The sequence below is a fragment of the Aythya marila genome, assembly GCF_965140915.1.
Source record: "Aythya marila genome assembly, chromosome: 6".
Lineage (NCBI taxonomy): Eukaryota > Metazoa > Chordata > Aves > Anseriformes > Anatidae > Aythya > Aythya marila.
Window position 1 is genome coordinate 10,968,007 of NC_139047.1, and position 129,595 is coordinate 11,097,601.

The window sequence follows — 129,595 nt, forward strand, 5'->3', positions numbered from 1 at the left end:
ATTCCCCGGGCTGCATATAGCTGCTAAGTGGGGAGGTAAAAAAAGTCACTTTTATCAGGCCAATTCCTATTAGTAGATTCAGATCTTTTAACAAGCCATGCTGTAGGAATCAGCGAGCTGTCATTGCAAGCAGATTTAGGGCATTGTTTCTTGGAATTAGAGTCGTGTGGGAGGTCAGAAGCTAGAGGCCAGCATTCCCAAACTTCAGAGCCTGGGTGCACACAGCAGAGCTGGGAGTGGCAGAGGATTTGTGAAGGCTGACATGAACCCCGGGAAGCAAATCACCCCGTTCCCCCCACCAGCAGATCTTCTACAAGGGTCCCTCGAGGACTCTTGCGGGAGGCATCTGGAGATGGGTCCAAGGCTCTGTTGGGTTTCGCTGCTATTGCAGCAGCTGTGGCTTCATCCCCTTTAGGGAAGCAGCTTTGGGAAGTGCTGCTCGGCTGAGGGAGGGCTCCATCTGTCCTCTGCTCTAGGCAGCTCAGCCTGCTTGCAGAACATACCAGCCACCGAGGCTCCGAGGTCCGCAGACCATGGGCCAGCCCTGCAAAGCTAGCAGTTATCTTCCTGTTGCAGACGGGAGGTGGGAAAGGAGAAGGAGAGAACATAGGGCACCTCATTCATGCCATGCTTTGGCAGAGAGCTTGGCCAGCAGATTTCTGAAGCTGGAAAGCAACGTTTCAACCTGAAGAGCTGTTTACATTGTCAGGGTTGATTTGCCAGACGTACAAAAGCGCTGTGCCAGACTGGCTTACTGTGTTTGGCCTTCCAAATACTCGGGGTCTGCATCTGTCCTGTGGTGGAGGTGTGCTCAAAAACAGGTCTCCTAGAGGAGGACAACAGCACACACAGGCAACACCAAGCCCCACAGAAGGGTCTCAGCTCTCAGCAGGGGATGGCAGCAGAGAACACACAACTGGGCAGTGAACATGTCACCCACACCCCAAAGGCAGCGTGGGCCATCACCTTCTGCAGGCCTAACTCACGTACACGAGTCGCCAGGCCATCCTCAGGCTCAAGGGCACTAGCAACCAGTTCACAAACTATGTGCTATTAAAATAAATACTCCCTTCCATCCATCCCAAGCAGTATTAATATCTACTTTCTGACAAATAACTTGGTAAAATGAGTGGAAAATGTCCTTGCTAGCCATCCTCCAAATTCCTGGGGTTTTACCTACTTCATTCTTTGAATTCTGCTTTCTTCTTAATCTTACCTAAAGGCTGCTAAAACACACTCATTTATGGTGGTATGGTCCAAAGAGGAATGATCTTAACATCTTCTCTTAGGGAGAAGAGTGCATAAACCTGAATTACAGCATTGCCACATAACTCCCCACGCAGATCTGAAGAGGCAAACTGACCAAGGTGTCATAATATTGAGGGCTATGAGACCTTCAGTGAACATGAGGAGAACAAGGTGCCCAAGTCTGGTCCCTAAAATCTGGCAAGCTGGGTGGCAGCCCTAAGGAGACCCCAGATTCCTTCTCTTCAGGTTGCTTAGTTGATAGACTTTAATAGATCAGTGAGTGAGAAATAAATGGCTGATTCTAACTACCTCAAAATTCTTCAATATTATAATTATTTTTGTACATCAAGCATGCTGTTAAATGACAAGATGATGACCCTATATTTCCAAAAAAGAAAAGAAGTCATCACAAAATCCACAGCTGCTCCACATTTGCAAGAAGCTGTTTAAAACAAAATAAACCAATACATTTGCTCCAAGAAATATGCATTAGGCACTGGCAGCTTGCTTCCCTCATTCCTCTATCCCCAAGTACTTAAGCTGAAAGGAGGGGAAAACCTTGAAGTAATATATGCATGAAAAAGCCCTGAGAACAATAGCTGCTCTCCAGTTGACTCCAAAGCTGTTATTAAACTTGAGGTTCCTGTGCTAGCAGAGCACAGCTTGAACAGAATGCTCTGTATTCACCACCACCATCACCAGGCTCCGATAATGCAAGCGAGTCAGATTTCCACCTACAAATTCCTGGAAGTTCATAGCCTAAAGAGCAACATGCCAACATCTCAGTATGAGCAGGCTCAGCTGGATAGCATTATAGAAATCTCTCCTGCAAGAGCAAAATATCAACAGGCTAATCCTCAGATCAGAATGGGCAGGCTCTTACTTGGAGCCAAGCACCATCATCCTGTTCTAAATTGAACTTTTCTTAGTGGTCTTCATGTTGAATGCACCTTGCTCTGAAGCAGCTAGAGTATGACATATAAACGTCACCCAAATCTTCAGCTCCAGATGAGGAAAAAAGTTGGGTTGAAAGCATCCAGAAATTAGGACTCATTAGCCCATTATAATCATCTTGTAGATGTTATAATGATAATGTAATGCAATAATACAACCATCAATCAGAAAAAGGAAAGGCAGAGGAAAATATTTCAGCTGTAGCTTCAATTGTGCATTCCTGTACATTTGGCTAAGCCAGGGCCTGGTGCTCATCAATCCTGAACCTAACCCACACCATGGCATCAGCATGCACTTCTGAACACACTGTCCAAAGCTGTTTCACTGAGAAGGGAAAGATATCCTCCAGGGGCTGAAGGAAGAGGAGAGGCAGTTCAGTGTTTCACCAGTACCATAGGAAGAAACGGACTCATTCAATGAGCTACAAGAAGATGCAACATGGTGGGAAAGACAAGCAGAGACTGCACCACAATTCAACAGAGTACAAAAGCAACCAACTGGGACCTGTTTGCAGATGTTAAAAGTCTCCAGGGAAGACAAAATGAAGGATTAGGAAGGAAATCCAAGAAAAACAGAGTTCACTTAAAAGCAGCAGCTCATCACTATAAATATATCTGTGCAATGTATATTGTTTATTTTTAATAAACCCAGCCACCTATCATTTCAGCCAGGCCTGTCATGACTATTCATTATTCAAGAAGTTTTGCCTGAAGGAGCACATACCCGGGCCACTGAGCTGCCGTCCCCACAAGCACACCAGAGCATCACTGGGGGGCCAGGAGGGGATATGGCCTTCTGCATGTTCATCCTGCACAGCAAGCACAAAGCTCACTAGCTTGTTCTCCAGAGAAAACGGCCTCTGTTCCAGATGGAGGGGCTAATATACAACCTCTGACAACAGCGTTGTGCTTCTGGGACAACTGGGAAGCACACACCAGGGACACACAAGGGCTCATAGTCGTGCTGCTGGGCTACGCAGAGCTCCAACACACTCGCTGCCTGACAGAGAAGCCCTGGCTGCAGCAAAGTTCATACTTCATTGTTTTTCTTTTTTTTTTTTTTTTCCTGAGGATGCGGTGCCTGTTGATGGATGGGGATGGGAAAACCAGTTGATAAGTAATGGAGCAACCCACACCAAAGGCTGAGGAACTGGGGTGGGAAGGGGGAGCTAGAGCTGAGAACAGATGCTGCCGACACCAGCCCCCAGTGCTCTTGATTTAGCAGCACAGTCCCTGGATATGCCAAACTGGGTAGAGGAAGCTGAGTGCAGCTGTTTGCAACAAGCTCATAGCTCCTGCTCCTCCTCAAAATGGAAAGGAGAATTAAAAGTTATGTCCTGCACTGGGGATGGCTTCTGAGGGTCCCTTTTTCTAGTGGCTAGCTTTGGAAAACAGAGCATCTGTAGATGACGAGACTTGCAAGTGCATATTGGTTTCTTCTAGTCCCTTGGACACTGAGCTGGCCCATGAGAAATAAAGACTTAATCATTTACTGTAATTGAGCTTAAGAGCTGAAGAAGCCTATGAAGCACTATCTTCAAATCATGTCTTTATCAAGAGACACATCCAGCAAGAACAAGTAGCCCAGTCCACTGCCTAACAGAACACAGGCCCAAGTCAAAATAAATAAATAATGGAGAAAGATCTGAGGCACAAATAAACTACTGTGCTTAAAACCAGAATTCTAGGCATCGGGACTTGGGCAGAAAAGCAGATGAAGGAGGTCTTTAAATGCTGCAGGTAGCTAGAGACAGACTTCAACTCCAGCATGTTGCTTCTCTGCATGCACACTATATAGTCTCCTTTCTGCTGAGAGGACAGATGAAGTTTCACTGGTGTTTCCAGGAGACCTTAATGGAGTTATGCACCAAACACTTTTCAATTGCCACTGGCTCCAGGTCCCTGATCGTCCCAGACCCTTTGCCACCACCCAGACTTGCATTAACAACGCTAAGATTAGCAGTAGGATCTCTACAGTGACATTTGCAGTGGTTTAGACCAGATCGGTTTGTAAAATGCTCATCTGTGGCAGCCTACTCTGGAGAAGCACAGGAAATCTCCCAGAAAGTTTCAGGTGTCACCACAGCAAAAGTGAAAAGAACAGGATAAGGGTTCAGTTCAGTGGTTTTGTGCTTTCACAGCTGGGCTGAATGGCATTTGCACTGGTGCAGTCTTTATCATCTAGGAGAGCAATGCAGACTTGGTATCTGCAACTAATCTGTTACTTGTAATAGGCAAGTGGAAGTATTTTAAAGTTAGAATAAGAATAAAATTATCCATCAACATTCCTGCACAATGACTAAAGAGGGGTCTCCCCTCCTCCCGTTTTGTGGGTTTCTCAGAGTGAGAGGCAGACAGCTGTTTGGAAACGGGCTGTTGATAACATTGCAGAGTAAGACACAGGATATTATAAGTCAATTAAAGATGTATTAAGAAACGGCAAGAGAGTAGGAGGTACTGATCTTCTGAATCCATCTGTTTCACCCTTCTTGCAGGACAAGTAAACTGGAACTTCCAGATCCTCCAAGAGAGACCAGAAACAAATAACCAAAACATGAATACTCCATGCTTCAGAAGAACACGGCTTTTGCTAGATGTGCTCCTACACCCCACTCACATCACTTGCACATGATAAGCTCCATTGTTAAACACACTCAAGGAAATAACACAAGCATGCAAAAAAAAAAAAAAAAAAAAAAAGCTAATTGCAATCTGTGGTCACTGTAAAGAGGTCAGGAGAGACCTGAACTACCTGAAGCCAAGATGCGGGTAATAGAAATCAGCTGCCAGGACCAGGCTGCATCACCTATGAACTCTGATAGAGCCCAAACATGAAATCAGAAGTGCTGCTCTGGTTGGAACAAAAAAAAATAAAAATAAAAATCTAAAGTGGCAAATGCAACACCAGAAGAGAGCTTCAGGAGAAATCCTGGGAGCTACAAGCACTTTGTGCCAAGCAAGACAGTAAGGACTGCAAAAGAGCAGAGTGGAATATAGAGGAGAAAAGTGCAATGTATTGTACTGTGTTTTCTAAAAATACAAAAATAAGACCTTTGCAAAATGGATGAGGCAATAGAAAAAGTGTGGGGAAAAAAAAAAGTAGTCTTTGCAGTGGAGACAGGCCATCTGCCAGGTACTACTGGGCTGCTGCTCAATAGGCATAGGGACAGTCTGAAGAAGGCATGGACAGAGAGGGGATGAGGAGAGGAAATATACAGGACTTTCACATCCAAAACCAACAAGGAAGGAGTACAGAAGTGTCATGTAGCACAGAGCCTGAAGAAAGTGACAGGTGAAATAAGTGTCATATCAAAACTATGCATCAACACAGGCAGGCTCTGCAGTCACTGCTGCAGCTCAGAGAATTTTTTGGACCATGGATGTCTTCTGGAGACAGGAGACCAGTCCTCCTCAGAGGTCAGTGAAGCACACAGATTAAGGACAGAACAGAGAACAAAACCCAGAGACATCTGTGTGTGATTTTATAACTCAATGAGATGCCTACATCCAGATTTCCACATGCAGTCATACTGAAAAGAATATTCTAGGAAAATAATGGTGAAGGACAGCCAGAGGTATTGTCCACCATCCAAATGGAGAGGGAACAGTCAGTCATTATTCCATATAGTCCAAGGCCTGAGGGACATGCAGAAACAGGATCAGTCAGAGGGTGCAACACTGCAAAAGGAAACATCTTTTCTGCTCAGCACACTGTAAAATGGCAGAACTCATTGCTGCAGGACTTTGCTGGAGTCAAGACTGAGAGGGCTCAGAAAGAATCAGACCAGCTTCAAGACAATAGATCTAACAATGGCTATTAATCACCATTATCTAATGGAAACTTCCAGGCCTCCACATCCCCCAAAGTGCAAATGCTGGAAGCTGGGACTGTAGCTCAGGCATGCAGCAGTCTTGGGTTCTCTGCTTCTGGCACATTGGGCTTCAGATGCTGGCTTGAGTGGCTTTGGTATGGCCACATGGGATGGTTTTGTATCGAACAGGCTGATTACCCCTGCAGCAACCAAGTCATTCTTTCCAGTTTGTTTCCCCCTTTTGAAATCACTTCTGAATGTGCCTTTATATCAAGTGAGGCTGGGAGAGGTTCAAAACAAAAGGAAAGCAAAATTCAGCAGGACCACTCATGGCTCCGTCACTCCAGCTGGACTCTAAAACCAGAGGAGAAGACTCCATACATCCAGCAACTGTGCAGCACCTATCACAGCAAAGCCTTAAGCATGAAGACCTTTAGCTTGAAGTTAATTGTATCTATTCAGAAGAGAGTCCCTAGATAAAACTGATAATCCTACTGATAGAGAACACAATTTATTGAGGCTCAAAGCTGAATTCAGGCACCTCTGAGTGCATCCCCTTTGCCTCAGCACTCAGGCAAGGAGCTCCAAGAGCCCATGCCCTGACACCATAACCCCAGCATGAAAGCAAAAAATCCCAGGAGTTCTCCTTGCAACAGGAGAAAAGCAGAGCAAGCTCTTCCTCCAGCATCTCGAGAAAGCTTGTTTCACAGGAAGTTCTGCCAGGCTTTCTTCAATATTTCCTAAGCCAGGCCTGTCCCTTTGCTTTCCCCACCAAGGAACATTTTGTTCGAAGACAGCTAATGACCCATTTACATTTGCCTACAAAAAGATATTGGGTTATTTCTCCCCTCCTCTTCCACCACTTGGCTGCCTCTGGTTTGCAGGGCTTGTCAGGGCTAATTACATTGACTTTTTCATTGAGGGAATTTTTCTTCCTTGCATGTGTTTTCTGTTCTGAGCATAGCACAGTTTCAACAGGTTTTTGATGCTGTTGTTGTTGTTGTTCTTGACAAGAGCTGCTGTTATGAAACACATCCTCATGGCCCTGCCAAGGCCTCAGCCAACTGAGAACCAGCTCCATTTGACGCAGGAGCAAATTGAGACCATTTGGTTCTTGGGGCACTGGACATCGTATTCAATCTGCAAGGGAGCTGGGAAAAGCACTGAGTTTCTCCTCCCTCCCCTTCCCTTTCAATACACTCATTTGTTCCTGCAGAAACAGTCTTTTTTCTTTTTTTTTCCCCTCAGTCTTCCCTTTTCCCTAATTTTATCCATATGCAGTCCAAGATGGACATGGAAAATTACCTGCCCGTTACTCTCAGCAGATGCCTGCCATCACTTAGATCAATAAATTAGGCTTGGGGTCACAAGCTGTCCCTGGCAGCCTTTTTCCAAGGGCAAAGCTACTTGGACAGCAGTGAAACCAGAGCAGCCCAGGACCAAGTCTCAGAGCCAACAGAGGGTAGGGACCGATCATGGAGCCAAACTCTGCGGGAGAGCACCCTCTCGTCCAGCACACTGGGGGATTTGAGGACTAGGGGAAGAGACTGCAGATCCCCTACCAAGTGAGACCTTCTCCCACACGGAGAGAGAGTGCCTCAGCCTCGAGGGGGCCCACATCAAGATCACAGCTGTTACGTGCATTCTGGGCAATCATTTCTCTTCCCCACTCTGCTCCCCAAAGCAGCAGCTCATTTATCAGGGAAACACTCCAGCAAGACAAGGTGGTGGGAGAGCTGGACCACAGCTGTGCTCCCAGCAGCCCTCCGCTCAGAGGGGACTTGCCATGCACCATCCCAACAGCTTGGTGGGAGTGAGTCTTACATCCCACACTTGCCAGGCCAGCAAGCCCAGAGTTTTTCAATTCACGTAAACGTTTCTATCCTGGAGAAGATAAAAGGGATGCCCTGGATAGAGAGCAGTGCTGGTGCAAGCACAGTGGGTGGGAGATGACCGGGTAGGAGGAGTACCACACAAGCTACAGAAAGTGACAAGGACAAGCAATGTAGTTTTCTTTCTGCCCTTGCACAGAACATGGGAGCAAAGCCTCCCTTCCAGGGCCTACCACAGGAAAGCATTTCAGGGTATTGACTGCCCCAGAGGAGACACTCTTCAGCTTGGACCTCAGAGATTTTGTCCAGAATTTTGTGGTGTGGAGCCCCAGGCTGCTCTGTGAGGTTTGGACACCAGCTAACTCCTATATTGAACTGACTGCTCTGTTCTGCTACCAGGGATATACATGCAATGCCCTCATCCCTCAGTAGTGCGGCACCCTGCAGAGTCCAGCAGACCCCAAATACCACTCCAAGAGGCTAATCTTTCATCCCCTTGAGATCTGCTTCACAGAATGACAGACTGGCTGGGATGAGGAAGGAACCTCAGGGCCCACCCACCCCAGCCCTGCTCCAGCAGGGCCACCCCGAGCAGGGTGCCCAGCCCCAGGTCCCGGCGCCTCCTGAAGCTCCCCAAGGAGGAGCCCCCCCAGGCTCTGGGCAGCCTGTGCCAGGGCTGCAGCACCCACCCAGCACAGCAGTGCTGCCTGGTGCTCAGAGGGAGCCTCCTGGGCTCCAGGCTGTGCCCAGGGCCTCTCTGCCTGGTGCTGGGCACTGCAGGATGGAGTCCATCTCTGTGCCCTGCCCTCAGGTGTCCATGGATATGGATGTGCTCCCCCCTGAGCCTCTTCTCCCTCAGGCTGCACAGCCCCAGCTCTCTCAGCCTCCCTGTATAGGAGAGGTGCTCCAGACCCTTCAGCAACTTCACAGCCTTTCACTGGACTCCCCCCAGTAGCTCAGGGTCCCTCCTGTCACAGGGAGCCCAGAGCTGGCCCCAGTACTGCAGGCGCAGACTTACCCATGCTGAGCAGAGGGGAAGGATCGCCTCCCTTGACCTGCTGGCAGTCCTTTGCCTGATGCAGCCCTGTTAGCAGCAAAGGGCACATTGCTGACTTGTGTTCAGTTTGGTGTCTCCCAGGCCTCCAGGTCCATTTCTGCAAGGCTGCCGTTCAACTATGTAGCCACCAGCATGTCCCCATGCCTAGGGATGTTCCTGCCTAGGGGCAGGGCACTGCACTACTCCATGTTGAGCTTTATAAGGTTCCTGTCAGCCCAGTTCTCCAGCTTGTCCAGGTCCCTCTGGCTTATCAGCCACTCCTCCCAGCTTGTTGTCATCAGCAAGCCTGATGAGGGTGCACTCCACCCCCTTGCACAGGTGATTAATAAAGATGCAATTAACAGAATTGGACCCAGCTGTGACTCCTGGGGTACACTGCATGTTACTGGCTAAACTTTGCACTCCTGGCTGCTACTCTCTGGGCCAAGCCATTCAACCAGGGTTTGAAGCACTTCACTGTCCACCCATCCAGCCCATACATCAACAGCTTCTCCAGGAGGATTTTCTGGGGCACAGCATGAAAGGCCTTAGCAAAATCCCTTAAGCCATTGAAGTCCCCTCATCTGTCAGGCTGGTCATCTCATTGCAGAAGCTTATCAAGTTTGTCAGGGATGACTTCCACTTGCTGAAGCCACGCTGACGAGTCCAGGTGATTTTCTTCTCCTTCATCTGCCTGTTAAATGTTTTCTTCTCCTTCATCTGCCTCCAGTCTTCATGCACTCCTGGCAGTTGCCATGGTCTGTGAAGGATTATGGAGGGTGGTCTCACAATGACATCTGCCCTCAGTTTGCTCACGTATTCCCTGGCCTCTTCTATCAAGGTCTTCCTTTCATTCTGCCCCCAGTAAATTCCTGGATCTCCACTTAAAGGCTGCCCCAAACTGTCTGCAGACCAAATGGACCAGGCAGCCAGAGGCCATGGCTTAGAGTTGTACACCCATTGCATGAATAGGGCAGCAAGCAAAATCTGCCGTGGGATGACCCCAGGCAGCCCCCACACCCTACCAAGAGTCCTGGCACCATTTTAATCAATGGGGATAACCCATTTTACCACACATCCTCTCCTGCCAGCCCAGTGAAAAGAAAACCCCAAAACAGTAGGTGGGAGGTTGAGTTATTTAACCCGAGGCACCGAGTACTCAGCCAACACACCAAGCGGTAGCGCCCGCATTCAGCCCCATGCAAGCCACGGGGAGTGGACATGAGTGAGTGCCTCAGCAGCCCCTCTGTGGTCAGGGCCCTTAGAGCACAGAGCGGTAATTACATTTTAAAACCTCCAGTTCTAATAAAACCCATCCTCACACGCTCAGAAGACTGGAATATAACTTTCAGTTGCTCCCAAGCCCTTCTATTATTTTCATCAGTTACAAAATTGTTGGATAATTGCAATAAATACGTATGCGGGGGCTGGCTGGCTTTTTGTGTTTTGTTTTGTTTTTTTTCTTTTTCACCCTCATAATCAATTTTTTAATCGCAGCGGCGGCAGCTCTGGGGAGGGGTGACAGGGCTGTGGCTGCTCACCACCCAGGTACAGCAGAGGTAGCAGTGGCTTCACCCTGCTGGAAGCCATGGCAGCAGCCCACACAGGTCCTTCTTTCTGCCTTGCTGCTAAATACTCCTTTAGAAACTCTCTGTATTATTTCCCTGCAATGAATCAAGGGCCCTTCACCACAAAGCGGTGATTCTGCAGGGTGGAGGGGATAATTACATCCCCCCTCGTGCTGCTTCACCTCTTCTGGAGAAGATGCGAGTGTAAAGGCCAGGCTGTAAATCATTTTCACACATGTTAATGCAACTGTTTTTGCCAGAGAAGCTGGGGAAATAAGGAAGTCCATGTATACTGTCCCCACCCTTTTTTACATTAAAAAAATAAAATAAAAAATAAACCTCCCCCTCTCTCTCCAAAATATTCAGAAGGCGAAGCGCGCAGGCTGGTCCCCACGTCTCAGGCAGCCTGACGGAGGTCTCGCCGCCCTTCCTGCCGCCCACCAGGTCGCCTGAAGGACACGGTGCTGTTCGTGCAGGTCCCCTCATCGCCAGGCCCAGTGTCACTCCCTGCTGCCTTCAAAAGACACGCTCAAGGGATGTGCTAAACTAAGACCTAAGCCTCGGATTAGATCCTCCCTGCAGAAAGGCATGGCTGGGACAGGATATCCTCCTCGTGACATTTTAAATGAGGCCTTCCTCCCCAAAAACATGACAAGCTCCTCTGAACTCTAATCCTAACCTGGCCTCTCTGACCCACTTCAAAACTGCCTCCAAGCTTCACCATGCTGCAGAGATGGCTTGCTGATGGGAGGAACATCTCTGAGCTCCAGGTCTGCTCTCTGCTGATTTGTGCAAACACAACTGCAGAAAAGATACACAATTCATCACCCCTCTCCCCACACAAGCCCATAGCTAAAACATTTCTTGTGTATCAAAGGCTGTGCCATCAAAGAGAAAACAAATACAAGATTTCTCTGAAATGGATAATTTACATTATCCAGTGGATAATCCTCTAGTACTGTCCTTACAGGTTTATTTGTTGCAGGTACCCCATCTGGAAAGAGATGAGCATTGCTGCATGTAAGACATTTTCTGGAGCATTGATCGTATTTATTTCATCTATCCCAAACCCATTTTAAAAACTCCAGCAGCAAAATCAACTGATCAAGTTTGTTTTGTTTTTTTTTTGGTGTGAGAAACAAAATCTTCCGAAATCCAAGTGAGTTTTTTTGAAGGCTGATAGAAAAGCTGTGCAGCTTACAAGCTTTTAGTTTGACAGGAACATGAAAAGAGGAGATGAAACCGTTGAAATGAAAATTTAAGAGTGGGGCCAGTGATAGGTGTATTATCACACACTGAGCATTGATTAGTTGTAGTACTTTCAGTACTCACACCATTCCTCTTCTGACCAGGGCTAGGCAAGTGGCATGGGTGAGTGCCAGCCATGCACCAACCAGCCCTGTCTCTGTCTCAAGCCCAAAGGAGGATTTTGGTCCTCGAGTGCTGCTGTCATGTGAGAAGCTCATCACAAGCCTCGTCCCTTGGGTTTGCTGCTGGGGATGAATAGTTCCTCTTCCTTGCACTCAAAGCACCTCGGAGGGACAGGCACAGGGTGCACCAAGAAAATCAAATCATTATGTGCTCCTGCAAGCTCCTGGGCTCCAGGAGGCCACCCTTTTTTTTTTTTTTTGGCAGGGTCCTCTGCCCCCGGCCTCAGATGGAGTGGGTCTCCCTGGGATAGCTTCTACGAGGACATCAGCTAACACAGCTGCCCTGATCTCCCACAGCTGGGAACCCAGCCTGGCTCATTTCAGTGGAAATCTCATTAAGGAGGAGGTACAGTTAAGTGACAAAGAAATCAACCTTATCAAGGTCCAGCTATGGCTAGTCAGAGGAAATGCAGCAGCCAGAGCACATGCCAATATTGTTAATGCCTTTTTTGTCTGTATCTTAGAGAGGGTTTATTTTGGCAGCTGCAAAGTGTGTTAAAAAAACATGTCCTTGTTGTATAGATTGCATAGTCCATTGGAGAGAGCCAAAGCTACTGGAACCAGGCAGCATGGGGATGCTCTGACAGCTGACGGCAGAGCCGAATCCTCACCTGGCAGAGGTCCACCCAGCCTCAGCGAATCCCATGGCGCTGCACCACGTTACACTAACTGAGCATCTGGCCCCGATTCGTTGTTTGGTCTGATCGTTGTTTGTTTTTTTCTGACATCTCCTGTGGGTTTCTCATGTTTAATCTACAACAAAGGTGGCTTTTTGGGTGGATCCACGGATCCACTATATTATCACCAAACTCAGCCATGCTCTGGAGCAGTGCAGCAGGTCGTGGTGGGCTCTCCAGGAGCCAAGCTCTCCTCTTTGTGTCAGTACAGCTTTCTCAGCTCTAATAGAACCAAAACTCAGAAGGGACCAGGCAGTTCAGAAGTCTCCCAGGAGCAAACTATGAGGTGAGAGGTCTCGATTTGCCTGTGACAATGTGGGCAAGCTTTTTCTCCTCTCCCAAAACTTCTTACACACACACAAAGAAAGGAAGAAAGAAAGAAAGAAAGAAAGAAAGAAAGAAAGAAAGAAAGAAAAGGAAAAGAAAAATTAAAAAAAAAAAAAAAAAAGGAAGAAAAAAACATTGTTGTAGAGGGCTAAAAAATGAACCAAATGTCTTGTGGTGCACAGTCACTGGATGGCAGAGACTTACCAATTAATCAGTAAACAATGACAGATTTGAGTAGTTGGACAAAACTCAACCACACAAGCATTTCTTGCATGCCAGAGAGAGATTGCTCTGGAGGCATGATGTCTTTCCCAGTGCCCACACACAGCAGACTGGAGTCCACTGACCATCAATGATGGAGTCCTCAGGATGCTATCCTCAGCAGGTCTGTCCCTGCTGGAGAGGTCAAGGTGGTGGCCCTCATTCAGATGGGAAATATGTGCAATGGATTCCCCTTTGTCCTTCATCAGTCTGCTACAAAACTTGGTTCTTACATACTTTCATCCAGGAGGTAACCATCTCATTTCTTGGTGTGCTTACCAAAGGGACAGCTGACATGTTGTCACAGGTGGATGGACACCTTGGTGAGCCCATGGGAAGGTGTGTACAGGAGCCTCCTCTCCGTGTGAGCTGGGGATATCCCAGTGTACATGAATCTGGGGGTGAGGTGCCCTTGCCACACTGGGGTTCCCCTGTCCTACAGTGGGTGGGAATCTCTGCTCACAAACCTCCTCCCTGGCAGGGCCAAACACATCCTTCTCTTTGGCTGCAGGAGAAGACACCAAGTCTGACCAAAACACCTCCTTGCAGGATGCAAGTAAAGCTTTAAAGGAAGTGACCTGTCAAGAAAATGAAAAGGAGCAGCTAGGTCAGCAGTAAATAGGGCACGCTTGGCACGTCTCAAGCCACACACCGCTCGGGCCATCTGGTGACAGCGGGCGGGCTGGTGCATCCACAAGAGGCTTGCTCTGGGCAGCAGCATGTGACAAAAGCTCTCACATCCCTGCGAGACAGTGCAGGTGATGCTGATGAGAGTAAGCACTGCTGACAACATCCTTCCCAAGCAGCTGGCATGACTTTCACTGAACAGCCATCTCTCTTTCCCACTTGACATAACCAGAGGCCCAGGACATGGCCTAGCCAACCCCAAGACCCACCATGTGCCTTCACATCCTCTGACTAGTCTAACACAGCCGTCACCGTGTGTGTCCCTTCTCCTTGTCCCCGTGTGACACCCGGGCCCAGCTACAGATCCACCCAGTCTCAGCTGAGGCCAGCTTTGGCCTCGTGGCAAGTGGCTACACCTCAACCACACAGCCTGGCATGGGGATGGCTCTGGTTGCCTGCACCCTGCTGCATTTTAGCTTTAGCGTGGCTCTGTCAGCTCTGCAGGCAGGAAGACCCTGCACCCTGCCTGAGGAGATGGGGAGCAGGGATTCCCTCCACTGCATTTTTGCATTTTCAGGACACGGATCTGCATCTTGGGCTCCCGTACCTCAGCCGTGCAAGCAGCGAAGGAGCTGAAACAGTACCCGTCGTGCTGCTATTGGTCGCTCAGTCCTCTCTCCCCACACTTTCCCTCCTGCCGCCCTCACTTCATTCCACATTTTTCACATTTCTGGGGATTGTTTTTCACCTCCCAATGCTTTCTGGAGCTTGCCCAATAGAAATAAATGCAGCCTGACCATCGCTGGTGGGGCGAGGGGCGGGAGGTTACACTCTCGGTAAATTTAGCCTCACTGACAGATTTATCTCCCTTAATCAGAACCAAGTGTAGTTAGCAAGGTTTGTTTTTGTAGACTGAACTTCCCCAAAGTCAGTGCACACACACCTCCCCCTCCCTCCCCAATTACATAAATGCTTTTAGTTAAGAGCTAATTTCCTGGAGCGTGTGCCAATGCTCTCTCCAAGCAAACAAAACAGAGACGACACACAGAAAACTGTGTTTTGCGCTGGGAGGGAAGTTTGTGCTAATAAAAGTCCGGGAATGAGAAGGTGCCAAAGGGCTCTTTTCCCCATTTCTCCTCCTTCATTTGCCCACGTAAGACAGAGCAGAGACAGGGAGCACCTTTCCAGCCTACATTTGCAGGCTGCCCTGGTAGATGGTCTTGTAAACCTCCTCAAAGAGCCTTGAGCAGGAGCTCAGGGGGGTCAGTGTGCTGAGGGGTGCTGTGTTCTCAATGCTGTTTGAATCTTCTCCTTCTGCAAAATCCCATTGCACCCAGTCAAGGAGGTATTTCCAGCCAGAAACTGAAACATGCCTTTCATTAGGCAGGCGAGCCTGGCAGATTCACCAGCAGATCTGCAGAGCTTCTCCATTTAAATCAAGGCTGTCTGCCCGCATCCTTTCCTCATCCTACGCTCCCACGCTGGCACCACCGAACCGTCCCGTCCCATCCCACCACAGCTTGGATCAGCGGGGGGCTGATCGAGCCAGGGGGTAGCCCCACAGTCCTCTCCTGGGAACAGTTTGGAGGCTGTGTGGTGGGAGAGACTTTGGGGACACCTTCCTTCACGGGGCTCCTCCTCTACATCTGTCCATGATCTTGCTCTAGCAGAAGTTCCCTTTCATTTTCCTTCCCATCGCGCTACTAATTAAGAGCATTTCTGACATGTGCCAGCCTGGAAAGGAATGTGTTGTAATGACCATTTTTCTTCTGCTTCGTTTTAAAGGATTGGTTTTTATTGAGCTCCTAAAACATAACCAAGCCCATAAAGAACAGATCTGAAGAGGAAATCTTGGATTCAGACTCCAGTAAGGTTGAATAAACTTCCATTGGGTTTCAGACCATGCCAAGGGCAACCATGACTTCAGCTTCTCTTCATCTCTGCATGTCATGCACAAGAAGCCTGGCTAATGTAACTGAGTAATGTTTCTTCCCTGTTTTCTATAGACCATGCTGGTTTCCAGTTAGCAGATTGATTTTTTTTTTTAGGAAAAAAAAAGGGGGGGCAAGAAATGGGGAGGGAAGCCTAGGCTATCTCTGGTCCCATTACAATGTTCCCATAGTCATCAAACATTCCTACTGAATGTGTCCTGGAAAGCATTACTGGTTCCATATGCTCTGTGGCACTTTTGGTAGACCAGGGAGTTGATGTGGAAGGCAGAGCTGGAGATGAAGCAAGCACTGACATTTACACACCAGTGTCTCTTCTGACTACGTGGCTGGGTCAGGGGCAAAGGACAAAGGACAAGTTGTGGGTTTTTTGTGGGTTTTTGTTTGTTTTGTTTTTGTTTAATTTGGAGACAAAAGAGGAATGAGGTGAAGAGTGGTCATGGATGCAGATACCTAAGGTCCTGCTGGACTCTGTCATGCCTTTTCCATTGTGTCTGCAAGGAGGGCCTGGGGACACATCTTCCCTTTTCTCATTCATGTGCATTGACTTTTTCCCAAGCAGAGCCTGATGGCCAGGTCCATCTTACCAAGTCCCCCAGTCCCCCAGACTCCCGCGAGGGACAGACATCACAGAATCACGAACTACGTACTTCCAGCTTGTTCTCTTCCTAAAGATGATGAGCAATGTGACTCAGAGCAGCCAGTTCTGGTGCAGACAGCCCTGCCTGCCCAGCCCTGTGGTCACAGTGCCAAAGTCTCAGACCTGTACAGGGGCCCAGATTCCCTCTGGGGTTCTGCACTCAAAAGGATGAAGAGGGAGATGCGGGCTGAGTTCCTCAAATAGCTCCACAGAGCTCAGCACAGCACAGCTCAAGAGGGCCAATAAAGGGATGAGAAGCTGCAGGCTGTGGCATGCAGAAGGACCAGATCTAATCACAGCCCCTTTTGGCTTTCACACATTAATTTGTCTGGGACCCATCTGGACAAAGGCCATCATTAGAAAAGCAGTCTGCTCTGGCCTCCTCAGCCTGTGGAAGCCATCAGAAAGGGCTGCTTGTGTACTATTAGCTTGCTCTCCCTGGTTTGCTTTCCTTTCTGTCTGGACACAGGAAATGAAGAGGATCTGGGAGGATAAGATAAGGAATGTAATAAATTGATTTCTTATAAATCAGCCCATCTCTGCCTTCCCACTGCTGCCCCTGTTTCTGCTGAAACAGAGTGCAGATGAACTTCAATAGCTTGGTCACACACAGTTTTTGCTGTTCATCCCCTCCAGCTTCTGCAGCAAGTCCCAGGCAGCTCCCTGTCCCTTATCTTTACTGGGAAGCCTTCTCCTTTGAGGGGTATGGTGGTGGATAACTGGGTACTGAGAGACCCCGTGCCTGCCATTGGATCTGGACTGTGGGCACATCCTATGGTTCTAGGATTCTTTGCTTCCTGTACTTTTAACACATCATTATCCTAAACTCCATGGCATTTAGAGATCAACTGCTCCCCCGGGTCCAACACAACCAATTAACTCCCATTAATTTCTCAATGGCAATCAAGCACCTTTGAGGGAGTTGGAGGCACCTGCATCACACCCAGTGCAAGAGGAGCCCCTCCACAGCCTACACTGGGGACGCCTGCAATTTGGGACACTCAGCCCTTCCCCTAATCTCACCCCCAGCCCACCTGCACCTAGAGGGACTGTGCCATGCCATGCTGTGCTGTGCCAGCAGGCAGAGAGGAGCCATGCACCATACTTACTCCCACAGCCTAGGTGAAGTCTCCAGATGCAGATCGAGGTGGGCTTGTGCTTCCATTAAAATGCCATTACGGTTTGCTTTTCCCATTGGTGCAATAAGGATGAGTTCTTCTGCTTCCTTTTGCATTTGAAAAAAGTTAGGTCAGGCCAGGAGTGTTGCTCAAGCACAGGCAGCTCGGCTGGGCAGAAAGGAAGGTTACAGCAGCGATGAGGAATTGCAAAAGAGGGAAGAAGCGATGTGGAGGGGAGAAGCGCATTTACATATTTTATGAATTAGCAAGGGCTGAGGTGGAGTCCCTATCCTGTGAGATCTGTAATCCAGACTAGGCATCTTCCTATGGGAAACTCCCAAGAAACCACCCCAGCGCCTCAGCTCAACAGCCGTTTTTTCTGCCTGCCCTGTTTGGGCGAGCTGAAACCCCATCTGTATTCAGGACAGAGCAGCAGCGCTTGCTGGATTTCAAGGCTCAGCCCACAGCTGTCTGCAGCAGGATGCGAGCACACCGTGCCCAAGGCTGGGCTCACGAGCTGCCCTGGGTGGCTCTGCACCACGGGCATCGGCACACGCAGAGCAGCTCCTTGCTTCCACTGACAGCCTCTGCCCATCTTCCAGGGGCTGTGACAGACCAGGGACAGGCTGGCATCCAGAGGGTAGATTCCGCTCTGCTTCATGTCAAAATTCCCCTCGTTTCCCCTAGAAAGCAGGCACGCGTGGGGCTATTTTTAACCTCGGTTTATTTTTACAGGCTTTCCAGCAGTGCCTCTCACACGGCTGCGGAGAGAGCTCCCGGTAATTACAGCGCAGCGTCGCTACATCCACTGCAGCAGGGCAGGGCCCTCGCTGCCCAGCCCCAGGTGCTGAAGGGGGGACCCGTCGCAGCGGGCAGTGTGGCACGGTTTCCCCCGTTACCATGGCAATGCCATCAAGGTTCAGATAATGTTTTCCTCCATCCCAATTTCTGCCACTGCTTTGTTTCTCCCACTCGGGCTCCGCTGGACACGCTGGGCAGCAGGGAAGGGGCCAGGCTGCTGGGCTGCTGTCGCCTTGCAAGGAGACTGTGCTTGGGAATAACAGCATCAGGTCCTCTGCCACAACAGGGGCTAGGCTGGAATCAGCAGGCAGACACTAATAAATCCTCTGCTGTCTCTTCTCATTAGACTTAATCACCAGGAAAAACCCAAAAGGCCTGAAACGTTTTCATCAAGCGACAAAGGACAGAATTTCTCTTAAAAAAAAAAAAAAAAAAAAAAAAGAAAGAAATCGTGCGTGTGGAACCCTTGGCAGGGCTTGGACCCCATCCACAGCCCCACTGGCCGAGCCTCATCCTGCAGGGCAGCCCTACTGGGGGCACCCCAGGTGGGTGGGAAGTCCCATGGTGGCATCTCCCTGGGGCAATGGTCCCCTCTCACCCAGGTGCTGCTTCGTGGTGGCCTCCAGCCAGCTTCTCCATGGCAACATTGAGACATTTTTTTGTAGGTGCATCCCCAAGCTGCCTCTGGAAGGATGCCACCTCTCCTGTGACACAGCCCTTGTCAGGGAATATGCCCCCTGCCCACCCCCAAACAGAGAAGGTGGGGAAGCAGCTAATTAGCAGAGACGTGGCTGGTTCCCCTCCTGAGGAAGGAGACGAGCCTTTTCCAGGCACTGCCGGGTGCTGGTGGGGTTTTCTTCTTGCCATCCTTGATTTACAGGAGTGGTGCTTTGGCAGTCGCATGGAGGAGCTGGAAGATCCCGATTAGCTGATGCTGGGACATCGTTCCAGGAAAGGCAATCCATTTATCAAAGTGCTTGCAGCTCCCCGGTCCGAGGCAGGTGAAGTACTAATAAATACTGAGTAAAGCAAGTGAATCAGACTCCAAAGTAGCTTCATAAATAAAAGGCTGTTATATATTAAAAAAAAAAAAACACCATGAGGTGCTGGTGCCAACTTACCTTCCCCAGCAGCAGCTCTGGGTGCTGGTATTTTGCACTCCCATTTCACAGGGACAACCCGCTGGGAGAACTGCTGCTCTTTACCTTGCAAAATCCAAATGGTTGCAGTTTCAAACGGAGATGGAACTGGGCAAAATCCTCCACAGAGTCACATCCAGGCCCGAGGATGTGATCGGGGCTAAGCATGCCAGCTCCACCCGCCCCAGCCGACATCCCCAAGTCCAGGAGCCCATCGCACGCTGTCGGCTGCACAGACACAGGCCAACTGAAGAGTAAGTGCTGCCTGGCAAAGAAACGAGCTGCTAATTTATTGAAACACTCCGCTAAGTAATTGCATTCGGGTCCCTTCAGCCATCCTGGGTTTGCGCCTTCATGCAGGAGAGAGACTTCAAGGGATGGGACATGAAAGGGAGGGAAAAGCAAAGAGATCTTTGAAGCTGGGGCAGCAGAGCACGCAATCAAACAGAGCAAAGCTCCCAGCTCCCACCCCACAGAGATGAAGCCTCACAGCTCCCATGGACAAGCAATTAAGAAACAAATCAGCAGTGTTTGTTTACAGGGGGCTGCGAAACACCTCTCAGCCTGGTGGCCATCAAAGCAGGTTCTGCTCTTTAGGCTGCCTGCTCGCAGCTGGCAGTGCATGGGGACAGCCGCTCCCGGCACGTGGGGTGGGTGGATTTTGGCAGGTCCTCGTGGGATCAGCACGAGGTACAGAGGAACAGGTTGCATTCAGCTCGCTTTGCAGCACGAGGAAGATGCGATGCCTGCCGTGACTCCAAAACCACGAAGGGAGACATATAGTGCCACACGGGGACAATTTTCTGAGCATCTGCACAGCCACCTCCAGCCCCTGCTTTGCCCGGTTCCCCAGGCTGCTTGCACAGCTCCTGGGCTCACACGAAGACGTGGTCACTGCTGTGTGAGTCCTGCGACACAAAGAGGGTCTCAGAGCTCTTCTGACCAAGCTGGCTGGCTTCCCTCCCCCCTCCAAGTGGGTCTCTCCATCCCTCTGTCCCCATCTTCCTCTTGGGCCATCTCCTGGATCAAGGTTGTTGCACAAAGCCGGGGTAATTGCCCTGCCTCGGAGGGCTCCTCTGAAAGTCAGCGCGTTCAAGAAAAGGCAGCTTTGAGGTCCGCTGGTGCCCAGCGTTTGGGGCCATCCTGGTTCCGTGCACAGAGCTTGTATTCACGCTCTGCAAACAACAGGGCATTCAGCGAAAATGAAGAGACAGTAAATTCAGAAGTGATGGGAAAAAAAAGGCATCTTTTCACACAATTCGCCTTGGGGAACTCAACGTCACATGATGTGGGCAAGGGCAGGGACTCGGGGGATCAAACAACGGCTGGGCTGACCCTGGGTATTTCTGTTATTTATCCCATGAAATACACTCAGTACAAATGGGGAGGGACTGCTGAGTAACTGCACATGAGCACCAAAAACCAGTCTGCCTCTTCTGCCTGTAAATCACCACGCCAGAGAAGACTTCCCAAGGGGAGAACATCTATTTGGGGGAAAATGTCCAGGAGCATCCTGGGCACGGGCTGCAGGACTTCTTGCAGCTGCCCCTGAGGCTTCGGGAACCATCTGATGCTACCCTGGACGGGTCAGAAAAAAACCTGTGGCAGTCCCATGGCAGGGATGGCAGCCAGGACTGATGCCTTCAAGCCTTGAAGCTACTCCTAGAAGATTTCCCTCTGCACCAGCCCTGCGAGGGGCTGCAGCTGGTGCCAGGCCTGCAGATGGGACCTCCAGCTTGGTGCCTCCTTCCACCACGGTTCCTGCGTCTACAACAATCAGGTGGTGGATATCAAAAACAGCGCTGGAAGAGGGCTGGAAACACATGAAGGTGTGAACACGTGGTGGTGGTCAGGATAAAACTTGGGCTTTGAAAGACCAGACTTTTTCCCAGTCCTGTCGCATATAAAGGGTTCGAGCTTTTGCTCGAGATGCAATGATTTCTGAGATGCTAAGACATGCTCAGATTTTTAATAGAGTCTGCGAGAGGGACAGAGGCTGGCACTGGGAACTGAGTACAAAACATGCTGTTTCCCTTTTAAACTGCAGAGGGACAGCAAGGCGGAAGGTTTAGATCAGAGACAGCCCTGCAAGAGCTCGGGTAGTAAAATGTCACCTGCAGAAAATCGTATACCTGAAACTCCCAAATACCTCCAATTATTCCTGTTAATATTCATGGTATGTTCACACCTCCACCGGGTGCCAGAGCTGCAGGGCCTGGGTCCTGGGCAGGACGGGGACGCTGCTTTCCGAGTGGCACCGAGCTGGGAAAGCTGCGGCGAGGGGAGGTCATGTAAACCAACTCCGAGTCACTGCAGGTTTCTTCTTTTTAAAGCTGGTCAGATAAATGTTTTGAGAAGACATATTAAAGCCGTGGCTGCTTTCTCCAGGGAACTATCAGGCTGATTTTATTTGGCCAGAGCACGGTAACAGGGTCAGGCTGTCAGTTTCTATTAAGATTTGGATGTGCGTCACTGAATGGGAAGTGCTTGGCTATATTGCTCCTCATTAGATTGCTTTATGATAAATCTAATCATTAACTTACTACACTTGGCCGATCTGAAGGTTACACGCCTGGCTCTGCAGCACCCCGGCAGGATGCTCACCGACACCAGCCCCATGGGGCCGAGCAAACCCCCTGGAGGACACGGCGCTGTCCTGACCACTTCCTTACCCCACTGGGCTGCAGCCACCCCGCACACATGCCTGGGATGCTTTTGGGTGCTCGTGCCCCTCACTTTGGCTATTTGGGCCCCTTGGACCAAGCCGGGAGGCTGTCAGAAGGATGGTGCCAGTGTCACACGGCGAAGGCAGGGCCTGTGTCATGCCTGATGCCGCTGCAGGACGGGAGATTTGCTCGGACTGTGTTGGTTTGGCCAGCACAGGGCCCCTGCAGCAGCCCTGGATGCTGGGCTTCATCCACTCTTGCCTGGTCCAAACGCATCTGTCTTGCATCCCATTGGCAATCAGGGCTTAGCACAAGTGCTTCCCATCTTCATTTGTTTTTATGATCTCATGAATTTATCAAAGGCAATTAAGCCGCCCCCAGTTGAGGCACCGCAGACGAGCCGCTGGAGCCCTCCTGCTCTCCCAGAGCAGCTTCTCCAGCACGGGGAGGGTTCTCCTGCTCAGGGCTTGGCACCACCAGCCCAGGCAGACCTTCTGCCTGCAAACCCAGCAGCGGCTCGGCCACGAGCTGTCAGGTCTGTGCCATGTCTCGACCACCATCCAAACATCTTGGGGGCACCCAGGGGCGCATCCGAGCAGAGAAGGCACCGGTGGGGAGCTGCAGGCTCTCCTGGGGTGCCGCGGTGGTTTCCCCACGCCCGGGGCTCTCCCTTTCAGGGCTAATTACAGTCAGGGGGAACAACCTCTGTCTTTGTTTGCAGGTGAGGCCGGGCACCGCAGCGGGCGCACCCGAACAGGGCAGGTTTGGGGCGCGTTATCTCGCCCGAAACCACACACGGAGCTCCCGCCGCAGACAGGAGCAGCCTCCCCGCTCCGGCTGGGCTGCTCCCTCCCAGGCTACAAAGGGGCTGCTAACGCAGTTCAAAGTTCTCCCCGGTACAAAAACCGGTCTTTGAGCGTGATTTGCTTCAGCTCGAAAGCAGCTGAAGCTAATTACACAGCAAGGAACTATCACGCTTTAATTTTACTTAGCTCCCCTCAGCCAGGCTGCCGTGAAACGCGGCGGTGTTTGCCAATTCCCTTGCCACCACTGCACGGGCACTTCCAGAGGTGGCACTGCTCGGTGTGGTCCTGGATTAATGCTGCCGTCTGGCCCCCGTTTGCACCCCTGCAGCCCACACAAGGGGCAGGGCTGACCCAAAGGCCACCACAGGGCGCCTCAAAGCCAGGCGGATGGGAAATCCCAGCCTTGCTCGCAGCGTGGGCAGCAGAAGCCGAGCTATCAGCACAGCTGAAGCGTGCTCAGAGCCTCAGCAGCCTGCAGCCCCCGGTCCCAGGCCCGTGCTGGCTGCCTCCATCCCCAGGCATCACACGGAGGAGCAGGCTGCATTGCCATCTAATGGGGTGTGCTGGGAAAGCCCCGTGCGCCTGGCTGGAAACCAGCACCATGGGCAGGCTGGAGGCTTTGCAAGAGGTGGAGACGCTTACCCAGTCGCGCTGCACCGGCGGCCGAGATCTTTGTTTAGTCGTTCCTGGTCAGGACGTCCCCTGCACATAAAACAGTGCAGGAGGCACAAAGCAGAGAGGACGGGGAGGAGGTGAGCGGGTTATTGTGTGCTCAGAGCTGTGCCAGGGCACACCGGCGCGAGGCAACCCCTTGTGACCCAGCAGTATCGCAACCCAGATCTGAGCAGGCAGGAAAAAGCTTTATTGGGTATCAAAGTCGTTTTCCCCTCGCTGCCTCCATGGCTCGTAAACGCTCCTGCCAGCAGAGCATGTTTAACATTAAGCTCTTGGAGGGAGCGGATGCGTTGTCCAGCTCCACGAGCCTCCTTGCCAAAGCACTGCGTGCACGCAGGCACCGCGGGGAAGCCACCCCGCAGGGACCCGGCGTGGGTGCAAGGGCACAGCCAGGAGGGGATGGCATGGATGTGCCCGGAGAGCAGGGAAACAGCCGGGCAGAGCTGGAAGGTTTTGCAGGAGCAGCCCCAGACCCACCAGCCTGAGCGCATCGGGGCTGGAGCGAAGAGGAAGCTGTGTCACACCTCGGCCACGGTCCTACCATACACCACACAGGCCCCAAGCCCAAAATGTGGCTACCGTGGGCTCCAGCTGTACACCTCGCTCCCACCCTGTCCTACCACGGGAAAGGCAGACCGCCTCAGCCAACACCCCAAAAAATGCCCTAATAGGTGTAGATAATCTGCAGGGATCTCTTCTCTCCCGGTTCCCAGCAATGACCCCGGCAGCAGGCAGCTCCTCCTGAACAGAAGATGAAAAAGACATCTACATATCAGCGTTAATCCTCAAAAGGAAAACAGACGGGTGGAAGAGCTACTGCTCCGAGTGTTGCAATGGGGACCGGGGCTGCTCTGGGGTGAGGAAACGTGGGCCACCTCTGCAGCAGCCAGGGCTCGCGGGAAGCCAAAGCCGGGACTGATTTCACACTCATGTCTTGGGCACTGAGGAGAACCGGACTCTGAGCTTCACCCGCATCCAACAGAGAGAAAAGCAGCAAGGGGGGTGTCAAGTGCCTCCTTCCTTCCTTCTGCAGATGCTCAGGGCTCAGAAACCAGAAGTTGCGAGGACAAAAAGCAGCCCTGGCTCCCAAGATACCCATGGGTGATGGCAGTGCCCAGCACATGGGCACAGCCATGCCAGGGCTGGACGGGTCATGCCTGCTTTTATCTTAGCAGTTGTTTGTTCATTATTATTTATTTTTTTTTTGCAAGATCCAATTCCCTTTCTGCAACAGAAACTCTGTGGTGAATTTTAAATGCAAGAATTCGATTCCCAAAAAGGAAATAAACTTCCCCACTAAATAGTGATCCCCATTTGGACTGGTTCCTCTCCTAAGCAACAAGAGGAACCAGAAAACAGCAAACCTGTAAACGAGTGGCTCAATAAATCCCGCTTGTATCTGATTTTTGAAGCGCAGAGTGGCATCGCTGTGCTATTCTGGCACCGTAACGCAGCGCGGCCCTGCTCCCCGGAGAGCTGGCACCCCACTTTCTGCCAGGGCTGCACGAGGGCTGAAAGGAGGGTGCCTGCAGCGGTGAGATAAGGAACACTGAGAAACCAAAACCTGAGCTCTGCCCCAGCTTTCAGCCCGCAGCTGGCAGGAACAGTGCCCCAGCAACGCGTCCCGGCCGTGCACCCGCCTTGCTCCTCCTCAGACCTCTGCTCAGTGCCCTCATTGAGCTCCCCCCGTGCAGCTCCGCTGTCTGGGACCGTGTCTCCAGGCCATGCGGATCCGCGAGCAGGTGGAGGAATGAGGCGTGGTGTCTGCCTCTCCCAGGGGGAACCGCAGCGGGTGCCACGGGTTGGGAAGCCCAGGCATCTTTGAAGACGCCGGGCACCCACCGGGCTAATTGAGACAAAGTTTTCTCAAGCACTCGAGGTCTGGGTATCACTTGTACCTGGAGCTGTTGTAGGGGAGGGTGGAGAACACCAGCAAGCAGGAATCAAACAGTCGGGAGTGGTCCCATCAGATAGAAGCCGCTAGGCTGGGCTCCAGCAGCTGCAGAGGAATTACACAGCACCGGCAGGCAACACTTCTGTTTTGATCTCGCTGTGAATATGTATTTGGCAAATAAAACTTAAAGCTGGGAACTGAAGCAGAGCTGGCAGGTTTCATGCCATCCCGCCGCCTGCAGTGCTCCCCCGATGACGCTATCTGATCAGCAGCTATGTGAAGAATGCTGCCCTCTTATCAGGGTTAAAAGGGTCAGATCAAATTAAGTGCGTCTCACCGAATGACTGCGAGGGGAAATAGTTTCCCTTTCTCAGAAAAGCTCTCTAGTACGGCGCCTGAGCTCCTCTCTCCAGCACGATAGGTATCTCTAACCCATGACACCAAAACTGGAGCACAGAGCTCTCCTGGGTGGCCACGGCCCGAGAAAGTTTGCTCATCACTGCAGGAGGAAGGCACGGTGCCTGCTCCCCACGGGACAAGCTGGGGCTGCAGAGCTAAACCCGATCCCATCTTTCAGGCAGGGTTTAATAAAACCACTCGCTTCACAGGTGGACAAGCTGAGAAGGGCTGCAGGAAGCAACAGCATCAGAAGGGCTCAGATTTGGGAGCTCCCGGGGCCACGCACCCTCAAGAAGCTCACTCAAGATGATGTACAAGTCAACAGACAGCCCCTTTTATCAATCTTTAGGCCTCATTTTCCTCCAAGGCCTCCTTTAACATAGACGGCTTTTTGAGGCTCTTCAGAAATGCTTGCACTAGGCCTGAGCACACAGGTTTCTGGGGAGCAGCCTGTCCAGCGACGGGGTGCTCTCCCACCTCTCCTTTGCTCCAGTTGCTTCCATTAACTTCTGCACAAATGATTCATTTTGCCCAGTCTTTTGTAAACAGCATTCAAAGCCAGCTGGAATTTGTTGTGCATCTAAATTACACTTGCTCAGCAAGCTCTTCAACAGAAGGGATTCATTTCAGTTTCTGTCTGTGGTGGGGGCACAGCACCGCGCGTCTTCAGTTCTATTTCAGCAGCGACTCCTTCCCTTCACAGAACTCAAGCCGCGTGGTTAACATCCAAACCTCACTGCGATTAAAACATGAAAGCTACACCTTGGAGGAGGAAGGGGAAGGAGGAGGAACTCACTGGATCTCTAATTGTAGCTCTGGGCCAAATGTCACTGCTGAAGAATACACCGTGGGTAGGGGCAGGTGAGGAATCAATAGGTCAGGCTGAGGTCCGGAGCGCACGCAGGTCCCTTCAGCGCAGAGGCTGACCTTGTCGCAGCCAGGGCAGCTCCGTCTGTCCCCAGCTGACAAGGAAGCTATTAATGGACGTGTTGGGAAAGCACCAGCACTCCGCAGCCAACCACAGCAACAGCCAGAGGGGGGTGGTTAAGAGAGCAAATCTGAAATGCGGTAAGCCAAGCTGTTGGAGTGGGACAGGTGTTGGCACGAAATCGCCGGTTCCCCAGGCTGAGAGGCAGCATCACCACCTCGTCCAAGGCTGCAGGGTGTCGAGCCTTTGTTTTGGTGGCAGGACCTGTTCTCACCTCTCTTCTCTCTCTTTCTTTCCACCCCTCTTGTGCAAGCGGATGGCGAACCCAAGGGGAGTCAGTCGTGGGACTGCAGGATGGTCCTGGACGTTAGGAAAAGCAGCAGCTCTGCCCATAGAAAGGAGCAGATGGTTATAAACGAAGAATCAGCACCATCTCTACTGAATCTGCCTTCTTAAAGCAGGCAGAATCAAGCATGGGACGTGACAGGCAAGAGGCAAACTTCCCTGTGCATGGATAGAGGCAATGGGAACTCAGGATAACAGCACAGACTGCATTACCGCATATGCACCTACGCAGGAGTGTGAAGAGGACTTGAGCCATTTTATCTTTTCCATTTTAATACAGAACCGGAGATAGAATTATTTAACTGGCATAGAATAGTCTTCAAAAGCCCAAAACTTTACAGCTGGTTTGCTAAAAGATTTTTTTTTCCCCTGAGGTGTTGGAGTGGGAAGGAGGGAAGAGAAACACGCAGCTAACACTCCTTCCCACAGCAAGGGAAGAGAAAGTTATTTCCTTCACAGGTTTAGTTTATAAACAGTTTTACTTTTAAAGAAGAGTTAAAACCTGGATTAAAAACCATGCCCAACACGCATTTGGTCATGCCACACGCTGCTTGCCATACGAGCCAACACTGGAATTAAACTCCTTTGCACCACACTGTGCCCCGCCACGGCAAGGTTAAACACGGCAGCTGTGCCAGCACTCCACACACAGCACAAAACGCCTCTCTCAGAGATCTGACACAGGGTTGCGTGCACACTGCCAAGTGAATTACAACACCTGGAAAACAGAGCAATGCTGGGATGGAGGACACCTGTAAAAACAAAGCCGGACTACTCCAAAGGGAACCCAAGGCCCCAGCAGATGTTCTTTTCATCTCCACGCTTGTTACTGACTGCTGTGGGGTGGTGCTCTGAAAAGGTAAGGAGAAGCTAACACACTGCTTGCTCGGGGTCTCATTCCACAGGAGCAGGCACTGGTGGCTCACGCTGGCAGGTCCTCAGGCACGAGGCCACTACGCCTTCCTGGGAGAGGTGTGGATTAAGGAAGCACAGGGCCTTGCTGGAGCACACATAGGTCCACCGTCCTGCTAACCAGCCTCTAAAAGATGAAAATGCACAGACTCAGGTGAGGCAGATTTCATTTCAGCCAGATCCACTTGCCCAAGTGTGCCAAGGCACCTAGGCACAACCCCTTGCAAGCTCCCTTGGGAGACTCAGGAGGTAGCAAACAAGCGCACAACTCAGTGGTGGCAGGACAATGCCGAGCAGCTCCTTCTGCTGACCAGGTCCCAAGAATAGAAAACCTCGGAGGACTGAGGACACCAGGGGTCTGCTGCATTTCACACAAGCCCGAGGCATAGCCACTGCTCTGACATCCTAATACTTGCTTCTTTCTGTGAATGCACCAGCTGCATTAGCACAGGGTGGCACAGCAGTCAGCCCTTTTGCAACTGGCACTGTGACCAAAGCCACAGAACATGGAAGCAGAGCTAAGAGATCAGTGAGAAGAGCCACATTTCTATCCCACTGTTCATTTATTTCAGTATCTAACTGGGCCCCCAAGGCCCTTATTAAAGGAGTCTCTTCACACTAGTTTTGATGGAGGAAGGGGCATGGGCTAGACTTGGTTGCTTATTTCAAAGGCATTGCCCTGAGAACTGGAATGCCTGGCAGCACTTTTATTCAATGACTAAAGTACTTAGCCCCTTGCTGGAAATGCAGAATTACTGCAGACTAAATCTGGACAGCAATGCTTGAACCAATGCCAAGGTGCCTCATTTGTGTGACTAACTAATACCAAATGAATCATTTCTTTAAAAAGAACCAACTTGGATTTTCAGGGACTTACAAAAATAATAATTACTTTTGTCTTTTATACCCAACAAACAGTTTGATCTACGGTTTCCGTCCAAAGGAAGAAGTTATGAGTACAACTGCTGGCAATTTCAATTTTGTTTTACTTTTAAACAGATATTTTGTTGTTCAAACTGAGAACGCTTATTTCCTTCTCTCAAACTCCTCTTTATGCTTGCTTGTTTTAATGCTGATGTCCAGTAAGGAGCTTTCAGAACACGACGTTAGTGTTATTTTTTCAAGCAGGTGCACCCTTCTAATGAAACTAATAAAACACCATGCGTGACAGAGCAACAAATTAACTTTGTGAGAACCAGGAGGATACAGGTTTAATTCGTCTTGATTCAGCAAAACAACAATAAGCCTGTATAACAACATGCCACAGTCTTGATGAAGAAAAAGTTCAGCATTGATCTTAAGTCTGCCCCCTGTAATACCAGATCACCTTTCTATTACACACGGACTATTAAACATTCAAAGACAACGCATCCCAAATTCATCAGGGAAGAACAAACCAGGATAAAATGATTTGCCTTCTGGGAGTCTATTCTCTCATGCTGTGGCTGGAAGATGATTTACCCAGCATTTTCTTTGTCCTACACAGAATTAATGCAGAGCAGGCACACTGAACTCAGCTTCTTCTTCATTCAAGTTCTGTGGTTGATCACTGTTAGGGCTCCCAAGTGAGGCAGATTTCATTTCAGCCAGATCCACTTGTCACCAACATCAGCGTTGTAGCCTTTACTAAAATAGCGACCGGGAAGCTAGAGAAAGCAGAAAGTTTAGTCAGAAACATTTTTCTTTTGGTTGTTTATAGAGAATCTAAAAATTTAAGCAAGGTGACTTACGTTACCTGCAAAAGCACAACCTATCATCTGCAATACTTTGCAAAATGAAGATAGCACTTGTAGAAAAATTCATGCCTTTAGAAAAAAAATAGAGCTGTACAGCTGGTAAGGGGGGGGCCCACAAAAACACGATATTAATGGTATATATATACACATATAAACTAGGCCAATATCCCACCAACAGAACAGCATGGCTCCATCTGGATTCATCCAGTTCTTCCCCTGTCTGCTGATCCCCATTTTAGTAAGAGATGACCCTTCTAATCAGTGTGCAGTAGAGGAATGGAATTAGCCAGAAGAATCTCATGCCAAAATAGGCACACATTATTAAATACATGAAGTTTCATGCATGAAATACTGAGTTAATTACTACATTAAATTAAACCATTCAAATGAAATTGCATATTTAGCCTTCAAGAGCTGAACTTAACTTCATTAAAGCAGAAAGCAATATCTGCCTGTCTTCATAAGCAAAGCCAGAAACCACTACTTGATGGAAAAACTGAAGTTTCTCAGATCCCCTACCCCAAATTTCACAGGTACCGTGGGAGCTAAGCAACAACCTTCACTTGCAGCCTCTGAGCATCACTAACCTTTCAGGCTGTAGCTCTTCTGCACTGACCCCTCACGTTTCTGGCAGCTGACCTCTGCCTAAGCAGCTCACAGGTTAACCTGATGGACTTTTCTGTACCAGTGGCTCCCAAAATAGGGCTCAGGGAGATGCTGTGCTGGCTGCACAACATCACTTAGCTGCTCTGCTCTTAACAGCGTGTTACCCAGCGCTATACACAAGATTGCCCCAGGCTGGGGACCCTCCGAGGCAGCCTTTCTGTCGGACAGCACGTCAGGAGTAATGGCTGGATTCACTGGTCTCAGGAGACACGGGAAACAGCTTGAGCCCAGCAAACCAAGAAATGTGCTGTGGAGGGAAAGGCTGGATGGACTGGAGCACTGGCAGAGGGACATCACATAGAACAGGAAAGCTGGAGGAGCTTTAAAGATCCGAGGAGAGAGGCTGTTGAAGCAGCAGCCATTTTAAGGGATTACTGAAGCAGCATGTGGGACTGCAAGAGAGAGCCTGCCAGTACAGCAAAAATAGCCAACCCTCCTTAGGCAGCGTACGTGCTCTCTGCAGGCTGGGAGAGCGCAGGCTGCATCACCAGGTCAGCAAAAGCACGCGCACGTGATGGAAGGCTGCACAAGCGTGCCAGCAACGCTGTCATCAAAATCGTCTCTTACCAACTTGCACTGCAAAAACACCACAAATTTTTTTAGTGCACTTGCTGCCTGAATAAATATAAAGCAGGCTCTGTACCCGTTAGATAACTAAGCCACAGGATACAAAGCCTCCCAGCAACAGGATCGATACGTAAAGTAGCTGTGTTGGCAAATTACTCTTAACTGAGTGATCCTAGAGAGGAAAGTGATGCATTTCAGCATTTACATCTCAGGTGTTAAAGCAGTCCTCTTTAGAAAGTACTGACCATGAACTAAAGTGCCACAAATGTTTGGGTCCTAGCTCCGGAACCTCCCTTCCTATCTTTAGGAATGAGAAAGCCAAAGAGACAACTTCCAGCATCAACACAGCGCTGGAATCAAAGAGCAAACCACTGTGAAAAGGCAAATACATTTTGCAAGAAAGTCTGGAGCAAGCAAAGAAGTTACAATGAAGCCTTTCCTTTAAAAAAAAAAAAAAAAAATATCCTATCAGCTGGCAATTTTTACAAATAATTAAGCAAAAAACATTTGCTCAACTCCACTCAAACTCTGGTTTCACACAGAACCTCGATGTGTCCCAGTGACTTCTCCTTTCAAAACAGCCTGTGAAAGTATCTTGTTTGAGAGAACTGCCCCTGTGGAGAGAAGCAAGACCAAGTCTGGACGAAATCTATCACCATGCCACAAAAAAAGCTATTTCATCCAGGAAGAAGCCTGATGTTTTGAAGTAAGAGGGGGTATTTTTTTTTATTATTTTCTTTTTGTATTTGAAGGTCAGTAGATAAGACATTTCTTTCCATAAAGCATCAAGCTAACAGGAGACTTCTGCCTCCTTCATGAGACATCCACCACCCCACCCTGTCGCAAGCTATTAAAGTCATTCTTGATCAGTGTTTCCAGGGCTTTTCATTTAAAGTTTGTCTTTAATGCTTTGTCTAAACATCAGAAGAAACCATGCTGTCCTGTTAAGAGTTACTCCTGCTGAGCAACGAGGAGATGTGAGATGGAAATAAATGATTACTGTCCCTGCCCTACAAATTTGCAGTGGTGAGCTAGGGAGGACATCAGACCTGCTGTGACCAGCCTGTATCTATTAATTCTAGCACGAAAACAGCTCTCTCTGGTCCTCTCTGGGCAGCACATAATTGGCCCTTTGATACTTCAAGAGATTCCCAGATAACAAGATTATTAAAGCAACAGGAGCTCGCTGGGAAAATACAGGAGTTTACAGTTTCGTTTCTGGGGAATTCTACCCTCTTAAAAGGGCACAGTATCAGTCCCAGCAGATTTCAGATTCATTGTCCAAAACAAATTCCCCATGTGCCTTTGGTTAAAGACATGCAATACATCAAAGCGATTTCTTAAGTATTTATGCATCCTCCATCGTTCACAGTGGGCCTTGGCAAAAGCAATCAAGTTTCGGGATATATTGCTGGTGAGCTTTCCAAACAGCCGGGAAACGGCACATAAACAAATCCTGTTTTTACCTAGCAGGCAGAATCATCTGAGTTTATATTCTGCACACTGTTAAGAGTCAGGTGAGAGTAACAGGAATGACTTCCTGAGAAAGGGCCCTTCAAAGCTCACATTCGGCAGAGCTGTCTGTAGTAAAAAAATACTTTTATTTATTTATTTATGGCCCACCTTCTGCCAGAAGGAGTGCCTGCTCAGCTGCACGAGGAGCCTGCATTGACACAGCCGAACAAAAAGCACTGCGATGATGTTGGTGATGTTGAATGGACCGAACAGCTTGATGCCAACAGAGAGGAGAGGTCCCACATCTCATCTCTCATCCAAACGTGCTCTGCAGCTTGCTGGATTGTCCCACGAGCCCAGCCACCTCCCTCGCCCAGCGAGAAGCAACCCGCTCCTTTTGGCTGGGTGATTTTTGTCTTCCTGACAAGCAGACTGCACCGAGGCTGCTGCCCAAAGAGGTGACCTGTCCAGCCCAGAAGAGAGAGAGGACTCAGCTCTACTTAACTTGTCAGTAGCTGGGAGAACACAGGGGGACCGAATATTCACTGCCTCTTCCAGCACAAGATACACGTGCCAAGTGAAGCCAATGGCTTGAAAACCCCCTTGCTGAAGGATACTGCTGACACTAAAAACTGAGACGCAGTCTCAGTGGGAGGTCAGGCAAATGCTTGGACAAGACTTGCATTTTCCAGGAGACTTCTGCATTTAGAGTAAGTTTCCCAGTTGGAACTGGGATGAAAATCAGCAAGACCATGTCACCTGCAAGTGGCTGGCACATTCACAGGCCCATTCCATGCTCTTCACCTTCAGATCAAACTAGAGTAGGGTCGAAGAAAAGGTACAACTTAATGGTCATGTTAATAAGCGTGTGTTATTATGCATTGTTATTAACAACACATTTCCATGGGCAAGCAGGAGTAACAGCATATGGGGTCAGATAAATCCCTTCAAACCCTTTACTGGCATCGGTCTGTGCAGACCTACGGAGCACACCGACAGGTTTGCCCAACACCACGTGTCACAGAAAGCAGTTGACTATTACAAAGCTGAAGCACCTTTCCCATGAGAAGTCAGAAAAGCCTTGCTGCTATCACTGCAGCAATCTAGACACAGGCTTTGCAACACAGAACTGGGTCTCTGCCCTCAGGAGCTCACAGCTCAAGCAGCACTGGTCAAGCGAGCAGCAGCACAGATCCCTCCAGACAGCCACAACAGCTCCCATGCCTCCCTGCAGCAGGAGGCAAATGCAGGCTCCTGCAGGGTCACTGTTGAATAATGGATTTTTCCACTCCATGGAAGCAGATGAGACTGAGAATCGAGCCTTGGTCTGCTGCGTTGCACCATGCAGAACTCAGAGCTGGCAGCGAGGATTAACTCGAGAAGCACGCTATAAAATCCGCCACGTGAAGAATGAAACTAATGAAATAAGTTTTACCCAGCAAAGGTAGGAGCTGGCTCAGAGGAATGGAACTGCTCAACTTTAAAAGAACATCAGTAAGACAACGAAAACAAGATCATCTCATCAGTTAAATTAAGAACTCTGCCACAGAAGTGTCTGTCAAAACTATAAACATGATGGAAAGCCCTATAAAGCGGTATATGCTGCAGAGTAGCAACAAACAGCTTTAGCCAGCTGTTTGCTATACACTGTGGCTGCATTTCATAGCTCCTCAAAATAATTTCAAACCAGACATGTACAGGTAGAGCTCTGGAGAGCTTTAACAGCCTGGAAAGGTCTACATCCATCAGCTCAGAGTATGTCTTCTTTTTCAATATTCCAGGAGAAAGGGAAAAAAAAATACCATTCTTTTTCCTTCTGTTCTTCATGCTGCTTTCTACTAATGGCTGGGCTTCGCAGCTAAAATAGATCTATAAATAGCATGTTTTGAGCAGCACTGATCAAACAGCACTTAAAAACAGAGTCATTAAGCTGCGAAGCATACACTCATTCATCAATATCCAAGCCTTTTCATTTAGCGACTGTTTATAATAAGCACAATAATAGCACCTGCCATCATCGCTGCTGGTGAAGACTCCTGCTTTTTCCAGTAGGAATCCTGATTTCCAGAAGGTTATTGCCAGGGACTGTCACACAGCTGAAGTTAAGAGAATTTAAGAACCTATGAATTCATATACGGTGATGCACTTTGGAAATGTTTTGTTTCCATGTCCCAGAGCAAAAGACAAAAAAGGGATGAGGATAATAAGCCCCTGAACACACATTAAAGGTGTAGTTTGAATTCCAGAGGACTGGCAGAGATAAGTGATTATTTACAGCTTAACTCCTGACATTCTTTTCTTGGACAAAATTCTTAATTATGAATTAACTACTAGCATTCACTATAGCTCAAGTAACACAGCACTCAAAAGCTTTACTGAACTGAGGTTCAGTTTACTTTACTGAACTGAGGCTAAAACAACTACTTTTTACTGAAATTGTTCAATGAGTGTTGTCCTACCATTCCTGCATTCCACACACACAAAAAAAATGTAAAACAAACAAAACAACCAGAGTAGTCTGGTTGAGAAATAGAAATCTTTTGGAAAATAAGTGTCCGTAAGGAGAACACAGCTTATTTCTTTAAAGCTGAAGTATTTTTATTTTAAGCCAAATCGCTGAGTATCAGCAGGAATCTGATCTGTAGAAAGGAATCTGTGATTTGTAATTTGAACAACTACAAACACCATAAACAATCTAATGCATATCTCCAGCTTTGCTTTTGCAAGACAGCCAAGAATAAATAAGCAACACGGTATGGCTAAATATTTTGTTGCAGCTTTTTTCCACAGTGTCAACTTGCTATAGCAACTATTCGCCACCCTGGCAGAATAAAGTCTACTTTGCTTTTTCTTCGGGAAGAACATGTTAGAAACACTGAATATCCACTACAGACTGCAGACCAACCACAGGAAAAAGCCAAGTGCCCATATCCAAGTCGGGCAGTGTTATGTTAACTGCAGATTCACCCTTACTGGACAGATAAAAATCAAAGACTTCTTCCAACAGCACTCCCTGTAGCACTCTAGCTGGAGTTAGATGATCCTTAAAGTCCCCTTCCAACCCAAACCATCCTTCGTTGCCCAACGTAACAGCAGCTCTTAGAAATGCTGGTTCTACATTAAAAAGCTCTGAAGTGCTTCTCAGCATAGAAATGCTATCAGGAAAAAAGGATGTTCACACACAATGCTGTCCCAACCAATATGCCAGCACACCTGCACAGTACAACATCTCAAATTCACACTACTTCACAGTTTAAGACCCCTGGAGATGTTACCCTGAGGAGCAATGCAGGGATAGGAACGAGAGTGAGTAAAGTACCCTTACATCTGTGCCAAAACTGTTTCCTGATCTAGAGGCACAATCTTCAATATAAGGTACGGAGATGAAACTGTCCTCTGAAGGGTTTTTGTTTTTTAAAAAGAAGTTTCCTAGGAGATGCAGAAGAGTGGAAGCAGCTCAGCTGCAACTTCTTTCTCCCTTCTGCTTAATCACCAGCGAAGCCTTTCTTTTTCATCTGAAGTAGAGGTCTACCTTGTAGATCACATTCCTTTTGTGGTGTGGGACCCAGAAGGGTTTTAGAGGAGGAGGATGTGCTCCCACAGAACAGTGTTTTCTTTCATAGGGCTCAATGGCAGACTGTCAGTTTGAAATGGATTCTTTTAATGCCAGTAGGATTTTACTGTCTGCTTGATTTACATAGGCACCCAGCGCCCGGGACAGTGTGGTTTGTCATCCAAAACAATGCAGACACAGCCGACAGGACAGATCTGACGTACTCCCAAGGTCTCTCACATCCTCCTCCCCTCCACATTTGGGATGGATTTCCCTGCCAATTGCCCATGCTATCTTTGAAGGGAAGCAGGGCAGAGGAGCTATGCTTTTCTGACGCAGAGAGAGGCTGTTCAAACCTCTCCCGCTCCCCCTGCACACACAAGATTGGTGAGAGCAGAGAGAGGAGGGAGAAGGGAAGAAAAGCAGATCATGAGCCTATTCCTACCCCATCCCAGGCAACCTTCAGAAACAATGTTGTAATTCCTCATTTTTAGTTATTCCTCAGGTTCTTCCAGTTTTACAGATACCCAGCTAGGCAACATCTTACTGTTATTTTAGAAATAGCTAAAAATATTTTTGCAGAGATAAAGCAGCAAATAAACAAATTGAGCCTTTCCTAATTTATTGTGTGTCTGTTTTCATTCCTTCCTGGATCCAAGAGCAGACAGGGCTGGGCATTAGAGCTGTCAAACATCTCCATAAAAATAAGAAATGGAACAGGAGTCCTTGATCCTAAAAAAAACCCAAAACTTCAGCAAGACAAGAAAAAAATGACAGGAGAGAGAAAGCAGAAGACTTTGTTACCATAGTGGCCATCTTTGATATAACTGCAAACACGGAGAGGGAAGAAATATATGTCCTAACCTCCTTAGTTCTGCAAAGGCACCATGGAAGACAATTCTTGTAACCTAACCGAACCATGAAAAGCTACAGGCTTCTGGAAAAAAAAAAAAAAAAACACCCTTTGACCAAGTGCTGTTTATCCACACAGAGGAGATTATATACATGTGCGTGTGTATGTGCAAAGTGTCACTGCTGCAACAATTTGGTCTAAAGTCTGAGGCCAAAGGCTACGATGTTTACTACCCAGTTACCACCATGTGAAAACTCAGCGCGTTATTTTTGACACAAACGCTCCCTGTTGTTCATCCACACTGACATGCTGGAAGCTGAAGCATTTCTTTTGTAGTTCAGGGTACTTTACAGAGGCTGTTGGGCGTGCAAGCCAGCAGTGCTCTGCATTCTTACAGGGGAGAGAAAAGCTGAAGGGACTGCTAGCCCCTCATTTACCAGGGACCACAGCTGGCAAGATGTACCAAGCCTGTACCCCACGTGCAATTTGGGCCACATCAAACCTGCATCTGGCTCCCCCAAGGGAGCCAGACTGCATCTGACAGCAGTAACGAGGTCTTTGACTTGCTCGAGCTTTCTTTGCCTCAGAGTAAGCATCTCCCTATTCCAAAAGGGAGATCCCACCAAGGGAGAGGGATGCAAAAATAAATAAGAGCCTTCTCCTACCTTTCAGTGACGTGTTTATTTGCTTTCTTGAGGAGTTAAACAGAAAAAAAATCAAGCCATCCATTTCATCTTTGCTTAATATGGAGCTGACATGACAAATAGTGTTAGATGTGTAAGGGATGGGATGGATGAGGAAGAATCAATACTGCTGTCTCTGCTCTCCTCACGTGGTGAGCATGGCATGAGTGCAAAGTCTATCTCACCACAGAAAGGGACACTACAAAATTTGGTATGGAGGAGACCAAGAATGATCAAGGAAAGGAATCACGGGATGGAAGTTGAAGGGATTGACGGCCAGCGTCCAGGATCAGCAAACATCCAGTGCATGGTGGGGGAAAAGTAGTACGTGGGTAAAGAACGAGAAGCAGGGGGTTTACCAATTCAGTACGAGAGCAAAAGGAGACTTCAGATGGAAAGATGACAACTAAAACCGATCTAAGAAAGCCGTACACACAGGCACATCCACTCACTGGAGCTGGAACTCATATTGTGATAGAAAGTGTCTTTGAAGGTAGTTCAAGAGTGTAGAATGAATACTTCAAAGAATTCTTCACAAACTGTCTGCTTCAAGGGTAAGGTACACATCCCTGACTTTCTTCCAATTGTATCAGTTGGGCTAACAAAAGATAAAAAAACATTTTGATATGAGATTTGCTTTATTACAAAAGGAACTTCTAGGTGCATAGGCCTGTCTTGTGGGAAGAAAATCTCTGTGCCCAAGCATTTGTTCATTTTCTTTAATATACACACCCACACATATACTTAAAGAATCCCAGCAAGCTAGAAAGAGGATGGGATACTCCCACTGCACATTCTTACCCCCTGAAGAAAGGATGAAAAAAATACCATCAGAAATCCTAGACTGTAAGATGCAAGCCATGTTTTAGAGCCTACTATTGAAAATAGCCCTTTTTTCCTCCAGGATTTCTTATACTTCTGCTTAAAGATATTCGGGCAAGCTGCTGGACAGAGGAAACAGGCTACAGGAACCAGGGTTGGAGCAAGTGGGCTAATACACATCCTTTTTGTTAGAACTGATGACACGAGAAAGGAGACTAAGTATTAAATACTGAGCTTTCCTGTTCACAGCAAAAGAATTCTCCACTCTAATGGCCAAGTGAACACCAACAAACCCTCGGCTCCAAACTCTAGCACACCTCATGATGAGCAGCAATCTGCTTATTTATTTGTCTTTTTAAACACACGGTTTGTGCAAAAGAAATTCTGATTATTTCCCTAACAACCTGCAATGAATGGGAAGGTGGTACAAATTATTTTACAGTCCTGCAGCTTTGTTTTCGGAGGTAAAGATGTAGGTAAAGATTGCTTGAATACCAATCTTAGACAGCTGCACTTTTATGTAGACAGAAAAGAACATGCACGTAAAAGAATTCTTTTTTCACCATCCCTAGGAGACTTAGGCAGGACTTGCCAACATCATTCGGGAGTGTGAAGTACATAAGTACATTATTTAAGTACACTGATTCCATTAAACAGAACCATTTGTTTTCATCTTCTCTGCAAACACATCTGCCTAAGTGCTCCAGCTTCACAGGGCGCACATGGAGTCTGGAGCATTATCTGTGGGGATTGTGCATGGTTGGAAGAAAGCACAGAGATACAGCAGTTGTTAAAGAAAAAAAAAAAGAGTAGTCAAGTCTTTACTAGTCTGACAGTTCCTAAAATAATGTTGCTTCACTTAAGAATGAACACGCTTATCTCTGATCTACAGAACCTGACTAAAAGGTTACTTTTCCCTTGCCAGAAAAGCATCTTTAGAAGTTTATGAATGCCTGAACAGAACGGCTGAACCCTGCCAGATGACTTTATGCTAAGAGAGAGGCAGAAAGCCACCTCCTCACACGTGGAAAGAACATTTACAGAAGAAATGGAGAGGATATACATAAAAAGCAAGTTTATAGTATTCAGAGCTGTATGCAGCTACCTCATGATTTTGAGCAAAGGCAAATGTACTAAAATCTTGCTCCCTGAAAAGCGTTTCCTCCTCCTCCTCAGTTGCTTGTGACTAATTAATATCTTGAACAAAACCCAGCTTCTGCCTGGAATTTGCAAATCCCTGAAAACCACCATTATTAGGCAGCATGAATTGTGTGCATGCAACGCTGAAAAGCACAGCAGTTAGTTGCCTATTTGTATGATCAGGGATGTATAACTAGTTATAGGACTGCCGAGGAAAAAAAAATCCCCTACACAAATCATTGTGTTTATGTGGTAAACATCATTACGCTAACTTTAAAAGCACGCATTTCCCACAAGGAAAAGTTAAAGTTCTGTAATTATACCATAATTAAGCCTTTACTTGCAAGTCACGTGAGCCCAAAATTTTTATCCCTCTTCACATCTAAGCGTGGTAGCAGAGCTGCAACCATCTGCACATAGACATGGGCTAGGCAAGGGGTTAGGGCCTGAGATCCCCTCTCAGAGAAGGCAAACCCACAGCCAAGATCTGTGTGTCTACAAGTTCACCTCCTTTTCTGTGTGCACTGATTGTTGTCATCCTACAGTACCTCTGAACGCAAGCCCTGCCTTTCAAATAAATTCACACCTTCATTTGCTAAACAAAGTTGGAGGAAAAATGCAGATCTTCAGAAGTCTCGACACAAAGGATTTGATTCTTAGAACATAACCAGCAGGTGGGGTTGGCTTTGTGCTTGCCTTTCTAGTAGCTCAGGCAAAGTAGGAAAACTCAACATCTTTTCCATCGTGCACCATCCCTAAAGAGCCCCATGCCTGGGGGATTGCAAGTGGTTAAGAATCCAGAAGAAAAACGTGGATAGTATTGTCTGACTTGAACAGAATGCTCTGTGGATCGTGCATGATTCCTCCTTATTCCAAATGACATTATCACTTCCCATGGTACTTTCCTGAATCAGGGCCTAAAAGCAAGCCTGCAGATGGGAGATTTCATTTTGGCAATTTTTTTTTTTTTTTTTTTTTTTGCACTGAAAATGCTCAGCTCCTGCTGTCAACTAACTGGCATGGAGCAGAGCAATCCAAGATCCAAGCTTTCCTTCCCAGGTATACATATACCTTCTCCTAAGCATCCTTTCACTATGTCTGTATGGAAAGTCACATTTTTTTTCCTGGAAGCCAGCTTTCTGAGGAGGCAGGATATTCCCAATTTCTTGCCAACACAGAGAGGGGTGTGCTGTTGTACAGTTGGAGGAAAAAAAAAGAAAAAAAGGCTTTCAGAAGTAGTACCCCTGCTCCCCAGCACACAGCTCCAAGGTCACACCTAGCTGTGTGTCAGGCAGCCTCAATAATTCCCAGCTCCACTGCTAAGTGACATTTCAGCCAAAAAAAAGCCTATCATCTTCGGGAAGAAAGACACTGTCAGTACAGATGGATGTTGCATGCTGGCAACAAGTCATGCAGCAGATCATTCTGAAATGTGTGCTGCACACGCATAGACGTCTCTTGGAGTGAAGGACTCCAAAAATTCGTAGTCTAAGCCTGAAGTTTTGCATTTAAAATGCAATACCAAAAAGCACAAAATTCTGATAACTGTCTCAGATGATCCAGGAAGGTGTTTTTCAAACACATTACACAATCTCAAGGAGCACTGAGAAGCTTTCTGCTGCTTTAACCCTTAGCTTTAGTCCCTTTTATAAGATGGAACGAATACATCTCAAATGAGGCAGAACAGCATGAACTTAAGAGCCTCTCCACTGCACACTTAGCTGAGGAAGAACAAATTATGTTGAATAGTCAGTTCAAAAGTCCCTGTGAACATTAGAAGAAAATACTTCAAGTTTCTAAATGAGTCCACAAGACCACATCTTACATTTTAACTTTACATTTATCTTACATCTCTAGTAAGAGACCCTATACTACAGGACAAGAAAAATGACAGTATTCTGACCATGCAAATCATGGCTTGTAATGGTTCATACAGATATTCCTTCCTTTGTCCTCAGTGATTTCTTGGAAAACAACAACAAAACACAGTGGCAGAGAAGATTTCAACACAGCTTGGAAACATACCATCACCTGCAACTTCAGCTTGTCCAAGCAGTGGTAATTGCCATCAATTCTACAATTTCTCTAACGAGGATTTACAATACCTGGGCCTCAGGAGAATACTGCCTAGCGAGGCAGGACCCCATGCCAGCTAAACAACAATAACCAATAGGGCAAAGTGCTAAGTCAATTGGAAGCCATTGTCTCCAGAACCAGAAAGGCAAGCAGCTAATTAAATCATTGTGTGGGAGCCTGCATGAGGTGTAAGAGAGTGCTGGGCCACAACAGGCTTTGGATGTGTGCCGGCTTACAGAAACACGCTATTTAAAGCAACAACAGTTTTGAGAACCAATGTAATGTTCATACCTCCTCAGCCTACTTCAGAAAAACACCCCCTCCCCAAGGGTTTTATAAGCAGTCTTCTTTATAGAAGTCGCCATGGGTTTCCAATTTTCTTGTTTGACTCAAAGGATTATTTTAGATTTCAGAGGTCAGAGACTAATCAGGGCAGGAGAAACAAAAACAAATGAAAACCACTTATCCTTTAGTCCACATCTAAAGATCAAAAAAGAAAATCAGCTTACAAAACAAACCATTTGCTTCATTATTCCTCTTATTTGGAAGCTAGACTTCAAAAAAAAAAAAAAAAAAAAGGTGGGGATCTAGGCAAAATCCAGAACTTACTCTTAGAAATACGTATCTGTGTGCACAAGATTAACACTCAGGCTGTGCACGGGACAGTTGTGAGTGCTCTAACACTTTTGCAGGGACAGTTGTCAGGCTATTCTGCAAGTGCTCCCCTTCCAGAATTACTTACCGACCGAAATTCGTAGTAGATTTTATCATATTCATTGCCTCCAATTGTGATTTCTGGAACGAAGTGAGGGACAGCTACAGAATCCAGCACTCTGCTTTTGTCCTGAACACTGAAGGGAAAGAAAGAAGGAAAAGAAAAGAAGAAAATGGGTTAGTTAGTCCACATCCTGCCCAAAAGGCAGCAACATCAATCCTGAGTTTGACCAAGTATTAAATAACTTCTCTGCCAAGTAGTTCTTTCACAGGTTTCAGCTCTTTTCTGGTTATGATGCATACACAGCCCTTTCCCTCACACGGCTATTGTGTTTCTTGTTGCAGCAGGAACAAGCAGGACGCAAACATCTCCTTCCTTCTCCAACCCCTTCCCCAGGTTCTACCTCCCTGGAGATGCTCTGTTATTCCTGGAAGAATTCTCCAAGGCACCTCTAGTTTTTTGCTTTCCTACATAAACAAGGTTAAAACAGTGGTTTTATTGATTTCCACACTCTATTTTACTAGAGTAACTTCATTTAATTAAACTCCTGTCCAATTTGTTTTCACAAATGAACCCGTGCAAGGATTAAAATAAAGTAGTGCTCTTCTTCCCCAAATTCCCATTCTAAATGACACCGAGGCAATCAAATGGTTTGGAAGCAGGCAGCATCTCCAGCACCCTGCCTGGGAGCAATCAGAGGAAGCTTGCTGCAGCAGCTTTAATGAGAGCTTAGTGATGAGGGGTGCAAAAATCAGGATCCAGAAAAAATCCACACTGCATGGAGCCAGCACTTTCAAATACCCCAAATTTAAGATGCCTGAGAAACTACTAGAAAGTCATCTTCTGCATCCTGATGCTAATTTGCAGAGCAACAGTGCCACCTACACGTATTTGGGGAAAAATACATGTACATCAGCTATCCTTTGCAGTGACTGGGTTCTGTGTTTGACACTTGGGAGCTATGCAAATAACTGTGTTGTTAGTTTTCAGTGAATCGTATTTCTTTGCGAATATTTACACAGACATATACCAAATATAATTTCTGCTTAAAGGTAATTATCTTTGCACAATCTTTTCTTTTTTCTCCCCCAAATAACAAAGTTTGGGGCAGTTTCAATTAGTGAAGTAGTCTGCTCACATACGCTGACAAACACGCTGTAAAACTACCCTACTGCAAACAAATCAGTAAGGAAATACACTAAAAGGTGAGGGGAGTGAAGGCAAGGATAAACACCTATTTACAAGGCCAGGATAAACACCAAAGATGTTTCCTACAAACTATTACAGCATTTGCCTTCACAAATATTAACCCAAGTATTTTCTAACCATCTGGGAAAAAGAAAAAAAAAAAAAAGGAAAAAAGGAAAAGCAGAAGCACTACAAGTTTACTTAGAAGACTGTGGAATGACACACAGCATCCGTAAGTGTTCTTGAGATCTGTGGCTCTGTTCTGTGAGACAAACAGTCAAATGGCAGATGCAATGAGGCTCATCTTGCAATATAAGTTGTCCCAAATCTGCCCTGCACAAAGGGACTGCACCCTCGAGACGAAGCTTGCTGTCACAAACAAACAGCAGGAACCCTCAGCTGAACAAGAAAACCAAAGCTGACAAACCCCACAGCGTTCATGTGCTGACAGCCAGGAAAACGAGCCCTCCTTTGCCTCCTCGCAAAGGCAGCAGGAGCTGTTTCCATGCCATGTGAGCACCAGCCCTCCTGCAGACCACTCCCAACCTTCCCACTCCAGGAGGGCTTGAATAACTGGGCTGAGATGGAAAAACTTGCCCAAAACAGTGATCTGATGATGCAGCTGGGTTTATTTCTGAATCCATGCATACTCTGTGAAAAGCATCTCTGCACCTGCTCCATCTCATACCCACTGCTAATTAAACCAGGTAAAACTAAGAGAGCCTGGTGGAAAGCAGCCCTTCAGGTATCAGCTCGTCATTCCTTAGGTGCAGTCCATCCTCCAACTGAGCACAAGCTTTCATCCCCGTCTCATCGTGCAGAGAGCAGAGACGAGCAGCAGGCAGGACAGTGAGCTAAGATTTTTGAGTCGAAGAGGATTACTTGTTTAAACACCTTGCTGAATGTTTAAATACCTTGCTGAACTCAGGCTTAGCAGCACAGCCAGTGGAATATCCACTGATTTCTCAGTATATAAACACCTCTGTCCCTTCTTCCCACACCAGTGTCCCACAGAAGCAGGAGAGTCAGCTCTCCGCCTAGTAGCAGAGGATGTTCTGGACCCAACAAGTCTGTAGGAGAATGCAGATAAAAATCTGTCTGGGCATAAGTAAAATATAATTTGACATACACAAAGCAAGTCCGGCAGTCAACCAGTCTGCAGCTAATCCACTCCTTCAGGAATCTCAGCCGAATGGCAATTTTAGAGGACAATTCCCAGGCACAATTTATTTTAGTTAGTGCCATGACGGAAAACCTGCTTCTCTTATACCCACTGCCTCCAAAAAAAATGCTCAACAACTACAACAGCAAAATGCAAACCTAATGCTGCCAAAGATGGCTTCTCCAGGTTCACCTCTGCTTTCTGCCTTAAGAAATAATTTGGAATACTAAATAAAAGCACCACCCAAAGACACCTGCCACAACAATGTCTTTAACCACAAAACCACATTTGCTTGCCAGAACTAATTCACTGCTTGGCAGGAAGCATTTAAAGGCACCTATTAAGTTTCCTGATTTTTTTTTTCCCCTCTCTCCCCCAGTACAAAAGTACCACGATTTATTGTAGGCAGGCACTTAACCGTATTTTCTCAAAGCAGCTCTCTCAAAATGCAGTAACAAAGCTACCCAGAGCGTGTTTTACCACCCGTGAGATTGTGTGGCATTAAAAACGTAACTGAAAACACGCAAGGGACTGCACAGTCCTCACGCTGTAGGAACATTAGACTCTAGCTCACCACTGCTATGGTCCAGGATCCTATTAGCTACAGCTCTTCAGATAACTACATAGGAATCACACTTGCAGCTATGCTACAGCAGTGGGTAGCTCTCTCCTTGTCCCCAAAAGCCTCTCGCTACACCTACTTTGCACATTACGGCCAAGGCGACGTGCATGAGCAGGAACTGAGCAATCGGGACTGACACACCTGCCTCTTTTCAGAGTGCTAGGTTTGATTTCCCTTAAAGGCAGCTTGCAACAAGGATACACATGTTTTTCAGGGCACTAGCAGAAACCTGATGACAAGAAAGTGCTGCAAGCTGTCCTGTTAATGCAGCTCTTACGTCAGCTGGACATACTTTCTAGAATTTCTGTTCCCATGACCTTAGCTTTTTGTTTCCTCCTCTGTATAAAAAAAAGTCCCAGGACTGCCTACCACATGAAGACATTTGCTAAAGGAAAAGAAACAACACAATGAACCAAACAAAAAACCTGTCTTCAATAGCCTGAACCGTGACTCCTCAACAACTGATGTTGGCGTCAATGCAAAAACCAAAGGGACAATACACAGGATTAGAAAACCACACTTCCTACCTAAAAGCTCTCACCAGCCTAAAAGGCTTAGGGCCAGCAACACAAAAGCATCCCAAGTTAAATTCTATGCTTTTATGTGGAAGTAACTTGAGAAACAGCAGGTGGATCCCGCTGGAAAAGAGAGAAGGTCTTCTTGCACACCTTGCAATCAGCTTCCAGCCCGGAACACAATAACTGGTTGGGAAGAACCTGAAGGAGTGGGTGGCATTCATTCCTTTGCTATTCACGCCCTTCTTACCTCGGCCAGGGCTTCTCACCTTCTGCTGCGGTTGGCTTCCCTGCCTCCAGCAGGCAGGGTACGACACGTGGGATTGAGCCGCACTCACGATTTTGCCCATACTTGTGAGAGCAGGGGAAAGGAGAAACCCTCCTGACTCATGCCATGGGCACACAAGGCTGGGTGAGAGAGACTGTGATCAGGGTTTCATGTCCATCTCATACTGCACTCACCTGCCCATTCAGCAGGCACACGGGACAACAAATGGCTGGTTCTCCCCATGATGTGTGTCCCATCGCCCCTTATTTCCTCCTTACCCATTCACTCCAGACCTTCGGTCAGGCAGCCTCCAGCTCCACTGTTTGGTTAGGCAGCTCAAGCACATCATGCCCAAGGTGAACTGTGGCCACTCCCCTGGTGAGCAACAGACACTCATCGCCCTTGCCAAGAAAGTAAAGACGAGCTTTCCAAGAAAAGCAGGTCTGCAAGAGGTGAGAAGGTGCAAAAACAACTCTTCAAACCTATAAAAAGCTGCCACGAGGAGGAACTGATGAAATAGAGCTGTTTCGATGGAAGCAAGGAAGGAGAAAGGTGCTAAGGAAGCACTTTTCAGTAGTGCCAGAAGTTTTACAACAGATGCTTAGTGAGATTTTTGGAATCTCTGTGACAAAGGGTTTGAAGAACAAGCCTCTTACGAGCACTTTAGTCCTGCTGTTTGAAATCAGACACGTTCAACCACGGACATGTCTTTCCTTTGCTAAGTGTGCTTTATTAGACTGCAAAATAGAGCTGTGGAGTCGCTTCCCCTCATTTGCTCCCATGCTGCTGCTTTGCAAGATTTCATTTAATCAGAGCAAAATGAAAAGAAAGGGAACAGGAGCTATGCCCCGGGTTCAGCAACAGCTACAAGAATTTAAAGAAACACAACTTAAAAAAAAATCACCAATTACTGCTCATACAAGATCCATCAGTAACAACCTCAGAATACATCCTGATGTACTGCCAAACACAATATCGGATGATTTACCATACGGGGTATGTGGCACACGAATAGTAAGTTATGAACAAAATTGAACGTATGACAGTGGCAAACTGTTTCATGGCTAGGTTGTTTCCAGATGAAAACAGAACCCCTTTCTTTAGGATACAAAAGATGTTGATTTTTTTTTTTTAATGGAAGTAGTGGAGGCTGAAAAAGCCAAAGACATGCCCGTAAAAATACACATTCTGCTACAGCAAAGTCTGAAGCAGCTGCGGCGATGCAACAGATTTGACTGAGGACTCGTACACCAAAACAAGCCAAATGCAGTATGTTTCCCCCACCTGCTGGTGAATTAACCCAGGTGACATTACACAAACTACAGCTCTCTGTTCCAAAATGTGACTTATTACACGATGCATCACGCAGTTTTGCTGGGAAGGGCACAGCTAAAAACCTGCTTGAGACAGCGCGGCAGCAACATGGGAACGCACCGAGCTATTGCAAAAAGCCAGCAGAACTATTTCTGCTTGACTCGAAGGCTGGGGAGGGAGGAGAGATGCGGAGAGCATCCTCTGGGAGAACCCTCCAGCTTTCACGCAGGCAAATATGTTTCTAACCTTTTACCAAGACATGCCTCGATCCCACGATCAAACTGCTTTCTATTAGGGCAAGGGAGAGAGACTTGAGGGCAAGGCGAGGAGATAAAAGATGTTGTAACGTAGCTGATTTTGTATGGGTGCGGCCCGCTGGTTTGATTAGCTTAGTTTTTGCATTATGAAAGCAGTCAGAGGCGCTGCTGGGGTTTCCAGGTGTTGGGCCCTATATACATACAACAGAATAGTTATCCTCACCTGCCCAGCATTCCCCTTCCTTTCCCAGAGGCGTGGTGCGAGCTGAAGGTGAAGAGGTGGAAGGCATCCCCAGAGCCAGGGAACAAGCCAGCAGCTGCCCCTCCAGCACCAGGGCTGAAACAGCCCAAGCCAGAACAAGCAGGCTGTGCAAAATGCTGGATTGCTGGTTTCGCAATCCATGATTTCCCAAATCGCAGCCAAATCCCTGCTGCAGCCTAACAGAAACACCCGCGAGAGGGCAGCATGTGCTGGCCTGCAGGACCTGCAGCCCACCGGGGACACACAGCGCAGTAAAAGCCTCCTTGCAATGGGAAATATTCATGTAGGCACAGGACATCTGGAAGTCTGGTGAAGGCAGAGTACCACAAGCTCTTTTCTGTTTGATATTAGGGAAAAAAATAGGAAACCATCAGCTTTAACTCTCACGTCTACCCCACACTTGTAGAGTTAGCATGAGAAAATATTAAAAAAAAAGAAGTGTAGCTTTGAATGTAAGGTTAGAAGGTGTTTGCTATTTCCTGCTCAGCTGAACAAGGTGTGGGCACAAAACTGGCACAGGACCTGTTGTCACGCATTCGATCAATGTCCTGATACCCCAACACCAAAGGAACAAAGCAAACAGAGCACTTTGATCAGATCTCTGCATATGAACACAATCTTGACAATGCTATTCTGAAGGCAAGTGGAAACAGCAAAACTCAAAGCGCTTGAACATTTAAATTACGTGTGTTGCATTGTGAGATTTTAGTAAGATAGCCACACACCACCTTTAAAAGAAATAATTTCGTATTATCTGCAATGACAAGCCTTGTAAAGGAAACCCTCTCACCATCATCCAGGGTTGAATGAAAAATTAAGTCCTTCGGCAATGCTATTTATTCCTTTCTACAGTTACAAAGTACAAATTTCACACAATATCTTAATACAGCACTCTTTAATTGTGTGCTTTACTTTAACTCCCTCCTACACTCTGCAATTAACAATAATCCTTTCTTAATAACTGTACCGGTGTGAAGCTCTAAGAAAAACAGCAACTTAACTGTATTTTCTTATTTGAAAGGAAGTCTTATTTTCACAGTTCCACAGGATCCAAGCCACCAGATGCTTTTCTTTAATTACTATATATAGAAAACTTTTCTTCGGTAAAAAGTTGCCAAATCCTGACTTGTTTCTCTTAGATGCCACCCAACATTGCTCTTCTACAACCTACCTTCACCCTTTGAGAGAAGGGCCATACAAAAGGCACAGCATTACCGCTAATATTAGAAGGCATTTGAAGGAACAGAACAGAAAAGTGAAAGTTCATGGGATTCTTTCCCACGGAAGCTTGTTTAAAAAAAGGCTTAACTTATTATTCCAGCGCCTCTGTCACAATAAATACTAAAATTCGGAAGTCCAACCAGGAGAGGTGCAGAGCGCTGCCCCCGGGGAGGAGCAGCCCCAGGCCCCGGGACACGCTGGGGCATCCAGCTGGGAAGTGATTCATTAAAAAAAAAAATTCCTTGTCTTCCTACTAACCGATGAGAGAACCTGAAATTAATATGACAAGAACACAGATCTGAAGCTTTGTTTTAAAAATGTAGTAACTATTCTGACCTTGCTACCTGTACATGCAGTCTAATGATGAAGTTCTGCAAAACGGGAGGCTTGTCCCACTTCAGTGCAAGGTTAAACCTATCAATACTCTTACAAGTGTAGATTTTCTTTTTGTATGTGATTATCCAGAGAACATTTTATTCATCAGTGTGACTTAGGAGTGGCAGTCCTGCTGCTTTATGTGTAACACATGTATAGAAGCGTAGGGCTGCAATCTCACTTCTTTACATACATGTCAGTGATTTATTTCGCATTCTTTAGAGTTTGGAGGGCAAATTTTTCAGCAGTCAGGACACATGCAACCTCACCAGTAGCACTCCACAGCTGAACTGGAATACAAATAATCATGGTGTACTTGGCAAGAATTGCTTTTATCAAAAGTTTGTTTTTATTCCAGCAAGGCGCTTTCCGCTGAGTTTGATCTCTTCACATCCAATTAAACAGACAAGGATTCTTAAAAAAAAAAAAAAAACACACCCAGAATACCCTTAAACCGTTACATTTAACAATTCTCCTTGTTATTATAGAGAATGAATGACAAAACTGCAACGTCTCATTTTGTGAATCAGGATTAAAGCTTCAATATAGGATTATTTACTGGGAGTCTGGCAAAAGGAGAAAAAACCCCACACTTATTGAGCAATCATCCAAGTTTGCCTGTTTCCTTTTCCCCCTACACTCTGTTCAGCCAGCTTCTTGACTGCTGGGAAGATATTTAGAAGCAGACAGCTAAGAAATTAGGTTTAGAAAAACACTTTAAACACAGCCAATCTAAACAGCACCACATATAAAACTTGCTACAAGGTTGCTCTGTCAACAAGCTTTGTCAAAGGATTTCGTGCTGCCAGAGCAGCAGAGAAACCACCATGCCAATTGTATAAATGCTGTTTTAAAACTGCATGCCTGTCTGCATACTGCCATGAGCCAGGAACAGAAACATTCACTAAATACATTCCCAAAAGTAAGAGCCACAGGCCATGACATTTTGGAAATGCCTGGAGAAACTGGCTTATCATGGCTTGGGCGGAGGTACTGCTTGCTGCACAAAAAGCTGTCTGGACGGCTGGGCCCGAAGGGTCACCGTGAATGGAGTTAAATCCAGTTGGTGGCCAGTCTCAACTGCACCCTCAGTAAGTTTGCAGGTGATACCAAGTTAGGTGGGGCTGCTGATCTGCTTGAGGGTGGGAAGGCGTTGCAGAGGGACCCGGATAGGCTGGAGCAATGTGCTGAGCCCAGCTGCAAGACATTCAGCCGCTAAGTGCCAGGTCCTGTGCTTGGGTCACATCAACTCCATGCAGCAGTGTTGGCTCCGGGGAGAGGGGCTGGAAGGCTGCCCAGCAGAAAAGGATGAACATGAGCCAGCAGCGTGCCCAGGTGGCCAAGAACACCAATGGCAGCCTGGTCTGCATCAGAAACAGTGCAGCCAGCAGGAGTAGGGAAGAGATTGTCCCCTTGTATGCAGCACTGTGAGACCATACCTTGAATGCTGTGCTCAGATTTGGGCCCCTCACTACAGGAGATACTGAGTTGCTCAAGCATGTGCAGAGAAGAGCAAGGAAGCTGGTGAAGGGACTAGGGAACAGTGCTTGTGAGGAGCAGCTGAGGGAACTGGGGCTGTTTAGTCTGGAGAAAAGGAGGCAGGGGGAGACCCCATCACTCTCTACAGCTACCTGAAAGGAGGCTGCAGAGAGGAGGGTGTCAGTCTCTTTTCTCAGGTGACAAGTGATGGGACACAAGGAAACTGCCTCCAGTTGTGCCAGGAAAAGTTTAGACTGAATGACAGGCACAGTTTCTTCATGAAAAGCATGGTTGAGCACTGGAACAGGCTGCCCATGGAAGTGATGGAGTCCCCATCCCTGGTGGTATTTAAGAGGCACATGGATGGTTTAGTGGCAGGCTTGATAGTGTTAGGTTGGTGACTGGACTTGATCTTACAGATTTTTTTCAACCTGAATGATTCTGATTCTTATGTTTCATTAACAGAATGGGATTTGTCTGGAGTCTCTCACCTGATTAATTGTTAGCAGCTGCAGAACTCCACACCCATATTACAACAGCAAGCACCCATATTACCAAAGCTTGCTGTTGTTACTGACATGACAAAAAAAAAATCACAGTGCAAATAGAAACATACCTTAAAAAGCCAAGGCTTTAACAGTTTTCCCAGAGATCCAATGCTACACAATATTCTGGAAGACATCATACTTACTAAAGTCTCAGGTGATGGAAAGAAACATCATCTTGTTCCAGCCATGGCCCCTTGTTGAACTTCAGGTACTCAATGTCTTCAACTACCTGAAATTAGAGGACAAAATTACATTAACAGGTGGCCTGATCAAAGTGTCCATTCTCCCTTTGGAAAAAGAAAAAAGAAAGCAGCCACCCCCGGTCAATGAAATGATCGGGACACATTCTGAAGTCACCCAGCAGAAAGGGTTCACTGCTAAAGCTGCATTACCACGGATGTTTTTTTGAGCAATGATCTTCTAGTCCCATTTCTGGAGGTGGCAGCCCTGCCGTTAAGTGCTGGACAGATATTTGGGGGCCAGCTCTAAAGCTCCTTGGTGAGCAGAGGATGGCAAGGGATAAGTAGGCTGAGAGGTGCTGCATTTCCAAGTCCTTACACCTAGATGGTGTAAGACTCTTTTCCTCGGCCTGCTGAGGAGAGCCCACCCCTAAGTCGGAACAAGGAGGGAATGAAAATGAGTCTGAATTTAACCCTTTTAGTTGCAAATAAAAGCCATTATCATGTTTGATATTACGTAGGAAGTCTCTTTCAAAAAGGCACAGTCATCTACCAGCAGAGAAATGCTGAGGAGCAATGCCACAAAGCGTGGTGGCAGTTGTCCCTTGGTGCTGCTGTGTGGTTCACATAACAAATCAAGGCAGTTTTCAGGCTAGAATACTCTCACACTCGTGAAGTTGTAGCAATGACAGAAATCCAAAGGCTCCCGATTTGATCGGACATGAAAGCCTACCCGTGCGTGCTTGTGCCCTGAGCAGAAAGCAAAGGCAAAACTCACAGCTTGGCACCAAGAACCATTCAAACTGGTAACACCACCCCAACCAGTCACTCCTTTAACATCCTTTAGTATCACCCAGACCTATCAGTCCCCGATTTGAGCTTCATTTACCAGCTGGCTCCATCAGAAAACACATCTTTGCTGGTCCACTGGGTGATTGCTTAACACAAGCCTGAGGTCATCGCACACAACTGAGTGGCTACGAAGGAAACCCAAACCAATGTCAGGAGCATGCATTTAACGTGTACGAGGTGGGGATAGCACCTTAAAGCAAGCTGGGAAGGAAGGGATCACTGCAACTCCAAAATCTACTTCACAGATGCCTTTTCCAGAAGGAAAGGATAAAGCTATTGAGGTCAGGACCAAAATCCTGATGACACATTGTTTATCCACAGACAACAAGGAAGCAGATGCCAGTAACGAAGTGATAGAATAATAAATTAAAAAATGCTTTTATTCTTCACTGTATGTTAAATCCATGGTAATCTATTTCCTGCAATTAGAGCAAACTCTAAATCCCATTCATTACCACTCGAAGAGTAATAAAAACATGCTATTACAAAGCAGTCTCCACCAAAAAGGTCCACTCTGTTACCAGTATTACATTTTTATGGTAAGAAGTAGCAGCTTAGCTATATGATTAACTGAATGATCGTTTTCCTTGAGGCCTCTATATTTGCTGAAGACTAAATTAGCTGATTAAATACTTTAAAAAATACGGTTGACATATGGCAGCAAAGGACATTTAAAACTTCAAGCAAGTTTAGATGCTGGGTAACCATTTTTGACCTCTTACAAATGAGCAAATTTGGCAAATGAGATACTGTAGGCAAGAGCACAGGAAACCAGTTTTTCAGATTAAGCAAGAGAGCTGATGACATTCACCTGTTGGAGAATCCTCAAAAAACAAACACTGGAGAAAACAGCTCCCCAGACACTCAGAAAAGTTTTCAAAACTGTCCTAAGAAAATGTTCATACCAAACTGCTGTGATGTCACAAGATTAACATTTTTTACAAATGAACGGGAAACAGATATATGGTAAGTTAGTTCAAATATCCATTATTCTTCATTTAAAAGTCAAACCTCCAACATACTTCCCATTAAATACACAAAAGCAATTACTTTCCTACTCCATGGCAAAGCTTTGCAAACTCCCCGCTACGGCTGATGACAGGACTAATAATAGAGTTGCTAACAATAGTGCTCAGACTACGTGGAGGGGAAAAGAGAAGTCAGTACCCAAATTAGTTTTGCACTCTCTCCTTACCATAATAGAAGAGATCTTTACCAGCAACTCGTTAACAACGGTATCGGCCCCGACCCTTCCAACCAGGCTAGAAGAGCAGCTTCTTGAATTCACAAGGGATGCACCTGCACCTCTTGGGAATTAGCAGCAAATCTGTGATTTAAACCTGACCAAGCAGCATAACATGTAATAATGTCCAAAACAGATCAGTTCTTAATATAGTGCAGAGCACGGTAGGATTTAGAAAAAACTGTTTTCAATAATGAGACCCCTTTCCATAATCTGTGCAACTAAGCCAATACAAACAGCTTACAACTTCTAAGCTTGTTTTATGGTGATCTGGTGAGTTCTGTTGTTGAAAGAACTAACTGGGGATCAGAAGGCAATGCTGTTCTTACTCATATCATTTATAAGGACAAAGACACCATACCCGCATATGGGTCGCTTTGTCAGATGAATTTTCCTAAACTCCTTCCTCGCAGGCTTCTTTTCCAAGCAAGAGACAGGGCACAGAGAGCAACGCAGGATACAACCCCGGGAGCTCAGACTACAGCTTGTAGGAAGAAGCTCAACTCATGCACAGCATCTACCACCAAAAATTTAATGTAAGCTTGTTCTGAAGCCTTCACTTCCACACTGGCAAAGGATGTGGTACAAAGCTGGTGTGTCAGCAGCCTCCTATCTTCATCATCCTCTCCAATGTACATGAAATGGGGACAGTGAATAATAATAAAAAGAGAAACACAATACAAAATGCTATTCACAATCACAAACAAATTGAAACAGTTTCAGTTAAGTTTGCAAATTCCCACCATTCTGCTGCTACCTTTTTAAAAGCAAAAGAAAAAAAGCACAAAAGGAAAAAAACAACTCCCTCCCAAAAAAACTTTCTGGAGTTATTAATTTATTTTTGTTTGCTTTAATAAAAATACTGGCCAACTTTTTGCTCTGTTTTATCTTTGAGTAAAAGCAGTCTGCAACACCCTAACCAAGCTCACTTCAGCACTTACAAATAACTTTAGCCATTAAAACCAACATTAATTACAATACGAAGCCCCAAACAACCTTTTGAAGCAAGACTTCAGAAGTACAAGTCATTTCTGAGTTGCGTGTTTGCTATAAACAACTAAAAAGACAAGCTATGATGTCAAAAAATTAAGCTCCCAAACTGCAGAGTAAAGAAGCTGTAAATTGAATCTGGCTGAGTTAAACATCACTATCCATTAACAGGAAACAGCTGCACACACACAAACACCCCAAAAACCAAAACCACTTCCCTCCTGCCATCCCCATATTTCCAAATATCAATTACTTCATTTCAAAGGTAAACTGAGTCCAAAGAGAAGGGAAAAACAACTTTATTCTTTCTTACACGTGGAAAGAACACTAGTTTCTATAGCTAACATTTTACCAATGAAAACACGATACCATCTTGTACTTTGACTTCAAAACAGTAATCCTTCCTCTAGTCCAGATTTGTCCAACCCAATTAAGAAAAGGGTCATCAGTGTGCATTCTGGTTATGCATAATGATAACAAGACTGTTGAGCTTGGTAGACTCTCTACTAGAGCTGTAAGAGCTTTAGACTGACTTTAAACCCTGATTTACAGGATTAAAATAAAGTCTCTAGCAATGCGTTTTACTACAGAATCTAGGGAGGAAACAAATTGCTTTGTTCTGACAACTCAAAGACATGCTCAGAGAGAAAAAATAGAAAAAAACACACAAATAACACAAACTCCAATTCTTCCTCTTACTTCTCCCAAATCTGGCTACCCTCTTTCGACTCTTGAACCATGTTATCCTTCCTTTTATGACATCCTGAAAAGCCAGCAATAATTGCTCAAGATTCTCATCCAAATGCTGAACTCTTCTTTTTTTCTTCCTTTTTTTTAAAAAAAAAAAAATAATAATAATTCATGCTCTTATTTCTCTAATTCTGGCCCTAAAAAAAAAAAAAAAAACACACAAACCTAGAAACATGTTAGAGAACATGTTTCCTGGGATGCTGAAGTTGCCTATCTGAAGCGTGTTTTCACAGTGAACTCTTTCTTACCTGAAGCCACCAACCCTTGAGTATAAACTTAAACTGCTCCACAAGTCTCCTGGTTAACAGTGGTAACCTTTACTATCGATCGTATGAGTTTGGAAACCCAGTCACAACAGGGCAAAATCATTCTATGATAAAGAGAACTAAAAGGCAATGAAAGAAATGTATGGTAATGTGACTAAAGGGGCTTCAAATTTTAAGAATAGGAGAGTCCTCACCAATATGTCCTGCTTTACACAAACTTTTTGCATGGGAATATGAGGATATTGGGCACAGGCTATTGTAACAGACTGGGCCAACTAAAGTCTACTTTGCACTTCTGAACAAAAACAGCCTTAAGGAGACATGTTTAGAGCAGGCTTCAACTAATCTAACTCATCATCTCCAACAACACAAACTAAACTCAAAGATCCAAGAGATTTAACAGTTTCTAGCTCCTAGGATTAAGCTTTGCCATCTGCCTCAAGGAGCAAAAATGCAAGTCAGCAACAATAACTCTATGCTCCAATGCAGGGCAGGCATGAAAGTCAGTCAGAGATGGCTTATTTCTAGCAATGAGACAGCAATTTATCTGGCTTGGTCCAGGGTTAACACATCTAGCAAAACCCTTTAGAGAAGAAACTGCAGTTTAGATACCACATGCTAGTCAATACAGATGAATAACTCAGGGGTTCAAAGCCGTTAACAGCTCTAGTTATCAAGTTGTTTATGGTAATCAAATAATCAGCTTTTAGAAAAAAACAGCTACTTTATTGCATAGGAACCTGTGCACCAACCTGGATCACAGGAAGATGCATGCCAACAGAAATAGCCCTTATGCTTGTAGGAAGAGCTTCAGTTGAATGCTGGGGGTGACCTACCTCTTGGTTAACACCTTTAGTTCCCAAACTGAGCTATGCAGATCCCTGTCCATGCTTCCAGTCACTTCAAATAGGAATGACTGAACAGCCAAATACTGCACAGCCCAGCACAGACTCTGAAAATGCAGTTTCTACTGCACTCACAAGATTTGCTTGGAAAAACAAACCAAGTGTGGAAACACCAGCAATAAGTCACATCAATCTTGCTTGCTCAGCCAGCCAGGTATCCTGGCAAAAGGATACCCCCAGGTATCCTGGGGGATGTGTGTCAGCCTCCTGACAAAACTGCAATCTTTCATCAAAATATTATAGTGTAGTCCCAGCCCAGATCTTGCCATAGCAGCAAACACTACTTGCATTAAGTAGTTAACTAAGCTGGTTATCCAGAAAAAAGTTTTCTCTTCATGTTTCAGTCTTAGAAGTTTAAAAACAAAACAACAACCAACATGCAGCAAACTCTTACCTTCTCCACATCCTCTGCGTCACTTGCTGTGTACTGCAGAACTTCACTGGTCTCACTGCAGAAAAGAAGAAAAAAAATTGAACTCACAGGACACAACTGCTCTTACCAGCCTCTCACCTCTACAACAAAATGAGGTTCCAAGGCAAAAAAATAATAAAAGCAGATTCAATAGTTCCACTTTCCCCCAAATACGTAGAGTCCTCGCAATAAAATTCCTATTATATCTGTAAGTTGTTTCTTTCCTGGTTTTTCCTGGTTTAAAAGCAAACAAAATTGCTTTTAAAGTGCAAGTGACCCATGAAAAACTGCAGAGTTTTACTTCATTAAATAAAAAAAAAAATGGAAGTGTCTCACCTAAGAGTTTGTTTCCATTTTACTAATGTGGACAGTTCCCTCAATTACAATTGCCCTGTCTGTACAAAATCTTAGTTTAACCCAAAGCTTCAGTAGATGTTTCATTTTACAACCACGAGTATTAACGTACGTATTAAGCTTTAGGAAAGCAATACATTATTTTATCATTATTTATTAATACTGAGCTAACTGAACCAACGCAACACAGGTAGCAGTATCTGCTATTAGAAAAAAAAAAAAAAAAAACACATAGAAAATGGCTAACAACGTCCTAGTAACAAGATTGCTTTCCTATTTATAAAGCAAACTTCATAGAAAAGTCACTTGCAGCACAACAGGAGCTCCTTTAGGAACATGTTTCACTACTGAATACGCACAATCCTTTGTGGCAGTCATTCCCAAGCCTGCCTCAGCCATCCTGAATAACTGTTCCTTAAATTCTCCTTGAAGATAAAATAAAATGGAAGCCAAATAGGTATGGTATATCAAATTATACACAGCAAAGCTAAAGAGCATGGAAAAGACTTTATAGACTTTTTTACTTATCACAACCACCTTAAACTAATAAATATTAAGACTGGAATGGAAGTCTAAATATTGCTGCTGAAAGTAAACACATTAACAAAATAACTTAAAACTGCAGCAGTCTGAGCTAGTTTCTAGTCTGCATTATCACTGCTCAATCAGAACAGCTCTGGTTAAAAAAAACCTTCCTTTATAAAGCACCTTTTACTCCTGTGAACCCCTAAGCACCTATGGGGTCAGCCATTTAACTGGTGCTCTCAACAGGGGAACTACTTAGAGAGTTTTTTCCTCAACTTAAGGGGAGGGGGAAAAAAAAGCAGAAGGCCTCACACAATTCTTCAGTCACAGAAAGAAGAAAAACGTTCTGCTTTCAAAGGGAGCTGATGAGCCTGGATAGGATGCATACGTGCATCTTCAATTTCAGCTGTCACTAATCAGAGGAGGAGGCTGGACTTCACCAGAGCCTTACACTGGCAATTGCATTAACAGGGCAGATCAAATTGCTTGATACTCTGCAGATTATTAGGGCTTTCATTAAGAGAAAACAGCTGCTCAGTGGAAGCACGATTGGATACGAAAGATAACGTTAGTAATCAGACACTTTGGGCCAGAAAAGAAAGTCAAACAAAATACAAAAAGCAGTCTGTTTACAGTCACAAAACAGTACCTGTCACACAGCATCGGGCTCACAAATCACTTCCAAAATAAATAAATAAAAGGGAGACGAAGACATTAACAAACATGTCAGACCAGAAAGGAAGCATAAATTCTGTGATAACCAAATATTCAGTGTAAGAGAGATCACTAAGGTCAGCACAAAAATGTTCCAGATAAACAGAGTAAGAGAACTGGAATTTTGCAAAGTAACAAACTAGGTAATTTTTCTTGTAGATTACATTTTCAAGAAAAACAGAAGAAAAGCAAACATGAGCTTGAACACAGAATGGATGCAGGCCAGGAGTTTGTCCAACAGTCTGTAATGGAAATAACTCCTCTTAGCCTGTTTGGACCAAGTATTGGTCATTCCTGAGAAACAGAAGTTAAATACTTAGTGTGCTTAGAGACCAACAGCCCGGCTTGACTATAGTTCAACGCATCTCTCCATGAGCCAGCAAACAGTTAAAGATAGCTTAAGTCTCTGCAGATTTATCCAATCTGTGAGCTCTCGGCGAGGTCCAGAGAAGTGCAAAGCTGAAGTTTCGCACATTCAGAACTCCTCCACATCAAGGGGACGGAGACGTCCTCCTTCAGACCTGAGCAGGCAGATTGATCTGACAAGCCATTGTGAGCCCCCGCGCTGATGAGGATGCCAAGCAGAGGGTGTTTGCTTAACAAGTGTACTGACCATGTACAGACAAAGGGGAAAGAGTTGAAATCACAGCAGGACCAGCTAGGCTAGGATTTAGCCTCACTGAACAACACAGTATATTTTCTGATCCAAAGGATAAGCAGCATTTTCCTCCTCTCCAGTAAATTCAAACCAATTCTGCCCTCGGGGGGATGACAGTCCCATGGTTTCCCACCCTCCCTCTCTGTCACAAGCCTCCCATTTCCTGCAGACAGCAGTGTGCAAGCCACTAGTCTGTGGGGGATGCACTCAGAGGCAGCTGACCGTACACTGCACCAACAACTTCTGCCCTGTATGAATAACAGGCTCGATGTTAAGTCACTCAGTTCAATTGCTGACAGCATAATTACACGGATCTACCTTGGGAGCTGAAGCAAGAAAGCAAGAAGGAAGCAAGCAAGCTACAGTATTCCCAAAGATCTATTCTGACTTAAATAAATGAAACTTAACAATCAACTTCATGCACAAGCCAAATCCTGCATGAGTAGGGATTGTGTTGATGTAAAAGTAGGCCTGCCTCTGACCTTTAACAGCTTTCCTTCCAGAAAGGAATTCGTTTGAGGGACCCAGATTGTTTATGTTCATATGCTTTTATATTTTTAAGACAATTTGATTTTTGATTGAGTTCTTCTGTAAGAATTGGGACAGCTGGCAAACTATTATAGTCTCAAGTTCACACGTGCTTGCTTCCCAGCTAGAGAAAGCCCAAAGTCCAGAGACGAGCATCTTCAGTCTCTAGAAGCAGGCAGCAGTGCAACCTTTATTTAACAATGCTAAAAACAATGCTAACAAGTCCATCGAATCCTCTGCCAGCTGTAAAGAGCATGCCTCAAAAGGTAGAGAAACAGAACTAGAGAAATGGAAGAAGCCCTTACCTGAAGACTTTTTCCTCTTCCTCTGTAGCACTATGAAGAAACTAGCCTAAGCTGTGACAACTGAGAGGAGTTCTGTGGTGAGTCTCAACACCTGTGACTTCTCCCCTCCTAAGAAGCCTGAGAAAAGCTTGCATTGCAACACAACCTCCTCAAATCATACAAACACAAACATGTACAGCTGTAACTTCAGCACTTTGGGCATCATCACCCCAAGAAAGCACTCCATGCACTGCTTTGAGCTAACAAGGGCAGCAAAGAGGCCAAAGCCAATCCCATGCAGAGCACTGTCAGAAGAGGGAGACAGAGACAGAACTGGGTTTTGCAAAGCAAACAGACCAGATTCCTGGCTGTGCTGCAAAGAAATAACTTCCCTGTATGATTCCACAACTGATAATAACTGATAACTGATGAACTAACTTCCCTGTATGACTCCACCCTGAAAGCTTCCCTGTATGATTCCACAACACTGAACCTGTAACTCCCCAAGACAGAAGGATGAAAAACAGTACTGCAGATCAGGGCTCATTAGCTAAATTAAAAAAAAATAATAATAATAATTTACCATTATATACACTTCTCCCACTCTGAATCTCTTTACGAGTCAAGAAACTTCCATAAAGCTCACACCTAAAAAGACTTCATTTATAGTATTCCAACATTGTAATACTAGCATCAAGCTTCTCAGATGCAAGAGGTACCTAACTACACACAAGTACACACAGGTATTATGCCATGGATGCAATCATTACAGCATTCATTGTACTATATATAAGAAGGAGGATTTCTCACATGACATGTGTTTTATTTGCTTCTCTTAGTAAAACTTTTAAGATTTGCACATTTTAATTGAAGATTCAAAGGACAGAACAGTTTTGTTTGCTAACCTGATCTCTGGTAAGAAGGTTTTCTTGTAAGCATCCTCAATGTTCTGCAGGTACTGAGGAGACACCTTTCTCTCGTAAGGCTAAAAAACAAAACAAAACAGAAGAACAGTGTTGTGAAGTTTGGTTTCTCCCCCACGCACCTGTACAGCAGTCTAAGGAGAAGTTGCTGTTACACAATCTATCGTGGGCTCTGCTCTTGTATTAGCAGAGAAATATCCAGTGAACCACACAGGCATTAATGAGAGTTTCAAGAATTATGACATCTGGAGCGTTTTAAGAATAGTGTTTAGAAACACCTAGAGTTTCCCAAAAAATAAGTAGCAGTCTGCATCAATCACTGCTTTACCCTGTACTGCTATCTCCATGGTTTTAATTATTAGTTGTGAATAAGATCCTTCTGATATGCTAATGAATCTAGAAAGACAGGGAAATGAAGGTTCAAAAGAAGGATGGAAAAACAAAATAAAAAGCTTATCTCAGTTTATGGGAATTCTCATTTTCCCCAAGTTTGCATGAACCAAGTTTGCATCAACAGCCTCAAAAAGATTAACTTCCCAAGGAATGATTAAACCTTGTTAACAAGGAAGTTTTATACAATCACACAGAAAAAATGAGAAGATTGGTCCTCCTGCTGGAAATGCAGACTCAGGCAACATGGATCCTCTTCTTCTGGTTTCAGAAAAGTGCATGGGCAACCATCTACTCCCCTATCTTTCTTTGGGATTTCAGGGATTTCATACCTGCTAGCTGCACCCACTGGGGGGCTTTTCTTTTTCTAGCACCCTGCAATAACCGTGCTTGATACCAACCACAAGCACTCCATGCACCAAGAACCCAGAATTCCCCAAACTATCACCCCCAAATAGGCACTACAATGCTCAGCAGTACCACTGCCCCAAGGAAGTTCTGCTACATCAGCAATTCCTGCCAAAAGATCTCAAAAATGTCACTGATATTTTTGCTCATGGGGCAAAGAACTCAGAGGTTCCCACAATACATTAAGAAGTTTCTCATTTTGTAACTGAAGCTACTAAAACAAAGAGATCTATAGTTTTCCCATACAAGAGCATCTTGTTCATTAAAGGGTAGAGGAGCATTCCGTCAGTGCCTAAACTGCCAGAGGGCAGAAGGGGAGTCACTTGAACAGTAGACAAGGCAATTTGGGCCACACAGATGACGAAGCAGCACAGCAGCTTTCAACTTAGAGCTCTGAAGGCGCTTCCCTTTGGCAGTGACCAGCCTCCCTCTTAACTGAGCTGGGAGCTGCTCAGGAAACAGCTACTGACTTACCCCAGCACACCAACATGCACACGCCTGCTTCAAGAAGCAGGCATCACCAAGTGATCTGAGAATGTTTTTTCTAATAAATCAAAGCTGTCTTTTAATATAGCAGGCTATCCACAGTTAAATAATTCACTTGAATACAGTTTCCCACAGCCTTTCAATAAGGGATAAGGTAAACATCATTTAATCTTCATAATGCATCTGAGAACAAACACGTGCAAATATCACAAGAGGCTGAAGACAAAACTCCAAACCAAAAACCTAGCTTAGTCTTTATACAGAAACACTCTCCAGCTTTACTGAACTACTGAAATAGTCTTTGATCAGAAATCCAGTATGCTGATACAATGAGACAAGTACTATTAAGAGAATAATATATTAAGATTTTTAAGAGCTGATCAATTTTTACAGAAGTGAATTTACACAAGTGAAATCGAGAAAAAATTTGGGTTTTCCTTTTTTTTTTTTTTTTTTTTTTTTTTTTTAGAGCAGGCATATCAGAATACCCACACAGTTATCACCAACACATAGTAGTTCTTACACCTAAAAGCTTCTGAGAAGTGGAATTCTGCAGCAGATCCCATGGGACTCAAGCACAAGGGCATGACTGCAACAGACACTAGCAGGCAACGATAGTGGCAAAAGTGAAAATTACCTCTCCTTTCTCCTGAAGCCTCTTCTGCACTTCTGGAACAGGTACATCTAAATAAATGACCAAATGAGGTGGTAGGAATTCACTGATGCCGATCTCTTTGATCTCCTTGTAGTGAGCAAGACCTGTATGAAAAGCAAAGTCAAATACAATGAAACTTAGTGGCAGTAAAACTTAACCCAAATGATAAACAAAGTAACAGCATAAAATTTTAACATCAAGTAAATAAAGAATCTGTAACTGTTTCTTCAGTGTTGTTTTTTGTTTAGTAAACACACTTTATTTACAAATACATCATATCCTGATTTGTAGCCTCCTCTTATTGTTTGATATACCAAGCTTAACAGTAGGCTTTTCCTCAAATAGGATTCAGAAAGTCTTCAGGACAAATAAAAACCTTCAGGAATCAGAAAGTAAACTAAGGAGCTACAAGGACTGAGATCTAAGAATCTCTAACATACCTGTTACATCAAAAGGAGAATTTATTTCTGACTTCAGCTTAGAGAAACATAGGTTTTCTCTATTGTTTAGAGACAGCCTCTCAAAATGCCAAGGAGGGAAAGCAACACTCATGTCACTACGAGTCACACAAGTAAGCAATATAAAGAATGTATGTTCTTTAACATATATGCAGAACTGAAGCCTTGAAGAAAGACTGGCAAGTAGCATGTGTTGAGGTTGGTCTTCAATGCAAGGAACACCAAAATGCCAAGTACCTCACGAACAACTACAAATATTTATAGAGGTCAATCTTCCCAGCAGGTTATTTTTTCTTTAATACAAAAAAATATATATAATAAAAAACCTACCACACTTCTTGATGACATTATGGCAAAATAACTTCATTTTTGCATGCTAGTAACTTACAGCGTTTGTGGATATAGCCTTGTTTAAACATGGCATCCAAAAACACAAAGTCACTGTAGGGAGAACGCTCCAACACCACGCCTTGTCCTGCAATTCAAAGTAGATTTCAGTCATGCAAGGCTCAAGAAAGACTCTTGGAAGCAACATTCAAAATTAAAGACAGTGATCTTCTTAAAGGAAAACTTTGAGAAATTTCACTAAAACTTTAAATCAAACAAAAAAGCAGTATTTTTTTTTTGTTTGTACAAACACAGTGCATATGTATTCTAAAAATGCCTATCTAGTACACAAATTCTTGTTCCGTGCCTTCACTACAGTAGCTAAGTATTATTATATTTGAACACCACAGTTACACTTGCGTTTGGCACACTTTCTAGAATTCACACCCTTTCTCCTCTTTACTACCTTTATTGATGATTTGGATGAGGGAATTGAGTGCACCCCCAGTTTGCAGAGGACACCAAGCAGGGGGGAGGTGTCGATCTGCTGGAGGGTAGGAAGGCCCCGCAGAGGGAACTGGACAGGATGGGGTCGATGGGCAGGGGCCAACGGGGTGAGGTTCAACGTGGCCAAGTGCTGGGTCCTGCACTTTGGCCACAACAACCCCATGCAGCGCTACAGGCTTGGGGCAGAGCGGCTCAAAAGCTGTGCAGAAGAAAAGGACCTGGGGGTGCTGATGCTAGACTGAACATGAGCCAGCAGCATGCCCAAGGGGCAAGAAGAAGGCCAACAGCATCCTGGCTTGTACCAGGAATAGTGCAGCCAGCAGGAGCAGGGAGGTGATCATCCCCCTGTACCCTGCTCTGGTGAGGTCACACCTCGAGTACTATGTTCAGTTTTGGGCTCCTCACTACAAGAAGGACACCAAGGCCCTGGAGTATGTCCAGAGAAGGGCTACAAAGCTGGTAAGGGGTCTGGAACAAGTGCTATGAGGAGTGGCTAAGAGAGCTGGGGTTGTTTAGTATGGAGAAGAGGCTCAGCAGAGACCTTATTGCTCTCTAGAACTACCTGAAAGGAAGGTGTGGGGAGCTGGGGGTCAGCCTCTTCTCACAGGTAACTAGTGGAAATGGCCTCAAGTTGTGCCAGGGGACGTTCAGATCAGAAATGAGGAGATATTTCTTCTCAGAAAGAGCAGTCAGGCATTGGAATGGGTTGCCCAAGGAGGTGGTAGAGTCACCGTCCCTTGGGGTGTTTAAGGAAAGGTTGAACACGGTGCTTGGGGACACAGTATAGTGGGTGATATTGGTATTAGGGTGATGGTTGGACCTGACCCTGGAGGTCTTTTCCAACCCTTATGATTTTATTATTTACATTTTTTCAGAAAACACTTTTATTAAAGCACAAGCAACAGGTAAGTCAGTGTTGAATGAGAAAAGCTTTTCACACCAGAAACATTCTGGAATTATAGCAATACCACCGTAAAACTGTATTTATGGAAATCAAAATGACTGAACAAAAAATGCCATCAGCAACAGAGTCTAGGGAGAGTTTTAAAAATGGTTGTAGAATTCACGTCTGTCTCAGTATGCTTAAGAAGGCCATTTTAATATTGTCCAAGTTACAAGTTTTATTAATTGTAATAAGTGTTCAAGGTGTTGTTCTGACACAAAATGTGCTAGGACTGTTCACCCATACTCACTCCATTTCAAAAAATGCAGACGGTAGCTGTTTTGAAGTATTTTGCTACCTCAGGGTCAGAGCTTTCACTCAAGTTAATACAAAAATGAAACATTTATTGTAAAATCTAACCTGTGGACAGCAGATGTTCCAATGCATCAGCATACTGTAACACACGGTTACCAAACAGCCAAGATTGCAGTCTGTATGAGTGTCCATCAGGGCATTTTGGGTCGTTGTAAAATCTCTCAAGGTTACAGAAACCATTAAACTTCTCATCCAGCAATGTTCCGTCTCCTGTGATTCTGTTTAGATAATGGATATCTGCTTCTGGGAAGTATTTCATTCCTGACAAAAAAGAAGAAACCCGAAACAGACCACCAAAGTAAGTTTTGTTTGTTTACAGTAAGTATCTCCTAGTCAGTTCATTTAAGTACATACATCTGCTTTAATCAATACTTGAAGACAGCTCAAAATCCTCTGGCCAACCACCTCAGAGAAGGGGGACACAATCTATTTATTAGATTTTATTGTTGTTCCACCTCCACGATGAGAGGTGAGCTATCAGTTTCAGCAGAACATTTTTTTTGCTACCAGTCCTCTACTCAACTTGAAGCTCTGAGTCCACACACGCACAGAAAACACCACCTACAAACCTCGTAATGTGCTCAGTGACCTAGGAGCTCAGGTGAGCAAAATAACCTCATTAACTAAAATCTCATTCACAGCAAACAATACCTAGTCACCCCACAGACATAACAAGCACTCTGTCCTCATCTCGAAACTCACCAACATTTTATTCTGCCTTTATCTAGACACCCGTCCCATTAACTGCAGCATTACCTAATAATTTCCTAGTCAATAATTGCATTGTTACACTATGACAATTACACTATTATACTAAATATTACAAAGAAAATAAGATGTACCTAATTTTTCTGCTAGCTTTTGTGCGAGCTTGCCCTTTCCAGAACATAAGCTGCCCTCCACTGTGAAGATTTTGCTATATTCAGTGAGCTTTTTACAAGTTCTGTCTCCCAACATGTAAGCCAGCCAGCCATACTGCAAATTCCGCATAGGGCTGACATGAATTCTTGCCTGAAAGAAAACACAGCAACAAAATTAACAGATTATGTCACTCTTAGCCAAACGAGGCGTGCTGAAAGAGCAGATTTTTCAGACCTGTGCAGGCAGAAAGATAGGTACACACATCTAACACAAGGAGTTTTCATACAGCACAGTGAGCACTGCAGCTCAGCAGCTGAAGCAGTATGTAGGCTGAAAAGCTATTCACAAAATGCAACACTGAAAAGCCAGAAAACATGAAACAAATCCCAGTGTGTTTAAAGCTTGAAGCAGGGGAGCTCTGCCAACACTGGTCTGAATTGGTGAAGCTTCCTTGACTTACTGAAGGCCATGGTCACTTGATGTGCCCTACATTCACAAGTGAGATCCTATAGCAGGTTTTTGTTTGCATTTTTGTTCATTTTTGGGTAGCGATTAGCATTAGACCTTCTCCCAGCCCCTCAGGGGAGAAACAGCTTCAGCACTGCACAAGACAGCTCCCGAAGGTAGAGGTGCACAGAAACATGCACCTGGTCCATGAGCTGCCTGCAGCACACTGCCAAACACCAAGCCACCCGCAGACCTCCGCGAGAGCTGCACAACCCTCCCTCGGGGCACAGCAACTACACAAAGCTTTTAATTTCACCCGGGACCTCCCCACTCCCACCCCTGCCGTGCTGAAGGTCACCGTGTCACGCCGCAGCCACATCTCCTCCGCCACATCCCCACGTCCCTGCATCACCTCCACCCGCACCCCGGGCACGGCAGCTACCCCTGCCCTATGCGCCGTGCATGCCCTATGCATGCCCTATGCATGCCCTAGGTGCCCTAGGTGTGCCCGTCCCGGCTCTGGCAGCCTCGGGGCAGCCGGACCCGAAGGGACACCTCAAGGCGAGCCCGCTGCAGCCGCGGACCCTCGCCCCAGCCCCGCTCACCGCCGGCAGCACGGAGCTCCGCAGGCGGCCATGGAGGGCTGCGGTGGCCGCCGGGCCCAGGCGGACCCGCCACAAGGACATGGCGGCGCCGAGCAGCCGCGGGGCGCCACGAAATGGCGTCACGGCGGGGAGGGAGGGAGGGAGGCGGCAGAAGCCAACCTCCGCCTCAGCTCCTCCCCGGGGCTTTAAAAGCCCGGTTTTAAAGCTGAAGGGACGGTGTCAAGTGGGGTTGGATGCCGGGATGGGTTTCTTAATGGAGGGGGAGCGCAGGCATCGGAAGGGGGTGCACGGGGAGGTGGTGGTGTCCCCGTCGCTGAGGTGTTTAAGGGAGGTGTGGATGTGGCACTGAGGGGCATGGCTTGGTGGTGGGACTTGGTCCACGGCTGGGACAGGGGCTGCGGGAGGAGGCAGGACTCGTAAAGCAGGAGAAGACCCACCCTGGACCCATCCTGGAGCTCAGTGCTCCAGGAAAGCCACCCTGATGCTCACAGAGCAGGCAGAATGCCACTGCTGCTTTTGGAGGTTTTGCTGATCCTTGCCACAAGATGGGGCTGGGCAATGCTGAAGGAAAGCAGCTTTCCCTCCAACAGCCACCTTGGCTTGTCTCCCTAGCACTGTGATGTGCTGGGCATCGTCTGGGTTGGGTTTGTTTTGTGTCATATACTTGTGAACAGGAACACCCGATAACCTGCTGTACTTTGAGAAGCATCCAGAGCAAATCTGCTTTGCAAATAAAAAGGTCAGGCGGCCCAGCCATGGGGACCTTCAGAGGTGGTAAAAAAAAAAATAAAACTGCACAGAAAGCTCTGAATAAATGGAAAACTGGTTTTCAAACTCTCGGGTCTTGGCTGTGCTTTGAGATCTTGGAAAGACCTCGATGAAACAAATGTGGGGGAAATAAGAAGGATCAAAGAAATGGGAGAGAGGAAGAGGGACTGCTGTGCCCCACACCAGGCATCCCCTGTTGTCCAGCCCTGGTAGGCTCATGCCCGGGTCCATCCCCTCACTTTGTCTGGGTCTCTGTACCCCATCAGCCCATCACTGTTCAGTCTTCATCACTGTTTTCCATTCCAGCTCCCCACCCAGCCTCTTCTTGACTCCCTACCTCTGTCCCAGCCCCACAAACCCATGCTGTGACCCAGCATGGCTCCATGTCACCCTGACACAGCCTGATGGTGACCCACGGCACCCAAAGCACTTCAGAAGAGAGGGATGTGAGGGGAATGGCTGCCAGGTCCCTGTAATTACCAGTGGGCATTAATGGCCCTGACCAACTTCACTTAGGACCTCCACCCCCTGCTTGTGGCATTTTGGGTTCTGTTTAAGCACAGTTCCAGGCAGGCAGGCTCAGTCTTTGGTTTTATCTTTGTGTCTCTCTCTGTCCCTCTCTAAACTTACTGCACACGGATGGACCTTGGACTTACATCGTAGGTAGACTTGTCCCCAGTCCAGTCTCCCAGATGGACCTTGGACCTATGCTGCCACCTTGTCTCTCGTCCAGCTTCCATCTGCTGCTCCTGGGCTCCACCAGGCTGAACCTTACTCCTCAGCTCACCTTGTCCAGGGCTATCAGTGGAGGCTGCCTGTGCCACCAGTGCTACCTCACTTGCATGCTGTGGGACTGTGCTCTAGCAGGGACAGCACCTGCAACTCCTGCCTCATCCTACCCCCGCAGGACAGCCCCAATGTCATGCTCTCCTCACTCTCAGGTAGCAGGGATACCCTGGCACTAAATGGCCAAAAATCATTGCTCCGATGAAAGCTGGTTACGGACTTTTGTCCCTCCCAGCCACCCTGCACTCCTCTGTCCACGTGTGGGAGCAGGGGAGCTGTTCCACAGCATCTGCAGGTGAAATTCCACTCAACTGGTGCTGGGAACTCTGCCATTCATCACCAGTGTCCTAACCGGAGTGTGAGTGGTAAGGTGGCTGTGTTTGGTGATGCCAGGAGTTACTCATCCTGGGGAGGATGGCAGGAGGCTGTGAAGGGTTCAAAGGTGTCTTACAGGACTGAGCAATAAAGTAGCAGGTGCCACTGAGTGTGTGTGACTGTAAAAGTGATGCCAGCAGGGAAAAAGAGTAAACAGAAAATGCTCTGAGCTGGGCCTTACACTCAGGAGCAGCATCCTGACCCTGAAAATTTCAGTTCAGCAAAGAACAAAAAAGAAAAGCTTGAGGAAAGGTGGAGAGAACAAAATGAAGGAGACAGTGGAACAGGAAAAGGTTCGGGGAAAGACAAACAAGGACAAACCTGCTGGAAGCCAGGCTTTAAAACCAGATCAGAGGACATGATGGTTGGGCAGCATGACTAACTAGCAAAGGGCGTTAAATGTCTGTATGGACTCGAGGGGTGTGTGGAAGAGCATTACTGGGCAGAAAAAGTGTCTGGCTGAGAAGTCCCCTGGGCAGAACGGAGTTGGGAAAGTTGTCAGGGGAAGTATCAAATTTGCTTGCCCCACTCGTAGCCCTGCTGGGGCTGCTCCTTTTGGAAAAAAATAAATAAATAAAAGATGGTAATAAACCAAACTGTGGTTAGATGTGATGTCTCTGTGTTTGTTTTCAGTCTCTCCTCTCTGCCTCTGTCTTCCCCGCTTTCACAGCAGCGTCTGAAGGTGGCTCTTGGGTGGAAGCACGAGAGCTTTGGGCAGCGCTGACACACGGACACGCGAAGGGAGAGGCTGCTCCTGGAGGGGGACAGCCGGGGATCGGGCTCAGGGCGATGGGGAGGGTTTTCTTGTGAAGCCCTGGAGTGTGCAGGTACACTCGTGGGGCTGGGAAACTGGGCAGCTTCACCCCATCTGGTGGGACATCAGGGGATCCGCAGCGACACGAGCCTGGGGCGCAGCGTCCTGCAGGCGCTGCAGGAGGAGAAGAGCACGAAAACAGCTCTCAAGCGGTCGACTTTTTTTTTTTTTTTTTTTTTTTTTTTTGTGGGGAGAAAAAAAAAAAAAAAAAAAAAAGGTTGTGTGTTTGGGTTCCCGACTGCCGGCGCTCCCCGTGCCGGGGCGGGGAAGGGGCCGGGGCCGTGCCGGGGCCGCCCCACAGCCCTGCGGCTTAAACCCCTCCTCCGGCCGGTGCTCGGCGCTGCCGGCGGGACGATGTACGCTGGGAGGAAGAGGAAGAAGCCGGTGCCCAAGAGGTGGGGACGTGGGGGGCTCGGGCAGGTGCCCCCGGAGGGGCTGGGGGCTGGGGAGGGGGCGCAAGGCTGCTCCGGGGTGAGCCCGGGGGAGATGGGGCTGGGGCCGGGGCCAGGCTTTGTTCTGATGAGGGTCTCTTCGCTGTTTGCTCGGTGCTTTTGGCTGATTTTTTTAAAGGATTAGATTTGGAGGCGGTGTATCAGCTGGAGGAACCTTGGCTGACGTTGCTGTCCCCCGGTACTTGGCTGGTTGCAGAAGTGCGAAGCTTCCTGCTGGGATCCCTGATCAAAGGGCAGACGGGGGAAAAAATACGGAGCGGCAGCGCTGCAGCCTTTGCCCCACTCCGAGCCGTATCACCAGGCTGTGTCCCACGAACAGGACAGGTGCTCAGACCTCTTCAAAGTGCCTTTTCTCGCTGGTTGAGCAGGCACTGGGCTGTACCTGTGTGTGCCAGGGCTCGGCGTGCTGTGCTCAGGTTGCAGCACTCCCGGGGCTCTGACAGCAGAGAGGAAGCGTGGGCAGAGCCAGTCTTAAGGGCAGGGAGTCTGAACAGGTTGGTAGGATGCAGGGATACATCCAGACCAGGCTCCGCTGTTCCTGTGGTCAGGGGAAGCATGGTTTGCTGCAGTGCTCACCTGTGGCTAATGGTGTGGTTGTGCTCATGTCCATGCCTTTCCCTAGCTAAGCGTGCCCGATGGGGGCTGGCAGTGTTCCTGCTGGCTTGCACGGAGCCCATGAGCTGCATGGCAGTGAACTGTCTCCGAACCTGTCTCCGAAGAGCACTCAGAGGCTTCTTCACTCTGGCACCCATAAGGACAGAGCTCCCTGGTGCAGCATGTGCCTGTATAAGCAGGCTGCCGAAAGAGCAGCCCAGCAACCCCATAGCCTCCCTGCTATTCCCTCCAGTGCTTCAGTGCTATCTGTGCCACCCCATGTGTCCCCGAGTGCTGCCAGCACTGCCGGGCTGCCCAAAAGACCCTGCTATGCCTCTGCGTTTTGCCCCTTCCCATAAAGGCAGCGCTACTTGCCCATCTCCCTTTTCTTCCCCTTTCTGGCTACTTGTGAGCTGTATTTGGGTACTGAGTGTGCAGAGCTCTTTTCTTTAAAGGATGCCTGAAGAAACTCAGAATTAATTCACTGCTGATTTTATTTTTTTCCTCCTCGACTCTCTCTGATTAAAAACAATATTATTTTTTCCTCCCTAATGAGTGACTGTGGTTTCAAAAGTGCTTGTTAAGCCAGTGGCTAATGGAGTACACAAAAGCACTAGTGCCAATGTGTTTTGTATGGCTTGTATGGACAAGTTTGGTGATGAGTTGCACCTAATCTCTCTGAGAAGAAGGGTATATCTCTCCTGATGCTTATCTTACAAAGCAGCATGATTGCGCTTTTCTGGAGAAATGCTGCAATTTTCTGTCCGCGCTTAGAAGAGCCATCGGTAGCTCTCCACAATAAAAATTCAACAGGCACCTCGCTGTATTTCATTTAATACTCATTTCCTCTCTTGTCACACATGTGAGCAGCCCTGCCAGATGGGATTTGAGAGCAGTATTAGAGGGGAGAGCTTAAATTGCTCCTAAATACTGGCAGATCCTGTTACCCGAAGCTGCTTTATGAAGCAAGGATGCCTGCGGAGAGAGTTTGTGGTTACACAAATTACATCAAAACAATATGGGTTGCATGTTAGGGGATGCAATTTAACCAAGTACAGGGTAGGGTGAGGGTTCCCTGTGAAGTCTGAAGTGCTTTTCTTCAATCTAAAAAATTCAAATCAGCATTAAAAAGCAAAAGACACAAGGTGACATCCCAGACTCATTAGTCATCAACAAACCTCTTACTGTTGTGGCTGGGGCTTCAGCTCTAGTGTGTGCACTAAGTGCAGCTGGTGGAGATGGGTCTCCAAGCCAGCTGCTGGCAGACAGGAGCTGTTCTTGCAGGCTCAGCATTGCTCCTGGAGCCTACGTTAGGCATCGGATGTTGCTTTAGGTGGAAAATGCCCATCTGAAAGGGTCAGAAATTAGAAGATTGGAAGAAAATAAATAAAATAAAAAACAAAACAAAACAAAATCAGCATGTTTTTTTAAAAAAGAGCCTGTTCCCTAAGTGCTGTGCCCTAAGCTGCCCTGTGTAGGATCTCGTCATCCAAGTGCTGCCATTGATTTTCACGCGTGCTTCTCTTTGTATCATCAGTCAATGAGTAAAGCAGTGGGTTCAGGCTGCAAGCACTCTCTCTGACTTCCAAGTAAGGAAAAGAGGTCTGGTTGTGAAGCCTCCTTATCTGTTTAAGATGATAAATGTGATTGTGGGAGCAGAATTTAGAGGAAACTAGCTGAGAAAAATTGAAATAAAAATCTCTCTGGACCTTCCCACTTCCCGTTCTTGCCGCAAGGCCTTACAGAGGTCACCTCATGTTTTACCGTCGTGGCTGCAGTAACACCAACCCTGGGCTTGGGGAGAGCCCGCCAGACAAGCTGCGTTTACTTAAAGTCTGCTTTCCCTTTTCCAGCCCCAAACCACCACCTCCTGAGGGTGTGAAGTCCAACCCCTCCAAGCGGCACCGGGACCGGCTCAACCAGGAGCTGAACAAGCTGACGGGCTTGCTGCCCTTCCCCGAAGATGTGTGCACCAGGCTTGATAAACTCTCCATCCTCCGACTCGTGGTGGGGTACCTGAAGGTGAAGAGCTACCTGACAGGCGAGTATCTTGCATAGGTGTTGAGCGGGGCGAAAAAGCTCCTGGGCTCGGTCCCTCCTGTGCTTCTGTCGTCCCATCCTGAAGTGGAGTTTGCTTTGGGGTGGAAGGTGGCATCTCCTGAAGATAGGAGGATTATTAGTCATAATATCCGACCCTTGTATGCTAGCGTGTCAGGGTTACATCTTTAGCTGTGGTACTGGCAGGAAAATGTCCTGGAAAACAGGGGAGGAAAGTGTCACATCTCCAGAAACGTGGAGGGGCTGGCGGAGGTTGCAGGGAGGTGCTCTGGCCATGGTACACCTATCCCTCAGACCATCCTTTGCTGCCGTGACATGGGTTTTGTGTCTCCTCTGGAAGGAATCCCCTTCACTTCTGGATGCTGCACATCCAGACCTAATCCTCTTCGGTCAGTTATAGGTCTCTGAAAAGAAACCTCCTTGGAAAGTGAGACCATTTAGCAGGGCTGCTCTGTTTGTCACCCCAGTGCCCTGCGGATGGCCGGTTAAGCAAAGCTGATCCTAAGGCACTTGTTCAGTTTGGCATCTCATTAGCTCGTTTCTCTCCCCTTTCTTCCTTGGGATCTTGGTGGTTTGCTGTTCCTTGCCTCCCTGGCACAGCTGGGCTCAGCTGTGGTGGATCTGTTAGGTCTGTAATGAGCTTTTCTCTCAGACTGAGCATGATGCCTCATACCCAGAGACCCCAATCCAATTTTTGCTGGGTTAAGCTGATAGGCCTGGAAAGCCAATCTCCTTGCATTTGCCCCTCTGAAGCCCAGCTGCTTGCCAGCCACTGTGGAGACCCTGGTAAAATGCCAAAACCAGACTAGAAAAGCAACTGAGGCTGGACACTGCTGCTTCTTTGCTTTTGCTCTTGGCACCAGCGTCTTTTTGGTATATTTCTCCCCCATGTGTGTAGCTCCCTACCTCCTGCTTGCAGGTTCCCCCAGCAGCAGTAGCCCTCCAGATGTGTAGTATGAGATGTGTTTTGGATGCTACTGGGGTCCTCAAAGGCCATGCTGGACTGAGAACAAGCCTCGCCAAATGTCTCTTCCTCTTGCCTGCTTTTTGCAGGGCAAATCTGGGGAACGGGATTCAATCTGTGCCCATCTGGCTGGGTAGGTCCTTGCTGACATGCGACCTAATGCCACAATGGCAAGGTGCGATGGTGTTGGTAGCTCTGGGATGCTTCGGGTCCTTCTGTCCAAGACAGTGCTGGCACAACGTTGCTTGGCTGCCCTTCAAAGCAAGGCACCAGTTAGCTCTCCTTACTGGTGTGGCAGGGCCCTGCGGCATCCAGGTGATGCAGCAGGCAGGAGGTGAGGGAGCTGTGCAGGCTCTGCGCTCCCGTGAGCCACCATCACCGCCTGCCCCTGCCCCTGGCAGGGCACGGACCGCAGGCTGCGGTGCAAATAAAGCCTGAGGGGCTGCCAGGGATCGCTTTCATAACCTGGTTACAAGAGGAATTGCTCAAATGTCCTGCAGGTGGGGGAGGAATGACCTCCTGTATGCACAATGTGGAGCAGGGACAAGGCACACGGGGCAGGGACAGGCATGTGTTTTGTCTCCAGAGCCTTCTGCTCCACAGGATGGGTGATGGACCCTGGTCGTGCTGCCTATGGGGAGGTGAAGGCAAAGAGCATGGAGGGCAGAAAACCACCAGCATCGCGCTGCACTTAACAGCTCTTCTTGTGTCATCTTTTCTCCAGAACGAATAAGCCCGGCTCCCTTAGCTCTTGCCCCATGCCAGGTCCGTGACCTGTTCCTCAGCCCCCCAGCTGGGGGTGCCTGCCCCAAACACTGCTCCAGTAGGGGTGCACATTCCCAGAGCAAGAGCTGCGCTGGAAAAAACATCCTTGTGTGGATTCACATCCAGCTGGAGACTCGTCCTCATCTTGGAGACCCCTTCTGCCAGGCCAATTACTCCCATTAGGCCACTGTGCCTTTGATTTCTTTCCCCCCCTGCCTTGCTTTGCCCACGTCTGCCTTGAAATTCATCTTGTTTGACTTCAGATCATTCCAACGATTCATCGAGGTCAACTTCTGTTCTGGCCCTGCCTGCTGAAGCCGTGTCATTGAGAGTTATGGCAGCCTGACCCATTGCATCAGGCGTTTTGGGGGATGACAGCAAACCCCCTTGTGTTGCACTCTGTGGTTTATTTTGCTGCTGGATGCTTTCCACTTTGTGCAAGCTCCCCCCTGCAGCAGTGGCAGGAGAGCGTGGTGTCACCTGGCGAGCATCCCTGTCACTTGCTGGACCCTTTGCTTCAGCAGCCAGAGCCCCTCGCCGCATCTCCAGGCTTTAATTGGTGCCACACTGACCGGGAGCCCCTCTTTCCAAGCACTTCTAGTCCCGGCACTTGCTCTTTCTCCTAGGCAAAGGGTTAACATCGTCTGTGCAGAGCCAAAGTATGGGGTTATTTACCAGTTTGGCAGGGTGGCGGGTGACCCTGAACACATGCCCCCACGGGCTGTGTCACAGGTTAAAAGTAAAAACCCCAGGCACTGCTGGAGGTGCTTCTCGCAAGGAATGCGATACCTGCCAGGAAATCTGTCGGGGCTGAGCCCCCTGGCTTGGCTTCATGTCTTTGGAGCAGGCATTCAGGGCTCCGGGGGCAGGAGGCAGACCTGTTTGCAGGTGTGCAAGAGGAATTTAGCTGATGCCTGTGTCTCTCTGCTGGAGTTCCCTCCTCGCTTTGTCAAATCTCACATGCAGCCTCCTCCTTTGTCTCCTCATTCATGAGTGCAATAAGTGGGTGTCTGTGGAAAATGGGGTCCTGTGCTGCCCAAGATCCCAGCCCTTGGGTGCTTCAGAGCTTCTCAGCATGGCTTCTTGTTGCTGCTGGGGGCTTTCTTAATCCTTTTATTCTCAGTTCAAGTGTTTGGAGGCAGACTGGTAAGAGACAAGAGGTGGATGATGCTTCCTCTGAACAATCCTCTGGTCCTACCTGCATGTGTGCACCGGCTCTGCTTCCTCCTGCTACCCTGATACAGCTTTTTCAGGTTTGGAAACTTGCTCAGGAAGACCCTGCAGAGGTGACAGGCCTTCGGCTGGTTTCTTTGTGGTGGGGTGGAAGGATTCACGTACCTCTCAGACGGAGGGGCTAGGCTGTCCTGCAGAGCATGCGACACCTGCTTGATTTACCAGGCAAGTTTTCCTGGAGTTTGGCGTCCGTGTGGAAGAAGTGACCACTTTCTGGCGATCCCACTGGTTGTATCTCAGACCAAGCACGGCTCTCACGTTGAGGGAACAAGCCCAGGTCCTGCTCTGTGTGCTGAACTTAGAGCTGGGTTTGCTGTGCAGATCTGTGTGTCTACTGTAAATGTTTACACTGTGACTTTTGTCAGGTTGCTTCATCTGGTGGACAAAGCAAAACAGATTTGTGGTAGGTGCATGTTAAAGGCTCAGTGACCCAGAGGTGAGTATTGCTGCACGCTGGAGCACGTCTAGACAGGGTGCTTAGCCTTGGCTGGGGTACCCCGTCCTGCTGGTGCTTGCCCTTTGCTACCAACAAACTCAAAGCAGAAAAGGAATCAAGAGCAAAACTCTCTGGGAAACTGTCTCCCAAAGCTCTGGCATCCCCATGGCTTTCTTCTTCTCACCCGGTGCCAAACTTGCATGTTCCTGCTCAGATGTCCCTGCATCGCTCCTGTGTAACATTGCTTTTAGCTCATCAGCAGCTTCCTCAGGGCATGAGGAAGAGGAGGCTGCTGCATGCAGTGAGGGGAGCAGCCCAGGTGAGCACGTCAGGGCAGTCCTGCCTGCTCGCACCTGGGGAAGGGTGACAGCTATCGTGACTTCTGCCTGGGATCCCAGCTGATTAAAGCAGGCAGCAGGATTGCAGCTGGAAGCTCACAGGGATTTCATTTTCAAAAGTTGAAAGAGGGTTTTATTTGTTTGCTTGTTTGTTTGTTTTTTTTTTTGTGTGTGTGATTTGATCTTGGTTCTGGATCATGGGGCTGTTTGGAAAACAGAAGAAGCTATTGCAGGATAATGACTCACGGGATTGTCTTTTAAATCTGCTCTGCTTTCAAGTGTTCTCCTCCTTCCGCCTGTGCTCTAATGACAAACCAGAAAAAAATTGTAGCTTGCTGGAAATGACAAGCTTCAGGCATCGAGAGGAAAGCTCTCAAAGCTCCATGTGTCTGTGGGCTCATCTCCAAGGAGAAGCGTGATGGCTGCACAAAACCAACCATCTCAGGCTTGGTGTATGGAAGACGTGTGTCCTGAGCCTTGGTGAGGGCAGGTTTGGTCTCAAGAAGTGTGGTGCCAACACTGCTCTGCAGCTGGGAGCTGCTCTCTGGAGCTGCGATGCCAGAGCAGACTTGCAGGCCAGTTTTTCTTTAATTTCTTCCTATAGTTGGCCCGTTCTGGCTCCTTAGCAGCCTGTAAAACCATCAAAAGGGAAAGTCACTTAGAGGTCTTACCAATTCTGTAAAAGATAGATGAACGTCACTGCCAGACCTTACACGTTGGCAAATTGGTGGTGGTGGACAGTGGTTGCCACTTGGACCAGTGTCTAGCAGTCTCCTGGATAAATCTGGGGAGAGTTTGCTGATCCCCATCTTCTCAAGAGCGCGTGCCCAAGGAGAAAAGCTTGGCTCTGCCTCTGCAGTGCTGCTGGATGCTCTGGGCTCTCCCTGGTGTGATGAGAGCTCCGTTTGCTGCGAGCAGAGAGACCTTCTCAAAAGCTTGGATGGATTCGTTTAGTGCCGAGCGGCTTGGAAAACCTCCAGAGAGCTGGAGATCTGTGCTGGGGTTCATTTCCTAGGGTTCACGTAACAGAAGAAGCAGATGCTGAGGGCTGCAGGCAAACATCTTGGGGTGGCTGCTGATGTGGCAAAGAGCTGGCGGTGCCAAAGAGGGGAGCAGCAAGAAACTGGGGCTGACACCGGTGGTGTCAGGTCATGGGCTGTGGGGAGCAGTCAGCGCTGCAGCTGGCACCGGTTGATGTGAGTGTGTTTATTTGTACACTGCGCCCACCTCGTGGTTGAAACATAATTAAGATGAACTTAGGGGAAGTCTTGAAGTCCATTTGAGTTGGGAAAGACCTCTAAGATGGTGCAGTTAGGAGAGCTGGATGCAAATTCCCTGTTTGTGCTGGGGACTGACCCTGCTTGGCCTAGGAGATCTCAGGAGGTCCCTTCCAACCTCTGCTGTCGTCTGGCTCCGTGACCCTCTGCTGTGGGGCATCACCAGGTCATCCCACTGCAGTCGGCATTAACTCAGCTTTTCTGTTCACCTCCTCATTGCTTGTTATTCCCGTAGCTCGGCACTGCAGGGGCCTGGACCTGAAATAACCGATGCAATAATAGAAATCAAGTTTGGGGTTTAAATCCCTCCCTGGGCAAAACCCTGAAGGATCGTGCAGGAGCGTTTGCAGCAGCGGATTGGAGAGACTGATGTGGGCTCTGGGGCTGCCAGCGCTCCCCTGGGCATTTCTCTGCTCCCTGGAAGAAGGCTGGGTGACTTCTTGCCATGGGTTTGTGATCTGTGGGTTTGGCGTTTGGCTGCGGAAGGCTGTTTTACTTGGATGGCATGAGCCTGATCTGCTTGGCACTGTGCCCTCGTTAAACAGCCGAGGCAAAGGTCGGTGCTAATTTGATGGGGTTTGGGATCGGGTCCAAGAGGAACACAATTGCGCGTGGTGTGGTGTTACTGGAAGAGCTGGGAGCTCCTGGCTTCATGCTGCCAAGCATCTCTGGAGCCTGTTCAAAGAGAAACATTCGCTACAGGTGAAGTCTGTCATCTCCCGCTGGTGCAACTCAGCCCCTGAGAGCAGAACTGACCCCAGGAGCTTCTGCTGATAACTTTTTCTTTCCCATTGACGAAACTATGCCAGAGGCAAGGGACCTTGTTGGCTTCCATGGTTGCACTGCAGTGTTTGTTTTCACAAATGCGATGAGCTAAAGGTGAAGGGATTAGATTGCTTCGCTCCTATTTCCTTTTCTCATGCTTGAGGTCTTCCTCCGCACCGCAGGGCTTAGGAGCCTCCTTTCGAGGGCAAGGATCACCAACCCAGCAGGTTCGCAGGGACCAGGAGCTTCTTTCCCTGCTGTTCTTGCCAGATCCACTAATGCTCAAAACGTTATTGATCCTGGCTGACATCTCAGCTGGTGCTTTGACTGAAAAGCTTCTGGTCTTTGGGGATCACAGCAGCAGCAGGAAGCCTCCTTCAGCACTCTGGCTGGCTAACATGTGGGTTCAGGACAGAACTGGGTTTCTTCCACTCTTCTTAGACAAGACACACCAGTAGCCTCTGTCCCAGAGCTTTGAGAACACGGGTGATGAACAAATGGCTTCAGCAAGGATTTATCCAGTAGCTGCAGATCAGTTGTGCGCCGTGCTATTTTATTTTTTTTTTTATCTTGTATTAATTAGCAAAGATTTTCTTGGAGACCCATACTATGAAATTCACAGGGCTGCTGAGATTTGCTGGTTTAAGCCTTTAAAAGCTTACTTTATGTTCAATTTTTTTTCTTGGTGGGCATGCACAGGGCATAGGCTGAGAGGAGACAAACTCACTTCAGCTTTGGAAAAAGAGTTCCCAAGGCACTGTCTAATAAAGAAAAGGAGGAAAAAGCACAAAAGGTGTCAGTGGTGGCTTCTGTGCTCTTGGCTGAAGGAGACACGGCCTTGGGAGGGTGTGCAAGGGAAAGAAGTACAGCAAAGAACTTAAAATGTTGTTTTAAATGGTTTTCAGGCAGTCCTGGGGTTTGTTTTAACCCCCTTAACAGCGGGCTCTTCTCCAGCAGGGACGTCTCTGTCACCTTCAGCCAGCAGGAGAAAGGGGGGCTCCGAGCCACCAGCATGCATCAGCAGCGTGCAGGGCCAGCAGCCAGCACGCCTCGGGGGAAGGCTGCCTTTGGTGGGGCCGAAATCCCACAAGCTGTTTCTGGTGAGGGCAGATGGATGGAGTCCCCCAGAAGATAACGTGGCTCAAGAAGGTGTTTCAGGAGCACTCCTTCCCTCTGATAGGGTTACCTGTGTTGCAAACGGGCTGGTTTTGCTGCTCTTTGATTAAAAGGATTATTTTTTTCCATGCCAAGGCAAAAAGCAGCTGGGAATAGCCTCCACCCCCCTGGTTGGTATGTGGGCCTGGAGTCCTCTACCTGGATGCACTCAGGCGTCTCTTGGGACTGCTCTCAGCCCTCGTGGTTCTTGGCAGTGGGGGCATGGATAAGTTCAGAAATTGGTTTGGAGAGGGGAGAGCCACAGGGATGCTTTGCTCCAGGTGCTAGGGGAAAGCACCAGTCATGACATGGCTGAAGCTGGGTGGCTGCTTCCCATACAGGAGGTTTCCAGACCACTGTGGTTCCTGAGAGCAGCCCCAGCCCTGTGTGTCTGCTGGCTTTGTGCTCCACTGGCCACCCACAGCGGGGCAGCAAAGTCCCCTGCGGCACCAAGGCCTGACCACAGGTGTTAAAATGATGGAAATAAGGAGAGCCAACGCCACATGCTGCTGGATTACTCTGGTGGCAGAGCCCCATTCGTGCCCTAGCGTGAATTAATTTTGCTGGAAACAACAAAATGCACAAGTGGGCGTTGGATGTTGCAAGCCCACCGCTGTGCTGCTCTCCCTGCTGACACTGCTGGTGCATGGGGGGAGAAAGCTGGGGACCATGTGCATCTTCTCAAAGTGCTCGCTGTCCTTTTGGAGCTCTGTTTTGGAAGAACTTGGTTTCCTTTTGAATTTCCCTGCCAGCCTTCCCCAGCTCAGTGCTTCAGAGAGGAGTCAGCCCTTCAAAAGAGTTTAAAAAAAAAAAGGCTTGATGCTTCACGCCGAAACTATTCCACTCCATCATGTGCAAATTGGAGCCATACCCATACTACAGATGGGCTTCAGATATTTTTCCTTGTAGATCACTTGGCAGTCATGAGAGGAGGCTTTTTGCTTGGTATGATTTTTGTCCTGATTTGTAGGGGTGTTGATTTTTTGAAAGCCTTTGCAAAATGGGGTTGTGGTCCCCCACAGCCTGGCCGGGGCTTCTGCTTCATCGCTGCCTTGCACCTGCCTCTCAAAGCTCCCGTGGACGTGCCTTTTTGAGGGCAAGCAGAGCATCACCTGGCTTCAAACCTTGTCTTTCCCAGCCCTTCCCAGAAGGCTCACGTCCCCTGGCCTGGCTGATCAACCTCTCGCTAATTTGGGAAGCACCCGCACAGGACAGCTGCCCCCGGTGGAAACAAAAACGTGAGCACAGGGAAAGGCAAATTTATGGCATGGGCTAAAGCAACCCACAGAGGAGCTGCTGGGGATGGGAAGGCACTTGCTACGGGAGCAAACATGAGCTGAGCTCCCCTCAAGGGACTGGGGGCTCAGGATGGGGATGGCAGAAGACGTGGGAGCTGCCTGAGCACCTCCGAGCATCACCCCATGGTCTGGCTGTCAGTGGTGGAGACCGAGGCTGGCTCTGCTTCACGGCCTCAGAGCATCCTCTCCCCTTCCTAATTAAGGCTGCGTGACTGCAATGGGCGGTGCGTCTCCTCTGTGTCTCCTTGTGCAAGACGTCCAGCTAATTATCCTTAACCTGGTTTCCGAGAGCCTGTGTGGGTGGCTCGTGGCTGTCACTCAGGCTCCCTGTGTGCATGGATCTGGGCAATGCTTTGACCTCAGACTTTTTTTGTACAAGGGAGAGACCACAGAGCCCGCTCCGAGGCCTTATGCATGCTTGTGTTTGAGTCTGCAAAATAAAAGCTGCCTGTGGTTGGAAGCGGAGTTCGGGCTCGTGCTGCCAAGTGTTTTTTTGGGGAGCCTCCCCAGCAGAGGAGGTGCCGCGCTGGGGATGTCGCCAGGCCCCCGTGCTGTTCCTGGAACAACCCGTTCTGTGCCTGTCCCGCCGGGCGTGAGGCCCCGTGAGCAGGGCAGGAGGTTTCACATCAGCTGCACCCACGGGTGTTGCCTCGAAGGCACGGAGCGAGGAAGCATGAGGCAGCACCTGAATCAGCATGGGGAGGTCACGGCAGCGAGTCCTGGGGCTGCCTGGGAGGCTTCCCAGGGATGGGACTGAGCAGGGAAGAGGATATCCTAGAGGAGGTGTTGGGCGAGCGTAAAGGGGCTCTGCTCCAGCCGCCCCCGGTCCCATCTCCTCCCTCTGAGCAGGCTGCACGTGCACCAAGAAGCCCGGTGCAGCCGTGCAGCAGCAGCACTGGGGAAGAGGAAGAGGAGGAGGAGGAGGGAGAAGCTCCCTGTTTGCCCCTTCTGCACTGATTTCTTGCCGTCTTGCTTGCAGCCGCAGGTACGGGTGGTGGTGACTGCGTGCGGGATCAGCCCCGAGCCCCAGGAGGGAACAGACAGACACATCTGCAGGTCAACGGGGAGCTGTTTCCAGAGGGGAACCTGCTGCTCCAGGTATGCTGCCCAAACCAGGCTCCGTGGGGTTTTCTCTCGGCTCCTGCTGTCTGCTAGGCACGATGGCTCATCCCAAAAGTGTCGTGCTGCATCCTCAAAGGGACACGGCTCAGAGCTGTGACCTTCTGGCAAAGGCACTGGGTGCTGCCTGCAAGCAAGGAGCTGATTCACCTGGCCAGAATGCTGCTAGCCTGGGCTGCCAATCGTGCGTGTAAGCCAGAAGGAAGAAGCGAGACAGAGAGGCTCCGAGGAAAGGCTGGCAGCTGAGTAAATATCCAGGCATTTCGGCTGGAAACGTGCTGCTCCTTGTGGATGCAGGGCAAGCCTGTGGGAGAGCTTTGATCTTTGCGTGGCTTTGTTCCTGACATCGCGTGTCTGCTTTTTGTGCCTCGAGTCCTCTTCTCCCTTCTTCCAGCCCTCCGGAGGAAAGCAGCAGATGCTTTGCTCTTCCTGAAGACCTGCCTTTGTCTTACACGAACGCCCCCGTTACAGGCAGGCTGATGGGGGAGCTCCTGGAAGCGGAGCCCCCACAGGGGCTCTTGGCAAGGTGGTGGCTCCTGGGAGCTCTGTGGGACTTTGGTGATGAGACTTGGGCCACGCGAAGTCTCCCAGGTGGGCTCTGCTCCCAAGAACAGGCTCAGCCTGGTGGAATAACACAATAGGCAGAAGGGAGCCAGCAATTGCCCCAGTCCCACAATGGGGCCTCTCCCAAGTGCTCTCCAGGGGGCTGAGCCATGGCGTTGGCAGCTCTGGGTGTTTGAAGGCATCTGGAGAGCATTTGGGGTGTTAATGTGACTGAAATCCTGCAGCTGAGCTGCCCAAATTTTTCCCCAAGAACATTGTAATCAGGCACTGTCCTTCGCGGAAAGCTCTGACTTGGGGCCCTGGGGGGGCTGCAGCACACAGCAGAGGGACCGGTCCCCCTGCAAGGTGCACGTGTACAGCACCAGGCAACGTGCTCAAACCAATGGCACCTAAATAATCCAGGCTACAAGGAAGCCCGTGAGCTGGTAGAGTTGGGCTAGGGAACTGGGTCAGGAGGGAAAATAAAGCTGGTGCTGCTTGGAAGAAAGAAATGGAGTCCTGAGCTTTTAATGGTTCAGCTGCTAAATGAAAGCAGAGCCTTGGAAGTTATTTGGAGAGCGGAGGGTGCACCCGAGATGCAGATGGGCTCCTCCTGGAGTCACCAGGCTGTGTGCAGCCCTTCTTCCCTGCCTGTAAGCCAACACAACGATGGCTCTACAGAAACAGCCAGGCTGCCTTCGATCACTGCTGATGCTAACAGTGAGCACCCCACGCCAACTAACTGAGGGCAAAAGCCTCGCCTGGTCACGAGGTGCTTTCCTTTTAGTGTGTTCCCTGCAGAAGGAGGTGTCTTCCCATCCCTGGATGCTTCAGAAGCACCTGAAGGTGGTCCACCCATCCAGCAGCTGGACTGAAGCTAGGGAGAGTAACTCCAGGCTCAATTTATGCTTTCAGGCACTCAATGGATTTGTCATCACTGTGACCGGAGATGGCTACATCTTCTACGTCTCCCCTACTGTGCAGAACTACCTGGGCTTCCACCAGGTGGGTGCTGTTTGTTCCTGGGAGCTGCGGGGGCCTGGGGAGGAGGTGCTGACAGCCAGCACCCAGGCTTCGCTCTCCCATTGCGCTCTGGTCACTTCTGATGTGTGTTTTCACGTGAGTCATGTTCTTCTGGGGGCTGTGAAAGCCAACAAACACGCTTGCGACTTTAGTGGTAACAGATGCACGCTGAGCAATAGCAGCTCTTTGTCCCTTCCTCCTTGTGAGCGGGGTGGGAGCTTTCCCCCCTGTGGTTTAAACCAATAAATCCGGCTGCTGGGCTGCCTGCCTTCAGCGGAGTCACAGTGCTGAGCGGTGTCAGCGCCCTGACGTGCTGTGGGTTACGTGGGGTGCTGAGGGAAAGCAGGGCTCTACCCACATCCACCCCATTACCTCCGATTCGCTCTCCACACCACGTTCAAAACCCTTTTTTTCTTCCCGTTTCTTTACTCTCAATCTCCGTATTTTTACTACCCACAAAGGAAAGCCTGTGCTGTGTCCTTCTCCAGATATCCCCCCTAGACAGGGCAGGGCTTGTTCCCTGCTAGGTGCCCCAAGCTCTCCTCCCCATTATGTCGTTCCAGTCGGATCTCATCTACCAGAGCATCTTCGAGCTGATCCACACGGACGACAGAGCCGCCTTCCGCTGCCAGCTGCACCAGGGTGAGTGCTCCAGCTGCCAGCCCCAGGGAGCCCCCAGAGGCTGCCCCCGGCCCCAAACCCCACATCAGGCCACTGGTGACCACCAGGCACGTGGCTTCCCTGAGCCCCACAGCATCCCTGCATCCCTGCAGCTTCGTTTTCCCCGTGTTTCCTCAGCCGTTCCTGATGGATGCAGCGCCGCGGGCAGCCCCCAGCACCGCCGCCCTGAGCGCCTCTGCTTCGTGGAGAGGAGCTTCACCTGCCGCCTCCGCTGCCTGCTGGACAACTCCTCGGGGTTTCTGGTAATGCCAGGGCAGCCCCGGTGTCAGCTCCAGGGGAAGTGGCTCTGAGCCTGGCCGGGTGGGATGGGATGGGATGGGATGGGATGGGATGGGATGGGATGGGATGGGATGGGATGGAGTGGAGCCCACCTGGTGCACTGTTCCTCCACTCACACCATTACGGTGGGACCCAGCAGGGGTCAGGATGTTCAGCCTGGAGATATCTCCCTGTTATCTGGGCGATCAGATATCCCTGATAACTGATGTCCCACCTGCAGCAGCAGTTGGTAGCAGGTCCCATGCCCAGCGAACGCGTTTGGTGCACGCAGGCAGCCACGCACCCCGTTCAGGTGTGATTTGGGGCAGTCTGGCACAGCCAGTTCCCATTTCCTCACCGTTTGCCCTGTTTTCTAATCCCCTGCAAGGCCTTGAATTTCCGCGGGCGCTTGAAACTCCTCCTGGGGCAGCAGAAGAGGGCATCCCTGGTGCCTCCCCCGCTCGCCCTCTTTGCCATCGCGACTCCCCTCCAGCCGCTCTCCATCCTGGAGCTTCGGACCAAGACGCTGATGTTCCAGACAAAGCACAAGCTGGACTTCACCCCCACGGCCTGCGATTCCCGGTATGGCATCTCCCACCTCTGCCATGGCAAAACCTGGCCTCCGTCCAACCCCGGTGCCACGGGGTGCCTGTGCCGTGTGCTCTGCCCGCAGGGGGAAGGTCATCCTGGGCTACACGGAGACGGAGCTGTGTCGGAGGGGGTCCGGGTACCAGTTTGTGCATGCCGCTGACATGATGCACTGCGCGGAGAAACACGTGAGAAGTGAGTGCCAAGGGGAGCAGCATCGCGTGCTGGCTGTGTCCTGTGCCTTCTGCCTCGGCAGCGTGGGTGCAAGGGGATGCTCGGCGTGGTGCAGCACGCGTGATGTCCCTGACCGCCTCCGTGCCGCCTCTGTTTCCTCCCTGCCCCAGTGATGAAGACAGGGGAGAGCGGGCTGACGGTCTTCAGGCTGCTGACCAAGAAGGGCACCTGGGTGTGGGTCCAGGCCAACGCCCGGCTGGTGTACAAAGGGGGTCAGCCCGACTTCATCATCGCCCGGCAGCGAGCCCTCTCGTGAGTATGGCTGGGTTCCCAGCCGCCCTGGGCACAGGAGGAGATGGGGCTGCAGCAGGGGGCAGGAGTCAAACGGCTCCAGGGAGGCTGTCACAGCCTCGTGTCTGCCAGGGGAGAGCTGTGGGCACGCAGCCCTTCCCTGAGCTGTGCCAGAGCTGCCTCTGGGCTCTCCAGAGCCCCTGTGCTCTGCCAGCAGTGATGTAGCCAGCCCAGGGCAGGTCTGCGAGCTCAGATCTTGCTGTTCGGATGCTGGCCTGGAGAAGGTACTCATGCTGTTCCTGTCTCTCTTTCCTCCGCCCTGAAGAAATGAAGAAGGGGAGGAACATCTGCGGAAGCGGAACCTGCAGCTGCCTTTTAGCTTTGCCACGGGGGAAGCAGTCCTGTATGGGAACAACCTCCCTGATTTCCTGGACTCCTTCCAGGCGAAGGAGGAGTTTCAGACCAAGACAGAGCCCCGCGTGGAGCAGCACGCGGTAGATCCCAACTCCATTCTCGGGGCCATGATGAAGCAGGATGCATCCATATACATCTCCCACACCGATGATGCGCCTCAGTTCTCCCTGCCAGATCTCGACGCTGAGCCTGATGGACCAAGTCGGGCTGAGAAAGCCAGCGATGCCAAGGAGGACAGTGACTCCCTCCTGGTTGTTATTGAAACCCTCTTTGAGAAGAGCAAGGTGGACGGAAACATCTGCCAGACCCTCCAGAGCCTCAACGTGGACAATGTGGAGCTGCAGCAGTGGGAGGACACCCTGCTGAGCCTGGGTGCAGAGGAGTCACCGTCCCAGGACCTTGGTGAGAGCGTGGGCAGCGAGGTGAGCTCCTACATGGAGCAGATGCTCTCCAGGGAGGGTGCTGGGAGGAGCACGGACTTTTCATGCTCCAGCACTTCATCCTGCAGCGAGCAAGGCAGCTCTGCAGCTCACTTCCAGCACTGCTGGGCAACGAACTTGGCAGCTCCGCTGGCATTTCAAGACCCTCTGCAGCCCCCGGCAGCTGGTGCACAAGGCCAAGGTGCACTTCAGCTGGCAAACCCAGGAAAAGTGTTTCAGGCAGGACTTAGCACCTCCGTTCCCACAGACAGCGCTCTTCCTAAAGGTCAGAGCCAGTCCACGTGTGCACTGATAGCCTCGAGCTGCCCACCTCCCCTGGACTCAAGTGAATTGGTGACTCGGTGGCACGACATCCCAGTCTGGACAAACCCTGCCCTCGCTTTGGGTCAGAGCGTGTCCCTCGGAGGCTGCCCCTCGGACGCTTGGGTGGCTGCAGCTCCGAAACAGCTGGAAATGGCAGGAGCACCCCTGGAATCGCAAGCTGCAATGGCCAGCAGCACGCAGAGCTCCCCAGGGGATGGGCTATGGTTGCTGCCCCCCGCACAGGGTGTGTGTGAGCACCTCCAGGGTGAGGACACCGCCTTCGCAGCACCGCCAGGAGCCAGCCAGCTGCCGGCGGGTGGTGGCTTCCCCAAACAGCCCCCGGGGATGCTGCCCGCACAGCTCGGTGCTTGCTGGGGCAGGGAGCAGGCAGTATTCGGTGAGGATGAGTGGTCCCAGCACCAGGGACTCGTGCTGGGGACCAGCCCGACTGCTGGCAGCCATCAGAGGGACCAGGCCGTGCCGCGTCACTGCGGGTACGGGAACAGCGCCGGGCTCTTCAGACACGAGGGTGCTTTTCTCAAGGATGCCACTAAAACATCCATGTCCCAGCCTGTGTCCTGCCACCCTGGGGCACCAGCAGGATCGGGTGTGAGGTGCTCAGCATCTCTTCCCGTGGAGTTGGGTGTGACAGCAGCCTCCTGCCAGCCGGGCACCAGCTTCCCCCCGGCCTCCTCAGCGGGCGTGCGGCCGCGCTGTGCGTGCCACGTCCAGCTGAAGGTGCGGTGCGAGGGCTGTGGGACCTGAGGGGCACCCCGTGGCACGTCTCGGTGGTCATGGGGTGAGGCACAGCCTTGTCTGGGGGCGGCTGTAGCTGTCTGCCCGCCCTGCAGCATGCACAGAGACGGAGCCCCCTGGCTTCCAGGCTCCTGCGTGCACAAAGCACCCAGAAATGCTTCAAACCACAGGGGTGGCTCCAAGCAGCAAACATTTCTTCTGGTTTTAACGTTTTCCTGGCCCCACCACCCCCAGCCAGCTCTGTAAAACAGGATTGGAAAAGCCCGTTTTGAAGCCTCACGGTGAGCTAGGAGCCACAGTTTGGGAACATTGTTTTGGAGCAGCCACCAGCAGCCAGGCACACCCATGAGTGGTGCTCCGTGCCTCCTGCCTGCCCAGCACTCTGACCTCCCGTGTCTGAAATGAGGTGCCCTCACAGAGCTCTCAGGCAGGCACAGAGGAGGGGTTTGGTGGCTTTTGCATCAGCAGTCTTTCAGGAAAATGCAGTCCTGTCACAGCAGGGAGGTTTGTCAGGCTCTTGGGGTCCAAAGAAGGACCTCTTCATCCCTGGGGCAGGGTTCTGGGAGGTGGATTTGGCCTCCAGCAGGGGCTGGGACCTTCCCTGGGAAATAGTTCCTATTGCTGACCCTGGGTTTGTCACTGCTGTGCAGTGCCGTCAGACAGAGGGACAGTGGAGCACTGCTGTGGCTTTGCCAGAGCAGTGAGGAGAAGGCAGCAAGGAGAGGAGCGACTGCCTTCTGCCTCTCCACTGTGGACCAGCTTCGTGGCCTTAAACCTGTTCTGGAGACTGGCACAACCACTCTGTTAAATGCCCTTGTTTGTTTGTTTGTTTGTTTTAAGCCCAAGGCATGAATCTTTTCCCCCTGCCTGCCACGGGGCAAATTCTCCCAGGTTTGTCAGGCAAAGCCCCCAGCAGAACAGGCTCAGCCAGAGCACTGAGTCTGAGAGCAGGCAGGGCCAGCTGGGCTGGTTGCAGAGGTTGACGTTGTTGGGGACCTCCAGGTCACCCCGAGCTGCACCCCTGCCCCTCAGCCTCTTACACCAGTGCTCAGCACGTGCTGCACCCATCCCCAGCAGCCTGGAGGAGCACCCAGGGCTGAGCAAGGAGCCGAGCTGCCGTGACACAGAGCCTTACGCATCAACTGGCCCCAAAGCCTTGCTGCTGGGGGCTGACGCAGACCCCCTGCTGCTCTGTTACTCGTGTCTTAATTCTTTACGAGTTCTGTGTGTGCATCCACGGTCTGTTTTCCTGGTGGTGTCTCATTTTCCACTCTGTGATCTCTTTGTATGCCACTTGCCGACGGATGATGTCGGGGGGAGGGCGAAGCAAAGATGTACGGAAACTCCCCCGCTGCATTTTGTTGTGTATTAAAAGTCAATTTGCTTTGTAGCAGCCTGATGGTTTGTTTGACCTGGAACAGTGTCTCCCCATTTCCCTCTTGACTGAGCAAGCACTTGAAAAAGCCTGCTGCCGGCCTGGCCGCGGGTCGCCTTTCTCTGGGCTTTGGCTGAAGGAGGGGACGGTCCCCACTCGCCCCCTCCCCTGTATGTCCCCTTGTACCACCACGCACACACAGCCCCCTGCTATGGTGTGCAGATGTCATACTGATGGTCCCTCACCCCCATGGTGCTGACACAAGTGCTAGCACATGCATTTGGTGGGGGGCTCCCTGCCCCGTTTCCCCCGTTTAGCCACCACATTCCTTAATAAAGGGTCCCTCCCCAGCTCTCCTGTCTCCCCTTTAAGCACTGAAAGGCCACTACAAGGTCTCCCCAGAGCCTTCTCCTCCCCATGCTGACCCCCCCAGCTCCCTCAGCCTGGCTCTGCAGGAGAGGTGCTCCAGCCTCTGCCCATCCTCCTGGCCTCCCCTCGCCCTGCTGCCTGCGCTCGTGTGGGTGCAGCCCAGGACGCGATCACTCACGTTTGGGATTGCGCGGACCCCGAGCACCCCCTTACCCCCTCCCTCACCCCCTCCCTACCCCCAGACCCCCCTTTTCCCTTCCCCTCCCCTCCCCGGGCAGAGGCGGGGCCGCTCCCGCCGGGGTCGCTCCGGGTTGCGCCGCGCTCGGGGGGCGCCGCGCGGGTCCCGCTGCGCTCCGGGGCCGGCACAGCCGGGCAGGACCGAGCCGGGCAGAGCCCAACCGGGCACGGCAGAGCCGGGCAGAGCCGAACCGGGCTGGGCAGAGCCGAACCGGGCTGGGCAGAGCTTGGCAGAGCCGGGCAGAGCCGTGCCATGTACGCGGGGCGCAAGCGGCGGAAGCCGGCGCCCCGAGCGTGAGTGCGGGCGGGGAGCGGGGCTGGGGTCGGGGCCGGGAACGGGACCGGGACCGGGAATGGGACCGGGATCGGGACCGGGAGCGGTGCCGGTGCCCTCGGTGACACGGGCGGGTGGCTGTGCCGGCAGGGCTCGGGCTGCGGCGGCCGACGGCGGCAGGTCCAACCCGTCCAAGCGGCACCGGGAGCGGCTGAACCGGGAGCTGGAGCGGCTGGCGGCGCTGCTGCCCTTCCCCGCAGAGGTGGTGGCCGGCCTGGACAAGCTGTCGGTCCTGCGCCTCAGCGCCGGCTTCCTCCGAGCCAGGAGCTTCTTCAGCGGTGAGTGCCCGGCCGGAGCATCCCCGCGGCCCGTGGGCGTCTGTGCCGGCTCTTGTCACTTTGCCCCAGCCGCAGCCACCCCGGGGCAGGTGAGCAGCCCTACAGGTAGCCCCAAGCAGCAGCGCTGCACAACGCCCTCCGTTCTCCCCGTTTTTATTTTCTTTCCTTTTTTTTTTTTTTCCCCCTAACGCTGGATTTTCTTGCTCTGACATGGCAAGAATGTCAGCCGCAAGGCTCCAGGAGATGCGCACGCCTCGTGCTTCGGGAAAAGCGGAGCCAGTGCGTGTTTGGAATTAGAGGGATCTCTAAAGATTACGTTGATTTTGTTTGTGGGTTCCACTGAAGTAGAAAATTGAAGTTTAGGCTGGAGGGTTTCTGCGAGATCCCGGGCTCAGGCTCTGGTAGGCACAGTCGCAAGGGTAGCGACAGGCTGGGCAGCACAGTTGGGAAGTTTCTCAGCGCAAGTGACAATTTTCCCCCGTTACAATAGCCTGGAGGAATGCTCCCTGTGCTGACGATGAAGAATTACCTGTGATGTGATTACAGTTTATTTGGGAACCCTTTAAAATACGCCGTGTTAAAGACATTCCTGCATTCCACTGGGCTGTTACTGTAATTTGTAGGAGCCCACAGGAGGGGTATTTGGGCAGCACTGGATTTTCCTGTTGAAATACAAGTGGCTTAAAACACCACATGTGACCTCAGAAACATTTTTTTTTAACCCCAAATCACTGAATATATTGAGTGTCTTTTTTTCTTTTTTTTTTTCTTTTTTCTTTTTTTTCCTCCCCTTTTCCATTCTCTTTGAAACATCGCTTGTAGGATTGGCAGGCAGGCGAAATGAAAAATTAATGGCCGGGGAGAGCAGTTGTTTGCCTTGCAGCACCGGGTCGATTTGTTTGTTTGACCGTATCGCCTGCATTCTGCGCGCTGCTCGTGCCCTGGCAGGGAGCTGTGCTGCAAGGCTGCAGGCACTGCCCGGACCCCTCTGCATGGTGCCCAGTGGGGCACCTCGGACCCCCAGGAGCTCATCCTGCCTGCGAGGGTGCCTCCAGAGGGGCCGAGGCAGCAGGGCAGTGCTGGTGATCCTGGGGGCTGCAGAAGCACCGCAGGCTGCCGCGGGGTGGAGGTCCGTGGCGCAGTGCGGGCCTTGCCGGTCTCCTGAAACATGAATGATTTAAAAGCCTGAAGAATTTATAAAATGGAGGGGTGGCAGAGCATTTCCTTAAAACAGTGGTTTCGAAATGGATGGTCTTGTTGCAAAGCATCGTGCCAGAAGTTGTGGGGTGCTTTGGGGTTGTCCTCCTCCCTAGGGACACTGTGCTGGGACAGGGAAAGCACAGGGTGACCCTGGGGGAGGATGCTCCTCCTGCTCCGTGAGGAGTCACCCCTGGCCAGGGCCATGCACCCAGGGGTCTGACATCCCTGTGTCTCCAGCTCAGTTGGTTTGACTTCAGCAGCTGAGCTGTGAGTGTGTCTGAAGCTATGGGACGGGCATCTCTGGTTTAAGTCAGGTCACAGTGATTCAGGTGTGAGAGCGAGGGGGTAAAGTCCCATCCTTTTTGATGTAAATGGTGCTTGAGCAATGAGGTAAGTCTCTTCTGCTGCTTAAAAAAAGTCTTTTTTGTTTGTTTTTTTTTTTTTGCTTATTTTTTAAAGACTTTTGATTTAAATAATTTATCTTTAAAAACAACTCTGGGCAAGCCCATCTACAATATCAAGTGATTTTAAGTGACTTTAGTCCACTTCGGTGTGAATGCTGGAGTGATGCTACTCTCTGAGGTGCTGTGCTGAAGCTGAAGTAATACTCACCTTAGGAAGGCTTCTGCAGCATCCAAAATATGCTGCTTTTTCCTTCCTTGACTTTGTTTGTTTTGGTTTTGGTCTCCTTTATGTTTTATTTTTTTCCCTTTGTCTGGCAGGGGAGAGAGTTCAAGGGGGCTGGCACAGCCGGGGTCTGTCTGTCTGTCTGCTCGGTGCTGAGCCCTGAGAGCTGTGCAGCATCCTTGGGAGTGCAAAGTGGGATCCCGAGGAAAAAGCTTTAGCTGCTGAGTGCTGACAAGTCCAGTGTGAGATCAGATCAGGAAACACAGGTGTTTTGGGGTCTCTTCTGGTTTATGGAGAGCCACCAGCCTGTCCCATAGGTGAATCAATCAATTCACCCAGCAGGTTTATGCCAGCTGCCATTTCTCCAGCCCCCTTCTTAAATAATTCATTGCAAGCCAGAAATGCTCTCGCCTCCAGGCTGTTGTTTCTCCCAACCGATTTGAAAATCAGTGACTTTTTAGTTTTATTTGGATACATTGATCTGTGTGTAGATGGTATATGGGGAAGCTTATATGGGCTCAAGGGACTAGAAAACAGATGGTGGATTCAGGATCACGGTCACTGGTAAAATCTGGGGAATCTCTCTCATTTTGTTTCTGGTTCCCAATCATCTTCTGGACGTGTGACAAATTGTTCAAAATGCAGAGCTGGTTTCATAGGCTCTCATGAAGTACATTTGAAGTGCATTTGCATGGCACTGGTCAGGATGGACTGTGTGACTTTGCTGTGGAAGCGACCTGTTCAGCTGGCAGAGACACCACGTGCAAGAAGCATCTGTGCTTTTACCTGAACATTGCTTTGGGGAGATATTGCCGAAAGGAGCCCCAGTCGGCTGCTGGCACCACGTGTGGCCATGCAGTCCCCTCTTGGCCACACCGCTCCGGGACAGCCTCGGCCCGCACGCGATGCCGGCAGCTCGGCCCGGCGGTGCCTGGCTCCCCCTAATCCCTCCCCGCGGGCCCAGCACGTGCCACCAGCCTGTGGGATCAGCCATGGGGTCTTGTGTGTTGCTTGGCCCGCTTGAAAGCCCAGGGGGTAGAGCCCAAAATGTGCCGGGGACCTGGTTTGGAGGAGGATCTCTTGCAGCATGTGTCTGCCGCGTGCTGGGAGGCTCGTCCACACCGTGCTTCTTGCAGTGCCTCGTCCTGTGGTGAGCCCAGCTGGCCAGGGGTACAAGAGCTGACACCCCTCACACCAGAGCACTCGTTTGTCCTCTGGGGGTAATTAGCAGTGCCTCTGAAGCCTCTGTTATCAACAGTGAGCTCTTCAGAGAGGAGCAGCCCGCATGTGCTTGTCCGTTCACTTCGTCGGCTCTCCAGCGCCCGTGCGGTTCAGTCACCTACTGCGGGCAGCCGAAGCCCAAAAACCTAGGGGACGGTGTAAGAAAAATAAAGCCTAGTCCTGTGATCACCCAGCTCCCTTGACTGCTAGGTAACGAGCTGGCTTCCAGGGGCGCTTTGAGCTGGGAGAGTCTTGTGACTTTCCTTAGGTAGGCCGTTTCCCCGCCGTGTGTTTTCCTTGCCAAATCCTTTTCCCTGGGCCCCATGAGAATGTCTCCAGGAGGCTGCGGTGCGGCAGGGGCAAGGGGTGTCGCAGGAAGGACCCGGAGGACCTGGTGCTCCCCCTGAGAGCTGGGGGGGAATGCCAGGTCATGGGGTGCAGGTCCTTGGTGGTCCCTGGGACGGGACACGTGTGGTGGAGAGCCCACAGGGGGTGCAGAGAGGTTCTGCAGAGCCGTCAGCACTGCTGGAAACAGCTGGAAGCCTAGCTTCAAATCCAGCTCCTGAACTCGCAGAAGGGAATCACAGCATGGTTTTTATGCTCACAGGCACATTAAAGATCATCTCACCACCATGCCCTGCCATGGGCAGGGACATCTTTCACCAGGCCAGGCTGCCCAAAGCCTCGTCCAGACTGGTTGTGAACACTCTGGTGGTGGGGCACCCACAGCTTCTCTGGGCAGCCTGTTCCAGGGCCCCACCACCCTCACTGTGAAAAAAAATCTCTTCCTTGCATCTTATCTGAACCTGCCCTTGTTTAGTTTAAAACCATTCCCCCTTCTCCTGTCACAGTTTGTGGGTTATCATCAAGGATTGTCATCACTTGGAGGACTGTGGCTTGCCTGCGTTAGGAGGTTTCAAACCCTCCTAAGTGCTGGAAGAAGAAGGGAAAGCCTGGCACATATTTGTCCTCTTTGTCCTTGTTTAAACCTCCGCTTGTGCTTCCCCCTTTGAGACCCATGTGCCTTCAGTGATGCAACAGGGACGTGTAGTTGAGGCCTCCTTGCTTTTAAAAGTGCAATTAGATCTTTTAACAGGGTATTCATTATTCACCACGCGCTGTCACAGAACTGGCTGTGTCTGTACCGTTCAGACAAGGGATAAATAATTAATCCATTTAATGAAATTGGTGCCAGTGGGGAGCTGTTGCAGGTATTATGAAACAGTAAGTAGCACTGCAGTATACATTAAGGATAAGCAAGGGGAAGTTTGCAAAGTATTTGCCAGTTGCTAGAAAATGGGCTCCACAAAGCACAATGGGGAGAAATGAAGTGATGTGTCAGCAAGCCGGGGAGGAGATGGCTCTGCTGCCCAGGGTCAGCAAATCTCTGCCTGCTTCTCTCACCATTTCCTTGATGCTCTTTCCTTCTAGCTTGTTTCAAACCCTCCACATCAAGGGAGCAGCTCACTATTGCCACTAAGTCGCTTGGCATCCTTGCCTGAGGAATTTGCATCGGCTAGGGAGAGCTCAGTTCATGACAAATCATAAAAAAATAAATAATAATAATCCAGAACAGGATACACTTCACTGAGTGCATGTTCCTGTTCTTTGCTTCTCAAAGTAGCCGGAGATGTGTAAGCTTGTTGTGAGATGCATGTGTTAAATCAGAGAGCACTGATCAGACTTGGCGTGCTGACAGGGTAGCGATGAGAGAAGCTGGAGAGGCAGGTAGCGGTGCTCTGCTTGGCACTACAGCTGTGCTCCAGCTTTTCACCACTTGGTAATAATAACTCCCATCTCTGCTGGAAAATCACAGAACCTCAAGAGCTTTTGTTTCTCTCTCTCTCTCTTTTTCTTTTCTTTTTTTTTTTTTTTTTTTGTTTTTAGCTTACAATATTCTGTTTCTTCTTTGCAAGCCAGTGCAGGAAAACAGTGTTGAGGTGTTATTTAATGCATGGGTGTGTGAGCAGAGCTGTGGGTTGTGCTGCCCGTGAGCTTCTCGACGGGTGGCTATAAAAGGAAGATTGGGAAATACATCCTGATGAGGTTTTACTTCTATATGAGTAAAAATCCTACATTTGGAGAATTGGCAAAAGGAAGAAGGAAAGAGTCAGCTAGAAGTCAATTTTATTTAAAAGGACATCTCTCCTTCTCCCAACATCAGCTGAAACTAATAATTGGCATGCAGGTGTCCCTACCATTGCTTGCAGGTGGGTTTGGTGCTTTCTTGCCTTATTTAAATGATGCCAACAGCACTAGGAAAGCACTCTCTATTGCTGCTTTTGAAGAGCTGCAAGGTGGTTGAGTTCTCTTCTGCCTTTCCTGTACCAACTCCTGGGTTATGTTTCAGAGGCTTCTTGCTTTCCTCCTCAGGCTGTGGCTGATGCAAAATCCTGTTCCCGCTTCAAGGTTTCGCCTGCGTGGAGAGAAGGGAAGGGGGCTGGGAGATATCCTCTCAAAAATGTTAATACCGGCTTGTTGGTGCAGAGATTCCTCAGGTCCGCAAAGCCCTTGCAGGTTCAGGAGTTCACCAGCAAACCTGGTAGGTGGCAAGGTGTGCCTTCAGCCTCATGTGAAGCAGCTTCCCAAGGCTGGGACCCCTGGCTCCCAATCTACTGCTCCTGGGGGTGGCAGCTCTGCATGAGGATCAGCATTCTTCCTGGCAGGGTCATTATGGGATGCTCCTGGAGCCCTGGGGGCTGTGGGGTGCCCAAAGCACTCTTGGGGATGGTGGTAGCCTGCCAGGTTGTGTGCGGTGTGGTGGGGCTGTGAGCAGAAGTGGTAGAAATGCAATGCCCAGCCTGCTGTGGGAAGGGAGATTTTTCTTCTTCTACAATAAAAGGCTTTTCGTGGCAAAACAGCCTGCAGGTCCTGGCTGAAGGTATTTGTTCTTTGGAGAAATAGCAGGAAAAATGTGCCTTTCCTCGCCTTCCTCCTCCAGCTGCCAGCAGCAAAGGCAATGCCAGTGGCTGGAGTGGCACCATGCCAGATGTCCTCAGAAAAAGCCGCTCCTCTCCCTTTTTTTCTTTCCTGCAAAGGCCTTTCTGGGGTTATACAGTAAGGGTGAAGCTCATGTCCTGTCTCCCCGCCGGACGCAGCTGGCGTGAAGGCAGGCGCTCCCCTGGGGATGAGCTTTCCCTGCTCGCCCAGGGTAGCAGGGAGGGAGCCACGGCAGGATGCGGCGGTGGCTCTCCGCTCCATCAGCCTGATGTGCCGCGACAGCCCTGCTGAATTGCTGACCCACGGGGCTATTTGTGGGGAGATGAAGCCTGGGGACACCAAGCAGGAGGCCTGCCCACGATGTCCACGGCCAAGAGCAGGTCTACGTGGGGTTCTGTGGGTGGCTTGATGGAAAACGTGCTGTTTGGTGGAGGTTGGGGAAACCCTTGTGGGAAATGTGGTTTGGTGGCAGATGTTGGCACAGAGATGATGTGTCATCCTCTGATTTTAACTGCTGTCTACTCTGGCCCCAAAGCTCAGGGGCAGCCCAGATGCTGATAGTGAAGCGTATTTTTAGTCAGTGCTTGTGATCCGAGTCCATTACTCACAAGTCTTCCTTCTGAAGGCAAATATCAAGTCATTACACCAGACCTCTTCAACCCTTCAGTCACTCTTTTATCAACCAGGTTTATTTTTATCCTGCACCTCCAGCACAGCTGTCTGGGAGCTGGCAGGGGAGGAGGAAGACCTTTAATTATTCATAATCCCTGCATCTTCCTCGCAGGGATCAGAAGGGTAAGTGGCTCTGCTTCCTGGGGCTGCTGGAAGGTGCTGCCCAGGACACTGGCGCAGCCTTCCAGGGAGAGGTGTCTCTATTCTTGTATGTGTGTGTGTTTTGCTGTGCTCTGCTGTGAGCTATGGCTTGTCTTAAATTGATTGCATAAACCCTTCTTAACAAGACAAACGATGAGAGATTGTTTTTCCCAGCCCATGAGCTTACTAAACATGTCCTCTTGCAGTACGGGGGTGCAGGCGGATGCTGGCAGACTCGGGACCTCACAGTTCTGCTGATGCACGTCTGTTTTGGAGATCTCTGGCTTTAACTGCTCTTTACTTGGGGGTTGTTAAAGATCTGGGAATAAGATTAAAACAAAATAGGAATTTTGAGGTTATGGAGGGGTGGGGGGAAATGTCCTGTTGAAGTCAGCTCTGAAGGGGTGAAGCAAAGGGCTGGCAGAGCTTCACAGCTTCCCTGGGCAGCAGTGCCCAGGTTTGTGGCCAGGGCTGTGTTTCGGGCTCTGGTGGCAGTGACCTGGGAGCGTTACTGCAGCACTGACATCCCTTCCCTCTGCTTTGCTGCAGTTGCTCTGAAAAACCACGGTGCCAACGAAGCAGAGAGGGATGGAGACTGTGACGGCAGCCCCGCTCCAGGCACGGCAGCGGCGGCAGTACCGGAGGGCGAGCTGCTCCTGCAGGTTAGTGGTGCTCTCCAGCCTCCTCCCCCTGGCAGATGCCTTCAAGGGCATTTTCCTCTCGTCCCCTTCCCAGCTCCTTCGAGCTTTCCCAAAAAGCAGGCTGCTCTGTCATTTAGCCCTGGATGTCTGGGTGAGGACAGCCAGCTCTTCTCCTCTGCTGTGGTGTGCGAATGGGCTGTGGGTGTAACACAGGAGCCAAGCACAGCAAGGCGTCTTGAGAAAGGTTTTCAAACAGGGGATGTTCTCCAAACTGTGGTGAAAACAGGGAAGGAAATGTTGTGGAAGGCTTCTCTGTTTTTCAGGCAGAGGCACAACATCAATAGGAGCAGATGACCGCTGTGCTCAGGGTATTCTCATGCCCGTGCATCATAGCATCCCGGGAGCTCTGTGAGAAGCACATGGCTGGCTCCTTTGGAGATGCTGGAGGCACCCCATGTCTGTGCTTCTCCATCTGGCTCAGGGGGATGAGTGGGTTTGTCCCCCCCATGGAGCTCCTCCACTCCCTCCAAGCCCGAAGGTCTCGCTCTGGGAGCTGGGCAGCCCCGGCGCCTGTCCAGAAGCTCACTCAGCAGGAATTATAATTACTGTCTTGCCTGGTTGCTGGGGAGCCAGGATCTCAGTGCCTCGTGAGAGAAATGCTGGTTAATAACCAAAACCCTGAGGGGTTTCTGCTGTCAAAGCACAGAGCTGTGGACGTAGCTGTACCGCGCGCAGCGGGGCTGGCCAGGGGTTGATGCCCTGCTCACCACACCCCTCCCAGAGCTTGGGGCTGCCCTTGCAGAGGCACCAAGTGAGGGGCTGAAAGCTCTGGCTTCAGGTTTGGGTCTCGCAGGGGCTCTCCTGTGGGATGCTGGATGTGGCACGTGGTCAGGATTTGCCTCCGTGCCATGGGGAAAAACTCCTCCAGGTTAAAAACCTACATCTGCTCTGTCTGCCACCTTGGATGCCTGATATTCCTTTCTCTCATCTCGTGGCCCACCCTGTTCCTCCCCCTCTGCTCCTGAGGTTTTCCAGCCTTATGTTTTTGGTCTGTTCTTGTCCATAAGGTGGCCTTCAGCAGGCTCAGTCTGCCTGTTGGGTGGTGTGACAAGGAAGGATGGGGCGCTGCAAGACCTTGCTCGCTGCCACCGCGGTGGGACAGTGCCTCCAGAGCTGCTCAAAGGGTTAAAGTGCACTTGGCAGCACTAATTAACCTCTGCAGCAGATTCCCACACACTGAGATCAACCCCAGTAAATAGAGAGAGCGTTTGTGCCTGGGATAAAGGGAAGGGGAGGGGGGAGAAACGCGGACCTGGACAATGAAGCAGGAATTGGCAGCAACAATAGCCGGACTTGGCTGGGCCGACACGCTAGACCCTAATTAATCCTGATGTCTGTACATGATGAAGCGAGGGAAGAAGGACGGGGCTGGCTGCCCTGGCTGCAGCCAGGTTAGTGGTACAGGGAGGGTTTTGGCTGTGCAACAACCAACTGGGACAGCTCCAAGGATGGTGGGGCAGCTCCTCTGCACCTCGTAGTCCTCACGGATCTCCAAGGGTCAAGGACGCTGTCCCCGGTCCCTTCCTGCCAGGGCAACACCCAAATTACCACCCAGGTTTGTGAGGCTGGTAGGAATGAGCCTTTCTGGGGGCGGACAGAGGCTCTGACCGGCTCAGCCCCTTCCTGCCAGGGAATGCAGTGCTCCCTTGGGTGTTGGCATTGCGGTCCTGGAGCTCAAGGAGAGGACAGAAGGGCCACTGAACTGTAAATGTGTTACAAAACAAAAACAAAACCACACGAAGCAGTGTAGCATTAAAAATGCATCAGAAACTTAGGGTTGGTGGCTGTGTTTGCTGTTTTCTGTGGTGAGGTCTTAGTTCTTCAAGCCTGCAGGGGCAGAGGAGCCTGAGCATTTGTTTTATATGAGCAGGCCACAGCATTCAGCGAGCGCCTCCAGCCTCCTTGGGTGGAGGACATGCACAGGCTTTTTTGGCATCTGGGGAGGCCAGCAGGGATGCAAACCTGGGAGCCAGCCAGGCAGATGCAGGTTAACCTTAAATGCAGCCCATGTGAAGTGCTGTTTTGATTCCCCGATTGTCAAAAAGGCTTCTTTCCACCAGAGTACTAGAACGGACCAGTTCCCGATGGTGTCTGGATTCATTCTGCAACTGGTTCTCAGATCTGCATTCACTCTTCGCTTAGGATGAGGATAAACGTCCAAATCTGAATCCGAGTGAGGATGGAAGCAAAGTTTTCCATCAGTTCCGATTAGGGAACGCTCGGGCAGCTGCATGGAAGAGAGCTACGTGACCTCAGAGAAACCCAGCAGAAGGTACTGTCTGCTTTGAGTGAGCACAGCTCCGCTGGCACGGATCCCACTGCTCTCCAGTCAGCCTCCAGTTGGCAGGATTTAACCGAGCGGGGCAGAACGGAGGGAATCTGAGAATAAGCTGTGGGCTCAACCTCTGCTAGGTAAAGCAGGATCGCTCCAGGTGGGGCAGAGCAGCAGAGATCGGGAGTCTCCTGCCTCCTTATTGCCCTCACGGAGTGTTTCTGCAAGGGGGAGAAGGAAATGCAGAGGATCAGCTGGTGCTGCCCAGGGCTGCTGTGCTACCGAGCAGGGCCTGGAGGTGTTCCTTCGCTCACAGCTCCTGCTGGGCCCAGCAGGGAGATGCGGTTGGAAAGGCTTCGTCTTCTCCCAGGGCTTCTGTGCTTTGTTTTGTGCTTTGTCTTGGGGCAGTGGAGGGGCCGGGGCTTGGGGCAACCAGTGTCTGAGCAGAATAAAATGTGCCCTCCTGCTAGAAGAGGGTGATGTGAGCGTGGCACACACCTGCAGACCTCCTCTCTCTCCTAGGCACTCAATGGCTTCGTGCTGGTGGTAACATCAGAAGGGCTGATATTTTACTCCTCACACACGATCCAGGACTACCTAGGATTTCATCAGGTTGGTGGAACACCGCTGGCTGGCAGTGATGGGTTTGCAGGGTGGATATTCCCTTGGCAGTAGAGAATAGCCTGAAGTTCCCTGTAGGGATTGCAGGGTCTTTGGAGGGTTGCATGTACAGGGAAGAAGGCAAGACCTTGTCTGTGGCTGCTGGGTGGCCTGACCCGTTACCGTCACCCCAGACCATCCCTTCTTTCTAGGGGCTCAAAAATCATCACAGAGGGGAGCAGGGACTGAGACCTGCAATATACGAAGCCCTGTACCCTCCCTTTGAGTTCAGTGGCTTGGGAATTGGAGATGTGAAGTGTCCTTGCTTCGAGAGATGAGAGAGTTAAGTGTCTGAAGAGGGTCTTTGCAGGCACACTAGTAAAGCCTCATCTGGAAGAAAAACCTCATCTCAGTGGAATGGGGAGTTTCTTATCTTCTAAAAATGTGAAGTTTCCTGGTGCCCGAGAGACTGCAGGCTCCTGGGAGCGTGCACGGAGGCTAGGCTACAGTCAGGGCTGTAATTCCTCCAGGGCAGACAGGCTGGGAACTGACTTGTTTGCTTGTTGAGCATTCGCACAGGGCTGTGTGAGTAGGAAGAGAAAATTCCCCTTTCTCACCATCCCAGCGCTGCAGGGTCAGGGAAGATGAGAAGCACCACAATCTCCTTTGGAAGGACAGCTCCCCAGGGCCACTGCTCAGCCCTGCTTCCTCTCCACATTGTGCAGCAGGCAGCATTTGCCACGTAAGGCAGTAAACACCGTGTTGGCTCAGCGTAGCATCCCCTCTGCATTCGTGTCTCTGCCTGAGCAACTGTGGGGATTTTCGCAGTGGTCTTGTGAACTTGGACCCTGTGTTGTCAGACGTGGTCACGGGGAGGTGTCAAAGCAACTCTGTTAGCCCAGAGATGCTTTCCACCAGCCAGGCTCTGCTGTGGGGGATGCCTGGGGCTCCCTGCCCGGTTTGCCTTTGGGCACCCACTCACCTGGGTGACCCACAGTAAATCCTGTAAGGCTGTGATGCTTTGTGATTATCTGAGCACCCAAATAACCTGGATGCAACTGGGCTAAATTTATTAGGAAATCGGGCTTCCTGTTAAGCCTTTAGTTACCATAGGCATGGTGTTGCTCGCACACAGCTGGACTTCCCCAGCCTGTGCTGGGTAGGTGAGAACCCTCCACCCAGGCAGAGGGAGCAAGTCCTGGAGCTCTTGGGAACAGTGTAGAGATGTGGCAGCTTTGCCTTCGTAACTCAGCACCAGGATTTTGAAGGAAACCATGCAAAGGGGATGCACTGGGGAAACTGGGTGGGATATGGCCAACAGGGCAGGATTTGGAACTGACAGGCTCTTTCAAGGTGAAAATCAGCACCTGGGGGCAGACCACGTCGCTCACGCATTGCTTTTTCCTCTAGACAGATGTCATGCACCAGAGCGTCTTCGAGCTGATCCACAGCGAGGACCAGCAGGAATTCAGGCGCAACCTCCACTGGGCTCTCAGCCCGCCCCACACTCCCGAGGGGGAGCCCTCTCCTGAAGGTAGGCGCAGGCTGGGAAGCAGGCACGGCCAGCACGAGCTGCTCTGTTCCCTCTTTGCACTGTGGAACCAGCAACCAGCCGCATGGGGTTTGTGTCCTTGTGGCTCATCCAACACGCCGTGGCTCTGCCGAGACTTCTGTCCCTGTGCTCTGCAGATGCTTCAGTCCCCTGGGGACTGTGACCACCACCAGCCTCTGGCTCCTCTCTCAGCTCCTATCTTCTTATCTCCTGCAGGGAGGAAGAGTCTTGGCTCTTCTGCTGCTGCCTACAAGCCCGAGCAGCTGCCCCCAGAAAACTCTTCCTTCCTGGAAAGGAGCTTCGTGTGCCGGTTTCGCTGCCTCCTGGATAATTCCTCTGGCTTCCTGGTGAGTACAGGGCTGCTCTGCAGCAGGCTCCCCCTAAGGGCTTCATGCTGCTGTTGGAGCTTAAAAGTTGGCCATGAAGGACCTGGTACTCTTTTCTGTTGTGTGTAGTATCTGCCTACCTCAAGAAGGAGTTTTTTTGTGTGTTTTTTTCTTATATTTCAACTGTATGTACAACCTCCTCCTGAGGGATATGTTCCTCTCCTCTCAGAGGTACCAAACCTTAAACTAAATTGCTTTTTCCCCACACGGGCCAGGAGTGGGGAGCTGCTGCCCTGGGGAGCTGGGTGCAGCATCCCTCTAAAACCCAGTCTTATTTTAGAGGGGAGTACTGCCTGCACTCACCTGGGAGTGGGGGAGTTGCGAGGGACAGCACTCCAGGAGCACCAGTTGGTGGGACCTGTGGTGTTACCCTGGCTGGGGCTGTGGGAGATCCATGCAGAACATGTGAATCTCCTCAGTTCGGAGGTCCACCCGAACTGAGTTCACCCAGTTCTGTGTGGCACCGACCTTTTCTTCTCTTCCTAGGCTCTAAACCTTCAAGGCAGGCTGAAATTCCTTCATGGGCAGAACAAAAGGTCTGAAGATGGGTCTGCACTCCCCCCTGAGCTTGCTCTTTTTGCCATCTCCACCCCGTTGCAGCCCCCATCCATCCTGGAGATCAGAACCAAGAACATGATCTTCAGGACGAAGCACAAGCTGGACTTCACCCCCTTGGCGTGCGATGCTAAGTAAGTGGCAGAGCTGAGCCGAGGGGTGATTCTGCATGCTTACTGCACGCTAGTTTGTGTTGTGCCTGGTGATTTCTGCCTCTCAGCCGGGTCCATTCTTCCTCTTCTGCAGGGGGAAGATTGTTTTGGGCTACACCGAGGCAGAGCTACGGATGTGTGGCACGGGCTACCAGTTTGTCCATGCTGCTGACATGCTGTACTGTGCCGAGAACCACGTCAGAAGTAAGAGTCCTTTTCCCTGGTCCCTTGGTGCCCACCTCTGAGGTTGGTACTATGAGCAGCTCCTTTAGCACTGTGTCAAGCCAGGCCCATAGGACGCTTTGCTTTACGCCTTGCTGTGATGCTCTTGTCACTCTGTAGGGAGCTCAGGGTGGTGAGCAGTGAGGTGTATCTAGCCAGGGTGGTGTCCCCTGCATGTGCCAGCCAGGACATCCCTCAGCTGTGACCCTGCTGCTTATCCCTGTGGGAATCAGCAGCGTAGCTGGAGGCAGCCCTGCCTCGGGTGACGTGCTGATGGGCCCCTGTATGTGTGCTTCCTCCCGGCAGTGATGAGAACGGGGGAGAGCGGCCTGACGGTGTTCCGCCTGCTGACCAAGGACAAGCGCTGGAAGTGGGTGCAGGCCAACGCGCGGCTTGTCTACAAGAACGGCAAGCCCGAGTACATCCTCGTCACACAGAGACCCCTCATGTGAGTGCCGGGCAGGGTGCTCTGTTTGTCCGTGCTTCTTCTGTCTTTTAACAGAGCGGCCGTAGGATGCAGTGCTCTGATGCTCTTTCAGCCATGTGTCCCTCTGCAGGGCCCCCACAAGAAGGGGAGAGCGCTGAGCAATGCTCATATCCCTGCTCTGGTGTCCTGGGCTGATCCTGGTGGCTGCTGTGGGGACATGGGTGCAGGAGCAGCAAGGACCTCCTATGTGCCTGCAGGAGGGCAGCAGCCCAGCACCCCTGTCCTCGGGGTCCGCAGCACAGAGGAGAGGTGCAAAGGCTTGGCTTCTGTCTGGCTCCACTATCTTCTGCATTTTAAGCATCTGTTGGTTTTGCTACAGATGTTTGTGTTTCTTTTATGCATGTATATATTTAAATGTGTACATTCATTGGCATATAAATGCCTGTGTGTGTGCACACGGGACCATGTGTCCCATCATTGGACATGGGCTGGTTGTAGCAAAGGGGCTTTAGGTTTCAGGATTCACAATTCTGCACTGCAGAAGCAGTTTACGGAGTGTGTGCACATACAGACCGTGGTCTCCTCTTCCTGCTCTGCAGAGATGAAGAAGGAGGAGAGCACCTTCGAAAACGGTCCATGCATCTTCCCTTCACCTTTGCTACCGGAGAAGCACTCTTGTACCAAAGCACTTACCCTCTCCCAGGCTTCTCGGATGCTTTCCAGAGCAAAGGGAGGAGCAGCAAGTCCAAGAAGCCCTCCCACAGCAACGGAGGGCACTCCCAGAAGGACAGCATTGTCCCCAGTTCTTTGCTGGGTGCCGTGCTGCAGCAGGACAAGGCAGCATATGTATCTCACCCATCTCCTGCACCTAGCCACTCGTTCAGCAGCAGTTTCTTGGGCCGCCTTGAGGACATGTCCTCGCTGGGTGCAGAAGGAGAGGCCCAGAGCATGGACACCGCTCTGATTTCCTCAAGGGAAGACAGCTTCAAAAAGGAGCTGGTGGATTTGCAGCAGGAGGACCCTCTCTTGGCCACCCTGGACTCTCTGTCGATTACCAGCGACGAGAGCTGCTCCAACAGCGAGTTCTTCAGTGCTCTGGAGAGCCTGGGGCTGAACGCCGAAGACCTGGAGCTCCTGCTGCTGGATGAGAAAATGCTGATGGTCAACATGGACCCTGCCCACACCCCGAACCTGAGCGACTTCCTCACCAACAACGAGATCCTCTCCTACATCCATGCCACGCTGGTGAACAAGCCCGAGGGAGACCCCCAGGCCTGCCCCCTGCCAGGTGCCACCTCGAGCCCACCTGGAGGCTCGGCTGCGTACCCGGCCCAGCAAACACAGCAGCCTGGCGTTGTCCCAGGCCAGGCCACTGCTCCGCTGTGGGATCAGCCCCTCCGTGAGGCACCAGGGCAGCTGTCCCCACTGCCCTTGAGTCCATCAGAGGCAGGGAAGGAGCTGTCTGGAGGCTTGCAGTGGAGGCCCGCTAAGGAGGAGAGCCTGCTCCGCTTGCTCCACTTGGCAGAGGGCACCCCGTGGGCCAAAGCTGCCGGCTCGCCCCTAGGAGCCCCGCACCCACAGGGGGTTCAGCAGCCAGAGGGTGGCTTCCTGGCCATGCATCCCAGCCAAGGGGACATTCTCCAGACCTTCTCCTTTCCCAGCCAGTGCCAGGAGCGTGGGGCACCGACAAGGCAGCCAAAATGCAAGGCTGGCCGGCACTTGCTGATGGACAGGTTGTGTGGCCACCGTTCCCCCTCTTCTCCACACTCCCTTCCCATGAGCAGCAATAGCCCGTGGCAGGACTACGTCTCCCCGCTCCTGACAGCCCCAGCTCAGCCTGATTTTTGTGGCATCAGCCAAGACTTGATCTCCCAGCACCAGGGCTGCTTGGGTCCAGCACCTGGGCCTGGCACACCAGCAGTGGACTTTAACCTAAATGGATTGTGCAGCGTGGAAACCCTGGGCACTGGGGAGTCCCAGGAGGAGATGATTCCATACTCGGGGTTTTTCCCCCTTTCCTCATACCAGCTTATTCCTGAAAAGCAGCCAAGCCCTGTCCGCTCCATGCCCCAGTACCCTTTCCTGAGCCCACCTGCAGAGCGCTTTGGCAGCATCAGCAGCACGCTGGAGGCACGCGGGAATTCCTGTGGGGTGCACGCCTCTGTGCTGAGACAGGACACCAGACCTCAGGTAAGGGCCTCTCTGCTCCTGTGCTGGGATTTCCTGGGGGTCTTAGCACAGGAAAGGCACCTGTTGGGTAGGCAGGAATCGCCCTGCTCTGCCAGCGTGTGGCCAGAAAGACTTCAGAGGCTTTTCTTTGCACCAGGAGTTGCAGAGCAAGGGATCAGAACATGGGCTCTTCCCTTTAGAAGGTCTGTGGGTCTGGTTTCCACGTGGCTTGTTTTGTTGCCCTTTCTGTGTAAGGAATAATTCCAGTCATGCTCTGATAAGCTTTGATGGGTGGTGGTGTCAGGTGCTGATCTGCTGTCCCCTCTTACAGGCACAGAGATGAGGTCTGTCAGGGGGTTTCAGGTGCCTTAAATGTCCCCAGATAAGATCCACCAAGACTCTGCTGAATTCTTGAGGTAGCTTTTTAACAGCTCTGCCAGTAAAACCCTGCCAAGTGCCTCAGCACCCTCTTTCCTCCCTCTTGTAGCCTGACAGCAGCTGCGTTTTGTCCGGTGCTCGGATGGGGCTCCCCGGAGACGTGCCCAAGGGCAGCCCTGCTCCCTCCTGCAAGCTGCGCCCTTGTGCAGAAGTGCTGCCAGATCACCCCCACGCCTCCAGCAGTGACTTCTATCTCTAGGAGAGCAGGACCAGACCCAGCAAAGTGGGGTCATTCACTGGGGATGGAGCTGCCTTCCAGCTGTGGACAACAAACCTTCTCCCTACCATGTGTGTCCTGTCCTGGCTTCCCACCACCCTGCCCCTGCAGAGGCTCCATGTGCTCGTCCCCTGGGGGCACCTAGGATGTGGTGTTCGTGTGGCAAACCCTGCACTTTGCCAAGGATTGGGGAGATGGGAAAGGTTTCCCCCTGTGCTGTTAAATTTCCTGCCATCCTGGCCAGGCACCTGTGGCAGCGGCCGTGTTGTATGGATGCTGCCTGTTTCATAAAGAAAGCTGAGGGCTGGCTTGTGTTCCTGTGTTGCACTGGTCCTTGCCAGATTTCTGTGTGTCCCAGGCATTCCCGTGTTAGGGTCTAGATTAGGTGTCCTGTACAGGACACTCTGGCTGATGGTTTTGCTGTGTTGTGTGTGACATGCCCAGCTTGGCTGATAACCAGTTTCTCTTCTGGCTGACTGGGTCTGACCCTCTCTGTTCATTCTCAAGTGCCAGGAGCAGGCTGGCCTGTAAGCCATACCTTGTATTTGTGCCTAAAAAGACTGCAGGTAAGTAGTGGAGCTGACTAACCGAAGGAAAAGATTTCAGACTTACTGTAAAAAAAAAAAATCAATAAAATAAATACCTGCATATCAAGTAATGATACTTGACTTTAAGTACTGATAGAGTGATATTTTCCCACAGAGAAGAAATACAGCCCGTATGTATGTATATAGCATGAGTTGACAGATATTTTTGTCATTCCACTGGAGGAAAAAAGAGTCTCTTAGCTTCTGGCTTCCCAAAGAGTTGAAGTAATGTCTTGTGGCATTGGACAAATCGACTGTTCAAAAGATCAGAAACAATGCGACTCTTTAAGAAACCTGACAAAGCATCATCCCTCCCCTCCTCCTGTATGTCCAGCTTTGGTTTCATGGTAACTTTCAATCCCTTTTATTTCAATAAAACCTCTAAAAGCTCTTACTATTGTGTGGTATGTATACAAAATAAGTTTTTCTTTCTTTTTTTCCCAAAAAAAAACTGTTTTGAAATGAACTTAGAAATTTGATTGAGAAGTATAAGTGTGTGGTTATGACAGATTACTGCAAGTCTTGTTTTGTTTTATCCTCCTGTGTGATATTCTGGCTTAAGAAGAATGCCCGGACCAGGCACTGTGCAGGACCAGCAGCTTCCTCTAGGCTGGGACATTTCTGTTATATACAGGAGTCTGAAATGTGAGCTTTTCTCAAAATTTGAGTGAAAATACTGTTTTCTATGAGATTGGTCATGCAGCTGTATGTGTGTGTATGTACATGTGTGTATCTATACATGTATATTTCCTTGTGTTGTCTTTTCAATCTACAAATTTACAATCTACAAATCTGCTGGTTTTGGTTTTCTGTATGTTAGATCTTAAAGCATTCCCACTCTTACCCAGCACCTGCTTTTCCATAACAAAATGAGGCAGTACAGTAAGATTCCTGGAGTTTGATGGAGACGTGCTGGGAAAATCAGTATTTTTACAGTGTATTGCCTCGCTCTGCTTTTCCTCTCTTTCTTCCCAAGGATCAGGCTGCGGATGACACCACGTGCCCTGATGGGACAGAGGGACATCACCATGGTGTCTGCTACCCAAAGTCATCCCATGCTGTGTTTTTGCGAGGTCTGCTGAGCAAAAGCCATCATCTCTGCAGTGGGAGGTGCCCTGCAGCCCACCACGAGCTCTCCAAGGAGGCCAGCACATCCATAATTCATCTCCAGCCCCATGCCAGCAGCTGCTCCTCATCTCCTCAGCCTCATGACACCTATTTGCAAGCCCTGAGACCCCAGCTGGAGTTGAAATCTCCCTCCTGAGCTGCAGTGAAGAAACAGCCACTATCTGGCATCTGGGCAGCTGTGTCCTGCCCTGAGCTGCACAGGAGGAGGCTGTGCTGTTGCTCTCTTGTTCTCACACCTCGAGATAGGAAGAGATATGAGGTGAGGGAGGGGTCCTTCCCCACCTCAGCCAGTCTGGGATCCCCATACTGGCAGCAGGGAATGCGGCTGACCTGGGAGCTCCCTATTAGTGCTGCTGCAGGCAGGGACAGGGAAAGGGCACTTTGCTCTCTCCAGAGGCGCTGGCAGAGCTGCCAGCCTGCTTGCTTCCCACCTGGGGCTTTTTTGTCTGCTCTTTCCATTGTCCCCACTCCCTACAGATAGAGAACGCAGTGGGTTTCAAGCTGAGCATCCTCAGGAAGAGCCCCAAGATGGGAAGGAGGCTGGTTTTAGCTCACAGCTTGTGGCTGTGTGGCAGCCACCAGCAGAGGGACCTTGGGTGCAGGATGTGCCCTGGGCTCACCCCGATCTGCAGCAGAGCAGCTCTAGGGGAGGGAGGTCAGCAGGGCCATCCTAAGCCAGGGAAGGGGCCACTCTAGCACCTCTAACTACCTGCATGCCTCTGCATCTTTATCTTTTCCCCTCGTGCTTGTTTTCCCAAGCTGCAGTGAATTCAGCGAAAGGAGCCCCCTGGCTTGAGCCACCTGTGAGTGGTGATGCCCACTGCTACACGTGGCCGTGCAGCTGGAAGCATCGGTCCCCAGGTGCCATCACGGAGGCCAGGAGCAGGTGTCTCCCAGGGCCCCAAGGCAGTGAGAACAAGGTAAATATTTCTATAAAAGCTCAGCTTGGTGTTTGCCCACACCACCTACGTGCATCATCCATTACCCATGGGGGCTGGAGCCGTGGGCAGTGGAGCAGAAAGCTTTCTGATGGTCCGTGCATGAGAGATGAAGCCAGGAGTGGGAAGGCACCACTTGTCCATGCCTGGCTGGAGTCCTCCTTGCCTCCTGCTTTCTAATTAAAAGACACCAGCTTAGATGAAGTTTTCAATCTTGTCTAATTGCAGGCACCTCAGAACACCGGGGACTTAATGTGCTTTGTACCCAACATTGAGTCAAGCTGTCAGTCTTCTACACAACCTTCAATGCCTACAGTCTGCATGTACAAGGTGTTAGATGCCAATCATCTCCCCAAAGAATATATTTGATATATTTTTGATGTATTTTGATAGGCCCAAAGACTTACCAAGCTCAGCCAGTGATGTAAAGAAGAATATCAGTCATCGTCCTGGAAGTAATCGCTAGCTCACAGCTAGGAGGTACTTCTTAATAATGGGATTATTATTATTTATTATATTATCATTATCAACCTCAACATTATTTTCTGGAAATAGGAAAGTCAGATTTGGACTTGCTGAGAGTTTTTGTGCTCTTTATAACAAACGTGTGTCACAAAATACAATCTGGGAGCTAATGAGAAGTTTTTCTATAGGAAATGTTTTCAGATCTCCCATTTAATTGTTACATACTGAAACTTATTTGAGTTTTCTTGATGGGTTTTAGAAAGCTACGGTCAAAACAACACTGTTTAGCCCTCACTGAAACATTTTTTCAACCCAGAGCATGCTTGTTTTTCTTTCATATTTCTTAGCTTCTGCAGAGTTTGAGGACACTTCAATTTTAGTTGGACATGAGGAACTATTTTTCCTCCTGGCATTGCAAGTAGATGAAAACCATCACTACATGGGATCACCACATCACATGAGGAGTGACCTAAATCATCAGAGGTGCCTGGGGACCAGCAATGGTGCATCTGAGATGGGTGAGGACCCAAGCTACTGACATAACCGTAAGCAAAGATGGTGAGACAGCCAAGTCAGCCTCTCCTATGCCAGTCTGTCAGGACACTGACACAGTGCCAGCAGACCAGGGAGGCAAGGAGTGTCCGTCCTTCAGCAGATGTACTGCTGAGCAGTTAACTGGTGGAGCACAGCAGGTTGGGCTCTTTAAGTTATAGTCATCCCACGTGGTTCATAAGGAAGATGTGGTTCAAAGGGAGGTCAGCTGCATTTTGCCAGGTCAACTTTAGCTCTGAATAGGAGCCTCTGCAGAAACAGGCCTTTGCTGCTTCACCGGGGGCAGGAGAGGGTTTCTCAGTTTGATCTGGGGTTGATAGATTTGGTCCTGCCCTTCAAGGTGGTGCACAGGGATGGGGCTCTCCAGCAGCTGCCTGCAAAGCACCACCAGCAGTACCCAGCACCCATGGGAGAGCAGGAGGAGGGCAGCAGGGTGCAGGGGGAGCTCAGCCCTCACTTTCCCCTCGGCAGGAATGAAGCTCCTGCAGTGAAGGAGGCTTTGAAGAAAGGGGGAATGAAAGCCAGGCGAGACCACGGCAAGCTGTGAAAGGAACAGGCCAAACATTAACGTGCTGGCTGTGCCCCTGTGGAGGTAATCTAGTAGTTATTTTAGACTCCAGCTGGGAAAGCAGCTCTGATCCCAGCTTTTGCAATATCCTGTCAAGCCCGTGCTCCAAATCTGCTCCTGCTGGCTCTGAGCGAGGCAGGCCACGTGGTGAGAAGCTGCCAGCATCAATCGAGGTGAAGGACCTTTGTGCTGCTCCGTGCTGCTGGGTGAGCATCTGTGCCTCGCTGTCCATCTCAGCCCTCCCCAGGGCTGCACACCCAGCTTTTGGCTGGGCTTGCCAAAGCCAAAATTAAGAGCCAGTAGCTGGACTTCAGCGTTGCAGAACATATCCCTGGGCACCCTGGGCACTTGCTTGAAGCATCCTTTGGCAGTGAGATCAACCTCACTGATTTCTCAGCGATGTTCCTCAAGCACCAAGACTAGGCCAAAACGACTGCAAGAGCTGCAGCTCCTCAGATCCCACATGGACCTAAAACCTTACACCTCTTGCCCTGTTTCGCCTGGGTCATGCTTTGGTTTGGTGTGTTCTCAGAGCTGGGTCAAGAAGTTCTTTTTGGAGTTTGGCTTCCTTCTTTGTTTTCAGTATGAAAAAAAGCAACACTCAGCTGTTTTGTTTTCTGGGAGAAGGGATGGAAAGAAATTAGATTAAAGCAACCTTAGCTTTTCTAGCCAAGTTGTTTAGGCAAGATAAGTCTTTACATCCCTTGAAATACATTAAGTGTGGCTCCAGGGGCCATTGTGAAGACTCAGCACTGCAAAAATGCAGATTTCAGGAAAAGCCTTATGCACTGTGACAGATTAAAGTACCCCCGAAGGGCATTCGCTCAGGCAGAAGCACATCTTATTTGAAGTATATTATGAATGAGACAGGAGAATGTTTTTGTTGTTGTTTTTTTGTTTGGTTTTGTTTTCCTGGAGATGGGCAGCGGATCAATTAAGCAGAGCAGAGGGCACAGAGCAGCTCAGTTTGCAAAAGGGCAACGTACAGAGAAAGGTGCCTACATCCTGTCTGGCTCCCAGCCTGTCCTTCTCCTCCCTGCTGAGACGGAGTTGAGGTATTAGGCTTCGTGATCTCAAGCACCTGTGGTTTGTGGCGTCCTAGGATGCATGCGGAGACTTGCCTGTTCTCAGGAAGGGACTCACCGTTGTGTGAGCATTGGGCATACCATTACCTGCATGCAAATACAGGGAAAACAAACCCTATTCATCTATGGAGAAGGAAAAAGGAATGGTGCTTTTTTTTCTTTTTTTGGTATTTTATCCAAAAACAAATTTTTAAATAGAAAATGAATATCTGAAAACCTCCACATGAGAAAAAAAAAAAAAAAAAAAAAAAGGATTTTTTTCAGATCCTGTCTGTAATTGGCTAGAAAAAAAGCAAGATGATGGTCCTTCTGTCCAGCTGCTTAAAAATCACTGTGTGTGTGCTGTTCTGCTGCCTCCCTGCCCAAAATAAATGGGATCGGCATGAAATAACTTCCTTAATTTGCGTATGGAGTGTTCCCTGTTTATATCTCTCCTGACTGCATCCTCCTGAATTTCAGGACGCAATGCACCCAGCTGAGTGCTCTAACCTAAACAGATGATGAGAATGGATGGAAAAATATTTTGCAATCCAGTAGGTGATGTGCAACCTGGGATGGCCTTGGAGCAGTTCATGTACAGACAACGTGAACACTGCTGCTCAGTCAGGGACAGCTGACCCAAACTGACCAAAGGGATATCTCACACTGTACGACAAAGTATTCAGCAATTAAAAAGACCAGGGAAGGAGAAGGAAGGGAGGACATTAGTGGTTATAGCACTTGTATTCCCAAGTAACCATTGCACTGAGGCCGAGGCAGTGGCTGCTGATAGAAGTAGGAATTGAGTTCCCGTTTGCTTTGCTTGCCCAGCTGCTGTGGTTCAGCCCTGGCTGGGATCTTAATGATCCAGCAGAGGCATATGCAGCCTATTTCCCATATGAGGCCTTTGACTAATAGCTCCTGTGCCTCAGGGAGCACTGTGTTTTATTCATGAGTTTGCCAAAGCATTCAAGGATCTTCCAGAACAACCTCAGGGAGAATGTGGCTACGTTCAAACAGATGGCAAGAGAGGGGGAGACACATTTAGTGAGATTTTCACGCCAAGCCAAATTTCTGGCATCTAACCCTGGAGATCTGACCACAGTCCCAGGGAGATGTCTGGTTTGTGACCTGGAAGAGCCCTGAGGCAAGGCGCTCCGTTCCATGGATGAGCTTGAGGAGCCTTGCTCCTCATGGCAGTTAGCATCTGAACAGGCCTTTGAGGTAGGTCCACCTGGAATTGCTAGGGATGTTTCTGAAGGCAGATCCTGCATGCACATCTTTGGTGTACAAAATGCAAGCAGCTCACCCTGGATCTCGTTGGTGTACAAAATGCAAGCAGCTCACCCTGGATCTCGTGTGTGTGCTGGATATGGCTGGTGTCTGAGAAGATAGCTGGCTTGTCAACTTATGTCCTGCTGCCCAGGATCTTTCAGTGAGGCGGGCTTCAGGAAAAAGCATAAACTGTATTTATACTTCCATAATCCAAGCAGTTGTGTTTGGAGAGCTGCTGAGCTTAATTTACTTATGTGCTCCCTGGAGGAAAGTGAAGGTTAGCAAGGAAGCAACACAGGCCTAATTCTCTGAGAGAAATGGGCGTTCCACTCAGTGTGCTCCACTCTTTCCCAGGGATTAGACAATGGGAGGACAATAAAAATAAAGAGGTGCTCAATAGAAATCAGCCCCACCCAGGCCACTGCAAAATTACCACAAGGCCCAGTCCATTTGGCTCGGCTCTGGGTGCATTTGCCTTCTTTTACCCAGAATCACAGAATGGTTGATGTTGGAAGGGAGCTCCAGAGCTCATCTGGTCCAAACCCCTGCTTAAGCAGGGCCACCCAGAGAGGATTGCCTGGGTCCATATTTTAGCTACATGTTTTGCAGTGAAACAATCTGTTTCAGGTGAGTAGACAAGTATTTGCTGTGTGCATTTTACTGATGGGCTGCAGCTCCCTCCTGCTATGGCTTTCTCTCCGTTTTCCCCTCCATGTGGCTTTTCCTCCCTCTCCTTCATACTTTGCAAGGCTGTAGGCGTCCTGCACTGGCCTGATAGCGGGCTTGGGGTTCCCTTTCTAAGGTACCCTTCTCTGGAAAGCTGTTTGCTCAGGGTTTAGTTTAGGTAAAAGGGACTTGTCCGTGGCATAATTCATGAAGTGTCATGTCTCGTTAAGTGATAGCCACTATATGTACGCAGCAAAAAGGCTGTGGCTCAAGCTGCTATGCTGTTTATATTTTGGGACTGAGCTGAAGTCTGTAGATTGCTGCTTTTAACCACACATAGCGAGACAGGCTTAATTGGAGAAGTGCTTTGGATATCACACTGCTAAGCAAACACAGGGGTGCTCTGAGTTCTGTCTAGGAAAATCTACCTTTTAAAAACCCTGTTTCTGTCTCCCACCCCCACCAAGGCAAAGATGAGGGCTACTTCCTCTTCTTCTACCACTTTATTTTTTATTTTTTTTTTCTTTTTAAATCCAGTTTTAAAGTATCATCACAGAGAAACGGCAATTTGCGGAGAAAGCAGCTGTATGAAGAATTTTTCTGCAATCAACAGCTCCAGGTCTCACAACATACTAGACAGCAGAAGGCCTCTGCTGTAATCTCAGAGGACTGGAGAAGATACCTTCATCAGTCTATTCCATTCATACTCCTCTGGGTCTGACTAAAAGAGCCCTTTGCACCCAGGCTAGTCCTCCTTTGAGAAGGGGGACTAACACCTGGAGAAAATCAAGAGCAAATCCTGTGTTGCCTACACACCCCTTGTAGGCTGGGCCTCTTCAGGCAGATTGCCAACTTGAATCCCAGGAACTGGATCCTTTGAGTAGCTCATAAAAGCTAAAGCAGCACCTCTGGCTCTCAAACCCAGTAACACAGAGTGTTAGAAAGCCCTTATCTTTCCTGGTTCACACTGGTAATGCTGTGGTCGCTAGCAGGATGCGTTACTCAGTGCACACAGTGCATCTCTCAAACTCATGCATCTCACTCCTGTGTAACAAATGGGCTTAGCAGCAGATATGGCATTTCTAGGGAGAATAACATGTTTCCTCCTTGGGAGACAGGGAAGCTCCGCTAAACCAAGTGGAGAACATGAGTGTGGTGGGTTGACCCCAGCCAGCAGTTGAACACCCACACAGCTTCTCTCTTTCAGTCCCCTCTGTGTGGGTTAAGGAAGGCTGGAAGACTCTTGAATCAAGGTAACGGTTTAACAGGGAAAACAAAAGCCGCACAAGGTGTGCACAGCCCTTCTCACTTCTGTTTAGGGTGACTTTAAAGAGTAGGTGGCCCTTCTCCAGCTCCAGTACCCTTCTTACAGGCACGGTTGAGGAGCACCTCAAGAAGTGAACGTGAAAGAAGACAGCATCTAGGCCTCCTGGAAATAAGAGAACTTACATGAGCAGTTCACGACATCTTCCTCTGATTTGATGTGACAGCAGAGAGCTCTAAACACTGTCTCAGGAACCAAGTATTGGCAAAATGTTTGCTTCCATCTGCCCCAGCCCATCCCCTCCAGCTACAGCTGAGACACAGCTGCAATTCACTGGCTGCTTTGTGTCTGGCAGAAGGATCTCTTCTCAAAACTGTCTGAGACAGATGGAAATGATCCCCAGTAACAACTTGAAAAATAAGTAAACACTGACCTCACTTATGGGCTTCTCTTCCACTTGCTTGATTCAGCAGGAGGAACACCCATGGCTGCCTGAGCAGCCCCAGTGCTGAGGGCATGGGACCTTCCACAGAAGCTGCCACGGTCTTCTTAAGAAAGACACAGCTTGGTAATCTTAAATGCATCATTTGCAATGCAGATAGGGAATGGAATGGACAAGCAACCAACTAGTCATCTGGTATCTTTTGCCTCGGGTGTACTGCAGTCAGTAGGTATAGAATCAGACAACCATAGAATCATGAAGGCTGGGAAAGACCTCCAAGATCACCTGGTCCAACCATCCCCCTACCAGCAATATCACCCACGAAACCACGTCCTTAACCACTACATCCAACCTTTCCTTAAACACCCCCAGGGACAGTGGATTCAGCCTGGATTCATGTTTGGGATTTTCCCAGCCCAGGTGCAGGACCTTGCGCTTGGTGTTGGTGAACTCCATGAGGTTCACACGGGCCCACCTCTCAGGCCTGCCCGGGGCCCTCTGGATGGCATCCCTGCCCTCCGGCATGTCACCTGCACCACTCAGCTTGGTGGTGTCTGCCCTCTTGCTGAGGGCGCGCTCAATCCCACTGCCCATGTCACCGACAGTGATGTTTAATTACTGCCACCACCCTCCCGGGGGCTGTTTCTAGGCAGAGGCAGGGCCCTGGCCATCAGGGCAGGCAGCTCTGGGTGGCCACACAGGCCAACGCTCTGCAGGTCCAACAGGCTTCCCAGCTCTGGCCGCAGGAACCTGAGCTGTGTGCAGAGACGGAGGGGAAGGAGGGCAGATGGTTGAGGAAAGGTTCTCCAGTGGAGTGAGTCCCTGTCCTGAACGTCTCACCCCTGCTGGAGATGCAAGAGGCTCTTTCTGTACGTGGCCGGTGTCTCAGTGCTGCAGAGGAGAATCTGGCAACAGACTTTGGGGAATGGCTTTATCCCCTAAGGGGCAGAGGGATCAGCATGCTGGGCTAGGGGATGCTGGCCTTGAAGCAGGAAGTGCTGGACTTCTGTTCCTGCTCTTTCTCTCTAAAACCACTTATTTCCTAGGTGCTCACTGCTGAGAACAGCTGCTTTAATCCCTGCCAAAGTTGAGTGTACCTCTGAGTATGCTCAGGTCAGCTCCGTTGCCATCGTTGCAGCCGCAGAGCAGACACTCACACCAGCCCTGTGCCCCCACAAGTACCCTCAGCTTAGCCCCGCTCCCCTCTGAGCAAGCTTGGTGCAACTCTGTGCCCACCGTGCAGGAGGGGAGCAGCTCTGCTCCCTGCCACAGGAGCACTTTCCTCCCTGGGTGCTGTCACTGTCCTGCCCGTCCCTGGCTGACACACTTCCCGCAGGACTGCTCTCCCCAGACAAGGCCAGTGCGTGCCTCTACCACACGATGGCAAGCAGAGACAGTGAAACGTCCCCAGCAGCAGGGCTGGAGCAGGCGGTGCTGGAAGGGGAAGGCGATTCTTGGCAAAGGAGCAGGGCTCCCCATCTTCCCTGCCTGGACCCCCTTGTGCTGGGGAAGACAGAGGAGCTGAGCCCTGCCAGGCAGGTGATGTGCCAGACATGTTGTGCGCAGCCTCACGAGCTCCCATCCATGTGGCACAGCGGGTGCTTGTCCCTGTGTCAGGATGGTTGTTCTCAGGCTGCAGAAATTCAACCAGTACGAATGCTAGTATCTGCGGCTGGGACAGAGCAATGCTGGACGCGTGTGCAGACTGGGAGATGAGCGGCTGGAAAACGGCTCTGCAGAAAGGGGGAACTGGTCACCAGTGAGCCAGGTGTTTGCCCTGGCAGCTGGGGCATTTCAAAACTGCCATTTGGGGCATTCAACATAAAATAGCCAGCTGGTAAAACATGTGATTCTCCTGCTCTATTTAGCATTGGTGTGGCCCCACCTTGAATACGGTGTGCAGTTCTGGGCTCTACAATCTAAAAAGGAAGTTAAGACATCTGAATGCCTCCAGAAGAGGGCAGCAGAGCTGGTAAAAAAAGGACTGGAAGGCATGTCCTGTGAGGAGAGGCTGAGGACATCTGGGTTGTGGGCTAGTTCAGAGAAAAGAAGGCTAAGAGGCAAGCTCATTGCTCTCCACAGCCTCCTGAGGAGTGGAAATAGAGAGGGAAGTTTTTCAGCTCCACCATCTCACAGTCAGTGCAGACAAGGCCGCCTAAAGCCTTGGCTCCTCTATTGCGTGGAGAAGGAAGGTATCAACGCAGGCCAGGAGCTTCCTGGATCGCGTATGCCTGTATGCCCTGTTGTGTTGTCCCCCCAGCAGACAATCAGAATGGTTGAAGGCCCTGGTGAGGACCAGTGCCTGCAAACATGAGGCTGCTCCTATCTGTCTGTAGAAGGCCTCATTTACTTGATCTTGCTGGTCAAGTGACCTGCACCCACTATAATGTCACCTTTCCTTCCCCTGCCTTTCATCGTAAGCCATAAACTCTCAGCCAGCTCCTCAGCCATTCCAGACAGAGCTCCATACACTCCAGCTGCTCGCTCCCATGAAGGGCAACAGCCCCTCCTCATCTTGCCAGCGTGTCCTTCCTAAAGAGCCGCTATGCCTCCAGTGCAAGGCTAACACGCTGGAATAACAATTTCCTTGAGTGACAGCAAAAAGGGGGGTTACACCCCTCACAAATCATAGAATCATGAAGGCTGGAAAAGACCTCCAAGCCCGTCTGGTCCAACCATCACTCAGCTTGGTGTTGTCTGCCCTCTTGCTGAGGGCGTGCTCAATCCCACTGCCCATGTCACCGACAGAGATGTTTAATTACAGCGGTCCCAGTACAGACCCCTTAGGGACACCACTCGTCACTGGGCTCCACATGGGCGTCACAGTAGCTGTTGACCATCCATCCAGTTCCTTACGCCCTGGAAATATAGACACAGAGGTGTATGGGTCTTGGCACTCTGACGTTGTCACCACAAGTTTGGTGAGCCAGCCCCGCAGGTCCCTTCCCAGCCAGCGCTTGGTGGCCCTGTGACAAGGGGCTGCTGCTGGGGCACTGGGAAGCCGTGAGGGGGTGGGTGGTGGGAGGACTGGAGGGGCTGCGGAGGCTGGAGGCTACCAGGGGCCAGGCTGGCAGGAAGGCCCTCAGAGCCAGGCTGGTGGGAAGCCGTGAGGGGATGGGGTGGCAGGAGGGGGCTGAGGGGCGAGGCAGGTGGCAGCGGGTCGCGGGGCCCTTTGTGAGCTGTCATGATGCGGGCCGTGTCCAGGCAACGGGGCACGGGGCCCTTTGTGACGTCAGGGATAGAAATGCTGCTGGCAGCCTGGTTTCCCCACTTTTCCTGGAGGACGAGGCGGGACAGGTCGGGAAGGAGTGGAGCTGCAAGGAGTCCCTGCAGAGCCACCCCATTCCTGCTGCCCGTGTCTTTGGTGCTTCCTGGAAGCATTTCCCATCCCTGTGGTGGGAGCCCTTGAGGCCAGACCTCAGCAGCATGGCGGGGAGAGACCCCAGCATGCCCAAGCCGGCCTGGACGGAGGAGGAGGAGGCCAAGCTTAATGCCCCCCCAGCGCAGCAGCCCTATGAGCTGACCGAGGTGCAGGTGCTGCAGGCAGGTGAGAGGCCGAGCTGGGCTGAAGGGCTGGCAGCTGCGAGCTGCCTCTGCCCCTTGCCGTCCTCACAGGAGCTGCTGTCCCATGTGGCAAGGGGCTAGGGGAACCGTCCGACCCCATGGGATGAGCAGGGAGAGGCAGGCCGTGGGCAGCCATCCTGTGGCTACAGACCTCTCCTGCGCCATGGCAGCAAGCATCTTGTGGGGTGCAGGGCTCTCCGCCCTTACCATGTCGCGTCTGCTGGGGAACACCTGGCTCCCATGCATGCACAAGAGAGGTTGGGCTCAGTGCCTCAGCTCTGTCTGTGCTTGGTCTTCACCAAATCCAGGCTGGGACCAGACAGAACAGAAGCAGCAGCAGCAGCAGCAACAGCAGGATCAGGACAGGGTCCAGAAGCAGGAGCAGGAAAGGGACCAGCAGCAGGAGCAGGAGGCCATTGCAGTCGAGCTGGATAAGCGTGTACTACACAGTGTCATCCATCCACGTCATGTAAGTATCCAGTCAGTGGGTCTCAAGCCCTTGGGGGATCGTGTGCCCCCCTTGAAGCTCCGTCTGCTGGGCATGTGACACCGTTTTTGGCCAGCCCTGAGTGGTGGGAAGAGAAGCGCTTGTCAGTGGACCCCAGGAAAGGGATTGCTCTGGCAGCAGCCCCACTCTCAGCCCTTTCTCCTTCAGGCACCCGGCATCTTGAGGAGCATCTACCAGTGGCTCGTGTCCAACACAGAAAAGTCTGCCCAGCACCGCCTGGACAAGAGCCTTCTGGAACTGGCCGAGGAGCACCCCCACGACGTGGTGGTGACGCTGCTGCGCTGCTCCCCAGCGTGCGACAGGTATGGGGCCCGCCTGCCCTGATGGCTCGGGGCACGCCAGCCTTTCGAGCCCGTCCAGCGCCAGCTGCCAGGCAGATGGCAGTTTTCAGGGTGCTCTGCAGGGGCCGAGCCCTGCATCGCCCCATTTCCCAGCCCTGGCACGTCAGCCCCAGAGCCTGCCACCACAATCCCTCCCTGCCCCACACGGCCCGCCAGGGGCTGCCTGTGAGGGGCAGGGGGCAGAGGCAGGACTGGCGGCCAGCCCGGGCCACGGCTGCCCAGGTCTTGGTGCTGTGGCCAAGGCCCCCCTGACCCAGCTCTCTGGCCCTGCAGAGCTGCCGTGACCATGTGGAGGGTGATGGTCGTCTCGTCCCGGACTAAAAAGACGGTGATGGCGGAGCTGTGCCGCGTGCTGAAGGACTGGCCCTTTCACAGGACGTCCACCTCTGACGGGGACAACACGGATGTCTTCACCCTGGCCGTGAGTTTCTGAACAAGCCCTCTCTCCCCCCAGGGGCTGCATCTCGGGGCAGCTATCCCTCCTCCCCTGTCACTACGTCTCCCTGCCTCAGGCGGTGGGCTGCAAACCTGGCTTAGGGCATTTTAGGGGACAGGCCAGGGCCAAGGCACAGCCCAGCAGGCTGCAGGGGCTCGGATGGAGAGCCCAGGCTGGTGGCAGGCCGCAGGAGGCTCAGCCAGGGCACGTTGCCACCGCCCCAGGGAGGCTGCCTGTGGCTCAGCTCTGGCTGGGAGCCAGGCCGGTGCTCTGCCTGCATCTCCCGTGGCCCACGTCTGCACCTGAGCCTCGGCCTCCCACGCTGGGGCCGTGCCACGGGGCTGGCTCAGCAGTGAGTGCCATCTCTGGGTCTTGTCTGCAGGCAACCAGGGTGCTGCGGGAGCTCCTTCGGCCAGCCAACTACCCAATGGAGGCGGAGATGAACTTCTCTCTACCCCTGATGGTGTTGCTCTTCCAAATCTTCGCAAGCGCGCAGCAGACACCAGAAGAGGTGGAGACCTTCTTCAGGGAATGCCAGCAGGAGGAGGGCATTGCCACCAGCCCCAGCAGGTGCTCCGTCCCCCTCCTCCCATCCTTCCCATGGTCCTGGAGCCTGGGCTAGGGATCCAGGTGTGACCTGGGCTGTGCTCTGCCTACAGGTTCGCAGTGCTGACTCTGAAAGCACTGCTCTGCCGTGTTGGGTTTGATAAGCTGGTGCTTGAATTGGAACAGAGGAATGTCTGGGAGACGCTACTCCACGTTGAGAGCCACCACTGGGCAGTGGGTCTGCTGGCCAGGTGAGGGCACCCTGCTCCCTTCTCCCCCCGGCATTTCTCCCCTGCAGACGGGGAGCCCCATCCAATCCCCTTGGTGGTGGCTGACAGGGGCCCCATTTCTCAGCGAAAGGGGCTGCAGCCTTGGCTCTTGCGAGCACAAGGGAGCCTGAGAGAGGGTGGCTGCGCAAGAGCAGTCCTCTGCCACAGTGCTGGCCTCCCCTCCCGAGGGCAGCCCCCCGGGGCAGGGCAGGAGGCACTGAGGGACACCGGCAGAGCCCGGGGCACATCAGTCGCCCATGGGCACGAATGAGGTCTCCTCAGAAGGGGCAGTGTTATAAATGAGGTAAAACAAATATTTCTAAAAGGTATAAAAGGTATAAAAGGCAAGTAAACAGCGTTGGGTGTGCAGGGAGTCTACTCTCCACCAACACGCACACACAAACATCAAACATTCTAAATATACAGAACATTGCTTTACGTACTAAACACAAGTATGCCTATACATACGTACAATCAGGAAAGGTAACAAACAATCCTCTAAGTTCCATGACTTAACAGTCTCCATTTTCCATTCCTTTTCTTGAGTACTAACAAGTCTCCATTTTCCATTCCCTTTGAACAATATGTCTCGCTGTAAGTTGTCAAGCAACTCGGTCTTCAGGCCTTATGTATCCCGTTCTTCCCGGATTGAAGAAAAGCATATCCATCTCGTTTTCAAGGCCAATAGGCCTGGGTCAAAAGGCACGTTCACGTCAACAGAGAGCGTAACAGCAAAAGCCTTCGATGGCTGTAGCAGCAGAGGGGCCTGTGGCGTAGCAGTCTGATCAGTAAAGGAGCCCGCAGCTCCCTCACTGTCTGGCAAACCACACGTTTCTGACTGTGGCCCCACAGGGCTCTTTAAGGCCTCAGAGACTGATCGCCAGGTGCCGAGCAATCCCACTGCAACCTTGTCGTGTTTAGTTGCAGAGTCCCACACCTTGACCTCAGTTTGGTCCCATATTTCAGGCTCATAAACTGTCCGATTGTTAATAAGGAGAATAAGCTGTAAGGTTACCAGGACAGTCTTTGTTCCTAAGGACGTATGATTCCCCATAATGCGCAACTGCTTACTAGCGAGGGGCAGTTGTGTGCGCGGCTCCGCTTCTCTCAGCTCCAGCTTCTCTCCAGCTCCAGTGCGCCATTTCCAGCGACTTTCAGTACGAGCTTCTCTGAGCGGTTTGCTGAGTCTGGCCGAGCCTATCTTCATGAGGCGATCAAAGTGCCTGTTCCCGTCCTGTCTCCGTTCTGCCAGCCTGTTCCTCTTCACTTCTTTTTCCTGCTTCTTTATTGATGACTTAACTTCATCGTGTTGCCTTTTTTTCTTCTTCTTCTTTCTTGAGGGCAGGATCCCCTCTTATACCCTTCTCTCCACAGCAGTTCTTTTCAAAACAACTTTTAATTGGTCAAACAACTTTGAATGTAACAACAGCAAACACCCAGAAACATCCATGCCTTAACGGCTGGAGAACAAGAGACCAGCTGGAGAACAAGAAAGGGAGACTGCATGGAGTCTCCTGAATCACCCTTCTTTGTTCCCTCTAAACTCTTTTATATTCCTGATGGCCTCGTCGTTAGGAGCCTAATGTTATCTCAACCACGGGGCTTTCCAACCCCCATGGCCACATTCCCAAATCTTCCCCTTCTTTATTAATATCAACCATTTTCTCGACACAAATTACCACTCCATATATAACAGGCAGGAAGCCCATTGTGCACCCGAGGTGCCCGCTGCTGTGGGGCCCTGGCTTTCTCCCTGCAAGGAGAGGTGGGGAAAGACCAGGCCTCCGTGAGCATGACATGCTGGTGCTGCTGGAACAGAGCCAGGAGCACTTCGCCCATCCTGCTCAGGACTTCTGCTCAGGACTCCTGCTCAGGACTCACCCTGCCTTCTTCCCTCTGCCAGGGCGATGAAATTTGTCGCAATAAGAGACTGCCAACGGATTGTGCTGTATCTGGAAACATGGCTCAGCAGCAACGAGCCACGCTGGAAGGTCCCCGCCATGGCCTTCCTGGTCGAGGTGAGCCCAATGGCAAGCGGTGCCGGCCTGAGCTGCCTCTCGCCACTCCACCCTCTGGGGGCCACAGCTGTGGGGAGAGGCCGGCCGGTGGAGCTGGGGCAGGGGGGGCCCCTTGGGGCTCATCCCCTTGGCACACGCTGCCAGAGTGACACTTGTCTGCGGTTTCTCGTGCCTCCCGTGAGCGAGGTCTCTGCCGGCCAATTCCAGCCTTGACTGAGGCGTGTTTTTCAGATGCTGGCCTGTAAGGACCTCAGAATGGAGTGTGTTCAAGTCCTGCCACTCTTCCCAAGATACCTGAGGAGTGAGTGCACGGCGATGCGTCAGGTGGTGCTCAAGGGCCTCAAGACGCTCAGCAGAAGACCCTATGTGGTAAGCAGGGTTCAGCTGGCTGAACACACCCCATTGGTGGTGTGGCTCTGGGCCAGAGATGCTGGCTAACACCGTTCCTTGGACTTGGCTGGGCACCGAGTGCTGTGGGAGCTCCTCCCAACTCTTGTGCCTCCCCATGCGCCTGCCCAAGTCCTTTGGGGCAGGACTGTGGCTTCTGGGCACTGTGGGCTCTGACAGCCTGAGAGTGTTTGCCAGCACAGCCCAACACGGTGTTGTTGCTCCCCACAGGCGAAAAAAATGAAGTTTCTGCTGCCAGAGATCATGGAGATACTGCCAGAGTTGGAAGGGAACGTGGCTGGAAACGCCCTGTTTGTGCTCAAAAAAGTGCTCAAGGAGATGACCATCAGCACGGCCAGCCCCACCGCTCTGCAGCTGGCAGAGAGCCTGCCAGCGTTCTTTGACAGTGTAAGGCTGAGGGCACAGGGCCCAGCGGGGGTCTCCGAGGGCCAGTGCCTTTCCTGATGGATGTTGGGTGCTGTCAGGAAGCATTGTGCCCTGTGAATTTTCACACCCTTGCCCAGGTGGGCCTGGAGCAGCTGGTGCTGAGGTCTTCGCTTCTTCCTTCCCACCAGGAATCCAGCTCCACGCAGCTGCAGTCCATCCACTTCTTCAGAGACGTGATGAACCTTTTTGCAGCAAGGGAAAAAGAGCAGCTGAAGACACGCGTGCGCCAGGGTGTGATCCCACTGTTCTTCCACTTGCACGACGAGAACCAGCAAGTGGCCAAGGTTGGCTTCTCTGCCCAGCGTGGGCATTTGGGGAGGGTGATGCTGACACCCCGGGGTGGGACTGAGCACCCAACAGCGAGGCCTGCTGCAGGGACAGAGCCGTGGGCTCTGCTGCCATCCCTGCTCCCTGCATCCAGCCCCAGCTCCCTCGGGCACTACACCGCGGAGCAGACGCCTGCTCCCTGTGGTCAGCCTGCCCCACACAGCACCCCGGGCCGTGCAGAGGCGTGCAGCCCCTGCAGCCTCGCCAAGGGGCTGGGGACCCAGGTCCCCTGAGAACTGGGGGTGCCACTTAAAAGTCTCTGCTGCTCTTCAGGCCGCGGAGGAAACCCTTCTCGATGCTGCCAAATTCCTGCAGAGGACGCAGCTCGTGGACCTGCTGGAGAGAAAGCAAACATGGAGACTCGGCCAGTGCCTGGTAAGGACAGCTCTGAAGGCCCCGACCCGGACTGGACAAGCCCACAGCACCCCAGGGCATGGGGCAGGCAGCTGTCCGAGGGGGAGGCTCTGCACCAGCCCCATGCCCTTGCGCTCTCTCTTGTGCAGCTGGAGGACAACCGCCTGGGTGAGCACCTGCACCAGAGCCTGCCGTACCTGCAGAGTCCGCAGGAGCCCTTGCGACTGGAGGCCGTCAGGTTCATCGGTGAGCCCGAGCCCCGGGGTCCCTCTGTGCCCGAGGGGAGGAGGAGGAGGTGGCCCGGCCAGCAGGGCCTGCAGGGGGGAGATGGGGAAGGGGTGCTGCTGGGAAGGGTTTGTGACAGGCTGTGTGTACTACCTAGGGCTCATTGCACGGCGAGTGAGGGATTGGCATGAGGAGGAGCTCCCCATCATCTATGAAGGTGAGTGAGGGCAGCGGGGTATCGGCAGATTGCCCCCTGCTCATCGAACCACATGTCATCAAACTCCAACCCATCTGCCTGGTCAGGGATGCCTCGCGCTAGACCAGGGTGCTGAAAGCCCCGTCCAACCTTGCTTGAATACTTCCAGGGATGGGGCCCTTCCCGGGGTCCCCGCAGACACAGGCTCTGACCTTGCCTCCGCTCCTCTCTCTCACAGCCATTCAAGGCATGACGGACGATGTCAGTTCCTCTGTCTCTTCGCTCGCAACTCAGACCCTCTTCATTATACGAGCTGCAGTGAGGTTGCCACACACCGTACCTGGATTACGAGGGCTGAGCTACCGGCTCTGGAAGGCGTGGAAGATGAAGCGCTCTGTACTGTCCTTCCTGTGCGGCTGTTGCTGTGCGCAGGGATGATGGCAGGCACCCTGCGTGCTGGGGCCACCCAAAAGTGTGTGGAAGGCTGGGTGTCCCCTGGACTCTCCCAACGTGTGTCGCACCTCCAGCCTTCAGGACCTTCCTGCCCCCTTCGCTTGCTCCCGGATCTGCTTGGCCTTCCCCAGACAAGCAGTCTTGCTTCTTCTCTTCCAACCTAGAAATTCTGTGATTCTGTGATTCCCCTCGTCTGCGTGTCTTTCCTTTGCGGCAATGAAATCGTGGAAGACTTGGGCCCCTAAGTGACTGGAAGTTACCTGGGGGCCAGTATGGCCAACAGAGAAGTGGGAGGAGATGCTGGACAGTGCTCAGCATAAGCCTGTCTCGGTGGGATGGTTGCGGCACCCTCCTGCTGCACCGTCTGCACAGGAGTCTCCTGGCGTGGTGGTGACGCTGCTGCGCTGCTCCCCAGCGTGCGGCAGGTCTGGGGCCCGCCTGCCAGAGCCCCGGGGTCCCTCTGTGCCCGACTTCTGTGCTTGTGCAGGAGAGGGGAGGTGTGGGCAGAGGGGAGGGAGATTTCAGGGGCTTGTGGTTGTTCCCCAGTGTTGATCTGCACCTTCAGGGAACGAGGAAAGAACAGGCCCCATGTTTCCAGAGCTACTCCAGTAAAACCCTGAGAAGGTGCCCACACTTGGTACCTGGGCTTCAGTAACATCCTAGGTGCGTTTGAATTGCCAGGCCCTGGGAGGCCAAAGCTGACCTGCTCACATGGGAGGCCAAGGCTGACCCGATCACTTCTCAGAGGCACCTGGCTTTCAAGGGCCCTTGCGATGAAGGTGCAAGTGGGCCACATCCCCTTGGGATGCTCTTTTGCCTCCAGAGCAGATGGGCAGAAGAGAAAAGCCAACTTTCCTGCCCATGAATCATCACTGGAGAAACGAAGCAGATGAGCGTCCAGCTGTGCTGCCAGGGTGATGTGCCAAAAAGGCAGCTGCAGGGCACAGGGCCCGGGCAGGGGTGGCTGTGAGTCAGTGGGACAGGGAAGTCATGAACCCATATCACAACGCAGATAAGCAGCCTTCCTCCCGCAGCCAGCAGCAGAGCTCCTACGTGGGAGGAAGTTTCAGGTACTGGAAAAAGCAGCTTCAGCTCCAGCTGGTTTTGCCGTGCAGGGGGTGGTTTGGTATCCGTGCCTGGAGGGCGTGCTCCTCCTCCAGCTTGCCACACTTATCTTTTCGGCACAGCAGATGGCTCACAGCAGGTGGAGGGAGGGACCCTGCAGAGCATGGCCATGGTTTGGTGCTCACCGTGCTTTGAAGGGCTCCGTGCCCTACATCCTAAAGCTCTGAGAGAACCCATCACGGAGAAGCGTGCCTGTGAGGACACAAGTGCCTCTCCATGCTGGGGCTGCTAGGGGTGGGCTCTTACTGCAAAGCTGAATGTCTTGCCTGAGCACGTGAGCCTAGGAGCTGGAGAAGCTCTGAGAAGCCTCCTCCAACTCCAGCAACGCAAGATAAAAGCAAAGATGAGGCAGCAATACCCATGAGTTCCCCGGGCTGCCCAGCCTGCACATCAGGGAGACTCCCCTTGCCCACCACCCCCCGGTGCCCAGCACTGCTTGAGGAAGGACAGAAGCACAGCAAGCCTTCGGGGGCCGAGTTTGCACCTTGTTGCTCTGCTGAGGAGCTGAGGGGCTGCAGGGGGTGGGGGGAAGCAGGATTTGGCAGCTCACCCTCTTTGGAAAGGGTCCAGCTGCCTCAGGAGAAATTCCTCACATAGCTTTGCTGTGAAGAAAGTGCTGACCTGTTCAGGGGTGTTTGCTGAGCAAGTGAAGACGAGCCAAAGGCAGCTCCCAAGCGCTGGGAGAAAATGGCCCGTCTCCTCATCACTGGGGTTAGGGAGCGGGTCAGGCTCTTTGGGAAGGTGCTGCTGTTGTTTCACGTGCCACCAGCAACTCCAGCAGGGCGCCCTGATGCTCGCTGCCTTTGTATGCCAAGGGGAAGATGCTCAGATCGTGGCACAGAAGCTGATGGTCCCATATCAGGCTGCAGGTGAGTGTCTGAGGGTGACTTGCAGGCTGTGTCCTGCTGCTTGGCCAGATGCTGGCGCCCAGGACCTGCCTGTGGTAGGGCTGAAACCCTGCCAGTCCCACAGGTGAGACCCAGGACACGCAGAGAGATCGGGACCCTCAGGGTGGGGATCAGAAGATGGTTCAGAGGGGAAGCGCTGAGCTGCGGTAGGGCATGAGGAACATTTTGGGATGCAAGGGACACGCACAGGGCAGAGAAGTGGTTCCTTCATCACAGAATCAGGCAGTACTAAGAGGACACTTCAACTAACTTCACTCATGGACTGGATCAAAGCACCAGGGGACAAAATGTAAGGATAAAATCTCTGAATGCAATAAATGGTGCCATCCCTCAAGACGCAGTCTGAGAATTGTCAGGAGAGGATGCTCCTCCAGATCTGCTCTTGTGCAGCACGTGGGGACTGGCTCAGGAGGGTTTGGGACAGCTGTGATGCTACTTGGTTTTAATCTGGGCATAAAGCAGGAGACATCCAGCGTGTGGCTATTCAATTTCAAGGTGAGGGACTGTGTAAGCATGAAGAAACACATCAAAACAAAAAGACAAACAAAAAAAAACCAACAGGCCAATCCCAAATTTCTCAACAGTGTGGTCCAGAAAGCCAGAGGCCTCCAAGCTGCCTGAGAGCTGCAGAAAAATGCCACGTTCAGAGCCACAGTGAAACACATACCGAAGAACAAAGAGCAGATAGGACAGTCCCATACAGACCCCACACGGCAGACGGGAAGGGATGGGGAGCACCGGGTGAAGGCTGACACTGGAGAGCAGAAAGCTTGCCAAAAGGAGAGCAGGACAGCTGAAAAAACGCAGCGGGGAAAGCAGGAGGGCTAGGAGCCGGCTTGAGGCGTGTCGGCCAGATGTGCTCCAGCCAGCAGTCAAGCAGCTTGGCACATCTACGCCGTGCAGGAGGCTGGCTGGAGCTGCGGGGTCTGGGAGATGAGCAGAGTGTGCAGGGACGGGGTGGCCACAGTGGACAGGCTCGACAGCGCCGGCCTTTTCCCTGGGTCATTCCTCCCCAGCTCGTTCTGTCCCAGGCAGGTGGGAAGGGCTCATAAATCAGAAGAGAGATTTATGGCGGGGCTATCCATAAAGCTAAACGTTGGTCAGTCCCAGAGGAGCTCGGAGGTGGCCAGCACCAGAAAGGGACGGGACAGACTGATGGACAGCAGGAATGTGGCCAGGGCAGCGCGGTCCCGCAGCGCCAGCCATCACGAGCTCCTCCGTGGGGAGCTAGGAATTTCCTCTTCCCAGGGAGGAAACGGCTCCTATTTTGAGTCTTGCTGGAGC

At 50.2% G+C, this 129,595-nt stretch overlaps 3 protein-coding genes across 4 annotated transcripts; 2 read left to right on the forward strand and 1 right to left on the reverse strand.

Moving 5' to 3' along the window:
• Window positions 1-29,144: 29,144 nt before the first annotated feature.
• NDUFA10 (NADH:ubiquinone oxidoreductase subunit A10) lies at window positions 29,145-67,617 on the reverse strand. The gene is made up of 10 exons (XM_082763925.1): window positions 67,506-67,617; window positions 66,435-66,603; window positions 65,638-65,853; window positions 63,889-63,975; window positions 63,025-63,146; window positions 61,086-61,165; window positions 57,100-57,154; window positions 51,664-51,749; window positions 42,337-42,445; window positions 29,145-29,689 (listed from the first exon to the last, which is right to left on the reverse strand). Exons 1-10 carry the CDS (start codon window positions 67,584-67,586, stop codon window positions 29,621-29,623), a joined length of 1,074 nt encoding a protein of 357 aa, XP_082620051.1. The 5' UTR covers window positions 67,587-67,617; the 3' UTR covers window positions 29,145-29,620.
• A 2,970-nt stretch (window positions 67,618-70,587) lies between these two features.
• LOC309879826 (uncharacterized protein) lies at window positions 70,588-89,551 on the forward strand. 2 transcript variants are annotated; one of them, XM_082764047.1, is made up of 10 exons: window positions 70,588-70,643; window positions 73,148-73,335; window positions 82,563-82,681; window positions 84,161-84,250; window positions 84,832-84,910; window positions 85,067-85,191; window positions 85,596-85,789; window positions 85,881-85,990; window positions 86,140-86,281; window positions 86,586-89,551. In XM_082764047.1, the coding sequence occupies exons 1-10, from the start codon at window positions 70,603-70,605 to the stop codon at window positions 88,180-88,182; spliced, it is 2,685 nt and encodes an 894-aa protein (XP_082620173.1). In that variant the 5' UTR covers window positions 70,588-70,602; the 3' UTR covers window positions 88,183-89,551. The 2 variants fall into 2 exon arrangements, with proteins under 2 accessions (XP_082620173.1, XP_082620172.1); XM_082764046.1 differs by lacking the exons at window positions 70,588-70,643; window positions 73,148-73,335; window positions 82,563-82,681 and having other exon boundaries at window positions 84,236-84,250; window positions 84,730-84,910.
• An 856-nt stretch (window positions 89,552-90,407) lies between these two features.
• On the forward strand, window positions 90,408-107,240 carry LOC309879484 (aryl hydrocarbon receptor-like; the record flags this gene model as incomplete). The annotated part of the gene is made up of 11 exons (XM_082763217.1): window positions 90,408-90,448; window positions 90,579-90,766; window positions 98,117-98,229; window positions 101,063-101,152; window positions 102,551-102,674; window positions 102,909-103,039; window positions 103,565-103,767; window positions 103,880-103,989; window positions 104,314-104,455; window positions 105,034-106,624; window positions 107,091-107,240. 11 exons carry the CDS (start codon window positions 90,408-90,410, stop codon window positions 107,238-107,240), a joined length of 2,883 nt encoding a protein of 960 aa, XP_082619343.1.
• Between the last annotated feature and the right edge of the window lie 22,355 nt (window positions 107,241-129,595).

Excerpts from the sequence above, each read along its gene's own strand:
- NDUFA10 (XM_082763925.1), bottom strand. The coding sequence starts at position 67,586 with ATGTCCTTGTGGCGGGTCCGCCTGGGCCCGGCGGCCACCGCAGCCCTC. Across the intron at positions 63,976-65,637 it reads GGAACATCTGCTGTCCACAG|GACAAGGCGTGGTGTTGGAG; the intron begins GTTAGATTTTAC and ends TTTGAATTGCAG. Across the intron at positions 57,155-61,085 it reads ACCTTCTTACCAGAGATCAG|TGAGACCAGTGAAGTTCTGC; the intron begins GTTAGCAAACAA and ends TCTTTTCTGCAG.
- LOC309879826 (XM_082764047.1), top strand. The coding sequence starts at position 70,603 with ATGTACGCTGGGAGGAAGAGGAAGAAGCCGGTGCCCAAGAG. Across the intron at positions 85,192-85,595 it reads ACAACTCCTCGGGGTTTCTG|GCCTTGAATTTCCGCGGGCG; the intron begins GTAATGCCAGGG and ends ATCCCCTGCAAG. Across the intron at positions 85,790-85,880 it reads CCCACGGCCTGCGATTCCCG|GGGGAAGGTCATCCTGGGCT; the intron begins GTATGGCATCTC and ends CTCTGCCCGCAG.